General features: G+C 33.8%; 14 protein-coding genes across 19 annotated transcripts in view; 11 read left to right on the top strand and 3 right to left on the bottom strand.

The window, feature by feature from the left end:
* LOC116025768 (terpene synthase 10-like) overlaps positions 1 to 3,854 on the top strand; it is a 5,589-nt gene extending 1,735 nt beyond the window's left edge. Inside the window, exons 3-7 of the mRNA XM_031267102.1 lie at positions 736 to 1,069; positions 1,221 to 1,439; positions 1,724 to 1,865; positions 2,401 to 2,652; positions 3,392 to 3,854. Of these exons, the coding sequence (XP_031122962.1) occupies positions 736 to 1,069; positions 1,221 to 1,439; positions 1,724 to 1,865; positions 2,401 to 2,652; positions 3,392 to 3,703 (1,259 nt within the window). The 3' untranslated portion in view covers positions 3,704 to 3,854. The remainder of the gene's footprint in view (positions 1 to 735; positions 1,070 to 1,220; positions 1,440 to 1,723; positions 1,866 to 2,400; positions 2,653 to 3,391) is intronic.
* An 8,323-nt stretch (positions 3,855 to 12,177) lies between these two features.
* LOC116025377 (terpene synthase 10-like) lies at positions 12,178 to 15,890 on the top strand. The gene is made up of 7 exons (XM_031266595.1): positions 12,178 to 12,363; positions 12,449 to 12,725; positions 13,122 to 13,515; positions 13,649 to 13,867; positions 13,959 to 14,100; positions 14,549 to 14,797; positions 15,477 to 15,890. The coding sequence occupies exons 1-7, from the start codon at positions 12,178 to 12,180 to the stop codon at positions 15,771 to 15,773; spliced, it is 1,764 nt and encodes a 587-aa protein (XP_031122455.1). The 3' UTR covers positions 15,774 to 15,890.
* Positions 15,891 to 19,764: 3,874 nt separating this feature from the next.
* Positions 19,765 to 25,180, top strand: LOC116026159 (terpene synthase 10-like). Its single transcript, XM_031267620.1, has 7 exons — positions 19,765 to 20,006; positions 20,475 to 20,751; positions 21,516 to 21,906; positions 22,052 to 22,270; positions 22,365 to 22,506; positions 23,160 to 23,408; positions 24,679 to 25,180. The coding sequence occupies exons 1-7, from the start codon at positions 19,821 to 19,823 to the stop codon at positions 24,976 to 24,978; spliced, it is 1,764 nt and encodes a 587-aa protein (XP_031123480.1). The 5' UTR covers positions 19,765 to 19,820; the 3' UTR covers positions 24,979 to 25,180.
* Positions 25,181 to 30,339: 5,159 nt separating this feature from the next.
* LOC116025807 (myrcene synthase, chloroplastic-like) lies at positions 30,340 to 34,521 on the top strand. Of its 2 annotated transcripts, none has more exons than XM_031267158.1 (7): positions 30,340 to 30,562; positions 30,829 to 31,105; positions 31,261 to 31,645; positions 32,298 to 32,516; positions 33,050 to 33,191; positions 33,293 to 33,544; positions 34,076 to 34,521. In XM_031267158.1, exons 1-7 carry the CDS (start codon positions 30,398 to 30,400, stop codon positions 34,373 to 34,375), a joined length of 1,740 nt encoding a protein of 579 aa, XP_031123018.1. In that variant the 5' UTR covers positions 30,340 to 30,397; the 3' UTR covers positions 34,376 to 34,521. The 2 variants fall into 2 exon arrangements, with proteins under 2 accessions (XP_031123018.1, XP_031123020.1); XM_031267160.1 differs by lacking the exon at positions 30,340 to 30,562 and adding an exon at positions 30,627 to 30,701.
* Positions 34,522 to 42,143: 7,622 nt separating this feature from the next.
* On the top strand, positions 42,144 to 47,200 carry LOC116025379 ((-)-alpha-terpineol synthase-like). The gene is made up of 6 exons (XM_031266596.1): positions 42,144 to 42,444; positions 43,178 to 43,559; positions 44,093 to 44,311; positions 45,115 to 45,256; positions 45,818 to 46,072; positions 46,898 to 47,200. Exons 1-6 carry the CDS (start codon positions 42,144 to 42,146, stop codon positions 47,198 to 47,200), a joined length of 1,602 nt encoding a protein of 533 aa, XP_031122456.1.
* A 7,763-nt stretch (positions 47,201 to 54,963) lies between these two features.
* On the top strand, positions 54,964 to 55,913 carry LOC116025818 (cysteine proteinase inhibitor A-like). The gene is made up of 2 exons (XM_031267172.1): positions 54,964 to 55,100; positions 55,534 to 55,913. The coding sequence occupies exons 1-2, from the start codon at positions 55,041 to 55,043 to the stop codon at positions 55,723 to 55,725; spliced, it is 252 nt and encodes an 83-aa protein (XP_031123032.1). The 5' UTR covers positions 54,964 to 55,040; the 3' UTR covers positions 55,726 to 55,913.
* Positions 55,914 to 58,288: 2,375 nt separating this feature from the next.
* LOC116025362 (cysteine proteinase inhibitor-like) lies at positions 58,289 to 60,794 on the top strand. The gene is made up of 2 exons (XM_031266573.1): positions 58,289 to 58,422; positions 60,338 to 60,794. Exons 1-2 carry the CDS (start codon positions 58,366 to 58,368, stop codon positions 60,530 to 60,532), a joined length of 252 nt encoding a protein of 83 aa, XP_031122433.1. The 5' UTR covers positions 58,289 to 58,365; the 3' UTR covers positions 60,533 to 60,794.
* Positions 60,795 to 63,599: 2,805 nt separating this feature from the next.
* LOC116025361 (cysteine proteinase inhibitor A-like) lies at positions 63,600 to 65,209 on the top strand. Its single transcript, XM_031266572.1, has 2 exons — positions 63,600 to 63,802; positions 64,808 to 65,209. Exons 1-2 carry the CDS (start codon positions 63,704 to 63,706, stop codon positions 65,054 to 65,056), a joined length of 348 nt encoding a protein of 115 aa, XP_031122432.1. The 5' UTR covers positions 63,600 to 63,703; the 3' UTR covers positions 65,057 to 65,209.
* Positions 65,210 to 66,082: 873 nt separating this feature from the next.
* LOC116024568 (dr1-associated corepressor-like) lies at positions 66,083 to 69,866 on the bottom strand. Of its 2 annotated transcripts, none has more exons than XM_031265482.1 (6): positions 69,679 to 69,866; positions 67,541 to 67,613; positions 67,320 to 67,413; positions 67,101 to 67,211; positions 66,955 to 67,012; positions 66,083 to 66,871 (listed from the first exon to the last, which is right to left on the bottom strand). In XM_031265482.1, the coding sequence occupies exons 1-6, from the start codon at positions 69,709 to 69,711 to the stop codon at positions 66,395 to 66,397; spliced, it is 846 nt and encodes a 281-aa protein (XP_031121342.1). In that variant the 5' UTR covers positions 69,712 to 69,866; the 3' UTR covers positions 66,083 to 66,394. The 2 variants fall into 2 exon arrangements, with proteins under 2 accessions (XP_031121342.1, XP_031121343.1); XM_031265483.1 differs by having other exon boundaries at positions 66,083 to 66,865; positions 69,679 to 69,865.
* Positions 69,867 to 73,405: 3,539 nt separating this feature from the next.
* Positions 73,406 to 77,753, top strand: LOC116024927. 2 transcript variants are annotated; one of them, XM_031265962.1, is made up of 2 exons: positions 73,406 to 73,442; positions 75,632 to 77,753. In XM_031265962.1, the coding sequence occupies exon 2, from the start codon at positions 75,656 to 75,658 to the stop codon at positions 77,612 to 77,614; it is 1,959 nt and encodes a 652-aa protein (XP_031121822.1). In that variant the 5' UTR covers positions 73,406 to 73,442; positions 75,632 to 75,655; the 3' UTR covers positions 77,615 to 77,753. The 2 variants fall into 2 exon arrangements, with proteins under 2 accessions (XP_031121822.1, XP_031121823.1); XM_031265963.1 differs by lacking the exon at positions 73,406 to 73,442 and adding an exon at positions 73,458 to 73,494.
* Positions 77,754 to 78,852: 1,099 nt separating this feature from the next.
* On the top strand, positions 78,853 to 81,023 carry LOC116024577 (elongation factor 1-beta). The gene is made up of 6 exons (XM_031265496.1): positions 78,853 to 79,025; positions 79,116 to 79,235; positions 79,386 to 79,455; positions 80,119 to 80,233; positions 80,408 to 80,521; positions 80,642 to 81,023. Exons 1-6 carry the CDS (start codon positions 78,940 to 78,942, stop codon positions 80,803 to 80,805), a joined length of 669 nt encoding a protein of 222 aa, XP_031121356.1. The 5' UTR covers positions 78,853 to 78,939; the 3' UTR covers positions 80,806 to 81,023.
* Positions 81,024 to 81,893: 870 nt separating this feature from the next.
* LOC116024797 (probable ubiquitin-like-specific protease 2A) lies at positions 81,894 to 86,584 on the bottom strand. 3 transcript variants are annotated; one of them, XM_031265797.1, is made up of 9 exons: positions 86,288 to 86,584; positions 86,026 to 86,088; positions 84,810 to 84,926; positions 83,944 to 84,154; positions 83,680 to 83,844; positions 83,322 to 83,453; positions 83,160 to 83,241; positions 82,968 to 83,081; positions 81,894 to 82,877 (listed from the first exon to the last, which is right to left on the bottom strand). In XM_031265797.1, exons 1-9 carry the CDS (start codon positions 86,400 to 86,402, stop codon positions 82,725 to 82,727), a joined length of 1,152 nt encoding a protein of 383 aa, XP_031121657.1. In that variant the 5' UTR covers positions 86,403 to 86,584; the 3' UTR covers positions 81,894 to 82,724. The 3 variants fall into 3 exon arrangements, with proteins under 3 accessions (XP_031121657.1, XP_031121656.1, XP_031121655.1); XM_031265796.1 differs by having other exon boundaries at positions 83,944 to 84,160; positions 84,810 to 84,923; positions 86,288 to 86,583; XM_031265795.1 differs by having other exon boundaries at positions 83,944 to 84,160; positions 86,288 to 86,581.
* Positions 86,585 to 87,586: 1,002 nt separating this feature from the next.
* On the bottom strand, positions 87,587 to 94,550 carry LOC116025154 (protein argonaute 4-like). Its single transcript, XM_031266267.1, has 23 exons — positions 94,392 to 94,550; positions 92,962 to 93,191; positions 92,674 to 92,879; positions 92,357 to 92,572; positions 92,147 to 92,283; positions 91,963 to 92,060; positions 91,757 to 91,854; positions 91,422 to 91,590; positions 91,219 to 91,335; positions 91,040 to 91,147; positions 90,842 to 90,904; positions 90,597 to 90,710; positions 90,334 to 90,499; positions 90,123 to 90,235; positions 89,875 to 90,012; positions 89,631 to 89,761; positions 89,414 to 89,479; positions 88,911 to 88,974; positions 88,720 to 88,831; positions 88,562 to 88,635; positions 88,262 to 88,356; positions 88,139 to 88,170; positions 87,587 to 88,048 (listed from the first exon to the last, which is right to left on the bottom strand). The coding sequence occupies exons 2-23, from the start codon at positions 93,187 to 93,189 to the stop codon at positions 87,867 to 87,869; spliced, it is 2,727 nt and encodes a 908-aa protein (XP_031122127.1). The 5' UTR covers positions 93,190 to 93,191; positions 94,392 to 94,550; the 3' UTR covers positions 87,587 to 87,866.
* A 4,726-nt stretch (positions 94,551 to 99,276) lies between these two features.
* Positions 99,277 to 101,180, top strand: LOC116025682 (calmodulin-7). Its single transcript, XM_031267007.1, has 2 exons — positions 99,277 to 99,478; positions 100,462 to 101,180. Exons 1-2 carry the CDS (start codon positions 99,403 to 99,405, stop codon positions 100,833 to 100,835), a joined length of 450 nt encoding a protein of 149 aa, XP_031122867.1. The 5' UTR covers positions 99,277 to 99,402; the 3' UTR covers positions 100,836 to 101,180.
* The last annotated feature ends 6,643 nt before the right edge of the window (positions 101,181 to 107,823 follow it).

Raw genomic sequence — 107,823 nt, forward strand, 5'->3', positions numbered from 1 at the left:
TATATATATATATATATATATATATATATATATATATATATATATATATATATATATATATATATATATATATGCATGTATTTGGTAACCTAAAGGTTCCAAGTTGATTGTACTCCTGGTGGTAGTGACCTATTAGTTTTCTGTGTGAGTCAGAGCGGGATTTTAGTGCGTGCAAGATGTGCAACAGCACATGGGTCCAAAATTTTGGGGGCCCCTAGTCCAGCCCTGGCCCAATAGTTAGTATATGTATATTTGCTCAAAATTAGATTTTCATGACTGATCTAAATTCTACTAAGTATTATTCAAAAAAAAATTCTCCTCCGTCATATTCATGCGAATAACTTTTTTTTTCCATTCACCGTTTATTTATACTTTGATAGGGCCTCACTTATTTACCAGCACAGTGCCACATAAATAAAAAAAAATGGACCCTGATTTGAGGTAGTTTAGTTATGAAAAATTTAGATTGGTTTATCTTATTATAGTCCTTTACTGGCTAGGGTCACATGGTGAGGTGATCAGCTATAGAAAATATAGGTTGGTTTACCTCTTGTATGTGCTCCTTTGTCAGCTAGGCCGCATGTGAGGTTTACTCGTGCACACCCATATAATTGCGGGTTTCCCAGTCATCCAAATTAAAACAGAATAATTTCTCTACCTCTCTATATATAGTACAATGAGTGTATATATGCATGTATTTATAAAAATGCATTATGCATGGATTCTTGATTGCAGATGTATTTGATGGATTCATGGACGGAAAGAGGTCTGGTTTTAATGCCAATCTCTGTGAAGACACCAAGGGATTATTGAACTTGTATGAATCATCTTTTCTGTCAATGGAAGGTGAAACAAGTTTGGAATTGGCTAGAGATTTCTCTGCCAAGCATCTCAAACATTCATTGAAGCTGCCATTACATTGGAGGATGCCGAGGTTGGAGGCCAGAGGTTTCATTGATTCATATGACAAAGGAAAAACAACCTCAAATGCCATCCTTTTGGAGTTGGCTAAGCTAGACTTCAACATTGTTCAAGCTGTGCATTTGGAGGACTTAAGATTCGTATCAAGGTACACACCAAATAAATTATTCTGTGGATCCGGATCCTTGCAAGGTGGACCCTGGTCCATGTTATAACAATTCTATACATTATGTTGTGACTTATTTAAAGTCAAGCTAGTGTTGGGCCTTATTCATTAATATAAGCATTTTTCGATGTAGGTGGTGGAAGAACTCGTATATTACAGAAAGGTTACCATTCGTGAGAGATAGAGTGGTCGAGAACTTCTTTTGGACAGTAGGATCAAACCCCAACCCTAAGTATGTAAACTGCAGAAGAACGCTGGCAAAGCTCAATTGTTTAATTTGCACGGTTGATGATATATATGATGTTTATGGTACCTTGGATGAATTGCAGCTCTTCACTGATACCATTGAAAGGTAACTATTATTAGCTTATTGAAGTCATTGCCTTTAGTAACACGAGATATAAATAGAAAAAAATGAAAAATTAAAAAATGGACCGAACTTGTTTATTGGTCATTCACGTCGTCATATATTTGTTTTTCATTTTTCAATTTTCCATTTCTTCAGTTTTCTATTTCTGGTCTATTTCTCCAAATTTGAAGAATTAATTAAATGAATTCTCCAAATTCTATAAAAATGATGAATTCTTCCTCATTTTATGGTTGTTCTTATATGACATCATTTGATTATTGTTTCAGATGGGATGATGCAACAAAAGTAGAACATCTCCCGGACTACATGAGGTTATGCTATTTGGCACTCAACAACTTCGTCAACGAAGTTGCATACGATATTCATAAAGAACATGGCATCTTTATCTTGCATCATCTCAGAAAATCGGTATACTAAAAAATCATTATATTAATTTTGTTATGATAAATAAATAAATTAATTAATATTTGAATAAAGGTCAAATTAGCCACTGAATTATACACAAAAATACAATTAAGTCATACAATTTAAAGTAAACCCCTGAACAAGCCAAAGTCTTGCAATTGGGTCAAAAGTGACCAATTCACCAGGTTAACAAGTGATAGTTAACCTTTAATAAATTATTTTATTTATGTATTTTATTAATTTTAAATATTGAAAAAGTTTTAAAAAACCTAACGCACTTCATCCCCAACTGGCTACTGGTGGGAGACAAAGTGCAAACTTCATCTCTAGTTGGTGACAAAGTGCAAACTTCGATTAACTTGGAGAACCAGTCACTTTTGACCTAATTACATGATTATATTTTAGCTTGTTTAAAGAGTTAATTGTATCTTTTTAGTTGGATGACTCAATTACATTTTTACTTATAGCTTAATGGCTAATTTGACCATCATTTCTTAATATTATAACATCCATATTTTTTGATTGTATATATGATCAGTGGGCAGATATATGCAAATCATACTTACAAGAGGCAAAGTGGTACCACAGTGGATACACCCCAACCTATCAAGAATACATAGAAAATGCATGGATTTCAATAAGCTGTCCTGTAATATTAGTGCATGCTTTTGCCTTTGTCAATAACCCTGCGGAGGATGCTGCTGCCCTTCATTGCTTGACAGATTATCATCAAATAATCCGTCTGTCATCTATGATCCTTCGCCTTGCAAATGATAAAGGAACCTCACCTGTAAGTATAAATCTGTTAGTTGGTTTTGGTACAATAAAAGATGAGATAATGGAGATGTTATTTGGTGAGGAAAAGGGATATAAGAGATCAAGAACAAATAATGAATAAACAAAGAAGAGAGCCTACGACCACGAGAGTATATGAGATTTTTATTAATTGTGATGATAAAACATTTAGGTTGCAAATAGAGAACCCTTATGTACATTTAAAAATGACCCCTATACTGTACCAGCGTTCCCGCACCCCAACCCACCTAGTGAACCCAGTTCGAGATATAAAACATCCCGAGGTTACAAATAGACCACCCTAAACATACGCTTACAAAATTACCCCTGTTGGCCCTGTACCACACTAGTGCCTCCACAACCCCAACCCGCTCAGTGAACCTGGTTCGGGTTATAACCACTGGTACGGGTGTTGTTGCACCACTATGCTCCAATCCTTTTATAAAAGAAAAAATTAATTGTGATGATAAAACATTTAAGATTACTGATAGACAATCTAACGTTATATTTACAAAATTACCCCTCTACCGTACCAGCACCACCGACACCAACCCATCTAGTAAACCTAGTTCAGGTTCAAATCATAGAAACATGTGTTGTCGCTCTACTACGCTGTAAAACCTGTCATGTTCCAATAACATATAAAACATATAAAAAATATCATTCATTTCTTTCTCTAATTAAGTTTTGTTTTGTTTTTTAATTCTATTCATTTTTTTTAAAAAATATTTTAGGATGAGATGAAAAGAGGTGATGTCCCAAAAGCAATACAATGTTACATGGGTGAGGCTAAAGCTTCTGTCAACGACGCTCGTGGTTTCATTGATTTGGAGATGAATGATATATGGAAGAAAATGAATAAAGTTCTACTTGAAGGTGGTAGCCCTTTTTCCGGAACATTCATTGAAGTTGCGATGAACATTGCCAGAATGGCTCAATGCATGTATCAACATGGAGATGGGCATGGCATCAAGAACTTAGAGACTCAGACTCGTATCCAAACTCTACTCTTTGAGCCTATTCCCCTAATTAATAATATAATATAGCCATGAAAATGTGGCTTCTTAATTGTTGAGAAATTATAGTTATAATAAGGGTGAGTCTCCACTCTCCAGTATGTGACGATGTTGGATTAAGATAAAAATGTATTACTTATGTTGAAAAATGTAATAAAAATTAATAATATATTGTTTGTTACTTATAATTTATTTAAGCTGCATTTGGAGGACTTGAGATTCGTATCAAGGTACACATTATGTTGTGACTTATTTAGAGTCCAGCTAGTGTCGGGCCTTATTGAATATATGTAAGCATTAATTGATTAAATTGACCTAGGTGACTCGTATAAAATAACCCAATAATTAAAGAACAAGGATAATACGGTAAATGATAAATAATAAGACAAGGAATAGATGTCACAGAAATAAATCTTGTATTAAAGATTAGATAATAAAGATGATGATGTCTTAATAAGACGACTACACTAGTATTTTTACTAAGAGTAGTAAGAGCTTCCTAATCGTTCCCCAAAAAGGAAAAGTTAGTTGTAACAACTTGAATCGCGCCCGGCCTTGTGGCCGGGCCCCCGCCTGGTACCGTCGACCGACACCTTGGGCTGGGGCCCAGGTCAAGCATGGGGCTCAATCCGAGCCCCAGGCTGAGGCCTATGTCAAGGCCTTGGGCCAAGGCCCAAGCTGAGGCCTAGGTTGAGCTCGGGGTTTGGCCTAAGCGGCTAGGGATCAAACATGGGGCTCTACCTCGGGGCCCTGGGTCCAAACAAACCCATCTTACTTTACTCCATCGGGTCAGTTTGTTCCGAGTCCATCTCCAATATATCCATCAAGCATGTTTTGACGTAGGTGGTGGAAGAACTCGTATATTATAAAAAGGTTAACATTCATGAGGGATAGGGTGGTCGAGAACTTTTTCTGGACAATAGGATTGAACCCCAACCCTATGTAAACTTCATAAGAATGGGGGCAAAGCTGAATTTTTTGATTTGCACAATTGATGATATATATGCTGTTTATGGTACTTTGAATGAATTACAGCTCTTCATTGATACTATTGAAGGGTAACTATTAACTTATGAAAGTCTTTGGGATTAGTAACGGAAAAATAAGTAGAAATTTTAAAAAATGGACCAAACTTGTTTATTGATTATTTATATCATATATTTGTTTTTAAATTTCCTATTTTTCATTCCACCCGTATTTTCTCTAATCTTTCATTTTTCTATTAAAAAAAAAGAAAAAGAGAGAGAGAGAGATAGATCTACGGTATGTTCATCCGTATCTTTCTCTATTTCCCAAATAATTTAGAGAATTAGTTAAATGAATTCTCCAAATTTTATAAAAGTGAAGAATTGTTCCTCGTTTTTCAATTTGGAAAAATAGTGTTTAAATAATTTTAATTTTTTAATGGTTGTTTTTATTCATTTGAATATTGTTTCAGATCTTGACAAGTTGACTTTTTTAATACTAAATGTGCATTTTGTAAAACTAAATGTGCAAACATGAATAATTCTTAAAAGTGCAGATTTAGTGTTCAAGTTTGCATAGTAAAAGTAATAATTACGAAAATATCACTTATAAAATCTAATATAATTTGATCATTCAGATGTTTCCAGGTATATGACTTAGATTGATTCTAATTAGTTTTCTCCTAAAGACTTGTTCTTAGTTTTGATATATTACCTTTGCAGGTTAGTCTAGATTAATCCTAAGTTTCTAGAACTTTTGCTCAAAAGTTATTATCACCTTTAATTAATTTTTTAAGTTTCCTACATGTTTTTAGTAGGTATCAAACCTCCACCATGCTGCTGGAGCAAGACTTCTAATGTGACATTTGAACTATTTGAGTTAAGTCACTGCCCGTGGGGCATGGCAGAAATATTTATTCCCTATACTTAAACTCGATATCTTATAAATGCTTGCAACGTTGGCATGATCATAATTTTGTTCTGGTTCTGAACTGTTGGTTCACAGTTTCAAAAAATGAGAAATCGGAACCAGAACCTTTGAAGGTTCATGTTTTTGTTTTGGTTTGAACCGCTAGTTCGAATTAGATTTTTTTTTTATAAATTATATTTTTTTTTATTTTTAAATAGTCCAAATTCAATACTTTAAAAAAAAATTCATTTTGAAATTTTTTAAAAATGGTTATGACATATATTTAAATTTTAAAATTAAACTAAAAATAAAAATAATTTTGGAAATGCACCTAATTTTATCTATTTGGAACATGAACCGATCAGTTCCCTCTTTTATTAAATCGGAACCGAGACCTTTTGGGTTCCGATTCAATTTTTACCGTGCCTAATTTAATTTGCTTGGAAATATCTCCCTGGTTATCCTATTGCTACATCATGGAGTTTAAGTGAAAGAGTAAAGATTGTGAGTGAATATTAAATAGTAGAATTTGATGTAATTTTAGAGACAAATTTGTTCGGTTGGAAAATGGGATATTTTAGTCATTTATGACTACTCCCATCCCTACGGATCCAAGCATTTCAAGGTGACTCAACCTTGTCACATCAAATTTTTTATTATGATTTACACAACACTATGTACTATATAGACCATAGTCCACACAATAATTTGCAGTCCACATAGCAATTGGCCAAGAAATAGGTTGTTTGGTTGGTCCATTTAGCGATTGGCCGGGAGATTAGGCCAGGGCTTCTTCCGATGGGTCGTCAACCCATAGTTTAATTGGTAATGGTATCTCAATAAAAGCTGGAAAGTGGGCAACCCTAAACTCACAATTCTCCATAACTATTTATATAAAGGGAACAAATGAAAGGGAAAACATATTTATATATACGTATCAGCTTAAGATTTTACTAATTTTACTAAGATTTAGTTTTTATCTTATTAAAATTTCAAGTTGCAGGTACCAGGCTTTTCAACTGCCTTTTCTAAAGTTTATTATTTATTTATTTATCGGTTTGAACTTGAACCGATTAGTTTCCAATTTTATCAAATCGGAACATTTTAAGTTTTGATTTGAACCATCCCCTAATCATCTCAATTGCTATATTATAGAATTTAAGTGAAAGAGTAAAGATTGCGAGTTCATATAATAGAATTTTTTGTATTCTTATGGACCAGACAAATTTCCCCTTGTTGCCACTTTAGTCAGAAATGAATTCTTGATTTGATCTAGTTCCCTGGTGTGCTTCACTGTAATTCTAGTACATTGGCGCAGTCCACCTTCAAAAACAAATCTAAATAATTACACTTAATTACACTTATATGTTACTTTACTTTTACTTGTTATTATACTTTTATGAGTTGTCCTCTAATATTAGTTCACGAGTTTTTCTATGCCAACCCAGTGGAGGAGGCTGCCCTGCGTCTTGCAAATGATAAAGGCACCACACCGTATGTATAAATTCTTTTTTATTTTTTATTTGTTTTTGGAATGATAAGAAACCACCAGCACTATTCGAGGGCATAATAGATAAACCCTTATATTATATAATAGCCATCAAATCACATTAGAGGTAACAACTCAGTGTGTTGGACTCAAACAAAATTAGAGGGCACTGACAATATATAATTGAACACCCTTTATAATTTTTTTTTGATGACGAAGAAAATCTACAGTTACTATATGAGGGTGTACACAAGATAAATAGCTTGACCACCATTCTGGTTTCGGTTCTCGAACAGGTAGTTCTAGTTTGAACCACCTGTTCTAACCAGATTTTTTTAAAATAAAAAAATTTTCTATGTTATATTTCAAAATGATCCAAATTCAACAATTAATTTTTTTCATCTACCATTTTAGAAAATGATTATATCAAATATTTAAATTTTAATGTCAAACCTAAACAGATTAAAAAAAAAAAAAATTTTGATGTGTATTGTATTATCTGCATGCATGCAAAGTTTATACGGTTGTTCGTGTTGGTCCAATAGCTGTTGGGAGAGCTTCTTCTGGTTGGTCCATTTAGTGGGTGGTTGATTTGGTATGTGTGTAGTGAGATTTTTTTTTTTTTTCTTTTTTGGTTTGGGAAATGGGATGTTTTACTCATTTTGCCGGTTGGCCTGGAGATAAGAGCTTCGGCCAACAGTAATTTTCCTTCCCGTTGATCGATTTAGGGCTTGGGATAGCTTCTGCAGATTGGTTCATTTATAGGTGGTGGTTGAGTGGCGGCAACCCATAGTTTAATTGGTATCTCAATAAAAGATGGCAAGTGGCAACCCAAAACTCACAATCCTCCATAACTATTCACTGACAAATTAAAGGGGAAAACAACAAGTGTCGTTATTGCGAATGTGCTCTCCCATGCGGTTGTGCGGCTGCTTGGAACATTGGATGTGCCCGAATCGACAGTTAAAAGTTAATAAAAATAGAAAAAATTTACTGTTACAATACCTGTTCGTAAGTATTTTCTCAACTTACTTAAGCACAAAGAGTCAATAATATTGCCTCTATTGATGCTCAAACCTACCCCTTCCATATAAAAGTGCAACCGAGTGCCACTAAACCACAAGGTTTTGACAATCTACACAAGTTTAAATGAAAAGAACAATGACATATATATATATAAATTTGTTCAAATGTGACCACGCCTTCCCGTGCGGTCGGTGCGGTTCGCACCACTCAATATTAGAAAACGCACCACAATGAAAATACACAAAAACATTAAAAAAAAAAAAAACACACCACACCCACAAAATAATGCACCACAACTCACCTGCCCCTAATGGTGCATTTGCTAACAGTGTGTGGTGTATATTTGCATACTTAGTGGTGTGTTTTTTGGTGATGCATACCTTTTTTTTAAAAAAAAAAAACTAAACCAACTTCATTTAATTCAAATCCGAATAGAGAACGTTACAAATAAAGTCTGGAGGGTACAAGCTCCACTCCTTACAATCAGTCAAAGAAACAGACTCCCGGGCAAGTGAGTGGGCAATCTGGTGATGCATACCTAATGATGCATATTTGTATGGTGCATTTTCTAAAATTGAGTGGTGTATATTTGTATACATAGTGGTGCGCCTGACCGCACGTAAGGTGCGGCCACCCCTGATTATATATATATATATATACACGTATGTATCAGCTTAAGATTTTACTAATTAAAAAATAATTTGATATATTGTCTGCACTTGCATGCTACCTTCTTCTCACCATTCATAAATCACATGTATCCTTGGGTATGTAGAAGGATTTACTTTTACATTAATCAAAGCCTGCATGGTATCCTTGGGTATGTAGAAGCATTTACTTTTACATTAATCAAAGCCTGCATGCATGCATAAATTAAAGCAGTCAATATAATGTCCGACACAATTCAAAACATGAGAGCCTGCCTATCCTATGATGTTTCTGTTAATGAACACTGTATTGTCTGCATGCAAAGCTTTTTTCGGTTAGTCCATTTAGTGGTTGGGAGAGCTTCTTCCATTGGTCACTAGTGATCCATATGCTGATTACTTTATCTCCATGTTGTTAGAGCAAGACTTTTCATTATTAAAATTTTAAATTTTAGTTATATAAAAATATTTAAACTTTAAGTTAAACTAAAAAAAAAAAAATTGGACTTATATTTAATTTTACTAAGATTAAGTTCTTATCTTATCAAAATTTCAAATTGCAGGTACCAGGCTTTTCAACCGCCTTTTCTAAAGTTTATTTTTTTTTATTTTTTTTTTTGATTTTCTAAAGTTTATTTATTTATCGATTTGAACTTAATTGAATCGATCAGTTTCCAATTTTATCAAATCATAACATTTTAAGTTTCGATTTGAACCATCCCCTAATAATTCCTATTGTTACATTATAGAATTTAAGTAAAAGAGTAAAGATTGTGAATTTAAGTGAAAGAGTAAAGATTGTGAATTTAAGTGAAAGAGTAAAGATTGTGAATTCATATAATTGTGAATTTAAGTGAAAGAGTAAAGATTGTGAATTTAATAGAATTTTCTGTATTCTTACAGGCCAGACAAATTTGTTCTTTTGGGAACTGGGATATTTTAGCCATTTATAGCATAGTGACTACGACTACTCGTCTACTCCCACCCCTGCGAATTCAAGCATTTCAAGGTGATACAACGTTGCCACATCAATATTTTAAACTGTGAATAGTACTTTGAAGATTAAAGAATTTAGAAGCATTGCAAATATTATTCACGTCATTTTGTTTTTTTTTTTTTTTTCCTTTTTACACCAATTTATGTACTTTTCACATTTTAATACTACGTAATAAACTAGTTACCAGTTATCACACGCAATGTGTTAGGTCTGTTCATAGCTACTTTCTCAACCAATGGTGTATTTAGTAATCGTAAAATGACTTTCGGAAAATATTTTTCGAGTTTTCGGTGTTTGGCAACGTCCGGAAATGCAGTCAACGGAAAACGTTTTCCGTTGACCAAGGAAAATCAGTTCCTTTTTTCTGGAAAATGACTTACGGATTTTTTTTCCGTAAGTCATTTTTCGGAATCGCCAAAATGACTGTTCTGCATGTTATTGACCAAAACCAACCCATATCCTATATCACCCATGACCGAAAATGGACCAAGAGGTAGGAAACCGACGGAAGTCGTCGGAAACCAACGGACACAGTACAGGTTTCCGGCGAAAACCTGTTGTTTTACGTTTTTTTTTTATTTATTATTTTTGAGTTTTTAATTATATTTTTAATAAATAATAATATTATAATTTGTTTATATTTTAAATAAAATGACACAAACACCAGAATACATTTTACTGACTTCCAAACGGACCCCAAATGAAGCACAAAGAGTAATATTGTCTCCACTAAGACTCGAACCCAGCCCCTCCCATGTGGGGAAGGGGGGGGGGCAACCGAATTCCACTAGACCACAAGGTCTTTGGTCACTAGATAGTACTCTAAGCGTAGTTTTTGCAACACAAAACCTTATTAATTGGCATGATCCATGTTTACTCTTGTTGCCACTTTCGTCATAAATGAATTCTTGATTTGATCTAGTCCCCTGATGTGCTTCACTGCAATTTTAGTACATTGGCACAGTCCACCTTCAAAAACATATCTAAATAATCCTTCCCAAAAAGACAACGATAATAGGTAGATTTTCTTATATGTGTTGAATATATTATATATACTGTAAATTAGGTGTATCGTTTCATCAATGCCCAATGCGTGATTCTAATTAATTGACCAAAGTTCATGTTAAATTTTATATTGTATTTTTTTAATACATTCTAGCATATTATTCATAGTATATGTTTTAATAATTATGTCAATTTTGATTAATTGGGATGAAGTTCGAAGAATAATAAATAGTTAACAAATCAATGCCTAAGACTTTTTCTTATGAAAATCAATGAGTAAGTTAAAAGAATAATAAATAGTTAATATAATATTCCGTTACTAAAGTTTACACTAATGGAATACAAAGATATTTAGAAAAAAAGCAAATGATATAATAGAAGGTAAAATAGAAAAAAAATAAAAAAACACTAAAATCAAAATAATATGAACAATTCATTTCAATAAACAATTACAACAATATTTTTAGATGCCGTTAGGGGTTAACTTTATTCGCTCTTATTAGGTTTGTAGATTAAAATATTATTATTATATTATTATACTTTGATAATGAGTATAGAAATTAAGATAGAAAATATAGAAATTAAGAAAAAAATAAATATCGGATTATGACGGTAGGCCTTTAAAATATAGACAATTTCAAGGATAGATAGTATAGATATTTTCCAGCATGCATGTTAGCCTTCAATCATATAGATCAAGATAATAAAGTGCACAATTTACATAAGGTTCATTTATTTATTTATTTATTTGCATTGAAGTCTCATTATTTAATATACTATTAAGTAATGAAAATTCAATACACAAATAATAACAATTTATTATATTAAAAATGAATATTTATTCATTCATATTGCAATAGACCATATATGTTACAAAGTATAATTTACCGCTATCCTTTTTGTAGGCTAAGTTGCAATATAATCATTATGTATATATGTTTTAAATTGATGGATTGCAAAATATCAAAGACAAAGTGGGCTTGGGAATTTGACATCGTGTGTGTGTCTATATATATATATATATATATATATATATATATATATATATATATATTTGCATGGGTGAGTACTACTGACTCTGTTACAATATAGTATCTGTTCATAACCCACTCTTATCATCTATGTAGAAGTGTAAATCGGGACACCGGGTGCCACTAGACTACACAAGGTCTTTGGCAGTATCATTTTAATTATGTACACCTCAGTTTCATTTGACAATATCACTCCGTTAATAATGGTAACTTAGGCATTTGTTTACTGCACACAAAAAGCCCCTCACTGTTGTTGGTGAGGCTTGATCCTGGTCTTTCTTCCCAAACTTCACCCATGTGACCAACTGAGCTGCTGGGTATGCGGGCTTAACTGGTATCTCTATAAAAGCTGGCAAGTCGCAACCCAAAAGTCACAATCCTCCATAACTATATATTCAGTGACAAATTGAAGGGGAAACAAGTAGTCTTATTCAATGGCTTCAATTGCGAATGTGCTTCCTTCATTTACACACAAACTCCCTTTCCGTCCAAGATCTCATAACTCTTCTTTTCGTATGTCTTATCAGACCACCACAACAACTACAAGAAAATCTGCAAATTATCCCCCTCCCACATGGGATTTCAATTTCATTCAAACACTCAACACTAATTCTTATGCTGTAAGCAATTCTTTTTTTTTTTGAGCTTTATTACATTGTAGTATGTGCATAACTATTTTCTAGGTAACATTATTAATGATTGCAGGGTGAGAAGTTTGTTACGCGGCGCGATGAGTTGAAGGAGGAAGTGAAAGATTTGCTGAACAATGGAGAGATTAAAGAAGCAGAGAAAATAGAGATGATTGATCAGTTGCAGAAGCTTGATTGTTCATACCATTTTGAGGACGAAATCAATGCAGCTTTGATGGATATCTATACCAAGAAGAGTAGTAACAATTTCAAGTCATCAGAAGAGAAGGACCTGTATTCCACAGCTCTTGAGTTTAGAGTTCTCAGACAAAATGGTTTTGATATTTCTCCAGGTTATAATATAATAATATAGTTTCTCTCTTTCTTTCTCTCTGTATATATAGAGGTTCAAATGAAAACCTTTATTAACATGTGAATCTGTGTACCGTTGCTGACACCCAGTAGTGATTTTCACTTTAATTATCCGACCCTATATAGGGTCAAGTTCAAGTGTGGACAATGCTTCTCATGCTGTCGCGTGATCATGCATTATTAGGTCCACATAAATACACCATAAAGTGTTCAAAAATACACCAGGTGTGATGCTTTTTGATGCATTGGTGCCTGTTTCTGAACACTGTGTGGTATATTTAATGCTAGCTTTTGCCCAACAATTCTATATATATATATACACACACATACATATATACACATACACACACATTATGAGTTGTTTAACATGTGTGCAGAGGTATTTGAGGGTTTCATGGATGGGAAGAGGCTTAGTTTTAATGCCAATCTTGGTGAAGATACTAAGGGATTGCTGAACTTATATGAAGCATCTTTTCTATCAAAGGAAGAAGATACCATTTTGGAATTGGCTAGAGATTTCTCTGCCAAGCATCTCAAACAGGTGATCAACGGTGACCAAAATCTCAATGACCCCAAACTATTGCCACATGTGCAACGCGCCCTAGACATCCCATTGCACTGGAGGGCGCCCAGGTTGGAATCTAGATTCCTCATTGATTCCTTCGACCTAGGAAAAACATCTTCCAATGATTCCACCCTTTTGGACTTGGCTAAACTAGACTTCAACATTGCTCAAGCTGTGTATCTTGAGGATTTGAGATCCGTGTCCAGGCAAGTCATCACCATATACATATTATTGTATTTTAATTTGTAATGATCGATATTTTTTCTTCTTCTTGTCCCAAATACTATCTATTGAACGATTGAGCTAAGCCCGTGCGAGCTCTAATGATTCTTCAAACAGGTGGTGGAAGGATTCGTGCATTACTGAAAAGTTGGAATTCGTAAGGGATAAAGTGGTGGAGAATTTCATATGGGCGTTGTCAAAGACCAGCAGTCCAAAGTATTCACACTGCAGAAGAGTAGTGACCAAGATCGACGTTCTTCTTTGCACGGTTGATGATTTATATGATATTTATGGTACTTTAGATGAATTGCAACTCTTCACCGAAACCATTGAAAGGTAACTTTTTATGTAACGATCATTTCATGTATTATTGACGTAAAACTAATCATTACGATATACATATTATATAACATTTTTACTGTTTCAGATGGGACGATATAACACAAGTTGGGCATCTCCCAGAAAAGATGCAGTTCTGTTACTTTGCAGTCCACAACTTTGCTAATGAAGTAGCATATGATATTCTTAAAGAACATAATGTCAATATTTTACCTTACCTACGAAGAGAGGTATTCCTTTTTTTTTTTTTTTTTTTTTTTTTTTTTTTTTTCTTTTTTTCTCTTCTTTATTTTCCAAATATCATTAATTGATACTACAATGTACAGTACACTATATGTGTGTGTGTGTGTTTTGAATTTTTAAGGGGAAGGTTCAGGTAAGAGTAAACTCTCAACTAAAAAAGTAAAATATATAATAAATCATACATCTATTCGGGATTGTAGATAGATCAACAGTTTTGAAAGTTGCTGAAAATAAAGGAATGTAAGGGATGGGAGTTGATTTTATAAATATATTGTAAACTTAAAAAAGTTATAATAATTATAAAATTGATTGCATATTTTTTTATTATTATTAAACTCATCAATTTGAATCTTGATTGGCTACTGGGATCAACATTTACTTTTTATAGAAAAATCATGTTCTCATTTAATTTTGCGGTTTTGAATGCATGAGTAGTGGGTGGCCCTTTGCAAATCACACTTACAAGAAGCAAAATGGGCCCACAGTGGAGTGACCCCACCCTATGAAGACTACATTGAAAATGCTTGGGTGTCAATAGGGTGTAATCTAGCATTAATGCATGCTTTTGTCCATGTCAACCACCCATTGAAGGAGAGTGACCTACAATGCAACACAAAGTACCATGAAATAGTTCGCTTGTCATCTATCCTCCTCCGCCTTCCAAATGATAAAGGAACTTCAAGTGTACGTATAAACTCTTTACTTATTTATTTTGAGTTAAAGAGTGAAACTTATAGTTATTACTGTATGCATTGTGCTGTCCATATCATCCAATCAATTGATTGCTCTCATTGAGAGTCGAACATTACTCACTACTGTATATACTATAATGTTGCCCATACTCGAGTCAATTGACTGCTTCCCGTAGGGAGTTGAACAATAGTCACTATTGTATGCACGCCCATACCCGAGTCAATTGACTGCTTCCACTGGGAGTCGAACATTAGTCACTTTTGTATGCACAGTGTTTGAACATTAGTCTATTGTATGCACTCATTAGTCATACCAGCTAATTGACTCCTCTCGGTAGGAGTATGCACTGTGTTGTCCATAGTCAATTGACTGCTCTTCCTACTGGGAGTCAAACATTAGTCACTACAGTATGCAAGTTACTATTGTATAGGGCTCACATTGGGAGTCTGAGCATTAGTCACTAATGTTTGCATTGTGTTGCCCATACCGGCCACAAAGAGTCGATTGACTGCTCCTGTTGGGAGTCCAACATTAGTCACTACTATATGGCCCATACCAGCCACAAAGAGTCAATAGCGGTCCCACTAAGACTCTCATGACTTCCTAACTATTTAAGAGAGGGTCTTACTGATATATATAACCATATTTCTTTATTTTTCTTTGATTTCAGTATGAGATGAAAAGGGGTGATGTACCAAAAGCAATACAATGTTACGCAAATGAGCATAAAGTCTCTTGCGAAGAAGCTCGTGATTTCGTTGATGGTCATATCAATGAAACATGGAACAAAATCAATAAATTTCTATTTGATGACACTTTCACTAAAACATTCGTTCAAGTTACCATGAATATCGGGAGAGTAGCTCTGTGCATGTATCAACATGGAGATGGGCATAGCTTCAAGAACTTAGAGACTAATCGTCGTATCCAGGCTGCTTTGTTTGATCCAATTCCTCTAATAATATAGCCATGAAAATGTATGTTTGAGGAATTAAATCATTCAATTTAATGTTGTATGGTTGGTACTTCTATGGGTAGGCTGCCCTGCATTTCTTGAATAATAATTCGTCTGTCGTCATATCTATTATCCTTCGTCTTGCAAATGATATAGGCACCTCACTGTATGTATAAATTCTTTTTTATTTTTTGTTTGTTTTTGGAATGATAGGGAAACAACCAGCACTATTCGAGGGCATAATAGATAAACCCTTATCTTGTATATTAGCCTTATTAGGCATCAAATCACATGAGAGGTAAAAACTCGGTGTGATGGACTCAAACGAAATTAAAGGGTACTGGTAATAATGGAACACCCTTCATAAAAAAAATAGTGACGAAGTAAATATGTAGCTATTATATAAGGGTGTACACGAGATAAATAGCTTGACCACTGTTCTGGTTCTGAGAATGGCCAAATTGGAAGCGGAGCCTTATATAAAGGAAGGTTCCGGTTTCAGTTGGCCGTTCTAGTTTAAACCACCCTTTCTGATCTAACCGGATTTAAAAAAAATAATAATAAGAAAATAATTTTGAACTTGAACTTAATTTTACCAAGATTAATTAAGTTTCATACTTATCTTATTATTATCAAACTATAATCAACATTGCATATATTAATTTTTTAAACTACATGTCCAATTAATTGTGAAAAAAGTGGGATTGGCATGCAGGATTGCAAAAAGGTGGCCAGGTCATGGTGGCTGGAGTATTTTTCAAGCTTACTGTTTTTTGCTGTTTTTAGAATGTTAGGCTTAAATGCGTTTTATAATTGTCCTTCTTAATATGTTGATTATTTAAAACCACACGTTTTTGTTTCCCATTCTATGAAATTATTCTTTTCTCATTTGTATAGTGCTGCTGCAATCATCCACCCCCATCTTGTAGCTAATCAATCTGCACTTTGCCTTGCCAACGTTGAAAAGCAAAATTAACATAATTTTTTTTTAAAATTTTCCGGTTATTGTGTAGATTTCTTGTTTCTCTCCATTTTCAAGCATTAAGAACTTTGTAGGAGTGATCCACCTACAGCCGAGAGGTCGTAGGTTCAAACCTCAAACTCCTGGGTTTGAGCCGGTCAGCTATGGGTAACCTAGGCTTATTATTTACCTCATTGTGGTCCTTTGCCGGTTAGAGTCACGGGGCAAGGAAAACAACATCGTTAAAACAAGAACTTTGTAATTTTGGATCTCCGAGAATTAATAATTTAATAGATAAGTTTTGAGTTAATTCGATTTCTGATCCTAGATTTATAGGCAACATTCCACTTTTAGTCATTTTTTTTAGAATATCTTCATTTGGTCCTAGTATTATCGTAGCATGATCAATTTTAGTCCTCCAGTAACAAAATCGTTGAAATATCGTTAAATATAAAGGCATTTTAGTCTTTTTTATATAAAGTATGTTGAACCGCTATATTTTTATGTTTATTTTTTTTGAAAATATTCATAATCGAATACCGAAATATTCTTGTATTTAACATTATTTAAACTGATTTGTTGATAAAGGACAAAAAATAGTCATGCCACAATAATACTATGACCAAAAGTGGATGTTCTAATAAAAATGACTAAAATGGATTATCACATATAAATCTAGGACCGAAAATGGAATTAACTCGATAAATTTTTATCTGAACTTCATCTCTTTCAATTACTTTTCATTTATGGTTTCAATTATTTCTTTAATATATTGTATCTGATCTATTGTGATATTATGAGTGGCTAAGTGTTTTAAGCGACTTAGATTTGGTTATGCCTATTTGATTTGTATTTTATAAAGGAAATTGGTTGGGTGTTCTATCAACCCAGCATATTTAGATCGATCGGTCTAACATCTAAAATGGTTGTTTTAGCTTGTTTTTAGCTCTATTTTACATCATCTCCTAACATTACAAGAAGCATCTCTCGTATAGCAATATATAATACTATATATACTATAATTTGATATAATCCTAACAGTGTTTTTCTTTCTTGTGAGAAAAGGGGTTATTTCAATCAGTTACAGAACTATGACAGGTGGATTGAGAGCAATAATTGTTGTATTATATTAATTATGGTGGATTGAGAGCAATAATTGTGTATTATATTAATTATTAATTTCCAATATGTAGACTTTTTGTGACTTGATGACCTGCATCTACTTTAAATTTCGACCACATAATCATGCAATTGAGAGAATTGTTGTATTATATTAACTATTAATTTCCAATATGTAGACTTTTTGTGACTTGACCTGCATATAATTAATTATATTCTTTAGCCACACGATTCTTGTTTTTTTTTTTTGGTATTATTGATTCTATGTAGTATATGTTCATAGCTACTTTTTCAACCAAATAAAGCACAAAGAGCCAATATCGTATCCATTGAGGCTCGAATCCACTCTCTCCCATGTGGGGGTGCAACCGAGTGCTACTAGACTATAAGATCTTTGGTCACACGATTCTAAGTTATTGGTTTGCCTAATATGCCAAGGTGCACTTAATATCATTCTTTTTAAAGCGGATTGTGCCACTGCCCGCCTATGCGGTATAAGTATATATTTTAAACTATAATATATCAATTCGTAATTTAGCATTATATTTTAGCATTTAAACATATATATTATACTCATCTCAAATGGCATTTCTGTAGTTCTCCTTGAGAGAATGTCACATGATTGAGTTCCGGTGGTGGGGTGTTGACTCTTTGAGTTGCAACAGATAAAGAAATTATAGAACAAATACTACATACCTTGTAATAGAGTCAATAATATTAAAAAAGTACTAAGTTATGTAATAATTTATCATTTCTATTAACATGAGCCTTTAGATTTATCCTTCCTTTTAGGATCCACTGATGGATCATAAATAAGGTTATTTTCAATCTCAACAGTAACATGTCATAAAATAAAGTAAACCACCACTAAGGCGGGGTTGAATTGGGAAGGGGTGAGTCACGAATTTGGAAAATGACAAACCGGAAACGGAATCTTTGAAGGTTCCTGTTCTACCTTGAACCACCAGTTCAAATTGAATTTTTATTTAAAGTGTTTTCATTCTGAAATTTTTAAAAATAGTTGTATCAAATATTTAAACTTTAAATTTAAATTTTAAAAAATTTAGACCTGCACTTAATTTTACCAATATTGTTTAGTTATTAAAATTTCAAATTGGAGGTAGCGGGATTTTTAGCATTTTCTAAAATTTTATTTATTTATTTATTTATCTATCTATTTTTCGGTTTGAACCTAAAAGGATAGATAGTAGAGATATTTTTCAGCATGGTAGCCTTATATCATTATACCGTGGATCATGATACATCTTATAAGATAGACAACTGATACAAGGTTCATTTTTTTATATATTAAAGATTCAATTTTTATGTTTTTTTTTTTTGCACATTCAAGTCTCATTATTTGATATACTACCAAATAATAAATGTTCAGTATACAAAAAAATTTATTATATTTAAAATGAATATTTATTCACAATTCATATTGCAAGGTAGACCATGTTACATAGTATAATTTGCCGCTAGCCTTTTTGTTGGCTAAGTTGCAATCATTATGTTCTAAATTGATGGATTGCATAATTTCAAAGACAAAGTGGGCATTGGCACTTGACATCATTAGTCTTGCATTGATTAAATGAGAACAGAGTCCTCTTGTAAAAAGTGAGGAATGATCTTAGCCCGCCTATTAAGATTTATCAATGGTTATGATTTTAGTAATAAAAAAAAATACAAGGTCAATATTATAATTATTAAAAAAAATAGAGCGGGGTTCATTTATAATTTTTACAAATGTAGAAATATATAGTGGGGTCAATTTTATTCATTTTTAGTAATGCATTTTTCAGTATAAGTATTAGATTTTCATATTGATCAAATCTGTCTCACTAATAAGGATTGTGAAATAGTATATATATGATTTCTCTATAAAAGGTGGCAACCCAAAACTCACAATCGTCCCTAATTATTCAGTGACAAAGGAAACAAATTAAAGGGGAAAACAAGGGAAGAAATTTTGCTATTCAATGGCTGCAATTGTCAATGTGCTTTCTACTTCTACACACAAACTTCCTCCCTCTCCAAGTTCTCATAACTCTTCCTTCCGCATGTGTTATCACACCACCACAACAACAACAAGAAGATCTGGAAACTATGGCCCTTCCACATGGGATTTCACTTACATTCAATCACTCAACACTAATTCTTATACTGTAAGCAATTTTATATATATATATATATAGATTTCTTATCAGGTGAGAAGCAACTGCAAACTTGTGAAGGATTACACTGCAATTACGCAATTACTATATGATTGCACTGCTACGGCTCCTGAACATGCCTGGGGGACATTGATCAGGGTGCGGTGCAATCATGTAGTAACTGTAGTGTAATCCTTCAGAAGTTCGCAGTTCGCAGGTTAAGATTGGTTCTCACCAGATTATGGATATATATATATATATATATATATATATATATATATATATATATATATATATATATATTTATATTTATCTATTTATTTATTTATTTATACTGATCAGTTTTACAATTCCATCCTTAATTCCTTGTCTATTCACTACTCCTTATATTTATAGTTAAATTTCAGGTAACATTCTTAAATTAATTACCATCAGCTTCCATATGAAGCAAATTAAGTTTTGTTGCAAAAACGATTGCAGGGTGAGAGGTTTGTTACGCGGCGCGACGTGTTGAAGGAGAAAGTGAAAGATATGCTGAACAATGGAGAGATGAAAGAAGCAGAGAAAATAGAGATGATTGATGATCTGCAGAAGCTTGACTGTGCTTACCATTTTGAGGACGAAATCATGGCAGCTTTGATGGATATCTATACCAAGAAGAGTAGTAACAATTACAAGTCATTAGAAGAGAAGGACCTGAATGCCACAGCTCTTGAGTTTAGAGTTCTCAGACAAAATGGCTTTAATGTTTCTCCAGGTGATAATATTATAATATAAATTTTTTATATATGTTTGCATATATATATATATATTATATATATATATAGGCTAAAGTTCATTCCAGTGAGACCATCTCTTCTTGTGAGTGCATTAGACCCTTGCAAATTTCGTTATCAAATCGTCGCAGGAAGAAAAATAGCGACGGATATTTAATTTAGCGACGAAAATATTCATCGCTAAATTTAGCGACAGAATAAAATTTCGTCGCAGAGCTTTAGTGACGGACTAATTCCGTCGCTAATCAATTTAGTGATGATTTTCCCCTTTCTAGCGATGGAAATTTATGTCGCTATTTTTGCTTCTTTTTTTTTNTTTTTTTTAACTGTTCTAGTGAGACCATCTATTCTTATGAGTCCATGACACCTTTCATGAACGCACACAATAATACACACAAATAACTTCATGGTAGATTGTGTGTATTCATATTGAACAAATTGCACGCAATCTAATTTTTGTGCATTCGCGTAGTAGATTGTATGCATTAATGAAGAATCTCACAGATTTACAGGACGAGGTGATCAATGTCTAGAAATAGTTTTCAGGTTCTCACAAAAGCATAGATTCTCACCAGAACCAAACTCTATATATATATATATATATATATACTCATAACATTATGATGACCTCTTTAATTTATGCAGAGATATTTGACCCTTTAATGCTTTCACCCAACAATTCTCTATATATGTATGTATGTATATACATATATAACATTATGAATTTTTTAACATTTCCATGCAGAGGTATTTGATGGTTTCATGGATGGAAAAAGGCTTGGTTTTGATGCCAATCTTTGTGATGATACCAAGGGATTGCTGAACTTATATGAAGCATCTTTTCTATCAAAGGAAGGTGATACAACTTTGGAATTGGCTAGAGATTTCTCTGCCAAGCATCTCAAACAAGTCAACCGTGACCAAAATGTCAATGACCCAACACTATTGCCGCTGGTGCAACGTGCCTTAGACCTCCCATTGCACTGGAGGGTGCCCAGGATGGATTCTAGGTTTTTCATTGATTCCTACGACCTAGGAAAAACAACCTCGAAAAATTCCCTCCTTTTGGAGTTTGCTAAACTAGATTTCAACATTTCTCAAGCTGTGTATCTAGAGGATTTGAGATTCGTGTCCAGGCAAGTCACCATATATATATATACACGGCTGGAAATCATCGTTTTTCCGACTATCCAAAAATGGTCACAAAAAGTGACTTTTTTTTTTTTTTTTTTCATTTTTCCACTGTTGTCTTATTGTGTTTTGTAATGATTCCTTAATCAGGTGGTGGAATGATTCACGTATTATTGAAAAGATGGGATTCGTGAGGGATAGAGTGGTGGAGAATTTCATATGGGCGCTCGCAAAGACCAGCAGCCCAAAGTATTCGCACTGCAGAAGAGTAGTGGCTAAGCTCGACGCTATTCTTTGCATGGTTGATGATATATACGATATTTATGGTACTCTAGATGAATTGCAGCTCTTCACCGATGCCATAGAAAGGTAACTATATATATTAATTGATGATTCTTTTTATATATGTAACTATCAATATTTCAGGTCTTATAAGATTAAATAATAATCTTTACTATTTCAGATGGGACGATATAACACAAGTTGGACATTTCCCAGAGTACATGCAGTTGTGTTACTTTGCACTCCACAACTTTGTTAACGAAGTAGCATATGATATTTTTAAAGAACATAATGTCCTTATTTTACCTTATCTACGAAAAGAGGTATATATTCCTTTTTTATTCTTCTTTATTTTCCACATATCATTAATTGATACTACAACACTATAAATATTTGTGTGTGTTTTGAATTTTGAATGGGGAAGGTTCAAGTTTGAATACACTCCTAAGTAAAAAGTGAGAACTTATATGCTCCATCAATTTGAGATTGTAGATAGATCATCAACAGTTTGAAAGTTGCTGAAAATAAAGAAATAAAGGGTTGGGTTTATTTTATAAATATTATAAACTTGAAAATTTATACTCCATCCGTCCTATTTTATATGTCTGGTTCGGTTAACGAGGCTTAACTGGAGTTATTTTTAATTCAATTTTTTATAATATTAAGTGTAGTATTAATATACAAAATTTATATATTTAGAAACTACACTAAAAGTACTATTAAACACAAAAAATCAAATTTAAAAACAAGTAAAAAATGATAAAGAAAATAAACAAAGAAAAAAGAGCCTGTTTGACCAAATGAATAGTAGGTATGACAAATAAAATAGGACAAAGGGAGTAACAATTATAAAATTGATCACGTATTTTTTTTATTACAAAAATCGTCAACTTAAATCTTTATTGGCTACTAGACTTTATTTTATATAAAAAATAATGTTCTCATTTAATTTTGCCCATTTTGAATGCATGAGTAGTGGTTGGGCCTTTGCAAAGGACACTTACAAGAAGCAAAATGGTACCACAGTGGACACACCCCAACCTACGAAGAGTACATTGAAAATGCTTGGAGGTCAATAGGGGTTAATCTAGTATTACTGCATGCTTTTATCCACGTCAACAACCCATTGAAGGAGAGTGGCATACAATGCCTCACAAAGTACCATGAAATAGTTCGCTTGTCATCTCTCCTCCTCCGCCTTCCAAATGATAAAGGAACTTCAATTGTACGTATAAACCCTTTATTTATTTATTTTAGGTTACGAGCCGAATTTGTAGTTATTACTGTGTGCACGCCTATACTAGCCAATAGACTGCTTTCACAGAAAATTGAATTTGAAACTTTATGGTTATAAAAATGAAACCAATAATCTAAATAACTTAACTCGAGAGAGATCAGATGAGGGAGGAGGGGGGGGGGGGGGGGGGGGAAGGGGGGNCCCACCCCACCGCCACCATTTTATACACACACAAACGCATAGACTCATGATTAAATGAGTCCAATATTTTTCATGAGTCGCTGTGGACAGATCTAGGCCATTGATCTCAAACATTTAATGGCCCAAATCTGTCCACATGAATTCATGGGAAATGGTGGACTCACCTGAACAATGGCCCATATCTAAAAACATATTAAGTGTGAATGATGGTTATACCCTTCATTTATGTCCGTTTTTTCCGTTAAGTTTTTTTGTACATTATGCTATAAAAGTTGTACTTTACAATATATTAGACAAACATACCCCTACCGTTATAACTTCCGTTATCTTTTCCACTGTTGTTACCATGCATATGCATTCACTATATATTTTCTTATTTTCTTCAATAACAATAATATATATACCCATTATATATTAGAGTTATATGTTAGTTATTTTCTAAAATATATATATATAATTTATAGAAATATTTCACATTATTATTATTATTTACAATAATTTAAATATCTAAAATCTAAATAAATTTAAAATTTTAATATAAAATATTAATATTGGGCACCTATTTTTTGCGCATCGCACATAAGAAAAACTAGTATATATATATATAATTGAATATTGAGATGGCTTGGTTGGTAATAAGTATTTTGTGATTTTAGGAGGTTTAAGAAATTGTGACAAATAAATGAAAATTAAGGATATATATAATGTGACAAAATTAAAAGATAAAGTTAATCGTGATAATGTCACAATAGTCCATGAGTAAAAGTGAAATTTAATTTGTTATATGTTTTTATAAATGACTGACATTACCCAGTGACCCCAATTTAGAGATACACCAATATAAATTTGTTGGGCAGCGCTTCGAAGAGTCAAGTCCAGCATCCTGCCATCAAAATTATAGCTTCTGGCATAGTGTAAACAATTTATCATGAGAATTGGTACTAAAGCCATGTTGTGTTGGGAGGGGATTGTTGGGCTGACTATGATAAACGCTTGATCTGACAAAATTAATTACTACTATAACCATATATATTTCTTTATTTTTCTTTGATTTCAGTATGAGCTGAAAAGGGGTGATGTACCAAAAGCACTTCAATGTTATGCAAATGAGGCTAAAGTCTCTCTCGATGATGCTCGTGATTTCGTTGATTCTCATATCAATGAAACATGGAATAAAATTAATAAATGTCTGCTTGAAGATGACACTTTCACTAAAACATTCGTTCAAGTTGCAATGAATGTTGGCAGAGTATCTCTGTGCATGTATCAATATGGAGATGGGCATGGAATTAAGAACTTAGAGACTCAAAATCGTATCCAGGCTGCATTGTTTGAACCAATTCCTCTAATTATATAGCCATATGAAAATGTTTGTGGAACATCAATGAAAATGTTTGTGGAATGGATTATTGTTGTTGTGGAGAAATTGAATCATCGTATTTAATGTCGTATGGTTGGTACTGTTAGGACTCTTGTTCTCCTAGTAGTATACTTCTTCCTTGTATATATTTATCTCATTGTATCCTTGTCAAGTGAATGTTCTATTATGTTACTCCTAATTTGGTATTAGAGCTTAGTTTTTTTTTTTTTTTCATGACCACTTTTGACGGCTCTGTCGCAGTTTCTTCTGAGCATACCGTCTTGGATAATATATGTCAAAATTTCCAACATCAAATTTGATTTGAGGAGTTCACAAACGTTTGGATTAGGTCGAATTAGATTTGAATTATTTCAATTTAAGATGATGAATTCTGCATGTCTATATATACTAGCTCAAAACAATTAATGAATAAATGAGAAACAAAATGTACCATAAATTGGGAAATGGTGCTCTGAAAGGTGTAATTTTTGTCAAGGTTAAGCACTTAAAACTATGCCAAAACAATAATTAAAACTATGCCAAAACAAGATTAAGCCCAATTTTTTTTCCATTATACTTGTATATTAACCAGCAATGTGTTTTAGTAGCAAGACATTGGACTTGGCTCTCCAAGCCTCCGCCCAACATCTTATCCACACCCTATGGTTCTCCTCATCATCCTACCTTAATTTGAGGAAGAGAACTAACCTTAATTCATGCTCAAATTGGAATCTTAAATTTAAAAAGATGAAAATACCATTAATAAATTCATATTTCGGCATGTCTTAAACAATAGGGTGACCGACATCGTGATAAATTTTGGCACCAAAATAATAGTCGTGGATGTAAATTGGTACTAAAACAATAATTTTGGCCCCACTGCACCCATACTGGCTCCCGTGTCCCTGGTTATTACATTAGATATTATCAACAATTGTGTCACCTAGTTCAAAAAGGAGTAATCGAGTAAGCGGAGTATGATCTACGTATACGAAAGTCACAAATTCGATACTTACCAATATTTTCTCGGTCAATTTGTTGCCAACCACTACGCACAACACTGCACCATAATTGGATGGTTAGTAATAATAATTACATGTCTAACATATTAGCCCCTTTCTCGTCTCAAACGGTTGAATTCCCAACCTCAAGGACACGTTCCGCCTTTCTTGTCTTTGATAATGATTGATATAATGACCCATCATCCTGTATATATTCTGAGTTTGACAGCATCATCAGGTAAGGGGAAGTTCTTCCAGCCACACGTAGTCACGTACAATCGTTGCATTCATTTTCTAGTACTTCAATAATTCATTTTGAGATTTTAGTTAAGGGTGATGATTTTGTATATATATACTCAAAATAATTAATGAGTGAATGAGAAATAAAATGTACCATAAAGTTGAGAGAAAAAAAAGATTTGAAAACATCGGACTTTTGTCAAGATTAAGCTCTAATTAGTACTATGCTTAGTAATTGTTGGACGGTAACTTATATTAGCTTGGACAGTCGAATCCAACATCCTGTCATCAAAACGTGAAATTTGCTACTAGCTATAGCTTTTCGCATAATGACGCTTGATACCGATAGGTGCTTGATCCTAACAGTAACGAATATGCAACTTTATTTCATTGTACTTATATATTAATCAGCAACGCGTTTCAATAGCAAGACGTTGAACTTGTCCCTTCAAATTTAGCTCTGTTCCATAGTGAGCGAGTATATATATGTTTATATTTTTTTTTAGCAAGTGTGAGTGTGAAACATATTGCTACAAATGATCTTTTGCCGACAGATATATGTAGGTCTCAACTTTACTGTGCAAGTCCTTGAGAAGAAGGGAACTATGAAAACGTTGTACATGCCCGCATATATGGCCGGTTTTTGGATTTCTATGGTTATGATGTTCTTATAAATAAATGAGACCCTACCAAAAGCACAATCTTTAAAATCAATACATAAAATATATGACTTTTATTTAAGTTATCTCTGCAGATTCAGGGCGTGAGACATCATCTCTGCCATTGGGGAAACATAACGGTTTTGACATGCTCAATTAATTAGATCTTAATTATTAGGAGAGAAAAGTGATTTGGGATAAAACTGATGTATTTTAGAATTAATTATAGAATTTTTTTTTTATTTCTTGAATAGCTTGGTCAAAAATAAATATTAGGCTCTAAAAATTGAGGCCTTGTGCTATTGCCCATCTTGAACACCTTAAAATCCAGCAATGGTACATGGTGAAGAATAGGTTAAATAGTCTTTGTTGATGATGCCTTGGCTTGTTGGTTTCTCAGAGGCATTTAAAATATTATGCAACCACACTACCGAGAGGAACTCAACATTTCTTTTTGGGTTACAAGAGAAATTTACAATTACTACTCGATGGATGTGCACTACTTAAATTCCGCCTTATGATTATAGTCTGCATAGGATCAGAAAGAGATAAAGCAGCACGCCTAAATTACCCATAACTTATCATGACCAGCTCAAACCAAGAAAGCTAATAGGTCACTCCTGCCGAGAATTGAACTTGTAACCTAGTTACCAAATCAGTGGCATGACCAACTTAACTCAAGTAGCCCTTATATATATAAAAACTTGCAACCCAAAATAGGAATGCAAGACAAGAAAGCGATTTCCACACACACTAGTCTAATTATAATAATGCTAAAGTATTATTTTAATTACACTCCACGTTCATTTGACAATATATATTATTGTATGGCTTTGGATTTTAGTTTCATTTTTTACACACTAGTTTCATTTTAGTAACACTAAAGTATCATTTTAATTATAGTACAGTTTTATTTCACGACCATGGTCCATATAGCACTATGAACCATGGTCCACTATATAACAATTGATGAATATTTTTTCACTCATTTTTAGTCAATATAATCGACTAAGTTCATGTGTTGCATGTGTTTTTCTTTCTTGTGAGAATAGGGGTTATTTCAATCAGTTACAGACTATGACACCTGGATTGAGAGGAATAAATGTTATATTATTAACTATTAATTTCTAATATATAGACTTTTTATGACTTGACCTACATATACTTTAAATTTAGCATTATATTTAAACATTTAAACATATTCTCAAATCTCAAGAATAAGTATTAAATTATATAATAATTTAGCATTTTTAGCATGGGTCTTTAGATTTAGCGCAACTTTTCTTTTAAGATCCATTGATGGATTATAATTGGGGTGATTTAATTTCATTCTCAGCTATAACATGCCATAAAATAAAGTAAACCACCAATAAGGCGAGGTTGGGAGGGGGTGAGTCACGGTTTTGGAAAACGACAAACCGGAATCAGAATCTTTGAAGGTTCCAGTTCCGGTTACAATTCAAATAGCCGGTTTGAATTGAATTTTCTTTTGGAACGTTTTATTCTGAAATTTTTTAAAATGATTATATCAAATATTTATAATTTAAAAAAAGGGCTTGCACTTAATTTTACAATATTAAGTTGCTTACTTATTAAAATTTCAAGTTGTGGGTAGCAGGATTTTCAGTGTTCTTTAAAATTTTTAAAGCATTTCCATCCTTTTCAACTTAAGATCTCAATTTGAACATAAATGAAGGGATTTAAGCCATAAAATCGATCCCAACCAGTTCTTCTCGCATCCTACCCTAATTTGCTGAGGAGAAGAACTGCAAATTGCGACCGTGCTCAATTTAAGATCTCAATTTAAAAGGATGAAAATACCTTTAATATTATAGATGCACAACAATCACTAGCCCTATATTTATTAAATTTGTACTCAAATATAATGATATATTCATTTATCACGTGATATGTGCCTCCTTAATATATTATGAGTACGTGGAAGAAGTTAGTGCAATCAAAAACTGTGAATTCTTTTTTTTTTTTTTTTGAAAAAAAAAAAACTGTGAATTCTAATCTCCCAATTATTCAGTCTGCATTCTATCTGATAGGAAATGCTTTAGGAGTGGTTGTGCTTGAAGTTGTGCCTACATCACAATATAATTTATTAATACATATAATGTTCAAAACTAACTGTGAAAAACTCTTGCCAAATACTGTGTGGTTTGATAGTACCACTATTCATTTCCATAAGGAAGGTCTCATGTTAATTTTAGTACATAACAGCTACTCGTTAATTTTAGTACATAAAAGCTACTCTACTTGTGACATTAATTATAGAGACTAGACTTTTATTCACTGCAAACAAGTAACCCTTCATTTTGAGTGGTTACTCCCATTAGATACAAAATAAATTTAGCAGAATCATAACATATCCCGGGATACCTTGGATATGGGTAAAAACTTGCATAAACCAGCCACTCCCCCATAGAGACGCAAAGTTAAAAACATAAGAGCATCTTTAATAGGCAAGGTTTTTTGTTGGTTTTTTAAAAATCAAGTAAGAGCGAGGAGAGAGAGAAAAAGAAAAAAAAATCTAACAATTAAATAAAAAAAGAGAGATGCAACAGTCAAAATTTCACAAGCTCCCCAGCTTCCTACGCCCCCGCTATGTGCTCCAAACGCGCTCCTTTACTGTTTTTTTTTTTCTTCTCCGATAAAAACTAAGGTCTTTGATGGAGAAAAATAATTAATGCTCACATTAGTTAAAAATCATACAACAAATTTTATTTATGTAAAAATCAATATAAAAACCCCTATTGGATGCTCTAAGAGCCTATTCAGCAGTGATGAACAGAGTGATCTACTGTACATACAGTCAGCATGTGCATGCTAGCTAGCCTAGCTTCTTCCGGTTGGTACATTAGTGGTTGTTTGGTAAGTTTGTTTGTTTGTTTCCTTCAATACAAATTGTGTTGCGGAAATACAAATACAAATAAATAAATAAATAAATATATACATATATATATATATATATATATATATATATATATATATATATATATATATATATATACACATTCAGAACATTTAAAACGTGAGAACAAGTATAAATGCACAGAATCTATTTCAGGCATGCTTGGATGATGGCATAGACCCTGTAGTATATTATGTCTACTCATACTTGTTTCTAGTCGTCTATTGTAAAACATATGCTTTTTTCCTTTTACAACATACACGAATGGTCATTTCCGTACTAGTGACCGTAAGTCTTTAATGTAGTATCAAGTCAAAACTCTACTATATTATTGTTGGTATGTAAACATAAATATATATATATATATATAAGGACAAATTGTATTGTGGACCGTAATCTAAATTATATACATAATATGCCAACTAGATATGAAGAATACATTAATTGCAAGTATACAATCATAATTCGATATATAGCGCACGCGGCACATGCCTGATCATGAAAATTATGTGATTTCTCTATAAAAGCTGCCAACCCAACTCTCAGAATTCCACACACACAAAAGGAAACATTAAGCAATTTTATTATTATTCAATTCAATGCCTGCAATTGTCGGCATACTTTCTACTTTCACATGCAAACTCCCTTCCTTTCGCATGTGTTATCATACCTCAACAACAACAACAGCAAGAAGATCTGGAAACTATGGCCCTTCCACATGGGATTTCACTTACATTCAATCTCTCAACAGTACTACTTATAATGTAAGTAACTTATTTTATTTAATTTTTATCATTTTTCCTTATGTTTATCTATCTATTACAATCCCTTAATTCCGTTTATTCTGACCTTCATAGTTAATTTTTCGGCCTGTAACTGTAAATTTGTGAGTCTTGAATGCAGGTGAATTCTTATCTGGTTTCTACTTGATTGTTAATCAAATTAATTATCTGTATTAGACAACATTCTTAGTGTCAATTTCCATATGAAACTAGAATTGAAGCAAATGTTGTTGCCAAAACGCTTGCAGGGTGAGAGGTTTGTTACGAGGCGCGACGAGTTGAAGGAGAGAGTGAAAGATATGATGAAGAATGAAGAGATGAAAGAATTGGAGAAAATGGAGATGATTGATGAACTGCAGAGGCTTGGTTGTTCTTACCATTTTGAGGATGAAATCAAGGCAGCTTTGATGGAGATCTATATGAAGAATAGTGATAGTTACAAGTCATCATCAGAGGAGAAAGACTTATATGCCACAGCTCTTGAGTTTAGATTGCTCAGACAAAATGGCTATAACATCTCTCAAGGTTATTTATTGCAATAGTTTAATTTCTTAAAGAAAGTTTATAGTGGCAATAACATATCTCAATGTTATAGGCTAATAGGCAGTTTCCATGGGTTTACCCGAAAAATAAAAAATAAAAAAGTCCTAATTTCTCACTTCATGAACTTTTGATTGCAGATGTATTTGATGTTTTTATGGATGGAGAGCGGTCTAGTTTTAAAGCCAACCTTTGCGAAGACACCAAGGGATTGTTAAACTTGTACGAAGCATCTTTTCTAAGCATGGAAGGTGAAACAATCTTAAAATTGGCCAAAGATTTCTCTACCAAACATATGAAATATGTCGCCCACGACCAAAACCTCGGCGACCAGAACCTTTTGGCATCGGTGCAACATGCATTAGAGCTGCCATTACACTGGAGGATGCCAAGGTTGGAGACCAAATGTTTCATTGATTCATACAAAGTAAAAACAACTTGGAATCCCATCCTATTGGACTTCGCTAAACTAGACTTCAACTTCGTTCAAGCTGTGCATCAAGAGGATTTGAAATTCGTGTCAAGGTACAAACATCATCAACTAGGGCTGTTTAATTATATTAGGGCCCCACACCCTGGCTTGATAGAGTATTTGGAAAGATGTAAAACTGCTGAGTTTCGAACATTGGTCTCTTTCTTTAAATAGTTTTTCCTTACCTCCCTCCTCCAATGCCATTCTATACATGTGTTTATGGTGAACCTGGTTCAAATAAAACCATCAACATAATATACAAGTAACATATTATATGCATTTAATTTATTTATAGACATAATCTGTTAATTGCAAAAATATAATTTACATATCATTTTAGATCAGATCCACAATGCATTGTGGACCCTAGTTCATAGTATAATTTGCCAGGTTGGTTTAGTTAGGTTGATGATTTTTTACCCACCGAGCCTACTTTTCTAAACATTCTAATTTACAAGCTCATAGCATGCCTTCCTTAGTCCTTACCTTAATTTGATTATGGCAAATTTTGAGGGCAATCTCAGTAAGTTGGTCGGGTTGATCTTAACCATTTATTCTATTAATGTCCGAAGTATATTTTTAAAATATTAAAAGTACATTATTTGTGGATCATGGCATCATGTTCTATACCATACTGATTGTTAGGCCCATGACTCAACAATTTGATTTATGTGTAGATATTTAATATATTTTCTTGTAATGCAGGTGGTGGGAGAATTCAGGTATTACAAAAAGATTAACATTCGCGAGGGATAGAGTGGTAGAGAATTTCTTTTGGAGTGTAGGGTTGTACTCCAAGCCTATGTATGCAAACTGGAGAAGAATGAATGCAAAGATCAATTGTTTCATTTGCACAATCGATGATATATATGACGTTTATGGTACTATGGATGAATTACAGCTATTCACTGATACCATTGAAAGGTAATTAATCAATTCAACTTAATTTGCTCATGAACCTAACCTAAAAATTTTTGGCAATATCTATTTAGCTGAAAAAATAGATGCACTTTATAGTTTTAAAAAGAAAACTAGAGGGTTGGTTTTTAATAAATGCATAGAGTGATTTTTTGTTAGATTTTTCTTATGCAATGAATGGTTTTTTGTTGGGTCCGTCAAGAGAGAGAAAAGAGAAAAAAATTATTGTCAGCCCTTTCTTTTCTTCCTTTTTTTTTTTTCTTTTTATTCATTTTTTTGTTATCTTTCGCTTTTCTAATTGACACCTCAAAACCTCAAAAAACTTAGAGCTACTGAGGTTGCTCTAAGTACATATTCTCACATGATTCAGCCCAAAAATATACCATTTTGGTAGCAACTTGAATGTAGCGAATTTTAAAAAGTCGAACTCACACCCGATTTACTAATGGCTACTTTTGGCATGTATGCGGATTGGATGGGAGCGAATTGAATAACATTGATGAATGCATATATGCATCTAACACTCTTTGATTTTTCAGATGGGATGATGTATCAGAAACAGGGCATCTCCCAGAGTACATGAAGTTCTGCTATGCTGCACTCCACAACTTTGTCAATGAAGTGGCATTCGATGTTCTTAAAGAACATAACATCTTTATAGTACATTATCTCAGAAAAGCGGTATTTTCAATAATTTTAATCTCCAAAAATCATTAATTTAACTTAATTAATTAATTAATATTATAACATGACTAGATGTTTTTTGAGTGTATGAATATCAGTGGGGGGATTTATGCAAAGCATACTTACAAGAGGCAAAGTGGTACCACAGTGGATACACCCCAACATATGAGGAATACATTGAGAACTCTTGGATTTCAATAAGTTGCCCACTAACATTAGTGCATGCTTTTTTCTATTTCAACAACCCTGTGGAGGATGCTACTGCCCTTCATTGCTTGACACAATATCATCAAATAATTCGTCTCTCAGCTATCATCCTTCGTCTTGCAAACGATAAAGCAACTTCACCTGTAAGTATTCTTTTATATTCTTGATTATTGCTAAACTTGGTTGGAAAAAATTACAAAAAATAACATTTTAAGTGGCTATATTGTTATACAAATATATATATGGGTCCACTCCCAATTTGGGTCAGACTAAAATGGATTCAGATTCTTCTTACTGAGACGAAGAAATTAATATATTGTACGCTCAAAATGAATAATATGTAAGTTTCAAAGTAGAGCCATTTGAGCTCGAAAAAGATTTGGGAATTTATGGATGAAGACTTTTGTCTCACATTGCAAAGGGATGTTGGTTTTGCACCAGTATATATAGTTCCTTTTTAGAATGAGATTGAATTGTATAACATAACTGAAAATTGACAACCCTTACTAATTAACCAGTGACTTTTTGTTTTTGCACTTGCTATTTGAAAATATCCAATTACTTGTTTTCTTTTATTCCAACCAGTACCCTTTCGTTTTTGCACTTGTTATTTGAAAATACCCAATTTCAAAATACCCAACTAATTATTTGTTCTCTGTTACATGTATATTTAGAACGAGATGAAAAGGGGCGATGTACCAAAAGCAATACAATGTTACATGAATGAGGGTAGAGTCTCTAGTAACGCAGATGCTCGTGATTTTATCGATTTTCAGATCAGTGAGACATGGAAGAAAATGAACAAATTTCGAATTGAAGGCAGCCCTTTCTCCGAAGCATTCATTGAAGTTGCGATGAACATTGCCAGAATGGCTCAGTGCATGTATCAACATGGAGATGGGCATGGCATCAAGAACTTAGAGACTCAAACTCGTATCCAAACTCTACTCTTTCAACCTATTCCTCTAATATAGCCCTTATGAAAATGTTTGTGCAATGGTTAATTTGTTACATAATTCTATCTATTATTTTTATACTTGATAATTATGTTTTTAGAATTCACATATTAGTTTTAATAGTAATAAAAACTGAAAAAGATCGTGTGGCTTGAATTCACAAACCTAAGAGTGTCTACTAAATTTTAGCCAAATTAAGTCTTAAAAGAAAAATAATAAACAAAAACTTAAACAACGACACCAAAATTTGTTAACGCAGTTCGGAGCAATACACCTACGTCTGCGAGGCTACTCAGAAAAATCCAATCCACTAAAAAAATCAAGAATTACAAAAATAACAATACCAACACCATTCAACAATGGACTAAGTTAAGTACAATAAATAATTTTTCAAATCTTCAACTGGGGATGTATTTGTGCACGCCAATCAACAATTCTTCATCAGCTTCATCATAGCCGTATATAACATTTGATCAAACAACTTCACTCTTGGAAGATTCAGAAATAATTTGCTTCGTAATGTGTAACAATAGAATAAAGTATCTTTGATATATTTGATAAACTCTAAAAAATTTCCAATTCAAATCCTAAGCATTACTAAAGCAGCAAACCACTATTTATACACGAATTTTCATAACCATCTCACTCCTCATTTCAAGATGAGATTTCCTCCATAATCTCTTCACCACAAAATTCAAACACGATTGCAAAATAATAGATCACTTTAAAGACCGATTCTGTCCAATTTTTGACCCTAATCCTGAGATAACTCCAAAAGTAAGTCCAAGCAGTTTTAAAGGAATAATTCAAACTTAAATTTAGCCTAATGTGTAAGAAATAATTTAGCCAAGTTTCTAATATGAATCAATTGTACATTTATAACATTTTGACATGTATCAATTGTACATTTACAATCTCCCCTTTGGCAATTATTTGACAGCACCCTAGAATCAAGTATATTGATAGGCTCAAAATAAAAACTCAAAGAGTAAATAATTTTTATTAAACAAATTGTCTTTAGTATACTTGATATCATCAACTAATTTACAACTAGAGCATTAAACTGCTAGGACTTTCCATAAATATACTGCGAGAACTCCAATTAGAGAAATAAGCAATAGTCAATGATAATCAACATATACCAAAAATATCATATGAATAGATTAACCGTTAATACCCATCAGACAATATCCACAAGTTCATCAATATAAGGAAGGAGCAACAAAAACTACATTATTAAAATCATAAAATGCCATAAAGATCAAAAAATACCATAATGCTTAGAAAATACCATAATGCTCAATGTTCTCCCTCAAAAAATTGTCTGTTATTTCTCCCCCTTGGTGTCAAAATAAATGCCAAAGATAACATCACGACCAGAAGGCAAATCAGAACTGATCAGACTCGGAATCTGAATAATATGATAATCCATATAATATGATAAAGTAACTTCATCGGTACGTATATTCTTTTTCTATTCGTTGACCCTAGCAAACAAAGGACCGTAAGAGGTAAAGCCGACCTTGTTGGTCATAGTTGACTGGCTCAAATCAATAAGATCGTTAGACAACTTCCATAAGGAGTCAAACTTGGAAGTTTGTGGTTACCAAGACAACTGTCCAACCAATTAATTTGGTTGGCCTAGGTACCCCATGTTGGTTTATATTCTTGATTATTTCTAAATTTGTGTTGAAAAAATAGCAAAAAATGACATTTTAAGTTGCTATATTATCATACAAAATATATGTGGGGTCCACTTCCGATTTGGGTTAGATCAAAGTAGATTCAGATTCTTCTTAGTGAGATGAAATCGGAATATTATTATAAGTTCAAAATGAATAATGTGTGAATGCCAAATTAAATCTCAAAATAAAATAATTTGAGTTGAAAAATAATTTGAGAATGTATAAGAGAAGAATTTTGTCTCACATTGAAAAAGGATATGGGTTTTACACCAATATATATACAATTCCTTTTTAGGATGAACTTGAATTGTATAGCATAAATTGAAATTGATGACAACCCTTACTTGGGATTCTTTCGAAAAGAAGGATGATTGTTGGGGTGCTAGCAGTACCCCACTAGAAGTCTCCTTTGTTATTATTGTGGGGCTCTTAGCTAGAAGTCTCATTTGTTCTTATTGTGGGGCACTTATCACCTTGGGAACATTTATTTGGGCCGGTAACCTTTCGTAGTCTTCTTTGTTCTTATGGCATGTGGGGCTCTTATCCCCTATTGGGAACATTTATTTGAATCGGTAACCTTTCATAGTCTCCTTTAATTTGTTCTTATTATGGGCTCTTAATCCCTTATTAGCATTTTGGAAACATTTATTTGAACCGGTAACCTTTTATTTTTGCACTTGTTGTGTATTTAGAATGAGATGAAAAGGGACGATGTACCAAAAGCAATACAATGTTAGATGAATGAGGGTAACGTCTCTAGTAACGCAGACGCTCGTGATTTTCATATGCACTAGTTTAATTATAATAATGCTAAAGTATTATTTTAATTACACCCCATGTTCATTTGATAATATATATTATTGTATGGCTCTGAATTTTAGTTTTATTATTTACACACACTAATTTCATTTTAACAACACTAACGTATCATTTTAATTATACTACAGTTTCATTATATTTAACAATATATGTTGTTGAATGAACTCTGCTTTTTTGTTTCATTTCTCACACAGTAGTTTCATTTTAGTAACATTAAAGTATCATTTTAATTATACTACAGTTTCATTTGACGACTATGGTCCGCATAGCACTATGAACCATGGTCCACTGTATAACAATTGATGAATATTTTTTCACTCATTTTTAGTCAATATAATCGACTAAGTGCATGTGTTGTATGTGTTTTTCTTTCTTGTGAGAAAATGGGTTATTTCAATCAGTTACAGGACTATGACACCTGGATTGAGAGGAATAAATGTTATATTATTAACTATTAATTTCCAATATATAGACTTTTTGTGACTTGACCTACATATACTTTAAATTTCAATCAACCACATAATAATCATGTAATTAAGAGGTAATTATATATTTTTTAGCCACACGATTCTAATTAATAAGTTATTGGTTTGCTTAATATGCCAATGGTTAGTTGCACTTCACATCATTATTCCTTTTAAAAATTGGACTGTGCCACAGTGCCCCTGACTGCCTAATATGCCAACGGTTAGGTGCCAACCATGATGAGTAGATATTTTAAAATATAATATATCAATTAGTAATTTAGCATTTCTTTTTTGCAAATAGTAATTTAGCATTATATTTTAACATTTAAACATATTCTCAAATCTCAAGAATAAGTACTAAATTATATAATAATTTAGCATTTTAAGCATGGGTATTTAGATTTAGCGCAACCTTCCTTTTAGATCCATTGATGGATCGTAATTGAAGTTATTTAATTTCATTCTCAGCCATAACATGTCATAAAATAAAGTAAATCACCACTAAGGAGAGGTTGGGAGAGGGTGAGTCACGATTTTGAAAAATGACAAATGGGAATCAGAATCTTTAAAGGTTTCTTTTCCGGTTACGATTTGAACAGCCAGTTCGAATTGGATTTTTTTTTTCTGGAACATTTTATTTTGAAATTTTTAAAAATTATTATATCAAATATTTAAAATTTAATTATTTAAAAAAAAAAAAAAGGCTTGCACTTAATTTTACAATATTAAGTTACTTACTTATTAAAATTTCAAGTTGCAGGTAGCAAGATTCTCGGCTTTCTTAAGGTTATATATTTCCGTCCTTTTTAACTTAAGATCTCAATTTGAACCTTAATAAAGGGATTTAAGCCATAAGATCGATCTCAATTTATAGTTCTCCTCCTCATCCTAACTTAATTTGTGGAGAATTACGAATTGAGATCAATCTTAAGACTTAAATCCCTTTACTTATACTCAATTTGAAAAGGATTAAAATACCCTTAAAGATGCGTAACAATCACAAGTCCTATAATTATTAGATTTGTACTCAAATATAATCATATACATTTATCACGTGATACATACCTCCTTATTAATATATTATGAGTGAAAGTGGTTAGTGCAATCCAAAACTCTGAATTCTAATCTCACAATTATTCAGTGTGCATTCTATCTGGTAGGAAATGCTTTAGGCGTGATTGTGCTTGAAGTTGTGCCAACATCACAATATAATTTATTAGTACATATAATGTTCAAAACTAACAATGAAAAACGCTGGCCAAATACTTTATAATTTGATGGTATTACCATTTATTTTCATAAGGAAGGTCTCATGATAATTTTAGTACGTAACATCTACCTGTGGCACTAACTAATAAAAACTGAGTTCTACTACATTGACTCCCATTTTATACTCCCTCACTTTGACTCGCTGACGTTGCAAGATATGATAAGTTATCTTCATCCCGTGAGTCCTCAAAAAGTGTCTAAATCAATCTGTAAGGGAGTAAAAATAAGAAGTAGAATATGAGAGTCCAAGTAGCATTTTTCATAAAACTTATGAATAAACCAGTCACTGTCCCACACAGACACACAATTCAAAAAGCCTATTCAGCAGTGATGAACAGTGATCTACTGTATATGCTGTCAGCATGCATGCTATAGCTAGCCTAGCTTCTTCCGGTTGGTACATTTGGCCAGTTTGGTTGGATGTAGTTTGGGGTGAATTACAATTCATTGAATTGTAATTCATTGAATTCTCAAACTACATTGTTTGGTTTGAGGAAATTCCAATTCCGTAGAATTACAATTCCCTTCAAATGTTGAATTGCAATTCATGGGGTACCCCCCATGAATTACAATTCGGTGGAGAGGAGGGGCAATTTGTTGGTGTAAAGACAATTTTGCCCCTCTTCCCATACCATTTGTCTTTTTTTTTTTTAATTTGAAAGAATTATTATCATTATTATTATTATTACGATTATTATTATTTGAAAGAATTATTATTATTATTATTATTATTAGAACATCTACCATAACATAAGGGCATTTTAGTCATTTTGTCGCTTCTTACCTTTCAATTCCATGTACTCCTATTTCTGCATACCAAACACTGTAATTTCAATTCCTACTTTATTCATTGAATTGCAATTCCACCGAATTACAATTCTTTCCCCCCCTAATTCCATCCTCCTAACCAAACGCCCTGTTAGCGGTTGATCGGTATGTTTGTTTGTTTCCTTCAATACAAATTGTGTGGCGGAAATACAAATATATATATATATATATATATATATATTCAAGANATCAGAATCTTTAAAGGTTTCTTTTCCGGTTACGATTTGAACAGCCAGTTCGAATTGGATTTTTTTTTTCTGGAACATTTTATTTTGAAATTTTTAAAAATTATTATATCAAATATTTAAAATTTAATTATTTAAAAAAAAAAAAAAGGCTTGCACTTAATTTTACAATATTAAGTTACTTACTTATTAAAATTTCAAGTTGCAGGTAGCAAGATTCTCGGCTTTCTTAAGGTTATATATTTCCGTCCTTTTTAACTTAAGATCTCAATTTGAACCTTAATAAAGGGATTTAAGCCATAAGATCGATCTCAATTTATAGTTCTCCTCCTCATCCTAACTTAATTTGTGGAGAATTACGAATTGAGATCAATCTTAAGACTTAAATCCCTTTACTTATACTCAATTTGAAAAGGATTAAAATACCCTTAAAGATGCGTAACAATCACAAGTCCTATAATTATTAGATTTGTACTCAAATATAATCATATACATTTATCACGTGATACATACCTCCTTATTAATATATTATGAGTGAAAGTGGTTAGTGCAATCCAAAACTCTGAATTCTAATCTCACAATTATTCAGTGTGCATTCTATCTGGTAGGAAATGCTTTAGGCGTGATTGTGCTTGAAGTTGTGCCAACATCACAATATAATTTATTAGTACATATAATGTTCAAAACTAACAATGAAAAACGCTGGCCAAATACTTTATAATTTGATGGTATTACCATTTATTTTCATAAGGAAGGTCTCATGATAATTTTAGTACGTAACATCTACCTGTGGCACTAACTAATAAAAACTGAGTTCTACTACATTGACTCCCATTTTATACTCCCTCACTTTGACTCGCTGACGTTGCAAGATATGATAAGTTATCTTCATCCCGTGAGTCCTCAAAAAGTGTCTAAATCAATCTGTAAGGGAGTAAAAATAAGAAGTAGAATATGAGAGTCCAAGTAGCATTTTTCATAAAACTTATGAATAAACCAGTCACTGTCCCACACAGACACACAATTCAAAAAGCCTATTCAGCAGTGATGAACAGTGATCTACTGTATATGCTGTCAGCATGCATGCTATAGCTAGCCTAGCTTCTTCCGGTTGGTACATTTGGCCAGTTTGGTTGGATGTAGTTTGGGGTGAATTACAATTCATTGAATTGTAATTCATTGAATTCTCAAACTACATTGTTTGGTTTGAGGAAATTCCAATTCCGTAGAATTACAATTCCCTTCAAATGTTGAATTGCAATTCATGGGGTACCCCCCATGAATTACAATTCGGTGGAGAGGAGGGGCAATTTGTTGGTGTAAAGACAATTTTGCCCCTCTTCCCATACCATTTGTCTTTTTTTTTTTTAATTTGAAAGAATTATTATCATTATTATTATTATTACGATTATTATTATTTGAAAGAATTATTATTATTATTATTATTATTAGAACATCTACCATAACATAAGGGCATTTTAGTCATTTTGTCGCTTCTTACCTTTCAATTCCATGTACTCCTATTTCTGCATACCAAACACTGTAATTTCAATTCCTACTTTATTCATTGAATTGCAATTCCACCGAATTACAATTCTTTCCCCCCCTAATTCCATCCTCCTAACCAAACGCCCTGTTAGCGGTTGATCGGTATGTTTGTTTGTTTCCTTCAATACAAATTGTGTGGCGGAAATACAAATATATATATATATATATATATATATATTCAAGATCATATCAGAACATTTAGAACGTACAAACAAGTATAAATACACAAAATATATTTCAGGCATGCTTGAATGACGGTGCAGACTCTGAAATAGATTGTGTCCACTCATATTTGTTTATAGGCCTCTATTGTAAAATATATACTTTTTTGCTTTCACAATATATACAAATGGTCTTTTCTGTACTAGTGATCGTAAGTCTTTAGTGCAGTATCAAGTCAAAACTATACTATATTATTGTTGGTATGTAAACATAATAAATATATAAGGACAAATTGAATTGTGAACTCTAATTAAAATTATTTACATAATATGTTAACTATATGCATATAATACGTTTTTTTAATACACATGCATATAATACGTTAATTGCAAGTATATAATAATCATGATTGATATATATCACAGGCCTTATCATGAAAATTATGTGATTTCTCTATAAAAGCTGCCAACCCAAAACTCAGAATTCCACACACACACAAGGAAACAAATTAAAAGGAAATTAAGCAATTTTATTATTATTCAATGGCTGCAATTGTCAGCATACTTTCTACTTTCACATGCAAACTTCCTTATTCCCTTCCAACTTCTCATACCTCTTCCTTTCGCATATGTTATCACACCACCTCAACAACAACAACAAGAAGATCTGGAAACTACGGCCCTTCCACATGGGATTTCACTTACATTCAATCACTCAACACTACTTCTTATACTGTAACTTATTTTGTTTCATTTTTATAATTTTTCCTTATGTTTATCTATTTACAATCACTTAATTCCATATGAAACTAGAAGCAAATTAAATGTTGTTGCCAAAACGGTTGCAGGGTGAGAGGTTTGTTACGAGGCGCGACGAGTTGAAGAAGAGAGTGAAAGATATGCTGAAGAATGAAGAGATGAAAGAATTGGAGAAAATGGAGATGATTGATGAACTGCAGAGGCTTGGTTGTTCTTACCATTTTGAGGATGAAATCAAGGCAGCTTTGATGGACATCTATATGAAGAATAGTAATACTTACATGTCATCATCAGAGGAGAAAGACTTGTATGCCACAGCTCTTGAGTTTAGGTTGCTCAGACAAAATGGCTATAACATCTCTCAAGGTTATTGCAATAGTTTCTTAAAATTAAGTTTATAGTACCAATCAGTATCCATGGTAATGGTGAGTATAATTTTATATATATATACTATTTTTTTTCTTTATTTATTTCTTAGGTGTGATCGCAGTCTAAGTTTGTCGAGTTGTTGGCTTGGTAAATAAAGGGTTTCAAGTTCAATTCTCAATGGAAGTGGCCAATTGGTCTTCTTAGGTTGAGCCAGTTAGTTAACTATGACTGCCTAAAGTGGTTTATCTCCTAGTGGTCATTTGCCGCCTAAGGTCACAAGACGAAATTTATCCAAGGTTTTAAGTTCGACACCCCATGAGAGTGGCCAATTGGTCTTCTTGTTTTAGTCGGTTTAGCTAAGGTTAACCTAGCTAGACTGGTTTACCTCCTTGTGATTTTTTATCGACTAGGACCATAATGCGAGGATTTCAAGTTTGACTCCTATCGAGAGTGGTCATTTGACCTTTTTAATTTTTGAGTCGATTAACTATGGACAACCTCAGTGAGCAAAAACCTTGTGGTCAAGCGGCATGAAGTGACTTCCAAATGGGAGGTTATGAGTTCGAGCCTTAGTAGAGGCAATATTGACTTACTGGGCTTAGTAGGTTGAGAAAGTATATATGGACTTGACAACCTAGACCTGCTAGAATCACAAGATGAGATTTACCGTATAGTATCAGGTGCCCACCTTAAGTATAACGTATATAATTGAACTCTTGAATGCGTGCAGATATATTTGATTGTTTTATGGATGGAGACCGGTCTGGTTTTAATGCCATCTTCTGCGAAGATATCAAGGGATTGCTGAACTTATATGAAGCATCTTTCCTATCCCTAGAAGGTGAAACAACCTTGGAATTAGCTAAAATTTTCTCTACCAAACATCTCAAACGGGTCGCCCACGAGAAAAATCTCAACAATTTGGAACTTTTAGCATCAGTACAACGTGCGCTGGAGCTCCCATTACATTGGAGGATGCCGAGGTCGGAAGCAAGATGTTTCATTGATTCATATGACAAAGGAAAAAGGAATCCAATCCTTTTGGAGTTGGCTAAACTAGACTTCAACATGGTTCAAGCTGTGCATCAGGAGGACTTGAGATTTGTGTCGAGGTACGTGCACCATCAATTTGAGTAGTTAATTTGGTAACTATAAGTTTAAGTCGAACTCTCTGTGTGAGTTGATTATCTTTCTTGGTTTGATCCTGCTAACTATGGACAATTTGGTTTATCTCGTCCTTTGTTAATAACAAAGGCCACAAGACGGATTTTCCCGTGCACATCTTCATGTAGTTAATCGTTATGGACATTTCTGTAAATCAAAGTATATAGTAGTCTACTTATATCAACAATTTCACATACTGTCAGAAAAAATAATAATTTTCATAATATAATTTTAGCATTAACCATTTTCATTGTATGAATACACAAAATTCATCGCCTTCTTTTTCGAACTTTTAATGAGTAGATTTTGAGAATTAATTTACGGAATATAATTTTAGCATTAACCATTTTCAGTGTATGAACACACAAAATTCATCGCCTTCTAACCTAGCCCACATCGTTGTGGATGGCACAACTCAAAATAATAGCTTAAAATGACATTTATATTATGTGAGTACATAATATATTTTCTTGGAAAGCAGGTGGTGGGAGAATTCTTATATTACAGAAAGGTTAACATTCGTGAGAGATAGTATGGTGGAGAATTTCTTTTGGGCAATAGCTACCAACTCCAACCCTAAGTTTTCAAACTGGAGAAGAACAAAGGCAAAACTCAATTGTTTAATTTGCACAATTGATGATATATATGATGTTTATGGAACTCTTGATGAATTGCACCTCTTCACTGATGTCATTGAAAGGTACGTAAATTAATAGTGGTTTTAATTTTGCATATTACTAGAACAAAATATTTTTTTTAAATAGAACAAAATATAATTTTAGTCGTTATAATTTCTATCTTTCAGTTGTTACAAAATATACTCCTAATTTAGCAAAAAAATTACAAATTTTGTCCCTCAAGTAATAAAACAATGAACCTCAATTAGAAATACACACATATACATATGGTCTAGTGGCACCCGATTGCACTCTCATATAAAAAGAGTGAGTTCGAGCCTCAATGGAGGCTTGAGTTAGTAGTACTCAACAAAATAAATACACACACATATACGATTTTTATGAAAAATATTCAAGTTTAACTCCTCGTATGAGATGTCTATTAGCCTTTTTTATTTGAGCCGCTCAACTATAGGCAACCTAGTTGGTTTACCTCTTTGATAATGGTATTTTACCAACTAAAGTCACAAGATTGAACTTCACCTAAAACATACTTTTGGATAACGGTTGCAGTCTAAGGGTTTTAGTGTACAAATTATCATTACTGAATGCATATACTAAGAGTTGTTTTGATTTGTGTAGCCTTTTTTATTTGAGTGGCTCAACTATAGGCAACCTAGCTGGTTTACTTCTTTGATAATGGTATTTTACCAGCTAAAGTCACAAGATTGAACTCACCTAAAACATATTTTTGGATAACGGTTGCAATCTAAGGGCTTTAGTGTACAAATTATCATTACTGAATGCATATACTAAGAGTTGTTTTGATTTGTTTTTTTTTTTCTTTTCTGGTGTACATATTATATCTAAGAGTTTGATTTTTCAGATGGGATGATGTAACAGAAATAGATCACCTCCCAAAGTACATGAGATTCTGCTATCTGGCACTCCACAACTTCATAAACGAAGTAGCATATGATGTTCTTAAAGAACATGACATCTTTATCCTACATTATCTCAGAAAATGGGTACTTTTAATTATCTCTAAAAATCATCAATTTTTTTATCGGGCCACGAGGTATCCTAACGGTATAAAGCACCTTTAAACCTGTTCCATACTCATTAATCCGTGTTTGCACCAGGCCGGCCCAATTAAAGGGCAAAGTGCTTTTAATTATCTCTAAAAATCATCAATTTTTTTTATCACATCACGAGGTATCCTAACTGTAGGAAACACCTTTAAACCCGTTCCATACTCGGACTAATCCTTGTTCGCACCAGGACGGCCCAATTAAGGGGTAAAGTGCTAGCCAGATTGATTTTTTTGTATCCTAAGCAAGTCCTAACCGCAGGAAACGCCTTTACACTCATATCATAGTCAGACTAATCCCGTTTCGCACCGAGTCGGCCCAATTAAGGAACAAAGTGCTGACCAGATTAATTATTTTGAACTCCCGACCTCTCTTAAGGGACAAGAGTGCACGACCACTCACGCCCCAACCAAGCTAGTTTCTAAAAAGCATTAATTTAATTTTAATAAACCAATTAATTAACAATATATGCATAATTTTTTTTGAGTATATGATTAGTGGAAGGATCTATTGAAAGCATACTTACAAGAGGCAAAGTGGTACCACAGTGGATACACCCCAACCTTTGAAGAATACATTGAAAATGCATGGATTTCATCAAGCTGTCCTCTAATATTAATGCATGCTTTTCTCCTTGTGAACCACCCTCATATGGAGGAGGCTGCTGCCCAGAATTGCTTGACAGAATATCATGAAATAATCCGTCTGTCTTCGATGATCGTTCGCCTCACAGACGATAAAGGAACCTCACCTGTACGTATAGATGTTTATAACTTCTTTTATATTCAATCATTAAAGCATTACCAGAGGTGTCAAACGAACAGACTTGGGCCGAGTCGAACTGGCCTGTCATTGGCCCGTTTATTTTTTGGATGGATTAGCTTGGTCTGATTAAATTTAAGATAGGGTTTGGGCTGGCCAGTATTGGCCCATTTATTTTTTGGATCGGGTTAGCTCAATCTAATTAAATATCAGACAAATTGGTCAGACTGTTATATGTGTCAGCAATTATCAAGTTATTTGTTACGTGTACAGAAACTATTAACTGTAGGTACATAATGCGTTAACTGAAGGTACTTAATTTTTGTATTGGGGCTCACAATGCAATATGAATCATGGTCCATGGTATAACATTTGCTCTCTGGCAAATTATACCATGGACCAGAGTCTACTATACCTTGCATTGTAGACCTTGGTCCAAAAATAACATTCACATTCTGTATTTGTAGTTGACACATTCAGTATTTGTAGTTGACAGTTTCTGTATATGTAGCTATCATATTATGTATCAGCAATTATCAAGTTATTTGGTTAGTATAGAAAATATTACGTATAGGTACAGAATGTGTTAACTGAAGGTACAGAATTTTTGTATCAGGGTTCACAAAGTAAAATGAACTATGGTCCATGGTATAAAACGGGGTCGGCCTATTGTAGCAAATGAACCGAATCGTGTCGGCCCAACCAAAACGGGTCTAGTTGGACTAAACTTCGGACTAATAACCCGTTTGTTTGACACCTCTAACAGCATATATCCAAGTTCTTTACTTACTCGTTATTTTATTTAAAATATCTTAGTATGAGATGAAACGGGGCGATGTACCAAAAGCGATACAATGTTACATGAACGAGGCTAAGGTCTCTATCGACGAGGCTCGTGATTTCGTCGATTTTCAGATCAATGAGACATGGAAGAAAATGAATAAAGCTCGAGTTGAAGATTGCCCTTTCTCTGAAACATTCATTGAAGTTGCAATGAATCTTGCCAGAGTGTCTCATTGCATGTATCAACATGGAGATGGCCATGGGACCAAGAACTTGGAGACTCAAACCCTCATCCAGGCTACATTGTTCGAGCCAATTATAAGAAATAAGTTTTAAAAGTATCAAAATATTAGGGGAAAAAACTCCTTTTGTACACGTGCAATGTTTGTACTAGATTAGTTACACAGAATAAGGTCCATTTACTAATATATATCAATGCTCCTTCGTTCTTAAGGATTCAAGCTCTAACTCACTTCAATATCTCGATCATATCGGCACATGGGTTAGGTACGAAGGCTTCATAGACGCATGAGTTGGTCAGACAATTAATTTAGTAGTCTATAAGGTTCTAAGTTCAATTATCTGCAGAAATTATTTATTGGCATTCTTAATTTGAGCCGGTTAACTATAAACAATCTAAACTAATTTACCTCCTTATGATTCTTCACCGTCTAAAATTACAAGGCAGGTTTCACACCACCGTAACTACTTATAATTTTTTAATGTTACTAAATAAAGACAAATATTTTTTAAAAAAATTAAAATATTCTACGTGGCATTCATATATACAAAGAAAATTATACTCCAAAAGTATGTCAACCTAACTCACAATAGTAGGTAATTTACAAATAAAATGTTCTAATTGTACTCTGTCCCTCTTGACTCTATTTCAGTTCTTTTGCATTAATATATCTCGTTCCTTTGGTTTTCAAAAAAAAAAAAAAATTGTACTCTTTTTTTTTTTAAGTTTGAGAGCTATGAAACTTTTTGTAGTTAAAGAGACAAATTGATTTTTTATAAATAGTTTGGGAGTTTTATTTGGTCGTTCTCTATTAATTTATAAATTATAATGTTGAAGAAAGTAATATTACAACTGTGGCAGTATAAGGAAATAAAGTTGCATCTTCATTACTACTTATAGCTTTAGGCGTAGTGGTAAGCACTTAATTCTAACAAGTGATATCAGAGTCAGGTAATAGATTCGAGGGGTTGGTGCTGGTGGAGGCCAAGTCTAGCACCCAGTGCCTAAGAAATTGTTGTGCGGAAGGGGGCAACGGCCGGCCTTGGTGCTATGAGGGGGAGAATTGTTGAGCGAAGACTAGTAAAGGCAAGTCTAGAACCCGATGGCTGAGAGATTGTTGGGCGAAGGGTGGCAGAGATTGGTAAAGGGCTTGGTGAAGTCCAACACTCAGCGTCACAAAAATGTGTAGTGGTATAAGGAAATAAAGTTACGTCTTCACTACGAGTAATAGTTTTTGACGTAGTTGTAAGGGATTGATCTTAACAACACCCATTAGGACACTATCTCACTTTTACTTCATTTCTAACACTTTTTTTTTAGTACATTAGACAAAAAATAAATAAATAAATAAATAAAAAACCCCTCAATGAGCGAACTAAATCACTTAGAATACAATTCACCGTGGGTGTGGTCCTGAAGCACAATTGTTATATCATTAACTAGGATTCATATTGTATTGTGAACAATAGTCTAAAAATTATGTTTCTATATTTTATACCTGACATTAACAATTTATGTACCTATAACCAAATTGAACTGTTAATGTTAACAGGATGTTAATATATTTTGTACATGCAGTTAACAATTTATGTGTCTATAATTATGATGTTATTTTTGAAGCAATCTTTTTTTAAGCATTACTAACCCTGTTACAATGCAGTATTTGTTCATAATTACTTTCTCAACCTACTGAAGTACAAAGAGTCAATACTGTCTCCACTGAGGCTCAAACCCACCTCGAGCTCCTTCCATATGAAAGTGTAATCGAGTGTCACTAGATCATAAAGTCTTAACTACTATGATCAATATAAAAGCAATCCACTATAATTTCTATTTATTTCTTTTTTCCCCTCTAATAAAATCATATCATATTACGAAAATTTCATCCTTGAAAATTAAATTTATCATATTTTCGCTCTAGGCAGACAAAGTACAACGTCCGACCACGTGTCTAAATTGTTATAATTGAATAACCTATCAATCACTCAATTAGGTATAGTAGGACGACACAAGAATAATAACAATTGACTCATATTTCACCTTTTCTTGTCCTTGATAATGGCCATCCTGCTTTACACAAAACAACGTACCTTTATATATATATATATATATATATATATATATATATATATATGGTCATGTTCAGGTGTGGCCGCGCCCTTACGTGCGGCCGTGCGGTTTACACCACTCAATGTTAAAAAATGCACCACTCAATGTTACGAAATACACCACTCAATACATTGAGTGGTGTGTTTCTTAAATATGAAATACACCACTCAATAACATTGAGTGGTGCATTTCGTAATATTGAGTGGTGCATTTCTTAACATTGAGTGGTGTAAACCGCACGGCCGCACGTAAGGGCGCGACCACATTTGAATAATATATATATATATATATGGTTATGTTTTTTTTTAATACTATTGACTCTGTTATAATATAGTATCTGTTCATATAAACTTTCTCAACTTACTAAAGCACAACGAGCCAACACCCTCACTAGAGATCGAACCTATGACCTCTAACTTAGGAGGGCGACAGATATGGTTATGTTTTATTCACCTAATAAAGTAAATTGTATTTTTATCTTTTTCTCATTTCAATATAATCAAAATATGTAGCAAAATTTTTAATTAAAGGAATGTATGATATAAAGCTCTTTAACATGAATGCATCTTTTATAATAATTAAATCTCCAATCTTATGCCAAGGACCTTGTAGTCCAATGGCATCAAACCCTTCTCTTTATATGGGAGGTGGTGGGTTTGAGCCTCAGTGGAGGCTATACATACTGCATTGTAATAGAGTTAGTAGTATTCAAAAAAAATCTCCAATCTTACAATTACAGTAACAATTCGCTTACGGCTAATATAATTGTACAAATTACTAATAACAAGTCTAACCGTTTGGATTTTTGTTAAGGTGTTTGCATATCCAACAAATTAAAGAAAGACAAAGGGAGATATGAAAATAAAATTTAAAAAAATAAAAAATAAAAATTACAGTGGTCGTTAGTTGGCAGCTAACGTACCCGCTAGGTGCTATTGGTGCACTTCCTTTGATTTTTTTTTTTAACATCAAATTGAGTCCACAAAAAAAAATCATATATATCTTCTGCAAGAACCCTAACCTTCTCTTTTCATTACATTGTATTATTTGTTCATCTATACTTTCTAAACTTGTTGAAGCACAAAGAGTCACTATTGCCTCCACTGAGGCTCGATCTCATGACCTCACATATGGGAGAGTCACTACATGCTATCTGATCACTTTCATAATAATATATGATATGCAGAAAAGGAAAGAATCAATTGGTGACTTAATTAGGGAAGAGCTTGAAAGGAAAGGAAAGATGATTGATTATAGATCAATAGGAGAAAATTACGTATATCACAATATACCAATTACCCGTATAATTTCAGTAGATTAATTATTGAGTTAATTCTATTTTTTGTCCTAAATTTATAAGTGGCAATCCACTTTTAGTCCTTTTTTATTAGAGCATCCACTTTTGGTCCTAGTATTATTGTGACATGACCATTTTTGGTCCTTTATCAACAAATCAGTTTAAATATCACTAAATACAAGGACATTTCAGTCTTTAATTATGAATGTTTTAAAAAAAAAACATAAAAAATATAGTTGTTTAACATACTTTGTATAGAAAAGATTGAAATGTCTTTGTATTTAACGATATTCCAAGGATTTTGTTGATGGAGGACTAAAATTGGTCATGCCACAATAATACTATGACCAAATGAGGATGTTTTAATTAAAAAAAAAAAGATTAAAAGTGGATTGTCACCTATAAATCTAGGACCAAAAATGGAATTAACTCATTAATTATTATAGGTATTAGTGATTGAGAATAAATAGGCCCATTGTATATGAAGATTGAGAGTCATAAACAGAGAAATATATTGTTATTCTACTATTTTAATTATTCTTCTTGGAGTTCCGACACGTTCGAAGTGTGAAATAGAATCATATCAATTGAAGCGCTCTTCATTTTCTTTCGTTACATTGTTTTTCTTTTTAAAGAAAAGGGAAGATGATGGATTATAGATCAGTAGGAGAAAATTATATATATCATTTCCTTATATAGTTTGTGCTTGTATACTTTTAGTAGGTTACTAAATAGGTCCATTGTATATAATGATTGGGAACCACAGATAGAGAAATATATTGTTATTCAACTATTTTAGCTATTCTAGTCCTCACACGCTCGAAGTGTGAAATTGAATTTGTTGTGACTTGAATACGTTAAGAGTTAAAAAACTTGCTCAAGGCTATGTTTGGCAGAGCTTATTTAGGAGCTTATAGCTTATTTTAAGCTACTAATAAGTTATAAGCTCTGTTTGGTAATGTTCTCAAAATAAGCTAGTAGCTTAAAATAAGAGCTTATTTTGAAACGCTACTTGGGGTAGCTTTTCAAAATAAGCTAGTAGCTTTTTAACTTTTTTCCATCTTTATCCTTATTATTTTAAATAAATGACATCCTTTACCCCTCTCAATTAAAATCTTTTTGACATTTTCTTTTAATTATGTTTGGTTGTAATTTCAGTTTGATATTTATGTTTGAACATTAATTTTTGTATGAACTAATCTTATGAATTATAAATATTTTTTTTACTTTATATATTTTCAAATATATGTTCTTACTTTATATTTTATTTAAATATATTGATTTCATTATTTTATATTTTAATATATAAACAAACCTATTTAAATTTAAAATTATTTAAATTGTATGAAGATGTCCTTTTTAGTCTTTTTACATTTATCAGCTTATCAAAAAGCTAATTTTACCAAACACTTTTAAGCATAACAGCTCTTCAGATTTCAGCTTCGAGCTTATAGCTTTTCAGTTTTCAACTACTTTTCAGCTTTCAGCTACCTTTTCAGCTAGGTTTGCCAAACATAGCCCAAAAGATTTCTCGTTCATTACAGTCCTATCTAGATCTGGGGTGGTAACATTATATATATATATATATATATATATATATATATATATAGTGGACACGTTGCACTACCTNGCACAAAGAGTCACTATTGCCTCCACTGAGGCTCGATCTCATGACCTCACATATGGGAGAGTCACTACATGCTATCTGATCACTTTCATAATAATATATGATATGCAGAAAAGGAAAGAATCAATTGGTGACTTAATTAGGGAAGAGCTTGAAAGGAAAGGAAAGATGATTGATTATAGATCAATAGGAGAAAATTACGTATATCACAATATACCAATTACCCGTATAATTTCAGTAGATTAATTATTGAGTTAATTCTATTTTTTGTCCTAAATTTATAAGTGGCAATCCACTTTTAGTCCTTTTTTATTAGAGCATCCACTTTTGGTCCTAGTATTATTGTGACATGACCATTTTTGGTCCTTTATCAACAAATCAGTTTAAATATCACTAAATACAAGGACATTTCAGTCTTTAATTATGAATGTTTTAAAAAAAAAACATAAAAAATATAGTTGTTTAACATACTTTGTATAGAAAAGATTGAAATGTCTTTGTATTTAACGATATTCCAAGGATTTTGTTGATGGAGGACTAAAATTGGTCATGCCACAATAATACTATGACCAAATGAGGATGTTTTAATTAAAAAAAAAAAGATTAAAAGTGGATTGTCACCTATAAATCTAGGACCAAAAATGGAATTAACTCATTAATTATTATAGGTATTAGTGATTGAGAATAAATAGGCCCATTGTATATGAAGATTGAGAGTCATAAACAGAGAAATATATTGTTATTCTACTATTTTAATTATTCTTCTTGGAGTTCCGACACGTTCGAAGTGTGAAATAGAATCATATCAATTGAAGCGCTCTTCATTTTCTTTCGTTACATTGTTTTTCTTTTTAAAGAAAAGGGAAGATGATGGATTATAGATCAGTAGGAGAAAATTATATATATCATTTCCTTATATAGTTTGTGCTTGTATACTTTTAGTAGGTTACTAAATAGGTCCATTGTATATAATGATTGGGAACCACAGATAGAGAAATATATTGTTATTCAACTATTTTAGCTATTCTAGTCCTCACACGCTCGAAGTGTGAAATTGAATTTGTTGTGACTTGAATACGTTAAGAGTTAAAAAACTTGCTCAAGGCTATGTTTGGCAGAGCTTATTTAGGAGCTTATAGCTTATTTTAAGCTACTAATAAGTTATAAGCTCTGTTTGGTAATGTTCTCAAAATAAGCTAGTAGCTTAAAATAAGAGCTTATTTTGAAACGCTACTTGGGGTAGCTTTTCAAAATAAGCTAGTAGCTTTTTAACTTTTTTCCATCTTTATCCTTATTATTTTAAATAAATGACATCCTTTACCCCTCTCAATTAAAATCTTTTTGACATTTTCTTTTAATTATGTTTGGTTGTAATTTCAGTTTGATATTTATGTTTGAACATTAATTTTTGTATGAACTAATCTTATGAATTATAAATATTTTTTTTACTTTATATATTTTCAAATATATGTTCTTACTTTATATTTTATTTAAATATATTGATTTCATTATTTTATATTTTAATATATAAACAAACCTATTTAAATTTAAAATTATTTAAATTGTATGAAGATGTCCTTTTTAGTCTTTTTACATTTATCAGCTTATCAAAAAGCTAATTTTACCAAACACTTTTAAGCATAACAGCTCTTCAGATTTCAGCTTCGAGCTTATAGCTTTTCAGTTTTCAACTACTTTTCAGCTTTCAGCTACCTTTTCAGCTAGGTTTGCCAAACATAGCCCAAAAGATTTCTCGTTCATTACAGTCCTATCTAGATCTGGGGTGGTAACATTATATATATATATATATATATATATATATATATATATAGTGGACACGTTGCACTACCTTTCTTGTCTTTCAAAATGATCATTCGGCTTATCGCTGTCAACTCACATAACAAAAAATCTCTAACATAATGGTTGGAATTATTGTGATTTTTAATATGGATCTAATTTTTTGTGGTTAAGAATTATGCTTGGAGTCATGTCATTTGCAACATGTGATCCAAATTGTTCATGGACTTTACTTATAACATTGGTTTTACTAAATAAATTAAACCAAAATTTTTACTAAACGTTAATGTGGCATGTTGCCGTTAGTCAATACTAAACAACCACTTTTTTTTTTTTAAGGAAACAACCACTCAAAAAAAAAAAAAGCCAACAAACAAACAAAGTTAATAGTGATATGTTGCAATAGCATCTAGCGAAATATTTGGTTTATCAAGTATTACTTTTACTCTTTTAAAAAAAAAAAAAAAATACTCTAACACTTTCAGCCCAAAGAATCTAAATCCCCACCACCACGATCAAACCTACCTGAGATGTCATCACACTACAAGGTAATTGTCAAGTATTACTGTTACTTAAAATGCAAGAAATACACCAAAATGTTTTAGTTCAAGTAGGAGGGGACTGAGTTTCACTTCAGCATGAGGTCGGGAATGTTGTCCCCTAAACTAGGGCTAATTGAGATTTAAGTGGATTAGTCTAGCTCACATAATGCAAATAACAATGCAGTATGCAAGAAAAGAAAAAAAAAATACTATTTACATTTTTTTTTTACAAACGATGTCAAATTTCGTTACCAATTTGAGACTAATCTGGATTCAACCCAAATCATGCCAGTAAAAATTTAACAATTATTCAGGAGAAAACCAAGCCCACAGCTCTTAAACAACTAACTACGTACCCAAATTACTGAATTATTAATACTATTTACCATTTATCATTTCAATTATAACATGAATTATAGTGTGATGCAGCGACATGGAACCAACCTTTCAGGCTTTCATAACTATAAATAGGCCACACTCCACTCTATCATCCTTCATCAAACAACGTTGTACTACAAACAACACCAACACTTTCCCAAAGAGTTCTCTCATCCTCTCTAGCAATGGCCAACATCTCCGAGGAGCTCGCTCGCTTTGCCATAGCCGAGTACAACAAGAAAGCGGTTTGCATTCTAACTTCTATTCCTTTACTCGTTTTTATTTATAAAAACTCGTTAGTTACCCAATCTTAAAATTATTTTAATTTGCAGTTACAATAATTATATATGTGTTTCTTTACTATTTTAATTAATCTCCTGATCTAATAGTTAAAATAGACCCCAACTAATCACTTTCAAGAGCAAAACATCACAAAGTTTGAACTCAACATATACAATCAAATTTCTTACATTTGAACAACCGAATTTCAATTCAAAGAATTTGTGTATCAATACCATCTAAGATCATATTGATTGATGATCGATACCTGAATACAACAAGAAAGATGTTTGTATTCCTTCATTTGTCTTTTTCACCCCACGAAACTTGTGTTAATTGCAAGATTACTGATGATATTATTTAGATAAATTTTTAACTTTTTTTTATTTTTAACTTTAGAACGCGAACTTGGTGTTTGATAAGGTGATATACAACGTCACGATCGTGGCGTCAGAGGGCGGGCAGAAGAAGGTGTACGAGGCAAAGGTGTCAGTGAATGAATCGAAGAACATCAAAGAGCTTCAAGAATTCAAGCTTGTTGGCAATGAGACCTCCAAGGCTGCTGGTGGCATCTCAAGTGTCAGTGTTTGATTGAGTCAAAAAAAAAAAAAATGCATGACCTAAGTATAGTACTATAAGATTGTGTGGAGAATAAAGCCTGTGAAAATAATATGGTGAAGCACCTATATATGCCTATGTTTCATGCTTGTGTGTGTGCATCACATGTGATATTCACATGTTGCGTTATCAATAAAACCTAGTTAAGGAATATATACTTAGTCTTGCTTGTGCTATATCTTTCTTTTCTTGTTTCACGATGGAATTAATTAACTCGGGTAATTCGAATTAACAAACTCGATAAATAAAGAACAAGGATAATACGGTAAATAACAAATAATAAAGACAAGGAATATATGCTACGGATGGAGACAAATCTTATACTGATGGATGTTGTAATAAGATGATTACAAGTGAATGAATTGTCTGAATGATGCCTTAACAAGACAATAATGAGTGAATTTATACTAAGGCTTCCTCCTAACCGCTCCCATAAGAATACGGTAGGCGATTGGATCCTCTTTAACCGCATCCGCGCATGTAGCACGCAAGGTCGAGGTCACCCCAGGCCGAGTTTGCCCCAAGTCAAGGCTACCCAAAGCTGAGGTTGCGCCATGTCGAGGCCACCGCAAGTCGAGGTTGCCCCAAGCCAAGGTTGCGTCAGGCTGAGGCCGCCCCAGAGGAGGGTCGACCTCCAATCCATCTCTAATATATCCCTCAATACTAAACTGATATCTAATACTGTCAAAACAGACAGGGGACAGGTCCGTCAAAACCCACCATTTGGCAACAAAAGTTTGGTTCCTTGATTATTGTTATGCGCGTACTCAATTTTGGTCACTAATTTTTTATACCTAGATTTTTTACAATTGAGCAAATTTGATCGGTTAACTATATATTTTCTTTTTTATTTTTAGTCTGAATTCATATCACTTAATTTTGTTTCTAACTATTGAAAATGTGTCACTTTTAATCCTCATGAAAAGTAATTATATTAGAATTAAATAGAGATAAAATTTATTTTTCTTCTGGTATTTCCTCTCTTTTCTTTTTTTGGTGAAGGAAGATCCGTGAAAACACGAAAAAATACAACTACCAGACTCTCTGAATTAAGGCACCATGTGCATCAACAAAGAGCAGGTTCTCTAAGACTTCAGGAGGATGATTACGAACAGACGTACCCCAATCAGCCGCTTGCCACTATGTAAATTTGCACTTTGTGTAAAGCACGTCTTGTAACCCTAGCCAGCAAATGACCACACACAACGAAGTAAATCAGTCTAGATTGTCAATAACTTATCGACTCAAATCAAAAAGATTAATAAGTAATTCTGATCGTATGATGAGTCAAATTTAAAACTTTAATAAGATGAATTTGGTTTTTCTTGTTTTGACACTTTTGTTTCATTTATTTGCATGTGATATTATCTGCCAAATTGTCGCCACATGTCCAAAGTGCTGTGGAGGATACATCAATCATTTATATTCATGATTATAATCATATAAAGCTAACTTTATTTTAAAGCTTTAAAGATAAAATAATATATGCACATAATATTTTGTAAAAAAAAAAAAAAAAAAATTAATGTGTGAATTACTATCTTGACAATTTATACAGAATACAATCTTATATATTATTTGAATGTATCGAGTTATTACACAAAAACAAAATTTATTGTGTGCACATCCTAAGATAATAAACGTAACAAAAATATACACTATGAATTACTGATGATTCTAGAGCATTTTTCCCATCCAACATGATTCACGACAAGCATTATAGTCTACTAGGAGTACTAGGATGGGATCCTTTTGTCCCCCCATTATTGGGACTTCTTGTCACGGTTCATATGCATCTGTCATATATCTATCAAATCATTTGGGTAGATAAACGGATTCTTAGTATTATAGTGAAACTATTGATAAATTTTCTTTTTTTTTACAAGAAAAATTTACAATCATTATTTAAAAATTGTACATTAGATAAATTTCGTTTTAATTTAATAGTCTATAAACTACACATGAGAGTTAACCTACACACACTAGGAAGACTTTGTTTGACGGGTTTCACCAAAAGGTGTACGTTCTTTTACCTCAAGCATGAACTATATATGCTTTTTGATTGTATGCGGTATTGAATAGTATGGATATAAGAATTAATAATGCTTGGTACAATCCAAAATTAAAACATGATTGTATGGTTGTACCTAGAGCTCTCAAAACAGATGGCTGGGACGGAGCGGGCTAATGCCCGTCAGCCTGCAGGCCTAAGCAGGGCCGACGGACAAAGTCCGTTTTGACAGCTCTAGTTGTACCCAACACAATAACCAGAGTCCATATGCATTGTAACCTTTTTCAAAAAGCATCTCCAATAGTTGAGATTTTTTGTCAAATTTCTACTTATCATGTAGGATAGAGAAGAAGGAGAGAATGACAAAAATAAAGAAAAAGAAAAAAGAAAGGTCCGTTTATTAATTAATTAAAATTGCAATGCATTTTATATTTTTGAATAAAATTATCAATATAATAATATTATTGTTATTATTAGTATAGAAGGACCCCAGCCATACACTTCCCTCTCTATATAAATCAGCCACAACCTCCTCCTCTTCAACAAATAAAACACACCTACTAATAACAACACTTTGCTTAAGAGTTCTCCCATTGTCTACAATGGCAAGCATAGAGGAGCTCGCTCGCTTTGCTATCGCTGAACAAAACAAGAAAGCGGTCTGCATTCCTATCCTCTTTTGTCATTTTATTTTTATTTTGTGAAAGGTATTTGTAGGAACTACTGCACAGTTTCAATTCGTCCCGCTCATAGTCGATTTTTTAGGTGATAGAAAGTGATTTGTTAATTAAGTTGGGTTATAAAAATGAAATCGTTCATGGGTTCAATAAGGACGGAGTGGGATTTGTATACAAAACTCACATAAAACCTGCCTCGGTCTATCATGTTATTATTGTTAATTATATCATTTTAAATTTTAAGTACAAGTAATTATTCCTAAAAGTCTACAAAAAATTATAACTCATGTTAAATTTTACTTTTTTTTGTTTTCAATAAAAAAGTTTGTTTGAAAAAAAAAAACAATTTAGTTATTATATTTGAATATTTTTATATTTTTGTTTTAATATTATCTAGTAAATTTTATTATGGGTAAATAGTGTTGGGTACCCGCATCCTATAGAACAGGGGTGACCTAGGTTTTGAAAAGGTTTCCCGACCATAGGTCGAGGGCAAGGGCACCAGTGGAAAAAGTATAGGAGTGATTGAATAGTGAATGTATAGTAGTTACCCGAATCCATTAGCATCCCTATTCATTTGTAAAAGATTACTAATATCCAAATTGAATAAAATTGTGTCTTCCGAGTTCGGCAAATTATGCTGTGGACCCAAGGTGGACCTGGGTCCAAAACTACGTCGTTTTTTTTTTAGTAAACATATTGCTAAATATAGAGTTGTCCAAAAATGTGTGAATGTAGCGGTTTCAAAGTGTGAATGTAGAGTATAGGAATCGTGAATGTACAGTTATGATTGTGTGAATGTAGAGTTGCCCAAAAATGTGTGAATGTGAAGGTTTCAAATTGTGAATATAGAGTATAGAAATCGTGAATATAGAGTTATGCATGTGTGAATCTGTAATAGAGTTAAAAAGTTCTAGCAACTTGTAGCCCTGTAATGTGTAAATGTAAAGTTTTCAAGTTGTGAATATGGAGTATAGAACCTGTGAATATAGAGTTTTGAATGTGTGAATGCATAACAGTGGTAATATAGTTACTAAACATATAATCTCGTAATGTGTGAATGTGGAGTTTACAAAGTGTGAATGTGGAGTATCATATAATCATGTAATGTGTGAATGTAGAGTTTACAAAGTGTGAATGTAGAGTATAGTGTATGTGAATGTGGAGTTTACAAAGTGTGAATGTAGAGTATAGTGTATGTGAATGTAGACCCAGGTCCACCTTGCAAGGTGGACATGGGTCCACTGCACAACAATTGTCCTAGTTCCTACTGGCTATAGCGTTTGGCGCAGTGGAAAAAGTTTGTTTTGACAGTTGGTATCAGAACATCCATAATCTTGTGCTTTAGAGTATAGCTCAACTGGTCAATAAATCCAAAATAAATTCATAACATTTGCTTACACTTGTATAAGGCACATCCCGTAATTTACGACATCCACCAATCATAACTAAGCCTTATACAAGTTTTTTTTTTTTTTGAAAATCAAAAACACCACTAATATATTAAGTAATTGGGAAAAAGTGTTGAATACAAGTAAGAATAGTAATATGCCTAACTAAGGAACCAGCCTGTGAATCTGTTGCAGGCCTGTACAAAAGTTCCTCTCCAAAATTGTGTTAGAATTAGTGACGAAAAAATTCCGTCGCTATATTTTGCGACGGAATATTTTGCGACGGAATAAATCCGTCGCAAACTATAGTGATCCCTCTATTACACAATCAGCATAAGAATAGTCCAGGGAAGGAGTATTTAATAGGCGACAAACTTTGAGGCAATCCGACTCAATCTTTACTTGTTGCCAACCTAGCTTATACAAGTATTTATTAAGCGATGTCCCGCAATTTACTCATCCACCAATTTCAGCTAATTTTTGTTACGTTATTTAAATTTTATTAGAATTCAAACTTGGTGTTTGATAAGGTGATATACGATATCACGGTGGTGGCGGCCGACGGCGGCCAGAAGAAGGTGTACGAAGCAAAGGTGGCGGTGAATGAATCTCAGAACATAAAGGAGCTTAAAGAATTCAAGCTTGTTGGCAATGAAGCCTCCAAGCCTGCAGCTGGTGGCATCTCTAGTGTCAGTCTCTAAATTAATTACCAAATGGTTTCTAGTCGAGTCTCAATCAGATCCCATTCGGGACAACTTTTCTAAGAACGGTTCCGTAATAGTTTAATTATATATATGCATGGATTGCCTAAGTACTGTATGCATGCTTGTACGTGGAGAATAAAGTATGTGATTGCCTTCAAAGTTCATCTGAATTTGTTGGCATTTAATTTGTAAGGGGTGTGAATAAAACCTAGTCTTGTCCTATGTTTAATGACAAGGAAAATTTGCAGTTACTTTTAAAGGGTATACACTGATAACCCCGTTCTTGTTCAATAACGGGCAACTCTAGTTTTATACTATGTTTTTATAAATGTGGTTAGAAGGCATTCTTTAAAATTACAAATCTAAATTAAAATCAACAGCATCCAAAAAAAAAATCAACTTTTATATCATATATCTATCACAACTACAAAATTTCATATTTTCAACCACCTAAAAATATAGGAGAAATTTTAATTTTCAACTTTTTCCGACCACTTTTGATTGGTGTCAAGAAATAAACAATCTTAGTATTAAATAATAATAATAATTCTTTCAAAAAATAATAATAATAATAATAATAATAATAATAATAATAATAATAATAATAATAATAATATCTGATAAACTCCTAGTCAATTGTTATAAATTTTAGTATTTAAAAAAAAATGGTTTCGATTGATCTCCAAATGTTTATAGTTGATATTAATTGTAGATTGCTTTCAATTTTATATATCCCCACGTGTACATATTAAAGATTAGAATGTGTCACAAAGAAACACAAATTCATCACGCAAATTCATCGCGATGATAAAGACTTGCCATGTTATACGTCTATAATGGTTCAAGCTAGAAGACGAAGAAATAATAATAAGTCTAATCAATACCAGACAAATTATATCATGGACAAAGGTTAAAATCACGAATGCATAACTTTATTTATTTATACTTAATTACATAACAATTAGTGTCATGTTTCATTAGAATAATACTGGACTTGATTCTTCGAGTAGTTGTCGCTCAGCTGAGCATAGTGAGATGAGAGAGAAACTAATCATGTTTATAAAGGAATAACTAGTTAAAACCATCCGATCCACTGCAATTTACATTATTCTTAAAGTGGATATAACTCTTAATAAATTAAAATTAAGTATAAAAGTCGTCATCTTAGGGGCAACTTTAGCTAAATTAGTCTGGTTGTTGACTTGTTAAGTACAAATATGAACAACGTAACCTAGATTGTTTTATCTTATTATGATCTTTTCTCAACTAAAAATTACAGCGACCGAATTTATCTGCATGTCCTCAGATCAAATAATAAGTATATATTTTTCTCGTCGCTTAAAAACAAAAGTAAATGTATGTGGTCATTCTATACTTAAAAAAATAATAATATTATTATTAATAGCATTGCATCGAGGATGTATCAATGTGTGTAGTGTGTGAAAAGGACAATAATAGTTGGCCCATTGAAATTTTCATTGATAGTGATGGATGTCAAAACACCAATTTATGACACTTATTCATTTTTTTAATTTTGATATGTAAAAATTGATAAATTATCTTCGTTTTGTATCTTCAAAAAGAATTTAGAAAGAAGGAGAACTCAAACTCTTAGCTTATTAGTTCAATATGTTGGTTCCAAAATCTTCTAAAATTGACTTATTATATTATTCTTTCTTTCACTTTTGCCCTTTATTACTTGTATCTTTAAAAATTCACATCATAACAAGTTACAAAACGGGTGACCAAGTGGGTGGAAGACTAGTACCTAAAGGTTACGAGTTTGATTCTCACGTCAAGTAATGAATTTTTTGTTTTTTGTTTTTGCATATAGTTCAATATATCACTACTACGACTATGAAGGGCGTAGCTCAGGCCTCTTTAACATGACGCACATATACAAAAGTTGATCATCTAATAATACAATTACATTAACAGTTTGATTATCAACTATTATCAACTATATATGAATTATTAAAAAATCATTTTATTACCCCTCTACTTACACTCATTAACTTATTTTTAGAAGATTTTTCAAACTTGAATTTATCTTTAACCTAACCTTCTAGAATTATAGTTATAGGGGTAGGTGCAACGAATCCTAAGAAACAAACCACTGCCTCATATTTCAGAAACAATTAATCCATTACCAAACAAGCTAAGGATATGATAACGACCACTCGTGCAAAAATTTTACACATGTTCCTTATTGGCGAAATGGTTGTTTTTTGTCGTGTGGAGGGATATTTCTTCCCTAAAATGAGTGGTTGAAGTGTTGCAATTAACATATATATAACCTGATCTTATCTTAAAAAATTTTGTTTGGGTGGTAAAAGTTTTGAGGTCGAAATTATTATGTGCGAGTTCTATTGTCATCATAAATTAAGTTGATTGTTGAGGGATTTAATCAATAAATAATAACAAATAAATAAGACAACACAAGGAAAGGACAAAAAAGAAGTGATATTTGCGATCAATTTCTTGAGTATTACAGAGATTATGTGTTAAGACAAAGTGTTTCCGCTGGACAATAAATTAACTTTGTATACAAGAAGTGTTTTATCAGCGTCGTCTTGAATAATGAACCCATTGAACTGCGCAATTCAAGTGGCCTCCGAGTAAAGTGGACGCTTGTAACGGCTATGAGTTGACTTTGTGTCCCCTAGACGCATCTTCTGAGCTTAAGCACTACTAACCTCAAAGTTAGCCCTTAACCCCGTTCTTGATTCAAGTCTATGTTGCCTTTCTCAGGCTTGAACACTTCGATATCAGGATATATATGACCTAATATATCCCTCAGTTATATTTCTACCCTATAAAAAAAATAAATAAATAAATAAAAACCTCTAATCTATGCCATACCAAATCAATAAATGAACTTAGGCAAGATTAGGGGTTAGTTTTGAAATGGAATTAGGCAAGATTTGGTACCTGGGTAACTGCATTGGTGTGGCGTAACCACCATGTTTTATTATTGTTATTTTTTTATTTTAATATTATCCAAATAGCATTTTTCTTTGCATAGGGTGAAGGAATCTCTCTATAAATAAGCCCTCCACACATCCTATTTCTTCATTCCAAACCAAGAGTGCAATACAAACAACACACACAAACACATCTACTTGTTGCCTAAACTTCAATTCGCTAAAGACTTAGTCGAGTCCAACAATGGCTTTGGGAGGCGTTACCGAGGCCAAGGGGTGGGAGAACAACCTCGAAATTGAGGAGCTTGCTCGTTTCGCTGTCACCGAAAATAACAAGAAAGCGGTTTGTATTCTCTCTTAGCTCAATCATATCGGTCTTCGTTTTACTTGCAGAAACTCTTACTTAATTATGACAGATTCTACGATGTCATGGGTTTTCAATACCAATACAAATACTAGTTGCCAACACTATTAGTTTAAACAGTTTTCTTTTTTCTAATTGAGAACGATATTATAGAAACTTTTCATTGACCATAGGGAAAATAGTGTGTTTTGCTATTGCATTTATTCAAAATAGTAATTTTAGTATCTTAATTGTTGATGTGAGCACTATTATTGACCCTCTAATTTTTCATAAGGTAGTCACTTTCCTTCCGTCACAAGTGGTGATGGTTAAAACATAACTCATCGCCTTCGCATTGCAAGAATGGAGCCTGTAATATAGGGACAAAAATGTAATGAACCGCTCTAAGCCATTAAACCCTCCATCACCGGATGAAAAAAAAAAAAATCAATATAATATAGTCAAAACCACTAAAAGATTAATAATACTTGCATCAACATCTAAGTATTTTCTCTTAAATATATATTTTGATTTATTTTTATTTTTTTTTGAATACTATTGATTCTGTTAAAATGTAGTATCTGATCATACATACTTTTTCAACCTACTGAAGCACAACGAGCCAACGTTGAACCTGTGACCTCTCACTTGGAGGGTCACAGCTATGCCGCTTGACCACAAGTTTATAGGAAAGCCGACATCTCTAGATGAAATTGGCCTTGTGACCTTAACGACAAAAGAACACAATGAGGTAAAATAGGGCCAATAGGAGCTAGGGCACTTTCACACAGCGCCAAGTAGTTTGAAGCTCGATGGCACCTAAACTCTTCCAAATAGGAGGTTACTCGGTAGGGACAGTATGTATGGATAGATACTAAATTGTAATAGACTCTGTATACTCAGAAAAATAAAAACAAAAATTATAATTACCAAACCAACAATCCGAACCACTCAAATTACCAAAGTTTTGATACTTTTCAACCTATTTTTGGCTTGTGATTGCAGAACTCGGAGTTGGTGTTTGAGAAGGTGCTGAACGTGAAAACTCAGGTGGTGGCCGGAACCATCTACGACATAACACTGGTGGCGAGCGACGGCGGTGAGAAGAAAGTGTACGAGGCCAAGATTTGGGTGAAGCCATGGGAGAACTTCAAGGAGCTTCAAGAATTCAAGCTCGTTGCTGATGTTCCTGCAGAGGCCCCAGTGAAAGCTGATTCTAAGCCTGCTGGTGGCATCTCTAGTGTCAGTGTTTAAACTAAGTTATTATTCTCCATTATAACATGGATTTGGATTATATTATTGTCTAAGTACTCTTATGCTTGTAAACAATAAAAATTGATGTTATATGACACCATATAACATTTTAATTTATAAGTTATCGAACAATTAAGGCTACCATTTACTTTACTTCTTCAGTTTTGCAACATATTTTATAAGAGGATGCAATGTCGGATTAATGTAAGGTGGGGGTAACCCTAGTTTCTTAGTTGTCTACTTTCTTAGTTTGAACCGATCAGCTATGGGCTACTAAGTTGATTTATCTTGTGCTGGTTTACCTTCTTATGGTCATTTGTCGGCTAAGGTCACAAGACGAGTTTCACCCAAAGCGCATCTTCAGGTAGCAACATACGCTAGTTTACCTCCTTACGATTATTTGTCAATAACAATAAGGATCATAAGACGGGTTTCACTCGGATTGTACATTCGAATAACAATTGCAAACTTTATTGTAAATGAAAGGATTAATGTAAGATAGACTGTGAAATGAACATGAGTACATCCTTTTCAAAGGGCCTAGATGGTCTAAAACAAGCTATTTTGATATTCTTGAGGTTGCTTTCATCTTCATGTGTACCTAGTATCTTGTGGGCTATCTAAAGTTGACATCAAGGAATTGAAGACTAAATTGAATACCTGAGCTTAATTCTGTGTGCTGTTCAAAACCAAAACTGTGCATTGGACCTTTAAGGTCAAACTTCTTGGTCTTGTCTTGTCTTGAAAAACACTCATCTTTGACATTTTACAATTTGTTCAAAGCCTCAAATACTCCGGTAAAAACAGCCTATTAGCCTTCTTAATTTAAATTAAGAATCTTTTTTATTTAAACTAATCGGTTATAAACAATCTAAGCTAGTTTATCCCCTGTAGTCAGTCCTTTGTCAGTTAAAATAACAATACAAAATTCAACCAGAACGCACCTTTTGAGTAGGTGGTACGAACTTTTTCCTAAATCAAAAGATTTATAAAACATGTGCAGAGCATATATAGGAGACAAAGAAATTGGCAATAATAAAGAAAATTATAAAACATTGGGGCATACTGCTGAGGATGCTTTTTAGTTGAATTAATTTGTTAGAGAACAAAATCGTTTCATAAATACAGACCTATGTGGACTAACACAGTAACATCTAACATTGTCCTAATTGAATCTAGAGTTCCTCCTAAGTTCTTTTCTGGTCTAGAGTCCCTCCTAATCTCCTATGTTCTTTCTACTTGTTCTCTGATTCCTATAATCCTGCCTCAATGTGCCATTGTTCAACCTAGTTGTCTGCCATGTCAGGATGTCAGTAACAGCAGCCGAGTTACAATCAGTTAGCCTTCTTCGTCGTAGTCTTCCTCTACCTCATCTGTCGTCGTTCTATTCAGATTCGCGAGTTGAATGGGATCGATGGCCATTCCTTCCACGTCTGACCATCCAGGATACTCCTCCTCGTGTTTCGTTTCGACAGAAGGTACGGTGGGCGATGGAGAAGGCGCTGCTTCGGCTGGTACTGCTGAGGAATCCCCAGCCTCGTCATTTAAGTCCACGTTAAGATCAAAGTTTCTCACTGGTGCTTCGAGGCTCTGACCGGCTAAAGAAACCTTGGAATCTGCAGTTTCTGACCCGGTGTCCAGCCTTTCCGGGTTCCTCTTCTTCTGTTTCTCGTCTCTCTGATCTGCTGCACCTTCGAGTTTTTCGCATAATGTAGTCTGCTCTCTATCTACTGCCCGACCCCTACCACGACCTCTACCTCTACCCCTACCTCTGCCTCGCCCGCTGCTACTTGATGGCGTTGTCTCGTGCTGCAACTACGAAAGCAATCAGAATTGTACCCAAAATTTTTCATGTGTACTATTTAAATTTTAAAGCACAACAGCATCAATTTCTTTACCATATCACTCCGTTTGATGTCATCATCGCTGTAATGATCATCCGCTTCAGCAATCTTCCTGCATAAACATGAACTTAGCGATTAACTAAACTCTGTCAGAAGTCACAAGTTCTATCAACCAAGAACAAGTAGGAATCTCGAGTAACCTTCTTTTAGCAGCAGATCTATCATCACCATCTGAAACGCCTAAATCGGGAACTCTGCTGACTACATCCTTGAGGAAATCGAATACGTTACAAGTTTGTACACATTGTTTCCTGAAGTGTTTAGTATTAGGTTAGACGATTGCAGAAGTCTTTAACATGATTTGATAAACAGAAAGACATAATAGCTGCAACCCATAAAATGTGGAGATATATACTTACAAATGGTATGAATTCAATGTTTTTGCTCCCCTCTTAAGTGTAATGTCATATGTCCGATCACAAAGATCTTGCAAAAACAGTTCCAACGCTTTAGCTGCAAAACAAAAAATGTTATGACAAACCCATACAGCTAAACAAATGTAGGATAAAAGTGATATACGAAGGAAAAACAGAACATGAATCAAATACGTTAGGGTACTTAAAGAGTTAAAGATACATACACACTAGAAGAGGTACAGCATTAGCAATCTTCCCAATATCTTCATCAGCTTGCATAATCTTCTTAATCCGAGCCTACAAGATAGATCACTCAGTAAGGTCACAGGACTAAGAAACTTCTATAACCCAATCATACCAGGGTACCATAAGTTTAAACAATAAGATGTATTCACATACATGACCACATACACCTTTGCATGTTTTAAAGCAAGACAATGGCATAAGCATCATATATCAATTAGTACTCCAATTTTACAATGTCTCGGGCTCTTTATACAATGACACTTCAATGGCAATAGACTGAATCCACCTAAGCAAACAATCCCAACTTCCAAAACTTCTGCATCATTGCGTTTCAGTTTTGACTTCTTTCAAATGAGCTAAATGCAGACTAGTTGAGAATCTAAGCAGTCATTAATTTGGCCAGTTATTGAACTTTCAGCAGAAGTTCCAGTGAAGTTTCAAGTTACAACCAATTGAAATACACATCTACAAGCTATTTCATTACTTCAAAAATGAATGGGAACTCATTATATGGTGTAAGTTAAATCCAAAAAGTATACATGTGGCACATATTCATAGAAAAATCACCAGATACTCATAATACAGTGAAAGTTCAGTCCACACAGTAAATACATGGTGGCCCAGGTTCAAGAACCCACTAATCTAATCAGCTAACAACTATTTACCAAACACCCCCTAAGTCTTTGTGTACTCGTTTTCCATATTTGACATTAAAGTCTGATCCATGATAGACAATACTTTCTTTAACAGTTGCATATACAAAATTCAAAAGTTTCTTCTTTCCTTTGTAGTAGAAAGCCCATTTCTTTCTCCTTATGTAACTTATGGCTTTCTTCCTCCTTTTCACTTTTTGGACTAATCACTACCATCCCGCTACTCCACTATGACAATAGCTTCTAGAATTCCAATAATTCTAGCTCTCAATTCTCAAATAGATGGAGAGTTCAAGCTACAAGGCATGATTATAACAAATTTTAACAACTTGCAACACGCTATCCTGCTGATTTAGAAGCAATACAAATAACAAGGAAGATTTACAATATTCAAGATATATTTTATATTTTACTTTTTAAAAATTATACATCATACAACAAACATAGCAAGCTTTCAGCATCTCAATGCATAAGAAGCTGACCAGAGTAGTGCCTGGCTGCCTGTCGTCAGGGTTAAAGAGGTAAGAGAACATAAATTATCAATTCAAATAATACAATACTCTCTGATTAAATTGTTCTCTTTTTGGATACAGAAGCCAATCATTCTAGTCATAGTCAATGTCTTGGGAAGCATGCTCCAGAAGGAAAGTGAGAGAAAAAAAAAGTGTGTTTTTTGTGTTTTTACAACTAAAATGGCCATATGGGACATGTGCTTTACTGTGCCTCTAATGAAATCCCTCTCTTGAGCCCTGCCCACATCATTGGCACCTCTGTCGCTTTCTTTCCCTCAACTATCACCATCTCCTATATTCCAATCTCCCCTGTTGCCCACAAAGGCAAAATACTCTCACCCCTAACCCATGGCCCCCACACTCTGACCCGACAAGATAGTAGAAAGGTCAATAACAGTGACTCGACAGCTCATCATGTGAGAGGACCAGTGTTGGTGCCCACACAGAGCCCACCACATTGGGGCTCGATCCTGTCCAATCTCAACAGCCATAGCTGTCACCAAAACCTACCACAAATTTAGCAATTCCACTCACCCTTCCACCAATTTTCACCTCTCATTCCATTCCTCACCTCAAAAACTCAAACCTCATAATTCAGGATAACTTCAGTGAAACAAACCATGTCATTATACTAATAAAGTCCTACAGAGGGCTCATACAACACTAGCTAAATTCCCTTCCACTCTAATCAGTAATCACACATTCATTCCTCTCCAAAACTAAAGAACTACTCTACTTCAGCCAAAGTTCCAGTCTTTTTGCCCCACAAAACATGAAAGTCAACACAAACCTCTACTCAAATTCACAAAACCCCAGAAAAATACAAAACACAAATAGCAAAACCCATACATACAAACCACAAATCATACAAATACACACGTTCATATACACAGATAGAGAGATTGAAATATTCGTGTATAATGAGACAGTTTAGGATATACGAAAACTTACCGCCGGAAAGCGAGTATCAAGCCTCTTCTTCATAGCGTCAACGTAGCCTATCGATCACTCAAACCCTAGATTTCGCAAGCTCGCATACGCTTACAATCATGTGTGCATATATATAGAGAGAGAGAGATAAATATATAGACTAGATAGATAAATCTCTCCCCAGAAAAAATTCGACTTCTCCTGATAGTTTCGAACTTTCTGTGATAAAAATTAAAAAATAATAAATAAATAAATGAAAACTTTTATAAAGTTAAAGAAAACTATTTTTTAATTATTAAAAATAGCGTTTTTATTGGCTTATATGGGAGCATCAAACAAAATTCCCCCGCCAAGGATTCTCCGTCTGTTATCTGGTGTGGCTCAACAAGAACAATAAAGCGGAGTGCCCAATAGGGTGTTGCCACGTGGGGGGTACAAAAATTGTTGTTGTTTGCTTGCCAATGAATCTCCGCCACGGCGGCAGAGCACGGAGCTGTCGTTACGTCAGAGCTGCGTCGTGCTTATGTCCTTGATTGGTCAAATACCGTGGTTGACCGGTCAGGGTTTATGCTTATCCCAAACTCACGGGGGTCCCACCGGTCTAGAATCTTTTGGAGGGATCACTATTGACTTGTACGCATACGCGACGGGTTTTAAAGCACAAAGGTTTTTTGTTAATTTTTAGGAAACCAAGTAAGTGACATAAAAAAGAAAGAGAAAAAGAAAAAATTTTAACAATTTCAAAAAAAAAATACGTCGGCCACTCTGAAGCGTCTCAGCGGGGCGTGTAATGCGCTCCAAGCGTGCTTATTGTTGCTTTTTTTTTTTTCTTATCTTTCAGCAATGCTCACATCAGTTAAAAATCATACAACAAGATTTTAGCTCTGTAAAAATAACATAAAAATTCTGATTGGGAATGCTCTAATTAAAAAAGTGTTGATAATAATTGAACTTATAGTATTATCATATAAGAATTATATTTCACCTACTCAATCACATATTTCAGAGTTATAAAATTACTTCTCGAAATTAGAGATAGCAACATGATCTAGACGACTATGCTTAAATGAATTATTTTGAGTTCAGTTTATATGAATCAGTCGTTATGGACTCAACTCAATATGTTCGTAAGTTAGTCGATACACAATTCATCAAATGTTAATTTATTTAAAGTCACGTCAAAATATCAAAATATTCTTAATATAATATGAATTGTGACTTGTGAGTCCGTCCAAGTTTATACTATTTTTTTTAAGCTTGAAACTTAAAACTAAAATATATTAAATTTTTTCCACATTAAACAAAAATTGATCACAATACCTCGTGTCTCTCACCTATGCCAAAAAATTATTTAGATTTTTATATAGTAGTTTAAACTTATTTGTCGATAAGTTGTATTTATTTTAACTTCTAAATTTATATTTTTTAAAATATAATTTTTAACATTGTAAATATATAACTAATATAAAGTTTATAATCATATAAATATGTACTCCGTAATAAAATTAAAATTTTATAATTTTAAGAGAGATCATGTACAGACTCAACTCGTTTTTTTTTTAGTACTAACTTATTAAAGGACAAAGAGTCAACAGTTACCTTCACTGATGAGGTGGAACTCACTCCTATCATCCATATGAGAGTGTAAACCGGAACACCGAGTGCCACTAGACCACAAGGTCTTTGGCAGTATTACTCTTAACTATATTTAATGGGAAAACAAATAAGAGCATGGACACCAATGGTTTATTATGGGGTTATTGTCAAATGGAAACCAACATGGCATGAGAGGAGAGGAGAGGAGAGAGAGTGGGAGGGGAGCATATGCAAAGATGGGGAGAATAGCATACTAACGAAAGGAATCCGCAATCACTTCATGAATAAACTCCATTATTGTGTGCCAAGGACCTTGTTATATGGGGGGTGGTGGGTTCGAGCTTTAGTGGAGTCAATGTTGACTTTTGTGCTTCAATAGGTTGAGAAAGTAGTTGGCCTGATCAAGATAATATTGACAAAAATCAAACTCATGACCTTTAAGTATCAAATTTATAGTTTACTTGTTCATCACCATTATCAAGTTAGTTATATTCTTTTTTTAGTATATTGTAGATTAATTTTTTTAAATTCGGTATAATATAATTTGCCACTCACTAGTCACTCATAAGGATAAATAAAGTATAGCCTAAAGAGTTAAAGTTTGACATGTTTAGGTAGGATTATAGTTTTTATAACACATTATACATCTCAACTGTTAGACAAAAATACACAACAAAAAAAACATGTTCACAAATCAAACATTCATGAAATAAGGTTAATCTATACACTTAAAAGCAGCAGAGCTAATCTATACATAAATGTTTTAGAAATACCTTATAATCCATCAAGTATTAATGTCTTGGATATTTTACTTCAGTAATTATCATGATTGCAGTAGGCGCTAGGCGCTAGTCGGGCGGTAGACTAGTGCCTAGCGCCTAAGCGGTCTAGGCGGTGCTTAGGCGGTACCTAGGCGGCGACCTATAAAAGCACAAAAAATAATTCATGTATGTGGGTGTATGTCATATATTATATTATATTTTATATATATATATATCTTACTTCTCTTACTTATATAAATATATAAATTTAAATATACATAAATATAATAATAAAATTAATAAGGCCGACTCGCTCGAGTTAACTCGGCTAACTTTGCCGAGTTGGGCAAGTTAACTCGGCCAAATTCGGCCTAGTCGGCCGGCAACACGACCCAATCGGCTGAGTTAGGCGCTAGGCGGACGCCTAGGGAGCAATTCGCCTCGGTCTAGGAGCACCTAGCGCCTAGGCGGGAATTTTTGCAATAGTGGTAATTATGAAATAGAACAAAAAAAAAAAGAAGCTATAATTATGGATAATTTACTTCATTAGTGACGTAAAATAAGTATAAAAATTTATAATAACAATATATAATATACAACCAACGTAAATACAAAAAGGTTTTCAATAATGTATAATTCAAGCCAAATCCTTGTGATCTAGTGGCACCCGGTGTCCCGGTTTACACTCCCACATGAGAAAGTATCTATGAACATATACTACATTGTAACAGAGTCAGTAGTACTAAAAAATTGTATAATTCAAAACAGTTATATATATTATGTTTTCTTTTTATACAAATATGACAAAATTGCTATATATCTACATAGAAAATGTCATTCGTACAAATAATTTTTCTAATTGAAGTGCTAGACAATGAGATAATCAGCTCAATTAATACAAATCATAAACATTGATGTATAAAATGTCTAAAATTTTAGCACCGGATGCATATATATATATACACACACACATATACACGTTGGCTATTAATTGGGAAATTATTTGCTCAAATTCAAGCAATGATAACATTAAAAAATATAATCGATCAAACTCAATTCTTCAATTGCACAATATAATATTTGATGTTATAATTTACATAATTGTATATCGATCTAAATATTCTTAACATATTATAACAAATTTATTCCGTGCAACTCACGTGCAAAAATATTAGTATCGACAGAAATCAAACTCGTGACTTTTAAGTATCAAAATTACATTTACTTACTTGATCATCCATTCCATTTTCGGGTTGGTTATATTCTTTTTTTAGTATATTATAGATTAATATTTTTTAAATTCGGTATAATATAATTTGACACTCACTAGTCACTCCTATATATTTCCAACTGTCTCCTACGGGTTCACATTTTACACCAGCAGTGTTCTATTTGGTCGGTTTGCTCTCTTTCTCTCGTCCGTTACAGGTACATCTCTCTAGCTTCCTCATCTATCTCTTCGATCGGTTTCTCTCTACAGGTTGATCGGTGATTTCCATGTATATCTATCTCTCTGTGTTTGTGTTTGTGTGTGCATGCTTGTTTGTCTGTGATGCTACGGTTTGGCAGAGTAATCTGGTTCGTGTGTTTAGTGTTTACGAATGGGTGAATCGGATGATGAATTGATCTACGAGCTGTTACTTGATGCCTAGGGCTATCTGATACGCGACCTGATTGATTTTTGTTTTTTAAATTTGGTAGCATTCGTCGGCGTTGTGTATGTATGATTGAATTGACGGTTTAGGGAAATGTGAGATGTTTCCAGGCAGGCTGTGTGTTATACAGATTTATGAATGTGAATGAAACTTTTTGGATTCTGATGTGTGGTAAAAAGGTGTTTGTGTGATGTAACTAGGAATGGGAGCTGCATTGGCAGAAAATTGCTGCTGCTATTTGAGCAAGACTAGTGGAATGTTTCACCATAAATGTTTTTTCCAATGTTTTGTTCTGATATAATTTTCTGTGTTGGAATGTGTGGGAAAGAGATTAAGTTTAGGTGAGTGAATTTTGTAATGTGTTTAAGCAGGACGTTGTTGAATGCACACTTAAAGGAATCTGGTATGTTAATTTTTACACATTTTGCTGTTTTTGATTTGTTAATTTAGTGTTAAAAATCCAGTGTTCTAGTTGGTTGGCTGGGTTGTGCATGGGGATAGAGTCATAGAGATAAGTAAGTGGGGAAGAAAGTATTGTTTGTATGGGAATCTTGTCTCAAAGAATCTGGCGTTTTGGTTTTAAATGCTACATGTCGGTTTTTAAAACCATTCGAATATTCGAGTTTTTTTTTTTAATCTCCACGTGTTGTTTTTTGTTTTCTATGACTTCCACTTAGCAAGCTACTTATTGTTTTTAAAACCATTCCTTTTTTGGAAGCTTATGTTTTATCTCCAGGTGCTGCTTGCCATTTTCTATAAATTCAATTTATTGCTGATGTATATTTTGATGAATCTCATGTTTTATCGTCACGAGTTTCTTGTCATTTTCAATGAATTCAATTTAGCATGCTATTCTTTGTTTTAAAAATCATTTGATTATAGGAATCTTATGTTTTATCTCCACCCCGCTTGTCATTTTCATCGAATTCAATTTATTGCTGACGTATAAATAACAAAAGAAATAAATAAATCCATTTCCCTAAATTTAAAATGCATTATTTGGTTATATTGTACAGAAAAATTAACAAATGAAATCCAATATGCGTTGTACTCCTATTGGACAAGCAGAGCTTGATATGTTGCCATAAAATCTCCGAAAAGTGATTGTGTAAATGTCATTGTATAATCTCAACCTGGTTTGGCATGCATTGGAATGACACTCCAATGTAGTCATTGTTCTGAGTATAAACTGGTCCTCTTGCCTTGAACTCTACCTGCAATTGATTTGGGTGCTTTCAAGCCTTGGCAGATTTTTCTGCCTAGTCGTACTTTCTTAACATTTTGATGGACTTTTATCTAAAAGTAAATAATATAAATTATTAACATTCATGTATTGCCATTTATTCCTCTGTTTGGTTTGTTAAATGTTTTGCCTTGTTTCTGTTTGACATTAACCAACAATCCTATTGTGATTGTGAATTAAGATTTTTCTGGAATTAGAGGCTTAGAATGGCAAATTACTAACTGGGTAGCCTCATTAGTACCAGTAATATGGTGCTTGACTTGATTTTATGTACAAATCACCTCTCTAAATTACAAGTTGAAAGGTACAAGAAATTCCTATTGTAGAAAGCCGGTTTGTTTTTGCTTGAGAGAGTTTCTTACAAGTACAGGTTTGGGTTCATTGGCCACAATAGTTGAAATAAATTAACTTGGATATTTATGCAAGTGTTGGGTGTTTGATATTTACTATGATACTGTCATACTGCTATCCTTCTTTCCTATGTAGTTGGGGAGCACCTTGATATGCAAATTACATTGTTTTCTGCCATTGATATTCCATTAACTTTTCAGAGACATACATGCTCATTTAAAAGAAAGGAAACATTTTACTTAAGTCATTATTTGATTTGTATTCCACGGTGTGATGCTTTTCTTTAATCTTACATTTGATAGATATTGCCTTGCCTGCTTTTAATTTCTTTCTCCAACTAAACTCACATGCTCCTGTCCTTGCTGTAGGTTTTGAATTTAAAATTTGTGGTGATGTCTTCATCCTCCAAATCCAAGTCCAAAGACAAAAAGATTGCTAAGGAAACACCCAAGGCCTCTTCAAAAACTTCAAACCATGCCAATACTGGTGGTGGGATCTCCACTAGTGGATACAATCCTCTCTCTAGAACATTCCACAAAGTGGATTTGGCTGCTGTATCTTCTGGTGCTCCTCTTCATGCCAGTGCTCATTTTAGAAACATAGATGAGACAGATGACGGCACTGGCTACTCATTTGGAACTGTTTCTGAGCATGATTCTGTTTCTAACAATGGTAGCTGGTCTGGTGAGCATGAAACTACATCTCTGCTGCCTCCTAGGCAGGGCACAATACCCAGTGCTGATAATGACAAGCAGGAAAAAATCCGTCAAAAGAATGAGAAGAAACATCAACGCCAAAAAGAGAGGCGCGCACAAGAGTTGCACGAGAAGTGCTCCAGCTATCTCATGTCAAGAAAGTTGGAAGGTCTTGCTCAACAACTTGTGGCAATGGGATTCCCTCTAGACCGAGCTACAATGGCTCTTATTTTGAATGAAGGCAGAGTTGAAGAATCAGTGACATGGTTGTTTACAGAAGGTGAAGTAGCATACAAGTACAAGGAGCATAATCTCGGCGGTGGGGGTAATTTGAAGATTGATATATCGGATGAGCTTGCTCATATTGTTGATTTGGAAATTAGATATCAATGCTCCAATCAGGAAGTTGAAAGAGTTTTGGTTGCCTGTGAGGGTGATTTTGTTAAGGCTGAAGAAACTTTAAGGTCACGGAAGCAGAAGCCCCTTATGCCACCCACACAAGAAGAAACTGGCAATCCTCCAACCGTGGGCAGTAGTAAGCTTCCACTAGCTGCTATCCAGAACTTTATTGTAGCACCAAAAAAAGTCACTTCATCCACTAATTCAACACAGAAGAGGGATGAGAAAGCGTCAAATTATTCAAAAGTTGCAACTGTAGCGAGTTCATCTATAGATCCTGGAAACAAAATTGCACAATCATTGAAGAGAGCTCAACCAAAAAAGGACCAGACAAAGCCACCAGTAGTAGTTGTGCCTGCTGACAAAAAGTTGCCAGGCGCAGAATCAAATCCTCCTGCCTCCTATTCTTTACCAACATCACCTCAACCAGTAAAGGTAGAAGCTCAGTACGAAGCAGTTGGGGAGGCATTGAAGAATCTGCAGCTAGGAAGCTTAAGAGAACATGTTGTACCGATGCAACTACCCCAACCCATCAGTGCAAAGCAGATTCCCACCCCGAGTGTGAGTTCATCATCTTCATGTCCACCAGGGACTTCTGCTGGTTGGTTCCCAAATACCCCAGCACCTCTGGACCCTAGTGGTTTAACGCCACATGTTCTTGGACCAAGGAACCTGAACCCCAATAGTGTCAGTAAAAGCGAATTGTACAGCCAACTTCATTATCAACAGCAGCAACCGCAACAATGTGTGTCAAACACTGCCTTTCTCGAACCCCTTGGAACAAGCTGGGGCAACAATTTGTGGAATATAACTACTCCTCAGTCTCATTCACTAGCCGCTGCTCCCCCCTCAGGACTCTATTCTACATTCAGTGCCAATGCTCAATCAAGCTCATCACCTTCTGTGGGCTGGAAGCCTTATTACTCAGTGCCACAGATTAATTACAACAAGATTGATTGGAGATTGGATCTCCCTACACCATCCGATGGGATATGGTCCACAATGAACTTTCTCATGCAAAGCAACAACCGGCCTCGGACTTATGATCCATTTACATCTGCACTTGGTGGTAGGGCTGCTGCTATGGGACCTGTTGTGTCGAATCGCAATGGTGTTTCAATGCTAAGGTCTCAGGATAGAGGAGCAGGCACACACACCCCGGCTATTGTATTGCATGAGTGGGCTTCACCATTCGAAGAAAGAGATCTTTTTGGCTTACAGTTACTCCGACAGTTTGTTTCTTCTCCTTCGCTTTAGGGTAGAGTGACTTAGAGAAGGGAATAAATGGTGAAAAAAATACCCATAATTGTATGTAGTGTAGGTTTGATGCTGTGGCCCTTGTTGATTGTTGTACTGTTTCAGTGGTAAAAGCATTCAAGTCCTTTTCATTTGCAAAGGAGAGAGAGGCTGAGTATTGTTTTTTTTTTCTTTGGTATTAATTTCAAGGTTTTTCTTTCAAAAAAAAAAACGAAAAGATGCACGGTGAGTGCACAGCAGATGCACATGCAGTAGTCCACTGGGTCACCCAATTAAAAATATTAATAATTTTTTTAAGGAAGCTTATATTAAATTAAGTCGAAAGACAATGCGTTACAAATGATATATGGAAGGTTTGTAAACCACTTCATACAATCAAACAAAGAAACGGACTGTCTAGCATGTTCGTTGCCAATTTATTGATCGATTGAAAAATAAATAGATAATGTGGAAATAAGGGCTATCTCTGCTGCATTTCAAACCTTGTGATACAAGTATCAATTTATACATAACAATTTTCCGTTAACATTAAGTTACATATTGATATTGGTTTTACTCACAAACTATAATCTAATAACACTTTTAATTAAAACAAAATATCACTTCATCAATACATTTTTAATAGATAAAGATCAATAGATTTTGATCTAACTACTTTAATTTCACCTTGGTCGATTAATTTGATGTTTTGTAAACTTCATCAAATGTTTTTAAAAATAGTAAATTGTGATAGTATTATTCTTGGTTTATTTATTTTAACCACTTTGTGTGTGTGTGTGTGAATCATATTTTTAATTTGAAGCCATATTTGGTTGAATATCTTGAGACTTTCAGATAAAAACATATGAGTTCAAATTGAAAATGTGACAGACTTTAATTATTTTTTACTAAAAATTTGTTCTGTAGAATAAATGTGACAAAAAAATATTATTATTTTTTAAAATAAATGTGACAAAATCAATTTGACTAGCACTTTGTCCTTTAATTAGACCGGTTCGGTGCAATGGAAATTAATCTAAATATGGTACGAACTTAAAAGTACATGTTACCGTTAGGGTCTACTCAAAACAACCCGTGGCTTGACAAAAAAAATAATAATAATAAAGACCAAATATGTAAATAATCTAATAATTGGGATTAGAAGCAAAATTAGTAATTTCGGTTTCGCCCATTGGAATATAGTATATACCCATCTAGGGTTTTTGGTAGACGCATATATAAATATAAAAATCTCTTCTTTCTCCCAATCTTCCACCCATATCGCATTCTAAGGTTTACACTCGCAGTCTCCCACTCTCTCTCTCTCTCACTCGGAGCTCTCAGAAATGGCCGTAACCTTCTCAGATCTCCACACAGAGGCTGGCGTCAAGTCTCTTGATGCGTTTCTCTCTGGAAAATGTTATATTTCTGGGTAATTATTATTCGTTTTAGTTTATATCTAAAATTTTAAGGTTTTTGAAGTTCTTCAATTTGATTTCGATTTGTTAACTATGATTTGTAGAGATCAATTGACTAAGGATGATGTCAAGGTATATGCCGCTGTTTTGGAGCAGCCGAGCGCAGATCTCTTCCCAAATGCCAGCAAATGGTACCATGTTGTGTCCACCAAGCTCGCCGCAAGGTATCTTAGTTTATTTTTGTTGTTTTTATCACGATTTTGTGTGTATTTAGTTGTGTAGGGTGGTAATGGATTGATTTTTGTTATTTTGTTTTTGAACTTAAAGTTAATTGCCTGTTTGAAATTTTAATTATATGTATTGTGATGTTGTAGCTTCCCTGGGAAAGCTGTTGGAGTTAGAATTGGATGCCAAGATGCTCCAGCTGAAGCTGCACCAGCTAAGGTTGTTCCTAATTGCATATTCTTCTATTTGCTAATTTATGTAATAATAAATGTATTGTTTTTGTGTATCTAGTGCTTCTTTAAACTTGTTTGAAATTGTGTTGAAATTAATTGTCGTTTTATCTCATATAAATATTGTAGAAATTTGCATTTTTGTATATAGTGTTATGGTTTAATTGTTCTGGTATAATTAATGTTTTCTTAGTAGAGGTTATACTTTGATCATATAGTTGATGTAGAATTGTTAAATGAAGATATTCTTTTGTTCTATTTAGAGGCCGGAGTTTATTGAAATGCATGGGACTTGGATTTCATAGCTCATCTATACTGGATTTGTTTTGGATGGCTTGTAGGTTTATGTTGTGGGGTGAGGATGATTTTGAGAGAATGCTTCTAGATGTGTTTGTGATAGAATGTTGTCAGGTTATGTTATGAGAACTTGTGAGACGTTTTACTACTTGGGATATGAATGAATTTTTGATAGCATGCAAATGATGGAGATATTGTTCCACTTGTTTGCATGTTAGATCTTGATAGGGAACCACTTTTTCATGTGTTGCTTGTTAGCTGTTGATATTGTGGTGTGTTTCTATTGAATTTTTTCTCCCGTATAGTGAGTTGCCTTCTAATTACATTAGGCAATGTGCCACTTGAATCTATGCAGGTTGTAGATGATGATGATGATGACATGGATCTCTTCGGTGAAGAGACAGAGGAGGAGAAGAAAGCAGCTGAAGAGAGGGCAGCAGCAGCCAAGGCATCTACCAAGAAGAAAGAGAGTGAGTTTACCGAGTTCTTTTCCCTTCCCTGTTCTTTACCAATCTAAGCATTTACTGCCTAAATGCGTTATATATGTTATCTCTAATCAAGATTACTGCCAATGTATCATAATTTATCTTCCATTGGTTTCTGTAGCAGAAAACTCACGTTCATTTATTGTCTCTCTTCTATAGGTGGGAAGTCATCTGTTCTTATGGACATCAAGCCTTGGGATGACGAGACCGACATGAAAAAGCTGGAAGAGTGTGTTCGCAAGGTTCAGAAGGAAGGGCTTCTGTGGGGAGCATGTATATATCACTACTTTTACTTTTATTCCATTTTATTCCACCCAACCCCCACCCCATGTGGTTTGGTGTTTTTATGTTTTGGTAACTTACGGCCTTTACATTTTCTTTTTCTCTCCGCAGCTAAATTGGTTCCAGTTGGCTATGGAATTAAGAAATTGCAGATCATGCTTACGATAGTTGATGATCTTGTCTCGGTTGATGACCTCATAGAGGAGGAACTAACTGTTGAGCCTTGCAGTGAGTATGTGCAAAGCTGTGACATTGTTGCCTTCAACAAAATCTGAGCACAGAATGGGTCGAGTCCTTTTTTGGATTCTGTAATTTTGCGAGTTTTTGTTGGTCAAATACTTTACCCTACCGTGCTATTCTTCTCGTGTTTTTCTTTTTGTGGTCCAGACAGACTATTTTTAGAATGAATGGAACTTAACTTTCATTCTATTACACCTTGGTTGAACTTGTTAAAGTTATTAATGGAGTGAAAGTGTTTAATTTTGTTGTTCAACATTTAGAATTAATACTTGATGTGCTACTACTATCATTGTGTGTGTATATATATAGGTTCATAATCAAGTGAGAATTATGTTCCAGGTAATAATTTATGGATAAATTTAAACAATTGATTTAGTATATCTAACGGTTGAAAATATATAAAATTTTGTAGTACTATAAAAATGATTTTGCTCATTTTATAAATTTGTAATATTTATGAAAATGACCATGTTTATTTTTTACTTGATTTATCATCTATCAAATTTTGCAGATTAATGGTTTAGATTTGTGGATAAGTTTACTTTGAGAGTGAAATATATGTGTTGTCCATAAGTTTTCACTTATGATTTATGTTGTGAATTTTGTTGATTTCTAAGTATAAAAATAAATATATTTGTCAAATGAGAGGTCATGAGATCGAGTCTCAATGGAGGTAGTATTGATTCCTTGTGTTTCAACCGATGGAGCTTGTATTTTGAATGCTCTCTCACAAGAAAGTGAATCATTCCAGATTCCACAACAGAGAGACAACAATGAGTGTTCCACAACAGAGAGAACAATGAGTGCGGTACTATGTTCTATATCAGTCGTTTCTTGGAACTCTTCGGAAGATTTTAGTTTGTCTGCCCCCGACACACCATTATCTTCATAGTATATCATACGAAGCAATCATCATGGTCGTTCTAATTATGATATTTGTTTTACAAATGAAGGAAGACTAGTTTACTCTCAAGGAGTTGGACAACTTCTGTAATGAACTCTTCATAGTATATCATACAAAGCCATCATGGTCGTTCTAATTATGATATTTGTTTTACAAATGAAGGAAGACTAGTTTACTCTCGAGGAGTTGGACAACTTCTATAATGAACTCTTCATAGTATATCATACAAAGCAGTCATCATGGTCGTTCTAATTATGATATTTGTTTTACAAATGAAGGAAAACTAGTTTACTCTCGAGGAGTTGGACAGCTTCTATAATGAACTGAAGTCTTCTCCTCCAAGTGGGGATTCTCCTCCTCCCAAACCTGATGAATCTTCAAAAAGATCCCTTTTCGAATTCCCAAGGTGGTATTATAATTTCCACTCACTCGCCTGATCTTGTATTTTAAACGCTCTCTCACACGAAACAAGTGAATCATTCCAGGTTACACAGCAGAGAGACAACAATGAGTGCGGGTACTATGTTCTATACTACATCAGTCGTTTCTTGGAACTCACTCATGAAGATTTTAGTCTCTCTGACGGCTACCCTTACTTTGCGAACCCCCCACAGACACCATTATCTTCATAGTATATCATACGAAGCAATCATCATGGTCGTTCTAATTATGATATTTGCTTTACAGATGAAGGAAGACTAGTTTACTTCCAAGGAGTTGGACAACTTCTGTAATGAACTGAAGTCTTCTCCTCCAAGCGGAGATTCTCCCTGAGTTGTTCATACATGAGATCGAGTCTCAATGGAGTCTAAGTTAAGGTGTCCACTATGTAAAATCCACTATGTATAATGCAACTTGTTCCTTCATTCATTGAGTGAGTTGGTGCATACACACACATGACACATTAAGACATGGGTTCATACTCCTGACCAAGTTAACCCCTTTTGGTTCTAGCTTTAACATATTTTGTTCTCAAATCAAACGATCCACTAAGAGTATACTGAAGTGACTCAAACAATTTCTAGGAAACAAAGGATCATGCCATCTAATCTAAGATATACAGCAGTCTTGCAAGTCAATACTCCCAGAATCAGATGAAGATTCATCAGGTTTGGGAGAAGGAGAATCTCCGCGCGGAGGAGAAGACTTCAGTTCATTACAGAAGTTGTCCAACTCCTCAGGAGTAAACCAGTCTTTCTTCATCTGTAAAGCAAATATCATAATTAGAACAACCATACGATGATTGCTTCGTATGATATACTACGAAGATAATGGTGTCTGCGGGGGGCTCACAAAGTAAGGGTAGCCATCAGACAAACTAAATTCTTCAGGAGCAAGTTCCAAGAAACGACTGATGTAGTACAGAACATAGTACCCACACTCCTTGTTGTCTTTCTGCTGTGGAACCTGGAATGATTCACTTGTTTCGTGTGAGAGAGCGTTCAAAATACAAGATCAGGCGAGTGAGTGAAATTGTAATACCACCTTGGGAATTCGAAAAGGGATCTTTCTGATCATCTGCTGCACCTCTTTTGTCTGTCCTGCGCCGTAACTGTCGAACACAAATCTGCAAAGCAAGAATGTGAACGAATTGGTTCTTGTTTTTCAGAACAAAAATGAAAATTTTCAGACGATCAGGGAATGTACTTTCTTATCCCGGGTTCCATTTGTTTAGCATGGGCTACTTGCATCGAGTCCAGCAGCAACAAGCATGGAGTACTGGCTTTTGACTGAACACCTTTGCCCATGTTGCAAATGATCAAAAGAAACCAATGGCCCCTAATAAAATTACAAGTCAGCCTATATTACAAAAAGGTTTTCTTATTATTTTGTAGGGTACTTTAAAGGGAATGGAGATTGAACCTAAGATATCGAGTCTCAAACCTACTCCAGTGCACTACGAGATCTTTGCCAAAACAAGTTCAGGTATGATTTATGTGTAAGCACAATATATTTTAACGACAAAATCTAGTCATGCATACATTGCAGAAGAAGATAAACATACCACTGAGCAATAGGAACAAAAACATATGTTTTGGAGATGTCTTTACTCTTGATCCAATTCAGCACCTTAGGTTTAAAGTTTCTGTTTGTGTACATGTAATACCAAAAGGAGTCAAGGTAAGTAAATAAACTTCTCCTCTCTTCGGGAATCTTCGCCCATATTTTCCTACATAATCCAATAAACCCGAAGCTTAGAACAAATAGAGACAGAAAGAAGCATACTTCTTTGAATAAAAAAAAAAGGGCATAAGACCACAAATCTTACTCCAGATAGCAACTAAGGGTTCCTGAGTCTAACTCCCCTAGGTCACTGCTTCTTATCCTGGATTGTCCACGACAACGAAGAGAACGCTGCGGGGTAACTACAGATTTGCCTAAACAAACAACCTCCTCACAAATTTGTTCTCGGTGTGGGCGTGCAGTTTTTCGTTTTGCACCATTTCCTACATCTGGACGTTTTGCACTATTTCCTACATCTGTACCTGATACAAATCAGAGTCAAAACATTTCCTAAGACACCAAGTGACTTATAATGACAAACAAACCACACACATGTTAAAAATCCAATAGAAACCAAGAGTGAAAAGATAAGGACCAAACTGAAGAGCAAAATTGAAACACAAGGCAATAAAAGAAAACAATAGCCCAACTGCATTAGAGAAACACTGATGAGGACAGACTTATTGGTGAAATGAAATGATATAACAGAAACCAAGAAATTCCATTCAACCATTTACAAGTAAATCTAGATTTGCAATAATCTTCATTTAATTCAATCTATAACTTCAGCCTCATCTTAATATTAAAATTTGCTCACCCTACATTAATGAAATATTTATCTTGAATCTCAATAAATTGCATTTGCAATCAGTAACCAATATGCTTAACTTCCCCAACATTCCAGTTATTGAATTATTCATACAATCCCTCTTCAGTAGTTCAATTCAATATAGGACTTGGGCAGATTAGCTAGAAATGAATATATTAGTGAAGTTAGAAAATAAAAATAAATAAATGAAAGCAAAAAAAAATGATGGAAGAATAAGAAAACACCATGTATCACCACAAGAAGAAAATTGATTGAGAATAAACATTCTCTGTAATATAGAGCAAATTAGCAAAATATTATACCTTTCTTGTGTTTTGATGTTCGGCGACGAGGAACATTTTTTACCAATGAGTTTACACTGGTGCAGATTGCTTCTCCAGATAATTGCACGTTCTGCTGAATGTGTTGAGAAGACTCTGCTGCAAAGTAAGAAAACCCATAATTAGTGAATTACCAAACTGAGTGACAAATCACACACACATATCCTCAGCAATCACCCAAACTAATATTCAAGCATTTCATACTAAAAGTGAATATGCCGTAGCTCACATATGCTCTGGTTTCAGTTCTTGTAGTTTTATGTGAAACTAATGACATAAAGGCATTGGAACATCAAATGTGTCCAAGCATCAGCCATACATTTAGCTCAAAATTATCCACAGCCAGAGAGAATCAGAACAAAGGAATGGAGATAAGGAGATGCACTTTCATGTGTCCATATGCACACACATGACAGTTAAGACGTAATTTACGGGTCCATAAATATGCAGAACCTTTAACCTCAAAAACCAGTGTAATTTCTGGCAGATTGTTATGGAATAAACAAAACGGAAATGACAAATGAACTACTCCTACAATAGAAAAATATGACCTAAAACAAACTTAATTGGATATGTTTAGATAAACTTTAAAATTATCAAGCTCTATCTTGGATGGAACATGGTAAAGATTACATACACATTCACATACAGTTAGGTTAATATCATTCTGTAATTCAATGTTTAGATAAGGGTCCTAACATATCCAAATCATAGTTAATTTTAAACATCCCTAAGCATTCTCAACTAGAACTGAACCCATAAAATCAAATTGGAGCCTTGATGAAAATGAATAGAACCAAGCAAATTTTCTAAGCTAAGCATTCAGATCAATTAGATTGGATATCAAACCATCTACTCGCTTACAGAGTGGCTACAAAAGTAACTGTATGACAGAATGTCATATCAGAAAGAAGGCAATAGTATAAGATTAAAGCTCAAACACCAAACAAAAGAAACACAAATGCATAGGGTAAAGCATTGGCAGCAAAGTAAAACATTCAGTGAATTGGACTACTCGTTGCCAACAAAGAAATCTTGAAAACATGATCTCAGGACAGAAAAAGCAGCATTCCCCATCCCCAATACACCACAAAACCTAGTATTAGTGTTTTTATACAAGCATAGTAACCCTAGAAATCCATCAAAGCTCCCATATCAAATTTTACAGGAAAAATATAAAAGAAGTTTGCAGGCACACCAGCATTTGTTACGTCCATTGCGTTTGCGTCACACTCGGCCTCAGCGCAATTGTCATCAATCCCTAGTTCACACCCAAAACGAAACAGCATATTAGACAAACAACCAAACAAGAAACTTCAGAACTTTCAATGAACACTGACAAGCACAAAGACGCATACATACACACACACACACACACACAAAAAAACACAAACACATGGTGTGCATCAATAACAACCGAAAAGATCACAAAAAGTGGAGAGAGTGGGATAAAAATGTACTTGGAAGCTGCACGAAAACGTCTAAGCCTTGCGGAATCTCTTCTTCTGGCTGCATTTCGGACTCGGCCTGCTTCTGCTTCCGCTTCCTCTTTCTGAAGTAGGTTTTCTTCACCATCCCTACAAACTTTTCTTACAATGAAACAAAGAAAAAGGGGATTCTTAGGCTACAGAGCGCGAAAGCGTGGAGAGAAAAATTGCTACAAAATGTTGGTGGTGAACTCAATCACTGATTTATTGATGAAAAGAGCTAGTGGGCTACTGGCTAGTCACCCTAAGCAAGACCTTCCTCAAATATCAATATTCTGTTTGGCTTTATTGAGTTTTCAGTTTTTTCTTCTACTTTTAATTTTTCATTTTTAAATAATCAAATTTAAACTATTATTAAATTTGCTGCATTTATTTAAGGAGGACATTTTAAACTATTAGATTTATTTTTATTTTGAATACTACTAACTCTATTACAATGCAGTATCTGCTCATAACTACTTTTTCTCACTGAGGCTCGAACCCACCACCTCCCGTATAAAGAGAAGGGTTTGATGCCACTGGACCACAATATCCTTGACAATGATATTTTATCTACATGGTAGAGCTCACACAATGCAAGACATATTGTCATACCTGAAAATCATATAACATAATTAACTTATGAGCTCTTTAACTTTAAATAACAATATAAATGTGATTAATTAGTTTGTTGTATCTTATTACTTTAAAACACTAAAATTCAAACTAATCAAATTCACTAAAATAATCAACTAACTATTTACCAAACACCCCTACAAATTCAAATTCTAACACTTCAATACTGAAAATAATCAACTAACAACTATTTACCAAACAGCTCCGCAAATTCAAATTCTAACACTTCAATTCACTAAAATAATCAACTAAGTATTTACCAAACACCCCTACAAATTCAAATTCTAACACTTCAATACCGAAAATAATCAACTAACAACTATTTTACCAAACACCCCCAAATTCAAATTCTAACACTTCAACACCAATCAATTTGTGATTTGAACCGCTCATGTATAATTTGTGAGACCATTCATGTGTAATTTGAACCGCTCATGTGTAATTTGTGAGACCATTCATGTGTAATTTGAACCGCTCATGTGTAATTTGTGAGACCATTGATGTGTCATTTGTGTACTATAACACCGCTCATGTATAACTTATGAGCTATACCACAATAACAGTATTACCCTCGTCACTCAAAAAGTAAAATGACAGTAATAAATTGCCCAAAATTCAACAATGCTCCATGTGTAATAAATTGTAAAAAAGAAAATAGAAGAGAAGCAAGCATAAGATACTCGGATTAGGTAGAACCATGTCCTTAAAATAAACCACACTCCGACAGCAAGTCAAGTGGAGTCACATACTCCCCCTCCCCTATCCATACAACAAATTAGTCTTCCAAAAGATTTGCATGGGAGGGGAGGGACAACCATAAAAAGTTTAAGAGCATTACAACCTAAAACAGTCTTAAACATTGTCTGGTCTGGTCTGGTCAACCGCATAATAACCATACTCGAAACTATATTTACAATCCAGTAAGCAGGCAGCCTTCTTAACAGAAGAACATTGAACTGGACACTTTCTCCTCCAGCTTAGGCAACTGCGGAACAGGAGCTGGACCACCATTCTTGCTACCTCCACCACCAGGGTTTGAAGATGTGTCAGAAGAGCCCTCAAATTTCATCCATTGTCCCAATTGAGTCGCAGCCAAATGAGCATAGCATATTGGGGCAACTGCATGGTTAACAACACCAATTAGGAACAACACAGTAGAGATGAGAAGAGCAATTGGTTAATCGTAGGAAAACAAATCAAGAGAATTACCAACTGAGATGGCAGTGGTGCTTCTTTGGTACCTGCAACAAGAAGACAATAATTTAGCCAGCGTTTGACAAACTGTAACTTCTCAGTTATTATAATTATTAACCATATGAGAAAACCACTTACACATAGGATAAGCTGTGCACAAGTTCTTGTAGCTCATCTGCAGAAAACCCAACCTCATCCAGAAGAACATGGTAATGAGTTGGTCTTGTAGTCCCCTGTAAATGTAGATAATTATTTAGAGGGTAAAAAGGGAGTATAAAATGTTACACAGAAAAATGGTCAACAATCATTAATCACTTCGACTCTGAGAATTATAGAGAGATATAGACATATCTACAAAGGTAAATGAGAAGGGCAAAATTTTAGGACATCCATTTAGAATGAAAAGGTTATTATAAGTGAAAAAGGAAGACAACATACAATCATTCCTGCATGGGCACACAAGTAGAAGTCATTGTTCCTAGGATGGCAAACTTTATTGTCTATGATTGTCCCTGTAAATTAATAACAATGAAACTGGTAAGGTACTTCACCCTGAAGCAGGAGTTTAGGTATTCTCAAATTTGATTGTGTATTACCTGGTGGAACATTATCAGGAGACCCAGGCTGAAAGAACTTAGTATGATGATTCTTCTGAGCAATAATAACCACAAACTTGGGTGACCATTTCTCGTCAAGAAATTTGCAGGCCTGCATTAAATGGTGGAAAGTGAAGTTCAAGAATGGAGTTAAATTTTAGAATTTAGATCATGGCCTACTAAAATGTTACCTCAATGATCTGATCAAGCTCAATATTCAGTACTTGATTGAATTGGGATTCACTGACACCATCCCTGCAAGTCATGGAAAGAAATCAATAAAACAAAATATTGAGCAAGCCAAAAAATAAGTCGCAACTATACAGGCAAACAGCAAAGAAAAGGCACATGAACAGAGGTTAAAAATCAACAAACTTCTGCAGAAATGACTGATTTAATGACCTATATAATAACAGGCTACCAATAATATCCCAAATTTGCATTAATAATCACAGGAAAGATTTTACAATTACTGAATCAATTGCTAATTCACCTCATTGAGCAGCCTCCTTACATTTCTTTCCCCTACCCTGTAAAGTTCATGCTATGTCCAATTAAAATAACCAGATTTACCTTTCCAGAGCAAGGTTTTTCCCTTCAGGTACAATGGCTATAGATCATGGAGACATGGACCGATACAACTAACAAAATTTATTTTCAAAAATTGACAACAATAAGGTGGCGCAAAAGATACCTGAAGATTATGATTTGATCAGGCTTCCTTTTTCCAGAACTAACATAAAAATCCAGCAAAAGCTCCCTGGAAATCAAAATGATTGAAATAAATATTATAAATCGGAATCTCGCCATGAGATATAATCTATACGAACAACTTATAGCCTCAAATTCATTTCCCATCTGTTTTACTTTTAAGATGAAACTACACCCAAGAAAAGGAAAAGAAAATTCACCTCATAATTCCTTCATCCTCAGTGTCAGAGACACGTTTAAACAAGTTATCAATCATTTCAACCTTTGCAGACTGAGTACGCACTGATGCTCTATAACGAGAAATCGAGGGCCACTGCCTTGAGCTAACAACCTGTAAAAAGTTTATAATGAACATGAAGAATGCTAGTAATCAGAACCTGACACAATGCAAAATAGTACACAGCTAAAAAGAAACAACAGATTACTCGGGAGTTGCAGACATACCGCTGCAATTGAGGGGACATCAGTCTGACCAGGAGAGCCATGTGACACATCCATCCCAAGAATAATTGTAGGAGCTTTCGACACCATAGGAAGTGAAGGAGAATGCTCCACAGTCAACATTGAATTTAATCCACCAAGCTGATAAGAATAATTTACAAGGGAAGAAACATGAGAATAAAAATATGAAGCATTTAAGGTGGCAAGGAATACGCAGAGTCATAGCGCAAACATGAACATATAACTCTCACCTTGGCATTAATCTTGAGAAGACAATTAGTTATGTATTGATCATTTACTCTGGTAGGTGCCATGCATTGAGTCACTATACCATATTCAGCAAGATTCTTTCGTTTCCAAGGCCCTTTCAGTATAAATAGGTCAACAGTTACATGTTAATATGCTTCTGAAGGATAGTTCATTCAGAACATTAAAAAAGGGGAAAAGGTAAATTAGGCAAACCATATATGTCACAATTCTTTCTTTCAGGAAGGAGACAAAGGAGAAACTTTGGTGCCCCTGGAAGCTTGGATTGGACCTCTTCAAACATTTTGTCTACTCTGACAAGAGGTGGAGCCCTTCTGAATTGTGGACTTTCCTCAAACACATCAAAAGGGGCTTCCACAGTCTTCAAAACAAAAATTACAGTTAGTAGAAAAATGAATAGCCAATCATCTCTAGAAATTTGGTATACTTAATTACTTATGATGCAATATAGAACATACAATTCCTTTCATTTCTCCACACTTAATCAAATCTCTGACAAGACCGCGTATGTCACATCGTGCAGAGAAATTAACAACAGCCCAACGTTCAATCTTAGAGGGATCAACAAGTCTCTGTCCATCCATACACCAAAAAAAGGTCAGGAAGAAAGCTAGGTGAGGTGTCAATTAGTGGAGAAAGCACATCACATTCAAATAACAAGAAATAAAAATAATAATTAGTATTTAAAATCAATTTGCCATACCTTGTTATTAAAGTTCCATCTCCCATTTCTAGGGAAGAAATCTTCTCCATTTCCAACTTTCAACTGTTTAAAACCAACATCAAAGTTAGGTTCAGCTGAGTCATATATGATAGTTGAATACAAGTAGAAATTAAAAAAAGAGACTCGGGTCTCTAGTGGTTAAGGATCTTTATATATCAAGTTTACAGTATTCCTTACCTTAGGGGCAGGAAGAATGCGCCCCTCAACCTGAGTGAAGTTACTGCTGATAGATATGCCGCATGAACGAAGTAGTGGCTCAGCATCATAGTTATTGATTTTCAGTGCCTGTTAGAAACCACTGTCAACTAAGAGCACGAATTAAGTATTCAAGTATTTTCATAGTGTAGGGTACATACATTGCTTAAAACTTGCATCCTCTCTTGAGGCTTCTGTCTAGATTTCTCCACAAGGGAAGCCCTTTGAAAGGTAGACAGAGCTTTTGTGTACCGTTGCAAGGACACCAAAGAGCACAGCTGAAGCAATTAATATTATTAAAATTCAACAGTAAAAAAATAAGGGCAGTAGATTGAAAGTTAATTCATTCAAACTGATCCATTACCTCGATAGGGAAGTATGTTGGGCGTTTTGGCTTTCCAACATTGATGCATGGTAGCTCAGCAGAATAACGCAAGTCTATGTTTCGGTGATTGACAAAGTAATCATAAACAGTCACTTCAACAGTCTGAACTTCTCCATCATTATCCTTGCCCTTTTGCTTCAAGGTAAACCTAAAAGCACAAAAAGAAAATATGGTTAATAAATATCAGTCCCTACAGCATAGTTGAGTACTCAAATACCCAAAAGAGAAGGACATGAATCTCTAGTTAGATAATTGCATCAATGATCAGTTTTAAGATAAATGAACATGGAAAGTGAAAGAGAGAAAGAACATACAACTGCTCCCTGCAGCTCTTCTCACTCAATCCAGTTATCTTATACTCCTGATTTGTCGGACTTGTCTTCACTCTCAAATTTTTCAGCATTCGCTTAGCCTGGTCAAGTAAAATGCCTATCAGCTGATTTACTATTTATGAATCAAAGGAAACCCGAAAACACATGTGAGCAGTAAACAAATAAAATCAAGTACAGAATGTATTTACCTTGGCCCAATCAAGGCTAAAGGGGTCCTTTGCATTTTGATTAGCAATTAAAAAATCTACCACAGGACCAGGCTGAATAATCATTGTAGTGGATACATCTGCAGTTATAGGGAAAGAAAAAGCTCATTATTGAATTAAGATGAAATAAATTGCAAAAATATTTAGCAAGTTGATAAAATGTTACCAATGTTTAGCGACAAGCCATCCTGAGCAGTCCTAAAGCTTGAATGAAACCCTCGGCAGCCAAGAACACCACCTCCAACATCAGCAAAATTCTTTGGGTCGTTATGGAAAAAGGACTGGCGAACAAGCAGGCACCCCCTGAGATGGAGAAAAAAAAATCAATAGTCATCAATTAAATCATCAGAAGAGACTAGGGTGTTCATGTACTTACTGCTTGGCTGCATGCTGTCTCAGGATGATATCCAAAACTCTCAAGGCTTCTTGAGAGTTCTCTGACTCTTGACCACGCAAAGCATTTGCAATTGCCTGCATAGGAATCTTAGCAGCAAAGCTTATCTCCACCTTATAAGTTTTTGAGTGGTAAGGGCGCCTTATCCTTTTCTTGTCACTCTCATTGGGACTTCCAGGACTGCAGTTACCATTGTTCCTGTACTTAACAATAGAATAGTAAGCATACATGGAGTAATAAGGATGTAAATGACTAAACTAGAGGTAAATACACAAATCTAGGAAGCTTCAAAGATCAACCTATTTGATGTAACATCTTCAAGTACAATGGTAAATTCTAGTTTGTTTCTTGGAAGGGCACCAATAGTGAACAAGCTCTTCTCACCATCATATGCAAAATCTTTTCCTGCTAATTCTGTATCATATGTTTCATGCACTCTATCTAGTACTTTCCTACCAATGCCTTTGCCATCCACTGGACGACCATCTTCATAAAAAAGAGCAACCTGTTCAAAAGTTAAGTAGGAATGAGAATGATCCATGTAATTGATATAAGAGGAAAATGGTTAAAGTATTGTGTCAACTTACACTGTAGTGAAAGAAGTGTCCATCAACTTTAGCCACATTCACTTTAAAGTGATTGGTAAGGATAGGGACCCTTTGCCCCTTAGTTCCAAGGTTCCGCCTAGCCATGGGTAGACGATTAGATTTCTTTTTTACTGGCTCTGCTTCAACCTTTGAAGGAGTAAAATCAGGAGGAACAGGGGGAGGTGGCGGCAGGGCGTCTGAAGCCCCATTGTTATCTTCCCCAGACATCTCTAAAACCCACAGCAAAACAATAGAGTTAAACCAATTATACAAAGTACTCAGTAACATCTTTAAAATCTCATCCATGGTGTCCTACCAGCAAAAGTATTGCAGCAAACAGAAAATAATTAAATATTACTATTGGGTATAACTAAAGCTCATAGCTAAAGTCATACACAATCTATGCTCATCACCACCCATGTATATCAAAATGTACAAGTATTCTAGTTGTGTGCCCCAACCCAGCTAAAACAATAAAAATGCACATTAAGTTGTACAAGGAACAAAGAAAATGGAGTGCATTTTGTTCTCCTGGCTACACTCTCAAGACAAGCAGAGAAACTTGCTTAAATAGATGAAAACCTGGAATACATAAAAAACCGCAACAGGCATAAAGGTTTTCAGAACATGCACCGTTCTAACAACAACCACATACAGCGGCATATAAACTTCACGGGACACTAAGAGATCAGGTAAAATGTATTGGGTACACAAAAATAAGGTTCTTCTGTTTCACAAAAGAAGAATGACAAACTTCAAGTCGACAACATTAGCCTAAAAAATCACCATTAAAATCCCCCAGGTATCCAAATCTGAGACATGCATGACCCTCCCGCAAGCCTACCCCACAAAACCAGAAAATAAAATAAAGTCAAATTGCTACAGAGACACAGAGTAAAAACATCACAACACCAGAAAACAGTAAAATCTGTAATTACAGCACAAGGCAGATCAGCATTGTACGGAGTAATTGTTTCACAAACCTCAGCTCCTTGACTCAGCAAATCTATAACAACAAATCTCAAAAAAGAAGAAAGAACAAGTAAAAAGCTTTTCAGAGCACATGATTCTATTTTTCCCCCTTTATTTTGTATGCTCAACAGCAAAAAATCTTCCGTTTACCTTTTCAAGCAAGTTCTCCTTCACCAAAGTACGAAACATTTTCCAGAAACCAGGAAAAACACACATGCAAGCACAGAAACAAACAAAAAACCGAGAAAAAACAACAGATCAGGTTATTTCAAAATGTATACTAAACTAAGAACAAAAAATCCACAGAATCAGAAAATTTAAACAGAAAAATCTAGAAAACATCAGACAAACAACACATAAAATGAAAATTCCACACAGAATCAGACTAAAAAAAACCATAAAAACATAAAAAAAAATCATCAACAAATAAAATCAAGGCCAGAGAACACGAGGCTCACCGGATGCAGAGAGAAATGAGACAGAGAACTAGGAATCCAAACCCTAAACTCTCTGTCAACGGCGGCAGAGAGGATGGATTTAAGAGAGAGAAAGTGAGTGAAGTAGAGAGAGAATGTAGAGTTACAGAGTGAGAGTGAGGCTCGTTAAATAGCATAGAGAGAGAAGGAAAAGGGGTTGGGAGGAGCTAGTGTGACATGTAATGTAAGACAGCTCAGTTGTTAGCAGAGCCCGGGATCCTCTACGGTTATGGCCATCTGTATCGATTATATCAACGGCTTAGATTAACCCAGAGCGTCCAAACCACAAAGAGATTTTCTACCTGTATCAACACCTATGTGCTGATTATAGTATATTAGGTATATCATCATATTAGGACATCTCTAATATGGGTATAAAATAATAAAAATAAGAGAAAAGATTAGAGAGGATATATTTATTAAGGGTCATTTCCATTTTTGGTTCTACTGTTATTGAGGTATTGTCAATTTTAGTCCACTTCATTAATTTTTGTCATATTGCGGCCAGTCTTATTTAGTTTTTGCCACTTTTAATCCACTGTTAAAATTTTCGTCAAATGCACGTCCAAAACTGGGATATTTTTGGTCTTTTCATGTTTTGGTCACCTCCTTGATCCTTTGCAGTGGTTTACTTTACACATTTTCATCAAATGAAGAGGTCCGGCGAAAGCCATGTGAGCCACATTACAAAGCCATGACTTTCGTCGGACCTCTTCATTGAATGAAAATGTGTAACGAAAACCACTGCAAAGGGTAAAGGAGATGATCAAAGCATAAAAAGATCAAAATACCCCTGTTTTGGACGGTCATTTGACGAAAATTTTAACGGTGAACTAAAAGTGGCAAGGACTAAATAAGACTGACCGCAATATGACAAAAATTGATGAAGTGGACTAAAATTGGCAATGCCTCAATAACAATAGGACCAAAAATGGAAATAACTCTATTTATTAATCAGATAAAAAATGTCATGTGTGAGTGGGTACAGACACGCACCCCTAATTAGGGGTGATCGCGTAACAAATTTGGTGAATTTTATATTTAATTTGTCAAAGTCGATTTAAAAAATTACATCCATATTCACATCTACATTTATTAGGTTATGAATTCAATTCGATTCGTTAATAGTTAATTTGATAAATTGGGTGCATATATGATGAGGATGGAGTGATTTTAAATTAGTTATTAAAAATAAAAACAAAATTTCGTATAATACAATATTTTAAGCATTCAAAAAATTAAAATTACAATTTTCAACCATCCCACTAAAAAATATCTAATTTTAAAATACAAATAATTAATTAATTGATTTAATATATATATATATATATATATATATATATATATATATATATATATAATGCAAATCTTCGTTCATCTTTAACGCAGTGCTGAAATTAATTATAGAAATGATAAAAATTAAAATTGAATATATGAACTATCTACACAACATTTTATACCACTCTAATTAATTAAAGTGTAACCTGTCTACATAACATCGTGTACTGCACTAATTGTTATTGCAAACACATCTTACATAGAGCTCCAAAAGAGACATATAAGTGAGTGGAGCATGGTTATCACAAATTTAGAATATCACAATTTTGATTATTGTTATATCGTTGTGTATACTCTCAGGTAGTGACAACGAGTTTGTAGTGTCATCAAAAACAAAAAATAAAACTTTCAAAAGATGTGGTAAGTAGGTGGAGTATGATTATTGTACTATAAGGTAATGCAATTAACTCTTACTATATTATTAGTCGAGTCCATTGCACAATATTTTAATAAAATATTATACATTTCACGTGTGATTTATGAACTATTATACAAAATAATATCTCATACACATTCTTAAATAATAGCTACAAAATTTTCTCGTCATTTAATGAACAAAAATAAAATAAATTTGTTCATAGAATATAATAGTCCGTGGAGACATTATAATAGTCCAGTAAACATAATCTAGAGACAGCAGTCCGTAACTACCCTACCATAATGTCTCATTAGTCATTACTATTTAGCCTTTTATTTGTCATCATCGAGGAATTAAAATATTTAATAAGTATATTAAAATTTAAGTACTCCGTAATACAATACTAAATTATGGAGTTCCCTTTTTCTTTGTTTTATTAAAAAAAAAAAAAAAACACACTTCGAGTTATAAGACAATGGAGTCATCTTTTTATGTTGTTTGCCTCGTTTATAGCGCATATGCCCAGTATGTCCCCATTTAATGCTCTCTTCCGGTTTTGCCCCTATTCTTTTACTGGAATGCCTTAACCGTACGTGTATGGTTAGTTGTTACGATCTTATCTCTTGTGGCTTATTGGGGTCCACATTGGTTGAGGGCACGGTTATTTACTCCCTACCGAAACCTCGTGACGTACGAGCTATGACGGCGTTAGGGTTTTTGACGGCAAAGTTAACCCTTACGGAATCTTCCTTTTGTACTTGAGAATGCAACGGATGAGATTCTTTTGACGGATTCTGAATTCGTATTTAGATTTCACGAGGGCATCGCGATGACTGGGCCAGTGAATTGCACGTGAGATTCTCGTGCCTAACAATAGTAAAAGAAATGAGTCCTATTTAAGAAAAATTGCATTTTCCGCCCATACGTTATATAATAATTGTAAAATTCACCCATGAATGTTGGTCATGCTAATTTTTCGTCCCTAAATTATCATTGACATTACACTTTTCGTATATTGACTTTCCTTGAATTGAGTTATGTACCATGACAATCCACAATTTTGATTAATCGTTATGTGGTTCTCCCGTCATAAAAAAATTGTTTTAGTTGTTTACTTTGCTTGAAATACTCATGATTTTCAGGTTTGATTTTGTGACTATCTTATTCGAATGATTACAAAAATATTATCACACTATATAATAGTGGGTATTTTGATTGCTTTTTTTTTCTTTTTTTTTTTTTTGAAAATGTATTTTGATTGCTTAATTGAACCGGAATCAAAAAAATAAATTCCCCTAAATAGGCCTTTATGGGCATTGAAGCTATTTGGATCAGGAAAATAGTCATTTCTGGGCTCAATGGTTCGTTGGGCCTAAAACCAAATCCCATATTTCACCTTGTGTGCTGGCCTGAAGCAGCTGGACCAGAAATTTCTTTTGCATAGACTGTACAACAATTCTAACGGTTGTTATGCCATGGATACGGGGTCCACCTTGCAATATGGACCTGAATCAATGTTCATAATTTTAAAACTTATATTCACAATTTTAGAACTTTATATTCATAATTTCATAACTTTATATTCACAATTACAGAATTGTATATTCACAATTTCAAACTCTATATTCACAATTTCATAACTTTATATTTAACCGTATAACACACTTTTTAACCTATAAAACAAAATTGTGAATTTTGTATATTGGGATCTTAAATTGTGAATATAGAGTTCTAAAATTGTGAACATGACCGACGGTGAATAACTAAACACTTATATTAACTGTTTAACAAAGTCAAACAACTAAGTAGTCAAACAAGTCAAACTTGACTGATAAACTAATTATATTACCAATAAATCATTAGTTTTAACTCTTAAACTCGTTAACTTCAAGTGACAATTCAAAAATTATATTTTTCAATACATGAGAATTTGTAGCATCTCTTTCATTCTAACTCATATGTTTTCCCATCTTTTCACATAAAAGGATCATTATCATATCAAAATATAGAGTTAATATATAATTTAGTCATTAACCATAGTAAATTGTATTAATTTAGTCATAAATATTTTTTTTTGGGGTACTTAATTAGGTCATGAACTTCGATGATTTTACCTAATTGAGTCATCGACTGTTAAAATTAATGACTAAATTGAGAAAATTCATTATAATCGATGACTAAATTTAGTAAAATTACTATAGTCAATGACTAAATTGAGTAAATCACTCTAATTGATAACTAAATTGAATATTAATCGAAATAAAATTACCAAACTATCTTAACATATGAACCAATTAGGTAAAACATCAAAGGCTAATATCCTTTTTTTTTTTTTTTTTAAATCAAGGCTAATATCCAATTAATCACAAAAAGACTTTTAAAAATAAATTGAAAAATTCACTAGACTAATATCCAATTAATCACAAAAAGACGTTTACAAATAAATTGAGAAATTCACTATTTTTTTTGTCAGCCCACATAGTGTCCTAAGTATGTCTTAAGGGTCAAAGTGCTAATTAGATTGATTTTTCTATATAAGAGGGGGTTTAAACTTCCGATATCTTTTTAAGGAACAAGAATGCACAATCGCTCAGGCTAATCAATCTGGTTGTTGAGAAATTTAGGGTGTGTTTGGTTGGGGGGTTTAGGCATAAGGTATGAGTATCAAAGTGATTGTTAGTGTTTGGTTGATAGGTTTTGTGAATGCTACTATGGGTTTGGAATACCCCATTAATGGCAAAACCCATACCCTTATTAAATAAGGGTTTCATCTTTCTTCATCATTTCTTCCCCAACTATTAATAATCATTCCCATTCCACCCAACTACCAAACATGCTAAATACTTTCACCAAAACCCATTACCCTTACCAAGTATTTGATACCCATTCCGATTTCGATTCCCATGTGCGAACCAAACGCACCCTTAATATAATCGATGATTAATTTGCGTATAAATTATCACATTATACACCAAAATAAAATTTATCACAAAAGATTGATAAACGTGAGTTTCCTCTTACAACTGTCTAAGCCTAAAAATTGAAGTTTGTCACAAATAGCGTTTGTGTAAATCAAATATTTGAAATTAATCTAAGAAAAGTAAAAGAAAAAGCTAGCATCAGATGCCTGGCCTCACTCTTTTGCTGTCTTTATAATTATTTTATTATTAATAACAGCCCATTCGCCCCCAAGCTTCTTCGTTGACACATAACACTTTCTCCTTTTTCTTCTCTTCTTCTTCGTCTCTTTCCCTTTGATTTTTCTGCTCCCAATTTCTCTTCGCCCTCCCTCTCACAATGGCGGATCAGCTCACCGACGATCAGATCTCTGAGTTCAAGGAAGCCTTCAGCCTATTCGACAAGGACGGAGATGGTCAGCTCTTCCTTTTAATACAACAATCGAAATATATTGTCGGGATTCTGATACCGCAGTCTCTGATCTAAACACTTATTCATTGTTGATTATTGTTTTGAAATGTTTTGCTTTTATGTGTTGGGATTTGTTGATTGTTATCTGATTCTGATGTGTGATTGCTTGATTTATGAGCTGGGATTTTGTGATCCGCATCCACGTTGACCTTTAAACTGTTCTCGGGTGATTGATTTGATTTGATTCGGTTTTGTTAATGATTGATTATTTGTCCGTATTTTTTTTTAATAATGATAGATAAGCTCTGTTGATATCCCATACGGATGTCTAAATTGTGTGAAAGTTTTGATTTTGATGAATAGAGAAGTTAGATTGTGCACATGAATGTGCAGTTGTGTTCAGTGTTATTTTGGATCAGATTTCACTATGATTCTTGTGGAAATGTGATTTTTGTATTGAGTGAGTTTTGCACTTAACTATGCTTGGGAATAGTAAATCATAATGAACCTCTAGCATTTTATTTGTTTCCCTGAAATCTTTGAATTTTTTTGTATTCATGGGATTAAATTTCATTTCTTTTTTTCCTCAAAAAAAAAAAAATCATTTCTTTTATCTGAGGGATGGAGTGATTAAATTTGTTTTAGATTTTTCTAATTGAATTCATTGAGGAATTGCGGTGACCTTTTTATGGATAGTTTGTGCTACAAACAAATGCAACGATACATTTCTTCATTTGGATCATAAATCCAAATGTGCATCTGGACACCAAAATTGTTGGAGCACTTCTGTTTTGTTGGTCTGAAATGTGTTAGAATGCTACTTCACCTGCCTGTAAAAGCAAAGCCTGCTTGCCTTCTCTTTAAAAGAATGACCTTTGATGTCTATTTTCCAGAACATATTTTATTATTGACCTAATTGCTGCATAAGGGATGAACTGGGGCATATGTTTTTCAAGCTTCATGTGATTGTTTATACATTTGGTGTAGGATGCATTACTACCAAGGAGCTTGGAACAGTCATGCGGTCATTGGGACAGAATCCTACTGAGGCTGAGCTTCAGGACATGATCAATGAAGTTGATGCTGATGGAAATGGGACAATTGACTTTCCAGAGTTCCTTAACCTCATGGCTCGCAAGATGAAGGACACCGACTCTGAGGAGGAGCTGAAAGAAGCTTTCCGTGTGTTTGACAAGGATCAGAATGGGTTCATCTCTGCAGCTGAGCTTCGCCATGTCATGACAAACCTAGGCGAGAAGCTCACTGATGAAGAGGTTGATGAGATGATCCGTGAAGCTGATGTGGATGGGGATGGCCAGATTAACTATGAGGAATTCGTCAAGGTCATGATGGCCAAGTGAGAACCTGATCAATCCCGAATTTAATCTTTAGAAGTAAAAAAAGAAAAAATCAAAACCAAAAAAAAAAAAATGAAAAATGAAAAAGAAACAGGGCATATAAGCTTGAGATTTCATTTCTTGTTAGGATGCGTTCTTTGGTGCTATTAACTTTGTTTGGGTGTTTCTCTGTTTTCTCATTTGCATTGTTTGTAGTGCTACTCTTTGGTGATTTTGTTTGCTCTACCCCTTGTTTTTAGCATTCCGGGTTGTACTGACTTCTGGTACTCTCTTCCCCTTTGAACCTATCATTTATGCACTTCTGTGCTTCTTTCTTATGAGTGAATTATTTTCTACTCCTGCATTATCTGTCAACTGCTCTTGCATCAAGATTCTGTGATTTTCGATTTGAATATCAAGTTCTCAACACAAGCATAACAATGTAGAGGGGTTCACATGTTCTATGTTGCACTGTTACATCCTAGATTATAGTACTAGGATTGTTTTTTGGGACCAGGACTATAGTTAAGCTTTGGCATATATTCTCATTGCCCATGAAGACAAAGTCTAAGCATTAGAATCCCCTAGTGGTAATTGGTTGTGGGATTTTTGTTCCTACTCCATTGCCATCTCTAAAGGTTTTCGTGATATATGGAAAGAATTCTGCGCGTAAATCAGAGGTGATGGAGCCCCATTCTCGTCCCTACAGGATGATAACGGGGGAAGAATATTGCCTATAAATCGTAGGGGAGAATCGAATTCAGGTGGGAACCCTAAACATGGATTCCATAGAGATTGAAACTTTGGTGGATGGAATGAAACAAAGAGTAGGATAAAAAGAATCAAAAGTGGCATGGGCATTAGGCAATCTGGGAGATTAGAAAAAAGAAAAAAAACATAAGAGAAACATTACATGTAATGATGTAAAGATGCTTTGATGGTCCTAGGAGAGGACATTGCACAATTATGCTGTCACAATTTAAAGTGGCACTAGGCCACACTGGCAAAGCATATTCCTATTTTTGGTACTTGCATCTTCTTTGCTGGTCCTAACTCCATTACTCCATTATAGAGTCAAAGAATCACTTATATAGTCATACACCTATACACCATGGAGCATTGAAGGGGCTCTAGTTGTCACTATCCTCATGGACCAACTCCCACACATATATCATTTGTATGTATCTTTTCGATCCTCGGAAAGAATACGACTGTCACAGTCTCACAAATTCATGCCGATAGACTATAAAGTCTCTGGAATATAGAGCCCGACTCCACTTGACTCTAATTTCATTAGCAACAAATCTAGGTAAGTATATCAATCTTTTTAGTGTAAATACATATGAGTTAAACGATCATTTCTAACCTATTTTAAGTGTTATGTTAAGAATTCAAACCAAACACCGGATTAATTATTAATAGAATAAAAGGGACTACATATTAGCCTAGTCCTTAATAAAATATACCCTTTGTGTCACAATCTTATCTTTTGAAAGTACAAGTTCAGAGGGCGTAAATAAGAAGACGCGAGTTTATTCTAATTTAATCAGAGACTTGAACTCTTAAAGATTCTACTCGAGAACCGCAATTTTAGTCACTGAAAATATTGATTTGTGGATGTATATTGCTTCTTGCAGAAGGCGAGAGAGGATGATGATGGAGGAGTGAGAGATTTAATTGACTACAATGGGAATAGCAAATAAAGGGTAAATCTGGCATTTCACTTCGTGAGTGCAGCAGAATAGTAATATACTGATTGAAGGCTTGTAATACTAGCTAGCTTAAATAATGTTTGAATAGAAGTTTGATATGAAATAATGTGCCACATTTTTATTCGTATTATTTACGATAATATATAAGGTAGTTAATTAATTTTTTTTTTGAAATGGTGAACATTTTTATTAATAAAAATCCAACCAAATATTTATTGTCCAAAGTAGTACTATCAAAGCGGGCCGACCTATCATACAACATGCACAATTTCTGGCGGGTTTTTGCGAACTGGGCCGTTAGGCCCGCGGGCCAGGGTCATGATTCATGCAACCCTAGCCCGCTCCATGTGAGTTGGCGGGCCCTGCAGGCTTTTGTTATATATATATATATATGAACTCTGACCGCAGGAGCAGGCTAGGGTTGCATGAACTCTGACCCTAGTCCGCGCCTCCGCGGGCATAGTACACAATGTATATATATATTTCAAAATAGGCCAGGCCCGCAACCCGCGCGGGTTACTTTGCGGGCCAGACCCGTTGGGCACGGTCCTTCGCGGGCCATCTTTGTTTATAGCACTAACTCGCCCCAAAGTGCGTGCGAGCTAGACCGTGGACTTCGGCCACTTTGAGAGTACTCATCCAAATAAACTATTTCTTCAACAAAAAAAAGTTTCATGGCCCAATCATAAAAACACGACAAATTATATCGTGGACCATGATCATAACTGATACTGCAGTTGTGTTGAACGGATACTGCAGTTGTGTTGAAAAGATACTGCAGTTGTGTTGAAAGAAAACTGCAGTTGCACGGAACAGAGTCCGTTTATCCGTTCAACATAGTTGCAGTATCTTTTCAACACAACTGCAGTATCTGTTCAACACAACTGCAATTCCAGATGAATGACACGGCCTCTATTCCGCACAACTGCAGTTCCTTTTTAACACAACTGCAGTATCCTTTCAACACAACTACAATATCCTTTCAACACAACTGCAGTATCAACCATGACCCATGGTCCACAGTATAAGGACTGTAAAAAAACGAACCAATACCTATATTCTACCCAAGAGACCAGAGATAAAATCTGTCAATTATATTGGAATTAATAGATCAAAAATATATAAACTCAACATATATATCATATATGATCAACAACAATCATTGATTCATTAGTTGTTTTAAATTGATGAATTGTTAGGTTTTGTGTTTTAATTATATTATGCTAGTTATGTATTTGTGTTGAATTATACAAATATAAATGTGTAATTCAATTATTATTTTATATTTTTAGTTGATCCAAATTCATCATTGAATTTGTTATTAAAGTCAAACTCATGGTAATGATTGACTAATTCATGAATAGCCAGTTTTATTATAATGTATGAAGTACACATTATGAGATAAATTCGTAAAGAAAAAAAACATTTATAGAATACATATCACATGTTATTACCCAATAATATATTAATATTTAACAAAAATTGATTAATATTGAATTTTTTTCCATGCTGGTAAAAATAAAAACTCAAAATGGTAATGCATTATATTAATTTTATAAAACAAAAAAGTCTTTAATTTAATAAATAATAATAATTCTCCGTTAATTAATTAAATAATTTATTTTTATGTAAAATAGAATGCGTTGGTTATTAGTTTTGGCGAGTAACATTAACTCCAAATCCCAATTCTTGAGTTGAAATTTGTGCATTGTTTGATGGAAGAAACGTGGGCGTTCAATGCGAAGAATCTATGTGGTGGAGGGGATGAAGAAGACGAAAAAAGGCGTAGATATGTCTATTATCTTTTTTGTGCTGGCTGGGGGGGAAAGAAGAAACGATCACCCAGGGCCCAGCCGGAGATGGATGAAGACGCCGGCGGCGGCGAGAACAAAGAATTGTCGCCGGCGGCGGGTTTATTGAACCTGCAAGAAAGGGAAGAAACTGCGGCCGCTGATGAGGATGTCCATTTCAAGGACCGAGCTGATGATGAGGATGCCCATTTCAAGGACGGAGCTGATGAGGATGCCCGTGACAAGAACCGAGCTGATGATGAGGATGCCCATTTCAATAACCGAGCTAATGATGAGGATGCCCGTGACGAGAAGGTACCGGCCGCTTTTGATCTCAACGTGCCGCCGCCGCCGGAGGAAGATGATGATCAACAAATTCACGGCGGAGGAGAGCCGCTTTTGATCTCAACTGTGACACCAATCAAGTTTTTAATGTTAGATTAGACATTTACAATTTCTAACATAAATTGATGCATTGAAAAATCAAAACAAATAATTTTACAATTGCCAGAATTATGTATAGCAACTGTGGCTAGTTCTTTCTTTGAACTAAAGAATTCTTTTTTCAGTTCTTTAAACCCAAAGAAACATATCTATGGCCCGGCGAGCTTTATCCAATTTTAAATTGTCATATCTTTGGCATTCTTTTTTTCATTAATGGATGTGAAAGACTTTGAAAGTGGGAAACAAAGCCAGCTTCTCTCACCAATTCTTAGGTAAATTATACCATGCAATTGGATCCATCTTGCATGTAAACTATTATTCGACATTTAAATTATAGGATTACTATTCTATATGCAATGTTTCATATAGTTGTGTGGATCACAAGAAAAGAAAAATTATTTCGATACATAAAGTGTATTATTTGAGTGCTGAAAATACATTATTTTGTATATTATCAATTTATGTACATTCAATACACAAATAATGTACTTTTAGTATATTGAACATGTACTTTGTATTCATAGAAAATACATTATTTGAATACTGAAAGTACATTATTCTGTATACTATCAAATAATATGCGTTCAGTACACAAATAATGTACTTTTACTATATTAAAAGTGTACCTTTTGCTGATTGTAGGCACTTTTTTGAAACTAGCGTCCCGAACAATAATACTACTATTTTCTTACCATATTCTGTATCTCTATATCTAATTTATGGTGGACCCGGTTATGATAAAACCATTAGAGGCAACAACTTACCCATAATAGAATTAAAGGAGCCTAAAGAATTACTTCGTATAAAAAATCAAATCTTTGTAATAATTTAAAGATTTTTCTATGAAGAAATTCAAAATTTTATATATTATTAAAAGGAAAATAGTGCTAATTCAGGCAAAATTTGAAACTGGCACAGTAAATAATTATAGCACAAAATGGACGTAAGCTTTTGAAAAAAATAAGAATACCAAAAATAAATCTTAAAATAACCTAACCGGATAGCAACGATAGCATTGAAGGTGTCACACGATTTAGCTCAATTGGTTCAATTGATCACCTTAAAGTCTTACTATACCAATAATATGAAAGCTTAAATCTCACTGGGAATCTGAGCCTAAATTTCATTAGTAGACCTTAACTGATAAGAGAAGATGAAGATCGGATCATCATTAAGAGACCTTATGAAGACCCTTTACTTGACATCATTTTTTTGTATCTACTTGAATTTCTGTGGTAATAACATTTTCAAGAGCTCATTTTTACCTGCGGTTGACATATATATTCTGAATCTGTAATCTGTAAACATATAAGCTAGCTTAGCTTGGACAGTTCGATCTGATCAACATAGAAATAGAGATGCTAAATGTGTTTGTAGTTACTATTTTTCTTTGTTCGTAGTTAATATGTTATGTGCATTTAATTTATTTACAGGCACATAAATCATTCACGACACGTACGGAATAAAGCAACTATAAACACATAATTTTTTTTTATCAAGATCCTTAATACAAGATCGACTTAGTCCATGGTATAACAATTACACCTTTTTGTTCATCTGCTACTTAAATTAATTTTGAACTTTCTGAAATTATCATTAGTTTAATTTATTTCTTTCTTTTCAAATATTTAAGGAGTCAAGGATCAAATGATACACTATATTTTTATAATCAAAGACTCTGGGGTTAAGTTTATTATATATATTAACATTATGATTTGTTGTTTCATGTTGTAGCGTTCTGATTTAATTAAGTATTGTGAATGTCATACAACATTGGTCTTTAAGTATTGTGAATGTCATACAACATAATGTTCCTCTTAGTCAAGCTCATTGCCTAACTCCACATCAAATTAAATGTCCAACTTAAGTTGATGTCTTACTTGAAAAGCATTACATTTTTAACTCAAAGTATTACACGTCTCACTCGAGATGGTATTAAACAAAATCCTTTTTTTATGATAAAAACTAAAAAGAAAGCCAATGCATTACTTTTATAAATAAAAGTATTTAATTTAATGAATAATAATAATAATGCCTCATTAATTAATTAAATAATTTATTTGATGTAAAATATAATTCATTATTAGTTTTGGTTAGTCCTAAACTTTTGGTGTTTTTTTTTTCTCAAAATGGTGAAAATTTTAATTAGTAAAAATCCAACCAAAAATTTATTGACCAAATCAACTATTACTAATAAGATCATGTGGCCTAATCATCAAAACACAGCCCAAAACCAATATTCTACCCAAGAGAGATAAAACCTATCAACTATATTGGAATTAATAGATCAAAAATAAATAATCTCAACATATCATATATGATCAAGAACAATCATTATTAATTCATTAGTTGTTTTAAAATGAATTGTTAGGTTTGTATTTTAATTATATTCTGCTATACTAGTAGTGTGTGCTTGCATTTGTGTTGAACATATAATATATAAAAATATAAATGTGCAATTCAATTACTAGTTTATATTTTTAATTGACCCAAAATTTATCATCATTCAATTTGTTATTAAAGTCAAATTCATAATAATAATTGACTAATTCATGAATAGCTAATTTTATTGCAATGTAGGAATGGAAGTACACATTATGATGAGATAAATTCATGAAGAAAAAAAAATATTTCTAAAACATATATCACATGCTATAATCGTATAATATATTTGATAGGGAATATACCCTATTATACCGACATGCACGTATTAAGGGTTCGATCAGATTCGACTATATATCCCTGCAGTAAGGATCCTTTCCGACCCTAAAGGAGTACGTATTGACTAACCCGACCTAAAGATTACTTCCCTGATTGGCTAAAGAAACTCATGTTCCTACCTTTTTGCGCTCGGCCCCGACATGAGTGATTGACCTCGGTCCCAAACCCTAGAGCTAGCCCTTAAAGGCACACTTTACCCGTGACACGTGATCCGAGCATGATAGCTATTGGCTAATTAATCAGGTATCCCACTACATGTGGACGCATTACCTTGGACCCTTAGTCCGCCCAGTGCATCAATGACACGTGGCACGTGGTGTACATGACCCCCCCCCCCCCCCCCCC

This window comes from Ipomoea triloba, chromosome 7 (assembly GCF_003576645.1).
Source record: "Ipomoea triloba cultivar NCNSP0323 chromosome 7, ASM357664v1".
Taxonomy (NCBI): Eukaryota; Viridiplantae; Streptophyta; class Magnoliopsida; order Solanales; family Convolvulaceae; genus Ipomoea; species Ipomoea triloba.

Bases quoted from the DNA above. Each gene is read 5' to 3' on its own strand.
- LOC116025379 (XM_031266596.1), top strand. From the start codon at position 42,144: ATGTTGTTGCCAAAACGGTTGCAGGGTGAGAGGTTTGTTACGAGGCGC. The intron at 42,445-43,177 runs GTTATTGCAATA...GAATGCGTGCAG, and splicing joins TGGCTATAACATCTCTCAAG to ATATATTTGATTGTTTTATG. The intron at 46,073-46,897 runs GTACGTATAGAT...AAAATATCTTAG, and splicing joins ACGATAAAGGAACCTCACCT to TATGAGATGAAACGGGGCGA.
- LOC116024577 (XM_031265496.1), top strand. From the start codon at position 78,940: ATGGCCGTAACCTTCTCAGATCTCCACACAGAGGCTGGCGTCAAGTCT. The intron at 80,234-80,407 runs GTGAGTTTACCG...TCTCTTCTATAG, and splicing joins ATCTACCAAGAAGAAAGAGA to GTGGGAAGTCATCTGTTCTT. The intron at 80,522-80,641 runs GTATATATCACT...TTCTCTCCGCAG, and splicing joins AGGGCTTCTGTGGGGAGCAT to CTAAATTGGTTCCAGTTGGC.
- LOC116025362 (XM_031266573.1), top strand. From the start codon at position 58,366: ATGGCAAGCATAGAGGAGCTCGCTCGCTTTGCTATCGCTGAACAAAAC. The intron at 58,423-60,337 runs GTCTGCATTCCT...AAATTTTATTAG, and splicing joins CTGAACAAAACAAGAAAGCG to AATTCAAACTTGGTGTTTGA.
- LOC116025361 (XM_031266572.1), top strand. From the start codon at position 63,704: ATGGCTTTGGGAGGCGTTACCGAGGCCAAGGGGTGGGAGAACAACCTC. The intron at 63,803-64,807 runs GTTTGTATTCTC...TTGTGATTGCAG, and splicing joins CCGAAAATAACAAGAAAGCG to AACTCGGAGTTGGTGTTTGA.
- LOC116025154 (XM_031266267.1), bottom strand. From the start codon at position 93,189: ATGTCTGGGGAAGATAACAATGGGGCTTCAGACGCCCTGCCGCCACCT. The intron at 90,236-90,333 runs GTTTGCCTAATT...TTATACTGAAAG, and splicing joins AAAGAATTGTGACATATATG to GGCCTTGGAAACGAAAGAAT. The intron at 89,480-89,630 runs GTGAATTTTCTT...TTTGATTTCCAG, and splicing joins GAGGATGAAGGAATTATGAG to GGAGCTTTTGCTGGATTTTT.
- LOC116025682 (XM_031267007.1), top strand. From the start codon at position 99,403: ATGGCGGATCAGCTCACCGACGATCAGATCTCTGAGTTCAAGGAAGCC. The intron at 99,479-100,461 runs GTCAGCTCTTCC...CATTTGGTGTAG, and splicing joins ATTCGACAAGGACGGAGATG to GATGCATTACTACCAAGGAG.
- LOC116025807 (XM_031267158.1), top strand. From the start codon at position 30,398: ATGCCTGCAATTGTCGGCATACTTTCTACTTTCACATGCAAACTCCCT. The intron at 30,563-30,828 runs GTAAGTAACTTA...AAACGCTTGCAG, and splicing joins TCAACAGTACTACTTATAAT to GGTGAGAGGTTTGTTACGAG. The intron at 32,517-33,049 runs GTAATTAATCAA...TTGATTTTTCAG, and splicing joins TTCACTGATACCATTGAAAG to ATGGGATGATGTATCAGAAA.
- LOC116024797 (XM_031265795.1), bottom strand. From the start codon at position 86,402: ATGGTGAAGAAAACCTACTTCAGAAAGAGGAAGCGGAAGCAGAAGCAG. The intron at 84,927-86,025 runs GTGTGCCTGCAA...CTTACTTTGCAG, and splicing joins AATGGACGTAACAAATGCTG to CAGAGTCTTCTCAACACATT. The intron at 83,454-83,679 runs GTATGTTTATCT...TAATTTTATTAG, and splicing joins TTTGTTCCTATTGCTCAGTG to GGGCCATTGGTTTCTTTTGA.
- LOC116026159 (XM_031267620.1), top strand. From the start codon at position 19,821: ATGGCTGCAATTGTCAATGTGCTTTCTACTTCTACACACAAACTTCCT. The intron at 20,007-20,474 runs GTAAGCAATTTT...AAACGATTGCAG, and splicing joins TCAACACTAATTCTTATACT to GGTGAGAGGTTTGTTACGCG. The intron at 22,271-22,364 runs GTAACTATATAT...TTACTATTTCAG, and splicing joins TTCACCGATGCCATAGAAAG to ATGGGACGATATAACACAAG.
- LOC116025818 (XM_031267172.1), top strand. From the start codon at position 55,041: ATGGCCAACATCTCCGAGGAGCTCGCTCGCTTTGCCATAGCCGAGTAC. The intron at 55,101-55,533 runs GTTTGCATTCTA...TTTTAACTTTAG, and splicing joins CCGAGTACAACAAGAAAGCG to AACGCGAACTTGGTGTTTGA.
- LOC116024927 (XM_031265962.1), top strand. From the start codon at position 75,656: ATGTCTTCATCCTCCAAATCCAAGTCCAAAGACAAAAAGATTGCTAAG.
- LOC116025377 (XM_031266595.1), top strand. From the start codon at position 12,178: ATGGCTTCAATTGCGAATGTGCTTCCTTCATTTACACACAAACTCCCT. The intron at 12,726-13,121 runs GTTATAATATAA...ACATGTGTGCAG, and splicing joins TGGTTTTGATATTTCTCCAG to AGGTATTTGAGGGTTTCATG. The intron at 14,798-15,476 runs GTACGTATAAAC...CTTTGATTTCAG, and splicing joins ATGATAAAGGAACTTCAAGT to TATGAGATGAAAAGGGGTGA.
- LOC116024568 (XM_031265482.1), bottom strand. From the start codon at position 69,711: ATGAAGAAGAGGCTTGATACTCGCTTTCCGGCG. The intron at 67,414-67,540 runs GTATGTATCTTT...TTTGTTTTGCAG, and splicing joins TGCTGTACCTCTTCTAGTGT to CTAAAGCGTTGGAACTGTTT. The intron at 67,013-67,100 runs GTTACTCGAGAT...ATGTTTATGCAG, and splicing joins AGATCTGCTGCTAAAAGAAG to GAAGATTGCTGAAGCGGATG.